The sequence below is a fragment of the Selaginella moellendorffii genome, unplaced genomic scaffold, assembly GCF_000143415.4.
Source record: "Selaginella moellendorffii unplaced genomic scaffold, v1.0 SELMOscaffold_10, whole genome shotgun sequence".
NCBI classification, from domain to species: domain Eukaryota; kingdom Viridiplantae; phylum Streptophyta; class Lycopodiopsida; order Selaginellales; family Selaginellaceae; genus Selaginella; species Selaginella moellendorffii.
This window is the reverse complement of record NW_003314271.1, coordinates 1,492,541-1,624,464: the sequence shown is the minus strand read 5'-3', so window position 1 is coordinate 1,624,464 and position 131,924 is coordinate 1,492,541. Positions and strand designations below refer to the sequence as shown.

General features: G+C 49.0%; 23 protein-coding genes, 2 long non-coding RNA genes and 3 pseudogenes across 29 annotated transcripts in view; 11 read left to right on the top strand and 17 right to left on the bottom strand.

The window, feature by feature from the left end:
• The window catches only part of LOC112345779 (G-type lectin S-receptor-like serine/threonine-protein kinase SD2-5), a 1,986-nt gene extending 537 nt beyond the window's left edge, over positions 1-1,449 (top strand). The window contains exon 1 of the mRNA XM_024673177.1: positions 1-1,449. This exon is cut by the window's left edge and continues 537 nt beyond it. Coding sequence (XP_024528945.1) covers positions 1-1,364 — 1,364 coding nt within the window. The 3' untranslated portion in view covers positions 1,365-1,449.
• Positions 1,379-2,647, bottom strand: LOC9650286 (peroxidase 5). The gene is made up of 4 exons (XM_002968143.2): positions 2,390-2,647; positions 2,149-2,337; positions 1,932-2,097; positions 1,379-1,876 (listed from the first exon to the last, which is right to left on the bottom strand). The coding sequence occupies exons 1-4, from the start codon at positions 2,609-2,611 to the stop codon at positions 1,470-1,472; spliced, it is 984 nt and encodes a 327-aa protein (XP_002968189.2). The 5' UTR covers positions 2,612-2,647; the 3' UTR covers positions 1,379-1,469.
• A 92-nt stretch (positions 2,648-2,739) lies between these two features.
• On the bottom strand, positions 2,740-3,606 carry LOC112345780 (replication protein A 14 kDa subunit B-like). 2 transcript variants are annotated; one of them, XR_002992158.1, is made up of 3 exons: positions 3,275-3,606; positions 3,090-3,210; positions 2,740-3,000 (listed from the first exon to the last, which is right to left on the bottom strand). XR_002992158.1 is itself a non-coding variant. In XM_024673179.1 (2 exons), the coding sequence occupies exons 1-2, from the start codon at positions 3,543-3,545 to the stop codon at positions 3,146-3,148; spliced, it is 336 nt and encodes a 111-aa protein (XP_024528947.1). In that variant the 5' UTR covers positions 3,546-3,606; the 3' UTR covers positions 3,021-3,145. The 2 variants fall into 2 exon arrangements, 1 of the variants encoding a protein (XP_024528947.1); XM_024673179.1 differs by lacking the exon at positions 2,740-3,000 and having other exon boundaries at positions 3,021-3,210.
• An 82-nt stretch (positions 3,607-3,688) lies between these two features.
• Positions 3,689-8,205, top strand: LOC9650285. Of its 2 annotated transcripts, XR_002992157.1 has the most exons (21): positions 3,689-3,850; positions 3,915-3,989; positions 4,042-4,157; positions 4,210-4,321; positions 4,369-4,497; positions 4,560-4,607; positions 4,660-4,847; positions 4,904-5,100; positions 5,158-5,441; positions 5,492-5,641; positions 5,691-5,981; positions 6,033-6,182; positions 6,235-6,310; positions 6,361-6,488; positions 6,535-6,726; positions 6,791-6,913; positions 6,966-7,088; positions 7,139-7,306; positions 7,368-7,563; positions 7,612-7,762; positions 7,846-8,205. XR_002992157.1 is itself a non-coding variant. In XM_024673176.1 (20 exons), exons 1-19 carry the CDS (start codon positions 3,716-3,718, stop codon positions 7,533-7,535), a joined length of 2,853 nt encoding a protein of 950 aa, XP_024528944.1. In that variant the 5' UTR covers positions 3,689-3,715; the 3' UTR covers positions 7,536-7,563; positions 7,612-7,805. The 2 variants fall into 2 exon arrangements, 1 of the variants encoding a protein (XP_024528944.1); XM_024673176.1 differs by lacking the exon at positions 7,846-8,205 and having other exon boundaries at positions 7,612-7,805.
• Positions 8,206-13,286: 5,081 nt separating this feature from the next.
• LOC112345842 lies at positions 13,287-17,057 on the bottom strand. The gene is made up of 14 exons (XM_024673375.1): positions 16,792-17,057; positions 16,632-16,737; positions 16,358-16,425; positions 16,163-16,295; positions 15,934-16,073; positions 15,691-15,861; positions 15,380-15,632; positions 15,157-15,324; positions 14,893-15,100; positions 14,538-14,817; positions 13,988-14,476; positions 13,862-13,928; positions 13,594-13,707; positions 13,287-13,528 (listed from the first exon to the last, which is right to left on the bottom strand). The coding sequence occupies exons 1-10, from the start codon at positions 17,055-17,057 to the stop codon at positions 14,582-14,584; spliced, it is 1,749 nt and encodes a 582-aa protein (XP_024529143.1). The 3' UTR covers positions 13,287-13,528; positions 13,594-13,707; positions 13,862-13,928; positions 13,988-14,476; positions 14,538-14,581.
• LOC9631363 lies at positions 16,441-22,634 on the bottom strand (annotated as a pseudogene).
• A 75-nt stretch (positions 22,635-22,709) lies between these two features.
• LOC9631362 (phytanoyl-CoA dioxygenase, peroxisomal) lies at positions 22,710-23,976 on the bottom strand. The gene is made up of 4 exons (XM_002968141.2): positions 23,855-23,976; positions 23,644-23,804; positions 23,437-23,577; positions 22,710-23,386 (listed from the first exon to the last, which is right to left on the bottom strand). Exons 1-4 carry the CDS (start codon positions 23,972-23,974, stop codon positions 22,900-22,902), a joined length of 909 nt encoding a protein of 302 aa, XP_002968187.2. The 5' UTR covers positions 23,975-23,976; the 3' UTR covers positions 22,710-22,899.
• A 4-nt stretch (positions 23,977-23,980) lies between these two features.
• LOC112345728 (formin-like protein 20) lies at positions 23,981-25,108 on the top strand. Its single transcript, XM_024673003.1, has 3 exons — positions 23,981-24,771; positions 24,846-24,958; positions 25,019-25,108. The coding sequence occupies exons 1-3, from the start codon at positions 24,012-24,014 to the stop codon at positions 25,073-25,075; spliced, it is 930 nt and encodes a 309-aa protein (XP_024528771.1). The 5' UTR covers positions 23,981-24,011; the 3' UTR covers positions 25,076-25,108.
• Positions 25,084-27,767, bottom strand: LOC9650284 (dynamin-related protein 1C). Its single transcript, XM_024673002.1, has 15 exons — positions 27,639-27,767; positions 27,521-27,584; positions 27,353-27,457; positions 27,187-27,288; positions 27,082-27,132; positions 26,961-27,022; positions 26,817-26,907; positions 26,698-26,762; positions 26,452-26,646; positions 26,276-26,395; positions 26,146-26,216; positions 25,873-26,098; positions 25,775-25,825; positions 25,499-25,727; positions 25,084-25,439 (listed from the first exon to the last, which is right to left on the bottom strand). Exons 1-15 carry the CDS (start codon positions 27,765-27,767, stop codon positions 25,108-25,110), a joined length of 1,893 nt encoding a protein of 630 aa, XP_024528770.1. The 3' UTR covers positions 25,084-25,107.
• Positions 27,768-27,879: 112 nt separating this feature from the next.
• LOC9650283 (probable carboxylesterase 120) lies at positions 27,880-28,957 on the top strand. Its single transcript, XM_002968446.2, has one exon. It carries the CDS (start codon positions 27,917-27,919, stop codon positions 28,916-28,918), a length of 1,002 nt encoding a protein of 333 aa, XP_002968492.2. The 5' UTR covers positions 27,880-27,916; the 3' UTR covers positions 28,919-28,957.
• A 14-nt stretch (positions 28,958-28,971) lies between these two features.
• On the top strand, positions 28,972-30,080 carry LOC9650282 (probable carboxylesterase 18). Its single transcript, XM_002968445.2, has one exon. The coding sequence runs from the start codon at positions 29,065-29,067 to the stop codon at positions 30,016-30,018; it is 954 nt and encodes a 317-aa protein (XP_002968491.2). The 5' UTR covers positions 28,972-29,064; the 3' UTR covers positions 30,019-30,080.
• LOC112345841 lies at positions 30,018-31,036 on the bottom strand (annotated as a pseudogene).
• Positions 31,037-31,160: 124 nt separating this feature from the next.
• LOC9650281 (GDSL esterase/lipase At3g26430) lies at positions 31,161-32,691 on the top strand. Its single transcript, XM_024673374.1, has 5 exons — positions 31,161-31,410; positions 31,476-31,658; positions 31,759-31,925; positions 32,003-32,273; positions 32,331-32,691. Exons 1-5 carry the CDS (start codon positions 31,161-31,163, stop codon positions 32,591-32,593), a joined length of 1,134 nt encoding a protein of 377 aa, XP_024529142.1. The 3' UTR covers positions 32,594-32,691.
• A 577-nt stretch (positions 32,692-33,268) lies between these two features.
• On the bottom strand, positions 33,269-33,852 carry LOC112345840 (annotated as a pseudogene).
• Positions 33,853-37,360: 3,508 nt separating this feature from the next.
• LOC9631360 lies at positions 37,361-38,192 on the bottom strand. Its single transcript, XM_024673404.1, has 3 exons — positions 38,031-38,192; positions 37,816-37,878; positions 37,361-37,755 (listed from the first exon to the last, which is right to left on the bottom strand). Exons 1-3 carry the CDS (start codon positions 38,118-38,120, stop codon positions 37,597-37,599), a joined length of 312 nt encoding a protein of 103 aa, XP_024529172.1. The 5' UTR covers positions 38,121-38,192; the 3' UTR covers positions 37,361-37,596.
• A 1,458-nt stretch (positions 38,193-39,650) lies between these two features.
• On the bottom strand, positions 39,651-40,988 carry LOC9650280 (gibberellin receptor GID1C). Its single transcript, XM_002968138.2, has one exon. The coding sequence runs from the start codon at positions 40,941-40,943 to the stop codon at positions 39,957-39,959; it is 987 nt and encodes a 328-aa protein (XP_002968184.1). The 5' UTR covers positions 40,944-40,988; the 3' UTR covers positions 39,651-39,956.
• Positions 40,989-48,565: 7,577 nt separating this feature from the next.
• Positions 48,566-58,400, top strand: LOC9631358 (gibberellin receptor GID1C). The gene is made up of 2 exons (XM_024673372.1): positions 48,566-48,594; positions 57,326-58,400. Exons 1-2 carry the CDS (start codon positions 48,566-48,568, stop codon positions 58,398-58,400), a joined length of 1,104 nt encoding a protein of 367 aa, XP_024529140.1.
• Positions 58,401-66,723: 8,323 nt separating this feature from the next.
• LOC112345852 lies at positions 66,724-68,201 on the top strand. Of its 2 annotated transcripts, XR_002992196.1 has the most exons (3): positions 66,724-67,536; positions 67,723-67,785; positions 67,845-68,201. It is a non-coding gene; the product is annotated as an uncharacterized LOC112345852 (long non-coding RNA). The 2 variants fall into 2 exon arrangements; XR_002992195.1 differs by having other exon boundaries at positions 66,724-67,785.
• Positions 68,202-70,463: 2,262 nt separating this feature from the next.
• On the bottom strand, positions 70,464-71,850 carry LOC9650278 (gibberellin receptor GID1C). Its single transcript, XM_002968135.2, has one exon. It carries the CDS (start codon positions 71,716-71,718, stop codon positions 70,735-70,737), a length of 984 nt encoding a protein of 327 aa, XP_002968181.1. The 5' UTR covers positions 71,719-71,850; the 3' UTR covers positions 70,464-70,734.
• Positions 71,851-89,283: 17,433 nt separating this feature from the next.
• LOC9650276 (UBP1-associated protein 2C) lies at positions 89,284-90,973 on the bottom strand. Its single transcript, XM_002968134.2, has 6 exons — positions 90,789-90,973; positions 90,389-90,509; positions 90,113-90,256; positions 89,859-90,055; positions 89,719-89,794; positions 89,284-89,659 (listed from the first exon to the last, which is right to left on the bottom strand). The coding sequence occupies exons 1-6, from the start codon at positions 90,959-90,961 to the stop codon at positions 89,339-89,341; spliced, it is 1,032 nt and encodes a 343-aa protein (XP_002968180.2). The 5' UTR covers positions 90,962-90,973; the 3' UTR covers positions 89,284-89,338.
• A 1,061-nt stretch (positions 90,974-92,034) lies between these two features.
• LOC9650275 (transmembrane protein 234 homolog) lies at positions 92,035-92,667 on the top strand. The gene has a single exon (XM_002968438.2). It carries the CDS (start codon positions 92,175-92,177, stop codon positions 92,580-92,582), a length of 408 nt encoding a protein of 135 aa, XP_002968484.2. The 5' UTR covers positions 92,035-92,174; the 3' UTR covers positions 92,583-92,667.
• On the bottom strand, positions 92,553-94,313 carry LOC112345873 (pentatricopeptide repeat-containing protein At4g39530-like). 2 transcript variants are annotated; one of them, XM_024673522.1, is made up of 2 exons: positions 92,822-94,313; positions 92,553-92,764 (listed from the first exon to the last, which is right to left on the bottom strand). In XM_024673522.1, the coding sequence occupies exons 1-2, from the start codon at positions 94,201-94,203 to the stop codon at positions 92,572-92,574; spliced, it is 1,575 nt and encodes a 524-aa protein (XP_024529290.1). In that variant the 5' UTR covers positions 94,204-94,313; the 3' UTR covers positions 92,553-92,571. The 2 variants fall into 2 exon arrangements, with proteins under 2 accessions (XP_024529290.1, XP_024529291.1); XM_024673523.1 differs by lacking the exon at positions 92,553-92,764 and having other exon boundaries at positions 92,805-92,993; positions 93,049-94,313.
• Positions 94,314-94,361: 48 nt separating this feature from the next.
• LOC9631355 lies at positions 94,362-96,005 on the top strand. Its single transcript, XM_024673371.1, has 6 exons — positions 94,362-94,600; positions 94,655-94,701; positions 94,772-95,083; positions 95,149-95,310; positions 95,366-95,458; positions 95,505-96,005. Exons 1-6 carry the CDS (start codon positions 94,362-94,364, stop codon positions 95,711-95,713), a joined length of 1,062 nt encoding a protein of 353 aa, XP_024529139.1. The 3' UTR covers positions 95,714-96,005.
• Positions 96,006-97,786: 1,781 nt separating this feature from the next.
• LOC9631354 (2-succinylbenzoate--CoA ligase, chloroplastic/peroxisomal) lies at positions 97,787-99,854 on the bottom strand. Its single transcript, XM_024673521.1, has 10 exons — positions 99,657-99,854; positions 99,528-99,600; positions 99,393-99,471; positions 99,178-99,279; positions 99,017-99,114; positions 98,757-98,947; positions 98,577-98,704; positions 98,207-98,520; positions 97,967-98,160; positions 97,787-97,913 (listed from the first exon to the last, which is right to left on the bottom strand). The coding sequence occupies exons 1-10, from the start codon at positions 99,848-99,850 to the stop codon at positions 97,808-97,810; spliced, it is 1,479 nt and encodes a 492-aa protein (XP_024529289.1). The 5' UTR covers positions 99,851-99,854; the 3' UTR covers positions 97,787-97,807.
• Positions 99,855-100,472: 618 nt separating this feature from the next.
• Positions 100,473-101,771, bottom strand: LOC9631353 (ervatamin-B). Its single transcript, XM_024673370.1, has 5 exons — positions 101,715-101,771; positions 101,332-101,574; positions 101,079-101,245; positions 100,844-100,973; positions 100,473-100,793 (listed from the first exon to the last, which is right to left on the bottom strand). The coding sequence occupies exons 1-5, from the start codon at positions 101,769-101,771 to the stop codon at positions 100,473-100,475; spliced, it is 918 nt and encodes a 305-aa protein (XP_024529138.1).
• A 3,239-nt stretch (positions 101,772-105,010) lies between these two features.
• LOC112345839 (pentatricopeptide repeat-containing protein At4g02750-like) lies at positions 105,011-106,006 on the top strand. The gene is made up of 2 exons (XM_024673369.1): positions 105,011-105,148; positions 105,269-106,006. Exons 1-2 carry the CDS (start codon positions 105,011-105,013, stop codon positions 106,004-106,006), a joined length of 876 nt encoding a protein of 291 aa, XP_024529137.1.
• A 1,000-nt stretch (positions 106,007-107,006) lies between these two features.
• LOC9631352 (protein TRIGALACTOSYLDIACYLGLYCEROL 3, chloroplastic) lies at positions 107,007-109,291 on the bottom strand. The gene is made up of 10 exons (XM_002968131.2): positions 109,140-109,291; positions 108,962-109,075; positions 108,809-108,904; positions 108,677-108,754; positions 108,557-108,618; positions 108,419-108,494; positions 108,254-108,361; positions 108,028-108,203; positions 107,886-107,970; positions 107,007-107,828 (listed from the first exon to the last, which is right to left on the bottom strand). Exons 1-10 carry the CDS (start codon positions 109,269-109,271, stop codon positions 107,790-107,792), a joined length of 966 nt encoding a protein of 321 aa, XP_002968177.2. The 5' UTR covers positions 109,272-109,291; the 3' UTR covers positions 107,007-107,789.
• Positions 109,292-109,899: 608 nt separating this feature from the next.
• Positions 109,900-110,704, bottom strand: LOC112345844. Its single transcript, XR_002992186.1, has 2 exons — positions 110,436-110,704; positions 109,900-110,387 (listed from the first exon to the last, which is right to left on the bottom strand). It is a non-coding gene; the product is annotated as an uncharacterized LOC112345844 (long non-coding RNA).
• Positions 110,705-131,924: the final 21,220 nt, after the last annotated feature.

Sequence of the window (131,924 nt, the reverse complement as noted above, 5' to 3'; positions counted from 1 at the left end):
ATGGGCTGAGCGTGACGGCGACAGTGATCGACCAGTGTGGATCGAACATCGGGTGTACCGCAGACACTGGATTCTATGGGCCGTGCTCGCCCAGATCGCTGGGAGGGACGAGAGCCGTGTGGGAAGCGCTGGGGCAAACCTACTTTGATAATGTGTTGGCGGTCACTTGGAGCTGGAAGCGCGAGGATTCCAGCACGAGAGATCGCAATATCGCCATTGCCGTGGTTTCCAGTGGAGCGATCGTCGTCCTGGCGCTCCTAGGGCTAGTGTGGTGGAAGTTCTTGCGACGCTCTTCCGATGCTGCCGTCAGGGAGCGGCCGCTCGATCTCGGCAATCTCGCGGATTTGCCGCGGCAATTCAGGTACCAGGAGGTGTATCGAGCGACCAAGGGATTCCAGAGCAAGGTGGGACAAGGAGGATTTGCGAGTGTGTTCAAGGGAACGTTGCCGGGCGGGGAGATTGTGGCAGTCAAGAGGATCGGAGGTGGAGTGCGGCAGAGGGACAAGCAATTCAAGGCGGAGGTGATGTCGATCGGCAGCATTCACCACCTCAATCTCGTCAAGATGGTTGGATTTTGCCTCCACTCTCCACAGAATTTGCTCGTCTACGAGTTCCTCCCCAATGGCTCGCTGGATAGCTGGATCTTCGCCAAGGACAGCTCCCTGCCTTGGGCATCCAGGCTCTCCATCGCGCTCGACGTTGCCCGGGGGCTCGCCTATCTCCACGAAGGATGCCGCGAGAAGATACTCCATCTGGACATCAAGCCCCAGAACATCCTCCTGGACGAGAAGATGGGCGCCAAGATCGCCGACTTTGGGTTCTCCAAGCTCATCGACAAGGACGAGAGTCACGTCGTGACGGTCATGCGAGGCACGGTGGGATACATGGCTCCCGAGTGGCTCCACTCTCGAGTCACGGACAAGACTGACGTCTATAGCTTTGGGGTCGTCCTTCTCGAGCTCGTTTGCGGCATGAAGGCCGTGGAGTGTTCCTCGGGCTCGGGCTCACAGATGGACGTCGTGTTCCTCGGACAAACCGCTTTCAACAAGCTGGACAGTGGAAACTCGATGGACTTGGTGGACGACCGGCTGCTCAAAGCCGAGGATGGTGGTGCTTTCTCCTTGACTGGCTTTGAGAACATCCTCCGGATCGGGTTATGGTGTACGCAGGAGGATCCCTTGCAGCGGCCAACGATGTCTGTGGTGGTGAAGATGCTCGAGGGTGCCATGGATGTGTTGGCATTCCCTCAGCTGGAGAGACCCGCTGCACAGTCTTCTCCACTCCTGGCGAGCTCGGGGCAATTCTCCATCTCGGTCTCAGGAAGAGATCGTCTCAACTTTCGATCCTCGGATGGAGCTCGATAAAAGCTAGCGTGTCGGCCTGGATGAAAGGAGTGTTTTGCTTTCCTGCTAGAATTCATTGACCTTCGCTCGCGTGATCTTTCTTTTCTCTACTTTCTTTATTCTTGGCTAGTTAATGGAGCCACAGTGATATCGGATCTCTCCTCCAGGTTTGTTCACTTCCAGCAGGCTCATCTTGAGCATCGCGGCTGCAAACTTCTGGAAGAAGATCTCTGTGCTGTTAGCGAACTGGACAACAGTAGCTCTCGTGATGGGATCATTCACCAGCGTCTGGTCCGATGTAAATATACTTTTGCTTCGAAGGATGTCCCTGTAGTAGACTGTGTTCACCTTGGAAGTGGAAGGCTCCGACTCCATGGGAACCGTGTCATCGCTTGTGGCTGACTGGGGGCATTTTGCCTTGAGCTCTCTCGCATATGTTGGATCCAGTGATGGATCCTGGTCACCATTTCCCGTGAAGTTGTACAAGCGATCCTTGAACGAGGAGCAATGCGCTTCTCCAATGGTGTGAGCTCCTACAAAAGAAGTTTTTTCTCAAGAGTTAGTCAGAGTTTTCGTGACAAGCTTTACCTGAGAGAGTTGCGAGCTCTTCGAGAGTGAAGTTCTTGGCTGCAAAGTTGGCCTTAAGCTCGCTGACGTTCATTGTTGGCAAGGGCAAAAATTGTGTAGCTCTCGAAGCTTTAGAGACTCGACCGTCTAGTCGTCCGCCTGGGAGAGCATAAAAAGGCCCTCCATCCTAGCACAAACAAGAAAAGTAAACTTTGGAGTGATTTAAATTTATTCTTACCAGCCGGACTCCATCGCGAGCTGCAAACTGGATGATATCAGCACACGAGACTGTGTTTGGGCACAAGATCTCGAGCTGAAACTTTGCAGCGTCTATCAACTCAAAGCCCTCCAGAAACTTATTCACGGAGGCATTCATCTCGGCTAGATTTCCCGGCGTGGACTTTATCAAAGCCGAAGCATCGCATCCCTGTCAATAAAAGAATTCACAATCACTGTCAAACCCGACTTGAATGAATTACCTCTACAAAAGCGTCGTGGAAAGCCAATCGAGTAACGTCCGAGGTGATACCGGCATGCAGCTGCTTAGCAATAACCATGGTTTGATAGATAACTTGCTCGGCTAGCGGACAGCTCTTGGAGTAATAGTTGTACGCCATACCCGCCGGAAGAGTGTCTTCCGAAAAGAAACGTCTAAAACTAAACGCCAGGAAGAACACTAAAACCAAACAGCCATACTTCATTTGTGGCAAACTACTTGATTTTTATGGTTATCAGCTTCACAAAACGTATTTAAATTAGAAAATCATATTAAATCAGCCACAAGACCGAACTATAAGAATCATTTTATGGGTATCAGCTTCACAAAAAGTCTTTAAATTAGAAAATCATATTAAATCAGCCACAAGACCGACTGACTGTAGCTAGGTGCAACTATAAGAATCAATGTTGTAAGCATGAGTTACGCCAGAAGACTTTCAGAAAACAATGACTGATGTGAAGCAAGGGAAAACAGGGACTCAGTACAAGTTGAGAACAATCAGTGGTGTCAAGCAAACGAATCAAGCAAAAGTTTCCTACCAGACTTGCACGCTTTCCGGATGCTTCGGAGGAACATTTGCTAGCCTGATATCTAGAAAAACCGAGCAAACAAGAATGAGAACCCGTAAACTCTATCTTGATCAGTATAGACTATATAAACAAGAAAAAAAAGTTCCCTACCATACTTTCTCCACGTTTAAAATCGACTCGATCATCTTGTCAATGCCGAAACAAGGTCACACAAAGAGCTCTTGGAAGTCCCCATTTGCCATCTGACAGAGCTGGTTGTAGATCGACATATCTAGCAAAAGAGAAGACAAAAAGAATCGAATGAGAAATCCGCAAAGAGAAAGAAATGTGGGTACCAAAGCCGCCTCCAAAGCTCGTGCACGTCTCCGCCCGGATGCTCCTATCGCCCTCCGCAACGCCGATCACCTCCACGAACTCGGTGAGCGCTCCCACAGGAGGCGCCCCCATTTGCTTGACAGTCACCTGGACATTGTCCGCCGTCTGCCCGACGATCACACTGCCCCCAGCTTCCATCCTCGATACCCTGATCACGCAGCGCACTCGCCGCCCAGGGTAGCGCCTCAGCAGCTCGCCATTCACCATGGGGCACGGCGACGATGTGTCCATTGCTCCAACGCTAGAACCCTAAAATGTGATCAAGAGCCCTAAAAAATAGAAAAAGAGAAAAATTTGCCCCCAGCTGGCTGTGGAGCCGGGAGCCGGGACAAGGCCGGCAGCTCGGGAGATTTTAGGGATCGATCGATCGATGAGCGGGGGATAGATAGCCGACGCGCGGAATGGGAATCATCTCGAGGCGCGTGCTGCCGCTGTGTGGGCATTTGTGCGTGTGCTGCCCCGGTTTGAGGGCTAGATCGCGGCAGCCGGTCAAGCGCTACAAGAAGCTCCTCTCTGATCTCTTTCCCAAGTCCCAGGTGAGTTTCTTCTTCTGGATTTCCCAGCTCTGGTGATAGAATTTTCTTTTTCTTTCGCTCACAGGCCGAGCAACCGAATGATAGGAAGATCTCGAAGCTAACGGACTACGCTGTGAAAAATCCCTTCCGGATACCAAAGGTTTGGGGGAATTTTTCTCTTTTATCTGTAGCTCAATTTCCTTTGCGAATAGATTGCCAAGAACTTGGAGCTTCGAGGCTACAAGGAGCTGCGACACGAGCACTATGGATCGGTCAGAGTTATCATGCGCACATTTTTTAAGCTCTTCTCGACTTGCAAAGATCAAATGTGAGCAGCGAGAGAGTTCTTTGTGTCAGCTACTAACATGTCAGATGCGCAGGCCTCTACTGGCCGTCAGTGCCTTAAACATGATTCATGTGCTACTGGAGCAACAAAATGATGAAATGCGTGTTCTTGGATGCGTCACAGTCGTGGAATTTATTTACCAACAGGTAGCAGATCTTTTCGTTTTGATGGCGTTCTTAAAGGCTTGGAACAGGTTGATACCACGTACATGCACAACCTGGATAGTTTTATACCGAAGTTTTGCGCTCTTGCCCGAGAGACTGGACCCGAGCCGAAGCGAAGTATCTTACGAGCTGCAGGACTGCAAGCTCTTTCCGCGATGGTAAGAGATTTCTGGTTGTGGTCTGTCCTGTGTCCTATGATTTATTTCTTGTCTACTTCCAGTTATGGTTTATGGGGGAGTTTTCTCACATGCCCTCCGATTTTGATGAGGTGAGGTCTATTTTGTGCGTTAAGATCTTGTGTTTTAACGTCAAACGTGCAGATCGTGCGTGCTGTTTTGATGAACTATGAAGCGACTGTGACCGCAGTAGAAACCGAAGGCGGCGAAAGGGAGCCGGCACAAAATCTTGTGAAGGGGTTCCTGAAAGGAAGTGTTATGCGTGATGCACTGGCGCGAATGTCCTTCAACATGGAAAGTATTCGCATCAAGTATCCCAGAAACCTCACCAAGTATGTATCGATCGTTCTTGAGGTTGTTTCTGATCATCTTTTGTCTGTTATGCCAGAGAAGAATCTGAAACGCCTAAGGTGTGGTCGCAGATCTGCGTCCAGAATATGGCATGCTTAGGCAAGGAGACAACAACTATACGCTGCGTTTTGGACGCTGCCTTCAACTATTTCGACTCAGAGAAATCATGGTCGCTAGAATCTGGAATCGCTCTCCCCGTTCTTCGCGATATGGTGTTTCTAATGGAGAAAACAGGTGAAATCTTTTTCAGCATCAAAGAAAAGGTATCTTATGCTTGAGCCCTCTTTGCAGGTAACGATCATCTTGTTCTTGGCGCGCTAGTGAGACACCTAGACCATAAAAATGTTGCGAATGAGCTGCCAGTGAAGACCGAGATTGTCAGGGTCACAACAGTCCTAGCACGGCATTCGAAACCCAAGAGCAAGCATTCGGAAGTCGGTATCATCAACGATCTGTCACGCCATCTTCGTAGAAGTTTGCAACTCTCTTTGGAAATGTCTAGTGGTGTCAACATGGAGCACTTGAACGACTGTCTTCAAGCGATCGAGCGATGTTTGATAGAGCTAGCACGGAGGGTAAATTTTAAGTGCTCTATTTCAGCTGATGTTTAACGTCGTGTGATTAGATTGGCGAAGCAACTCCTATCCTGGAACAAATGGCCGTTATTCTGGAAAAGCTTTCGTCCAAGAATACAGTTGCCAGAACGACTATCGAAGCAGTGGCCGTCCTTGCACATATTGTTGTATCACTTCCAAATGAAGATCTGCACATAAAGGTACCATGTTTGCACCTAAAAGGCCAGGAATTTCATGTTGTAATTGCAGGCATTTCCAGAGGCGTTGCTTTACCAGCTTTTGCGAGCAATGGTACACCCCGACGTCGAAACTCGTTTGGGTTGCCACCATATTTTCTTTGTTTTGTTGATACCTCCTTCAGGGGGAGATGCGGTTCTCGTTAAGAGTGACGTGAAAGTTCTATTCCGGACACCTTCTAGTGCAGCATCTTCTCTATTTGAGAAAGTTATGAAAGACAAGCAAAAGAGCGTCGAAAACATTGACGAGTTCAAGGACGCTGAAGAATCTCTCGCCGTGAAGGACACATCCGTCAAAGAAGTTGTATGTATGTTCTTCAAGCTGTGATGATTGGACTTACAATCTTATTTGCAGGAGATGACGCCAGCCAGGTTAAGCGGATATCAAGCATCGCTACTTCTTTCGAGCTTATTAATTCAGGCTACAATGGCCGACAATGTGCCCGTCATCTTTGAGGCGCTTGGCCATACTTTTAGCTTAACGCTGCTTTTTTCTCGACCCAAGGTAAATTCTTGATCGTGCAGAAGGTCTTTGTTTCTCATCTTATGGTTTTCAGACTTCCAGCAATAACACTTGCATACGAGCTTTTCAGCTTGCTCTGACTCTGCGAACTCTTGCTTTAGATCCCAGCGGTATGTCATAACGTCGGGATTACTTGCAATGTACTTATCTTTCTTTACAGCTGTGAAAAGCTCGTGCCAGCGCCGGTCGCTGTTCACACTTTCGACTGTCATGCTTATCGTTGCTGCCACAATTTACGATGTTCCCCATATCATACCCCTTGTCAAGGCTAACCTTACAGCTGAAACGGTATTGTTGACGTTGGCTGCTTTACATTGTTGACGCATTTTTCCAGAGGGATCCGTTCCTGGAAGTTACGGAGGACAACAAGCTTAAGCTTTGTTCCGGTGCGAATTTTAAGAACTACGGCTCTATAGATGAAGAAAGATCGGCTGCAGCTGCCATGTCACAGATTTCCATTCCGCCCGATGCTTCAAACGAGACCATTGCTTCCATGATAGTTAAGCTCGCACCACCACACCTAGAGGTACATTTTTTTCTGCATGTAACGATTTTTCCTTCTGGCTTTTGACTCCACGTACTACAACTAGATGAGTGGACCTGAGCAGTTGCTCCAAAAGTTTACTCCAGACGACACACTTGTTTTGGGCTCGAAGATACACTTGGAAGCTTTCAACGGTCACATGGGCATGGAGTCTATGTCTTTTGACGATGTGAGGATAAAACAAGTAGTTTGTATTCAATGTCTTACTTTTCGCTGTGTAGGTTGTACCCTCGGCTGATGAGGATGCTTTGAGTCCAATGGCTTCTATTGGTCTTCCTCCACTACTGGCTGATGTCCCGGTTCCTCCCCCAGCTGCTATGGGCGTAAATCAGCTTCTAGAATCGGTAAGACGCTCACTTTCCTGCGTGCTCAAGCAAAGGAAATGTTTTTACAGGCACTGGAAGCTGCCGGCCAAGTCGCCAGCATCACAACCCCGAACTCTCCGGTTTCTTATCATGCTCTTGCAAGCCAGTGCGAGGCCTTCGTTGCGGGAACGAGGAAGAACATGTCAATCGTGATGAGGCTTGATAGCAATCTGAAACCGAGCACGCCATCAGCGGACGTAAGTTTTCGCAAGGCTTTTGAGTTTTTATCAATCGCTTACGCTCCCTTGTTTCCAAAAGGCCAAGGGAAAGTGGACGCAGGCTATCGGCTCCAGGAGCAAGAGCTTGAACGAGAGCCCCGTCTTTAGCCCTCCGTGGTTAACACCATCGGCTGACGAGACATGGCCGCTGGTAAAGCTCCCACCCGCGAGCCCCTACGACAATTTTCTCAAGGCTGCCGGCTGCTAAACTGCGACGGTTTGGTGTAAATAGCTCGGTATGTCATACTGTTTTTTCGTGTTTCTAACTGCGGGACATTTAAAAGGTTGAGAATGTTCGAAGGTGCTGCAAGTGTCGGCGTCCTTCATACTCAAAAGTATTAAGCATCTGATGTCAGAGTGCATAAGTAAGTGCCTAGAGCCATCGCAATCAGCCACTAAGTTGCTTGCAACTGGCGAGAACATTGCGGGGACACGGTAAGTAATTTCGTTTAGAACAAATGAAAGTTTTGCTTTCTTCTTCGTTTGTCACTCTGGCTTTTTGCTCTTTGTAACGGCAGGTCGCCTAACAATCCATCACGCCGTGTGTTGAGAAGAGTTAACAAAGAGAGAAGAAAGCACAAGCAAAACAAAGCACAGATGTATGAGAGTTTGTCTCGACGGAGTTTGTTCGCTCTTGAAGAGTTGAAAGCACGCAGCGTTTGGCGGGGAAAGAGCGAACAAAAGGAGGAAGAAAAGTTGGCGATGGCGATGGCGACTCTATCGTCTAGGGAGGTGTTTAAGGCTGGGGATTAGGTGCTTGGCCATTTTTTTCTCTCCTCTCCTCCGACTGTATGGTGAAAGAATGTGACCCACTGTTTCTATCTCGCCACCGGCGGTAAATCTGGAGCGGTAACAAAAAAAAAGTGAGAAAAATTTGACAGCGGAGTTTCGAAGGGAACTTCAGAAGAGCTGCATTTTTCAGAGAGATCCTCTTGTATCTCTGCATGCATGCAGCAGCAACAACACCACCACAAAGAAATCTGTTTAAGTGTGTGAGTATGTGTGATAAATATTTAGATGGTGATTGTTTTGCTTTGCTTTTGGAGGGTGTGGTTGTGACATCATTCAATTGGCCACCTTGTAGAATGCCCTAAATTGAATGCATGTGTGTTCTTTAAAACAGATCTTAGCAGATCACCAAGGATGTTTCCTCCTATTATTCTCACCTAACAAGTTTCTGGGTGGTGGGGAATTCTGGGAGACATATGCCCGGTCTCATTCATCCAGACCCCCCACTAAAAACACATTAACCAAAGAAAGAGAGGCTGTTGTTTTACTTTTTTTTTCTTTCACCTTACACTGTTTCTAAGCTATCTAATTATTGACTTGATAGAAAATAAAATATGTTTTCTATTTGTATTATTATTAATATTATCACTATTATGATCAAGGAAAAAACAAGCTGTATTGTCACAAAGTGTAGCCGTATCTATGGAAATCTTACCCAACTGTGGTGACAACACACGCATAAGTTTCAAGCCCCAACTCCATCTCTCTCACTCTCTCTCTCTCTCTCTCTTCTCAAATCTTTAAAATACTTGCTCGATCCGTGACAAGTTTTCGTAAGCACACGAGTGAGGAATAAGGTGGCGGATTTGTTTCTTTGTCGTGGATTCTATGCCCTCTTTCTTCTTAGGTAGAGGATTCCGCGTCTTAGTTTAGCTTAGGGAAGATAGGCGAGAGCTTACACACATATTATAGGATTAAAGATTTAACAATTTGTATGGTTGTGGCAATGTGATTCATAAGCACAAGTAGATGGGCACTACCAAACAAGGAGCCAAATCTTGTTTGTTAGCTGTGCCCAACTGTTTGGTTTTGTGTGGTGGCGGCTAAAGATGGGTCACATTCATTCCATTATCACTGTTCCTTATTAGCGCTAAGTAACGTTGGCATTAACAACAATTAACTCGGAGATCCATTCCCCTCGTCTTGTTCTTCCTTCTCTTTTTCTTCCATCCCAGGTTTTCATTTTAATTGACGAGTCTTTAAAGAGAGGATTTCATGTCTTTCTTAGCAAGGACAGGACTGCTACGAGAGCGCTGATCTTTTTAATCTATGCTGCGATCTCTCCCTCAAAAGAATATATAGTTTGGAGAGGAGGATGTCCACAAGGGCGGCAATTCGCAACAGTGGCCAAGAGCTGGAAAATTCGTGATTGGAAGCGCAAAAAAAACTCCACGAATTTCCAGAGCAGTAGAAGGAGAAGGAGAAAGAGATCGGCTACTAGCTCGATCGATTCGAATGGCAGCTATGGAAGTATCCTCGGCCTCGCCTCCTGGTTTCATGGCTGCTAGTTCTCACTCGCAGCATGGATCCCCGTCTAGCGGCCCCAGTAACAAGAGGAAACGACGTCCTGCTGGAACTCCCGGTAAGTTTGCTTCTTCTTTCTTGGATGGCATCTTCTTCTTCATGATTTCTTTCTTCTTCTTCACGGTTTCTTTCTCCTTCTTCATGGTTTCTTTGCTACCGGAGCAATCAAAATTTTCTTCTTGCTATACTGGATGATCCATGAATTCCCTTCAAAACTTCCTGCCTTGTTCTTTTGCATTGGCTTCTCCGGTCAAATTCCCTTGATGCTGCGCCGCGTTGTTGTGAGCTGTATGGCTTGTTTTCGCGCTGATTCGAAAGAAGTTCTTATCGTTTTTTCCTTTTCCTCGTTTTGTTTTGTTCTTCTGTTTCCAGATCCCGATGCCGAGGTCGTCTCCTTGTCACCCAAGACGCTCATGGAATCCGACCGCTACATATGCGAGATCTGCAACCAAGGCTTCCAGCGCGACCAGAACCTGCAAATGCACCGCCGGCGCCACAAAGTTCCATGGAAACTCCTCAAGCGCGCCACTCCGGAGGTGCGCAAGCGCGTCTACGTTTGCCCGGAACCGTCGTGCCTCCACCACGATCCCTGCCATGCGCTGGGCGACCTGGTCGGCATCAAGAAACACTTTCGCCGCAAGCACAGCACCGAGAAGCAGTGGAAGTGCGACAAGTGCTCCAAAGGCTACGCCGTCCAGTCCGACTACAAAGCCCACCTCAAGACGTGCGGGACGAGAGGCCACTGCTGCGCCTGTGGGCGTGTTTTCTCGAGGTAAAGATCACATCCAGATCATCCGCAAGCTTTCATCTTTCTCTCTCTTGATCGAGTCCTCTGAGAGTTTTTTGGAATTGATGCTCGATGATCTGTGGCTGACGAGCTTAATTTTTGATCTTGCAGGGTCGAGAGCTTCATAGAGCATCAGGACACTTGCACGGTGGCCAAAGAAAAAGCGTCGCTGGGTGACAGCGATGTGAGCGCGAGTCCGTCAAGCAATTTGCATTTCCTGCTCCTGGGCGGCCAGAGCACCGGTAGCAGCGGTGTTACCACCGCCACCACTCGCGGCGGTGGCCACTATCCTCCTCCCACCTTCACGCCCAGCTCGCCAGATCTTCACCATCCAGGCAGCGCTAGCGTGATGAGCACCAGATCTCTCTTCGAGCCATCGAGCAGTAGCCGTAGTCCGCCTCCGCCTCCCAGCCACCGCTGTCCAGAACAACGCCACGAGCTCCAGCTCATGCCAACAAACAGCGATCCTGGACGAGCTTTTACGCTGCCGACCAGCTATAATACCATGCTCGCCAACAAGAACGCGAGTTTGCAACCCATTTCAAACGTCTACCGGTTCGTCTCAAGACCCTCGTCCGTGCTCGATGACTGTCTCAAGAACAGCACGATGATGGTCCCGGGAAGGAAGTACCATGATGGTGATCGAGCATCACCAGGAGAGGAGTCGAGGCTGCAGCTATCGATCGGGCTCTCGACGTCGAGCGACGATCCAGTCGACGTCTACGAGGCCAAGCCGAGGAGCCCATGGCGGGAGGAGAGGCTACTCCACCACCAGCAACATCATCACCCGTCCTTGGGAGCCGGGCATGGTGCCATGAATGCAGCAGCCACTGTCGGGACAGATTTGCGATTGTCCTCCCCGCTCATGGCCGAGTTCGCAGATCGGGGGAAGCAGATTCTCTTGGAACGGCAAGCCAGGGGAGGAGGATTAATGTTTGGCGCCAACGAGCTCAACAGGCTTGTGCAATTAGAGAGCGCCGCAATGAGAGGCAACAAGGACAACACTAGCATACACACGACGAGCAACAGCGCCGGTTTCTACTTATACAACGGAATGCTGCTGCACAATCACCACCATGATCACCGCCACCACCTGGATGCCACCACCAGGCAGCGAGCAGCCGCTGCTGCTGCAGAGATGCATCTTTGGTCACAAGAAAGATCCATTCCGCAGGTGCCGCAGGGTGGCGGTGGCGGTGGTGGTGGTGGTGTGTGTTTTCCTGCTCCAGGGGGTGGCATGATGATGTTGAGGGTGAATGATAGCCTGCTGCACCGTGCGGGATCGTCTATCCAGCAGCAGCAGCAGCGATACCAACACGATCAGATGGAGCACGAGGAGAGGAGCAAGAGACATCTGTCGGATTTGAAACTGGAGCAGCTCAGACACGAGGCCCGGACGCAGCTGCGTCTCTCGACAAGCGATTCCACTGCTGCTTCCAGTCTCGCGTCTCGAGGTCATGGTACCGATCATTCCTCTGATCATCTCCACGGCAAGTATCAGATCGTTGGACAGGCTGTAAATGGCGATCAGGTGGGCGAGAGCAGCGATGATCATCCAGTTGCCCAGCAAAGACAAGCAGCAGTATTTGGGAAGAACATCATGGCAGCCCAGAGCCACGAAGAATCCAATTATGCGACCAGTGTAACAATCAACAACAACAGTAACAGCAACAACAAGAACAGAGACTCTGGTTCGCAGTCGGGCACAACTTCAAACTCGGATTCAAACTCAAATTCAAATGCTTCGACTGGTCAAGTCGAGTCTCTGACTGCTGCTACTACTAGTTTATAAAAAAAGAGGAAAATGGAAGTTTTCAAAGGTGCGTCAACTTTCTGGAGGTTCAAAGGCCCAAAATGCTGCCTGTTGTTCATAGAATACAAATTTACACATCAAAAAATTAATTGATTACATATCCTCTCCTTTTGCTGATGAAATGTGGGGGCTCTGATATTGTTTATGATGAGCAACACGTGCAGTGGGCCTTTCTAGTGCTCGACCTTAGAACAACACATCAATATTTTACAAATATTTTCATCTCATCCTTTCTATGCATAAAAGAAAAAGGTGGTAGAAAAAAAAAGAAAAGTTTGAAGCCCTCTTTGTCTTTTCTTGAGCTTTAGTTCTGCAATCCTTTGGAGGGAGCTCCAAGACATTGGTCTGAGTTCATCATACGAGGGAGAACTTGTTTATGAGAAAGAGAACTTTCTCTCTTTGAAGAGGTGGTTTATTTTCTTGGAGAACTTTAGTTGTGTGCTTTTAGGATGGTGGCATTTGGTGCTCTGCTTGCCCCCATCATTCCCAAAGCCATGTTTTCTCCAGTGTCCTTCCTCGCATATATTTGTCCTTGTTTAAAACCACAGGCATCATTGGGTTATGCCAACTTGGGGCGCGGGGAATTCACTCCATCCCCAAACTTGTGACTTGGTAAAATGCCAAGCTGGGGCAAAACATATCCTGAGGGGTAAAAACTGGAACAAAGAAGCTATGGCTGTATAGAATACGAACAACATCACAGCACCATCACTAAATGCACAGTCTCCCAAGCATAAACAATCTTGCAAATTCAGGGAAGTAAAACTTTCCCTCGAGACTGTTGAATCTTCCCAAAACTTGGAGGAGAGAACTTGTCAAATTTAGAGAGTGTTCATGTATGGCCACTAGAGACAAAGAGCCCAAGATTTATACCCAGCAGCGGAAGCCAGCATCAGCGTGACGTTGTGCAAAAGCCAAGCTCTCCACCCTTAAAAGACTCGATCCGGATCGATCAACTATTGCTATGGTGCTTTGGTACGATCTATGAAGCAAAGTAAAAAACTAAGCTCCTTTACACGCACCATGGAAGCTTTTAGGGGCATGTCTGTCGTCAAACGGAGCGTTTATGATATTAATCTATGGGTGATTCATCTGTTTTGTCTTGGATTGGGAACAAGGGGGCCACCAAGTTCATATCTACAGACAAAATAATCTTCCACCCAGCGCGATGTGGCGATCGATTTTTTGGAGGTGGCAAACATTTACCTCTTTGTTTATATCCCCAGTCAAGCCAAACCACGCACGCAAAAGAATTCCAGTGTTGCCGTGTGGAAGAGTTACCGGGATCCTGCAAGCATTTTCTTCTGGATTTGTCTCCTTTTGTTGTCAAGAATCATTTCTACTCATGCTCACCTCTATTGTTTTTCCCATCTGGGAATATATCACTGATTCGCTTTGATCGAACTGGGCCATGCCATCCATCACCCCCCAATCACTGCGAATCCAATATAAAGAGAGCTCATAATCCTGTCTTAACAAGAGAGAAAATTATTAGATCACTGGTTTCAAGGATGTTGCAAGGCATGATTCTACTTCACAAGCCAGTGTTGCCACCCATGATGAATCCAGGACACAAGCCAAGAGAAAAAACAAAAGGACTTGATGGTTTAGTTCCACTCACCGCAGAGATTTTGGTCCCTTTTTTTAAAGTGAGACAAAGCAGCCTCCTCCGCCTAGCAACAGTGACACTGATACAAACGAAAGCGAGTGAGCATTGGCAGCGATTGAGAATTTCTGGGCTACGTACTTGGAGGTTCCTGGGAGCACTTCAAACAGCTTAAAAAACAGGGTCGCTCCAACATGTAGCTTGTCCCTCGTTGCGTTTGGTCCCCACAGCCAAAGGGAGCCGCTCACTGCAAAAGATAGAAAACGCGAAACGAAAAACAGTTTGAAGGGACCCATCAATCTACATAGTTAGAATGGTTCTATGTCTGGAACTGAGAGGAAAATAAAAAAGAAAAGAAAAAACACGCAAAGTACCTAACACGCGTTATCCCCTCGTAAGACAAGGAGCATAGAGACAAACATATTATGCCGTATGGAGCCTTCTCCCAGCAGTCCCTGAGATGAAATAAATAAGGAGAAAAAAAGAACAAGAAAAGTTGAAATTGTTATCTTGTGAGGAAAAAGTCGCGGATTCTATCCTCCAACTGGATGAATCTCAAACTGTGGTGCATCCGGACAAAAGGATACGCCAGATTACCAAGTCTTCCAGGTAGTTTCGTCTAAGCCGGGTCTGCACAAGCTTGTCCCACTTAAATTTGTATCTAGATAAAATCAAAACAGAAGACGCGTACCTGTGTGCGTATCTAAATCACTCGGGATGGCACCCCCGACTCGCCTAGTTGGATTCGACTTTACCTCCTGGGAAACTGTTCACAAGCGACCAGAACCAAGCGCTTGACTTGGAACTTTCAAAGTCTGGATCGTCGACAAGCTCTGCCGCAGTTACCGCCTCGGCTTGACCCAAAAGTTTGAGGGCCGCTGTGGCGTCTTGTTCGCGTCCGCATTGCACCGCGACACAGGCGAGGTTGTAGAGTACGTCACACTGCCGCGAAAAGTCTATATCATGCTCGCCTACAGTTAAGAGAAGCGACTCGCATCAGGAAAACACAGAGTGAGACATAAAGTAAGGAGCTCTTTGTGACCCACCTGATTTCAAAAGTTCGATGCATCTCATGTGGTAGGTCGTACTCTGATCGGAGTGATCATGTGAGCCTCGACTGTTCCCGAGAAGCCTTGACGATCTCGATGCCAGGCGATGAGCTTCGGCAATACCAAGAAGCGCATCAATGTTAGATGAATTAATTCGTAGAGCGGTTGTAAAGCTCTCGACTGCAGACAGCATGGTGCTGTATCGCTGTGGGATTAAACACAAGACGGATACAGATAAGAACTCAACGCAAAACAAGTTACCTTTTCGAAAAATGGTGGCTCCTCAGGTAGCCTCTCGAACTCAGCAATGTAGGAATCTCCCAACGCAGTGAAAAGAGCTATACGAGTTGGGCTTAGCTTTGTGGCCGCACACAGCTTCTCACAAGCAATTCCATACAGCTCCAATGCTTCCAAGTAGTCAGGTACATGCTGGAAGTTTCATACGTGAATAATTGCCAGGAAATGAAAATAAATAAATAAATACCTCGGCTTTAGAAACTAAACATGCAGCCCAGTTTTCCAAGAGCGTGGACAAATCGTCACCCTTCTTGGTATCAGCCACAGAGCAAACATATTCATAAACTTCGAGTGCCCGGTCGTAGAGCAACTTCGCTCGATCCCACGACTCCCACGAAGAAGGCCCTTGCGCTAACAGTTCTGCCTGCCTGATGCAACAGTCAGCCATGTTCGCATGAACATCTAAATCGTCTGGTGACGCTGAAAGAGCCGCAGAATACCTATACTGCAACAGCACATTGAGTGTAAGCCATAGAGAAAGAAATGGATATAACACACCGTTCATAAGCGTCGGAGCACAGCTTCATTGCAACACCCAAGCCTCCACCTTGAGTCTCTGGAAGCTCAACCAACACTTCCGCTAGCTCGCATAGAACGCTCCCACTATTCGTAAGAGCTTCAGCCTTGAGCTCGCTAAGCTCTATCTTATCGAAAATCTCAAAGCTCTTCCTGCAAAAAGAATGAACAGAGATTGAGCTGCTAAGTAAAAACAAACAAACAAAGATAAAAAGAAAAACATACGTGAAAAGTGGAGCAGCGCGAGCAAATGCCTCCAATTTCAGTACTTCTGCTCTCGCCTTCTTGGTATCACCAGTTAGAGGAGTTGCGAGCGATGGAACAGCCGTAGCGATGGACTTGGCCCACAGAAAACAAGTGTCCCCCTGTTACGCAAGCAACGCAGTCAAGAACAACGACTAGAAAGGAGAAAGTGCGAAAAAGAGACAGTGATCTATCCAAATAAGAACAGTACCAGGTCAAACAGGCACTCATCGCGATCCTGTTGCAAGGCCTGCTGTCCAAGAGCTGACTCAAAAATCTCTGCGCTACGCGCCAGCAACGGCTCTCTGGCGATGCCCGATTTCCTCTCCGCCTGTTGCTTAAGCCTGCGCGCCTCTGATCAACGCCCGGGCGATCAGAAACCACGCGAATTTCAGGAACATCTCACCAGTTAGCAGTCCTGGCTCCGCCGATCGACGCGCATTCCTCCCGCGCCCGGGCGCCATAGCCAAACCCCTATAAACCCTAACCTTTGGAACCAAATATTTGCTTGTTGCTTGCATTGATAGTTTACTTCGTATTTACAAACAATCACTGGCCTCTCACTTGCGAGAATTCTCGTCATTGGCACAGAGGAAGGCGCTCTCCAGTGCCTGGAAGAACCACCAAAGGAGCAATCGATCAACCAAATGGAGAGCGAGCAAGGGGAATCGCGAACTAACCTTGGGCGCAACTGGAGGAATGAGCTTTCTCACCGGCCGCCGATGGTTCCTCCACAGCAATCCCCTCGAGATGGGCGAGACGAGCGAGTCCGTGGGGCTCAAGTACCTAAGAAGAAATCTCTCCATCTCACTCGGAACCAGAAGAATCGATCCCTCTTACCTCTCTGGATGGGAGCCAAACATCATCCTAGGAGGAACCCTCACGACTGGCTTCGCCGCCGCCACCTTCTTGGATGCCTCCACGCTGTCAAGATCGTCGAAGCGCTTGTTCCTCTCCTGGAGCACGGACTGAGAGCAGGAAATCGCGATTTCGATCGCCGGAGCCGCTGGCAGCTGCTGATTTTGCTCCAGCGGCGCCGCTTCTTCCATTGCCACATCCATTGCCTTGACCTCGCTGGCGATGGCGCTGGCGCTGGCGATCTCCATGCCCTAGACTCGGTGGAAGAAAGAGCGATCGATGGAGCTTGCTTTCAACGGTAAAAATTGGCGGAAATAATATGCCGAGAATATGCTACACTTAAAACAATATCCTTGACAAAATGCGTTTCCCATTAACTGCGTTCTTGGAGATCTCGATGATCTCTTCTTCCTTACGTTCTTTTCTCTCGCCTTCCCTTTAGCTGTTTGATACACTCTTGGCTCGGTGATCGATCCAGTTGCGAAATCTTTGCGCTCGGCCGCGTCTCGAAGCTATCGAGCAAGATGAAGGGATCTTTCGTCTGGCAGGGACACTGTTGGTGCGATGGAACAAATCCTCTGTGTCGAGTACGTAAGACACCTACATTCATAGATTATTTAGTTCCCGACTCGAAACTACTATGATTTACCTTCGAGGTTTTGCAGGAGATTTTGTATTCCAGGCCGTTCAGCACTCGCACGCCCTCCATGGCGGTGGTCACGTCTTGAGGGTCCTCGTTAAATGGTGAGCTTCGCTTGTTCCTAGAAGGACGAGCGTAAGCGAAAGAAAAACATCTAAAGGCATGGCTTACCTCTTTAGAAATACGCCTTTGGCGGCTTTCGCATCCGGAACCGTTAGTAGGAACCCGTTCAAGTAGTTTGAGAATGAAAACTCCATTGCGCTTGCCGGCACTTCGAGCTTTTCAGAAGCGCCGCTCATCAGCTGAATCGATAGCTCTGTTGAGTTCGGGTCCTGTTACGTGAAGGAGTTAGACGCGACAATGCGGACTCCAGAGTGAAAACAGCTTACAAGTTCGAAGCGGTAGATACTCTCGTCGTGGAGGAGAACGCACGTATTAGCATGGTACACGGGATCATAGAATCCACCAGGACCACGAGACTTCTCGTACGCATACAGCGCAAGGAGCTTAGTTGCGGTTTCATCCGCCGCGACGGCTTGCAGCTGCAAAATCCAGAGTAAGGATCGGATGGCATCCAATCAGCAGATTACCTGTTTTACAAGCTTGTATATCAACTTATCCAGCGTGAATAGAACATATGATTGTGTTCCAATTATTGACCTGCACTCGTCCTCAAACTTCGCGTTGTCGGCCGTCCCATCAAGGAGATCATAAAGGACACGCACAAACCTGGAGTGTTTATCATGAATTAATGCATGACAATTAGAAGGAAAGGTTACTTACTTTGCATACAAGTTTGGAGGTGTGTTGTCCTTCAGGGACTTCCACTTTTGCTCCGCCGCAAGAGAATTTGTCTTCGCGGAGTGCATGCGCTCGTAAAAGGTCTGCGGCTCTGTATTAGCACAAGCAAGACTATATCAGAGTCTTTACCTGATGAAGCCTGAAGAGAATGTAGAACATGTCGTTCCCATAAAAGACTGTGCTGTCTTTCTGAGCGTCCAGAGAGCCTGCATGAGATGCAAGCGGCTTGCAAAACACGGAAAACCGGTCGGGAGAAGAGATGCCGTCGCCGTCGGTGTTATCTGCATCCGCCATGCCTTCACATTCGCTCTCAACCTTTTGTTCGTGTTCTTCATCTGCGTCCTCTTCTTCATCCTCGTCATGGTCATCCCGTGAACCATCGGGATCACCAGCATCACTGCCAGAGACTTCTTCACCTGCCTCTGAAGCGTTCTCATTTTCACTATCATCGCTAGACTTTTGTCCACTTTCTTCCCCCTCGTCACCGCCATCTCCATTGTGATCTACATCAGCGTCTGCATCACCTGAACCGTCTTTCCTCAGAACATTCTTTCCCTCGTTCGTCTCAGGTGATAGCTCCCCTTCCTCTCTCTCACCCTTTCCATGAGCACTGGTTCTATGAGAAGATGTTGCATTCCTCGTTGTCTCCAACTCATGCTGCAAAATAATAATGTCAAATAAAGAAGAAAAAAACTAATTTATCCGCAGACCTCGTGCCTCGAAGAGCTTTTAGCCTCTGTAGCTGCCAAAAAAGAAAGAAAAAACAAGACAGCCTTAGGAACGGAACTTAACAATAAAAGCTAAAATTTACCATCTAAGCCGTCTTTCCTTTCAAGACTGGCTTCTCGTTGCATGGCAGCGTTGTCACCATGTCTTCCTTCCTCACCTTTACGTTTTCTTCTGGAGTCGTGCACAACTGAGTTTGCTACGGGCCGACTAGAAGCCGTTGCGCATTCTTCCTGAGTATTCTTTCCCTCGTTCGCTGGGCTCCCTGTTCCACCACTTGCAGCACTTTCACCGGAGCTCGACTGTTCCTCTTTGGAGACACAATTCGCCCTCACCGCCTCCTCTGTATCGTCGGTGCCACGAGGTCGAGGTGGCACACCAAATAAAAGCTCCAGGGACATGGTCCATACACGCATTATTTTATCGGACTGCTCCATGGTGTTGCATACTTCGTCCGCAGAGTACTTCATGATTTGGAACAAATCTTCGTGAATAGACGAGTCGGGATAGCCGAACTTCATATCGGGAGTAGGCAGCCTCTTGTTTCCCATTATCAAATGAAGCACAGACTCGTCTTCTTTCCTCTTCTTCTCGTGCACATCCTTGATTTCGGCAAGAAGTCCTGAAACCAACCGCAGCATGCTATGAGAAAAAACGAAGCAAGCAATAAAAAGAATACCTTTAGAGCTCAAGCTCTTTTTGTCTTGCTGCTTGAAGTAGAAACTTCGATGATCTAGAGACTTGTGATAATTTTTAGTATATACTTCTGCCCATACTTTGTTCATGTCGGCTCGACACTTGGCCCATTCCTCCTCCTTTTGTCTGAGACGACAATGGACAACAGCAAGTACTGAAGAAGCGTTCTTTCTCATCAAGTCGATTATATCAAGCCCATGATCGCCATATATTCTCTCGATACAACGTAAGTTGATCGCTGTACCATAAATGTTGTAAGCTTTCTGAAATTAAATTTAAAAATTTGTACCTGACAGGTAATCGTCAATACGAATCGAAGGGTCTAATTGCCCGGAATCTAACTTCTCAACCAGCTCTCCAACACGTTTTGCGGTCAGGGCGGTTGATTCCAGGAGCATATCGAGCTCAAACCTGAATATCAGTATTAGAGAAGTTCAAAAGCATCTGTAGCATGCCATACCGATCGTCTTCGCAACGAAAGAGACTCTCTTCGTATTGGTTCCGTCGCATGTGTTTGAAAGAAGAATCCTCGCTTCCAGAAGTTACAGACACCCAAGAGTCGTTTAAAACAGAATTCGCTAGCTCGTTACGATGGTTCGATGGTAGACGAGGGTACTGAAATGTTGCGTTAAGCACAAAAAGGCAACAGGCAAATACAAGACTTACATTCTTTGGTAGCAGACGATAGCTTGGAGTGCATGTCTCGCAATTGGAAAGATCAAGTTCGGATATTGGTTTGTTCGTAAACTTGTCTTTGCTAGGCAGTAGAGACATTTTCTGGCCAGTCTTATCGGACGCATACCGCTCCTTATCCTTGTCTCTATCCTTCTCCCAGTCTTTTTCTCTGTCATGATCTTTATCTCGGCCTTTCGAGGCTACACCTTCCGACTCCAATCCTGTCAAAGTACACAGATTAGAATGACACTGTCTGTACAAATGCAGCTAACTTCGAGCGAAAACACCACCCAAGCACCCCTCTGAAAGAGAGACGGAAAAAAAAAAAACTGAGTGATTGTGCAAGACACACAAACAAAACAGAAGAAAAAAAAAAAGAAAAACAAAAACAAAAACAACCGGGAAAGCCAACAAATACTTACCGGCGTTTTCACATTGAAGAAAGTTGTTGAAGCCTTCCAGAAGATCAGGATGCTTTCCTAAAATGTCTGTAGCCTATACAATACAAGCACAACACCAGGTTAGGCAAATTTGTATGATGGTATAAAGTAACTTACAAATGAATGCAACTCTCCACGATTGATAATCTGCTCGGTATACAGATTAAGAATCTTAATCAGCTCTTTGTACGAATCACGATTTCGCAGCCTTCCTTTAACCTTTTCAAAAAACGCATAATCTATCTGTGTGCTTGTACCTGAATAGAGAGTGAATTACTGGCAAAACAAATCGCAAGTTTCTTACCTTCCGCGGTTTGAGATTGCTTTCGGATAAGTTCATCGGCTCTCCGAGCTGATTTTCGTTTGTGCGGCAAACGTTGTCCATCTAAATCGTCCCGATCCAAATCCTCTTTGTCCCTGTCTCTCTCGTGCTCATCATTCCGATCTCTCTCTCTCTCAAGTTTTCTTCGGTGCTCCTTCTCAGCTTTAAGAGATGAACGTTCTGTCTCCTTCTGAACAGAGAAATTTTCAGAAAGAACGAAAGCACACAAGCGAGTTTCACCTTAATCACAGGATACTGAGATGATCGGCCTGAAGGACCCTTTTCCTCTTTCCGTTGGTTGGATGTTCCTTGCCTAAAGGACGTCTGAACAGCGTTTCCTGTGTCCGGAAGAAACCGAGTGAACTCGTCCAGCAAATCCGGATGGTCACGAAATAATGAAGCAACCTACACATTGCAATTTATCACATTGCAAGAGATGGAATGAACAAGCTTTACCTCGTCATATACTTCATTGATCGATTTCGTGCCCTTGCGGTACTTATTCAAAATTTCCAAAAAAGCTTTGTACACATGTTCATTGTCGTTGAAGCGGTTCTGCGCCACAGCAGCGAACGAGCTTAAAACACATGGGCCAAAAAAAAAAGAGAACAATACCTTGATTTTGTTGACAAAATTAATAGCCTGATCGAACTCCACAGGCTGCTTCTTTTCCTCGGGAAGTACTATTTGATAATTCTTAGGCAAGAACGTGTTGAAGCCAAGAATGAGCTTGTTGTGACCCTTAAACAGGTCTTTCACCTTGGCGATAACACCAGACGTATCGATCCTTCACAATCAAAGAACCACAAACATCAGATCGCGTCCCAAAACCCATAAATCCGCCGAGAAACCAACCTTTGCGCCTTGAAGTCTTTCATGACCTCAAGAAACTCGGCATACTTCCCATTGTCATCTTTAAACTTCTCCTTGACCGCCTTGAGATAGAGCATGGCATCCTCGGTTGTGAGGCGTGGCTGCTCCGACCTGAGAAGAACAGGGAAAAAAAGTAAAAAAAAACATCCATGAAGAACACCCAAATCTGAAACAAGAAAAGGGGAGCGGCACTTACGATTCACCAGCCGTGCGCTTGAGCTGTGGCCCGGATGTACTATCTTCCCTACCACGCTTCATGCTTGATACCTTCCTAGTGACAATGCCTGTGCTTGCGCATGCTTAGGGAGCTGGCGCCCCCCAGCCCCGAGAACCAGAATGCCAAAATTGATCGATTGCGCGGGTCGAAACACAGCCACAATGAAGGGAGCGCTGCCACTGCAATCACCGGAATCAAATCGGCCAGATGCAAGAAAAGGAGCGCCCAATCCAGGATCTCCCCGCGCCTTTCGAGCCGAAGCTATGCCCTGGCAGCCGGGGCTCAGCGAGGGCCAAGGAGGAAATTTCCCAACACCAGAAATCTGGCCAGACCTGTGACAGCCGCGCGCCGCGGATTTAGCTCCAAGCTCCAAGACCGCATCAAGCGCGCCCCCGCGCCGCGAGCGATACTCGGTTTGTCGCGCTCGTCACTGATCCTTGCGTCTCTCCCGTTTTGAAATACCTAAACCAAAACCACAACAATGAACACGTCGCCCAATGGAGAGGCGGGTTTGCAATTTTATGTTCTTTACATCCAAGGCGAATGGTTTTACCACGACTGTGTGGTTTTGGCGATGGGTTAACCCTCTGGGTGGTTAAAGCTGACGCGGACGTGTGACGTGTCACCCCCGTCGCGGGCTCGACTCCGGTCCCTTCACGAAAACACCAAACGCGTCGCGGTTCGAATCGCCTTCCCGAGTTTAGCTGGGTCGCGGGTTCGAATCCTGCCCACTCCCGGAAATTCCAGATGCGTCGCGGTTCGAATCCCCTTCCCTGCCAACCGAGTTTAACACCTCGAGCTTATCGTTGTGAGAGTGCGTGAAGCCAATGCGACGTTCTTCCTCCACGGTCTCTTTGCTGCGAAACGCGATCACCCAAGCTCTCCTCCAGCTATCCGAGCTGAGATTGCCACTGGATCCATGGAGCAAGCGTTCGTGGTGGACGGTCACGTCGCCCCGGCGGATCTCCATGGCTTTTGGAGCGTCGGCTGGCGCGAGAGTAGCGAATAGAGTGTGGGATTTCTCGCGATCGCCGTGAGCCGGGCCGTGATCGCGGAGCTGGTGCTCGAGGTGTGTTCCTGGGACGAACTGCAAGCAGCCATTCTGGATGGTGGAGTCGTCTATGGCGAGCCAGAAGGAGGCGGTCCTGGTGTCCTTGGTCACCGGCCAGTAGGCTAGATCTTGGTGCCTGGAAGAAACCATGACGAGCACAGTGATGGAGAACTTGGACGAACTTACCACTTGAATTCGGCGTCCGGCTTGTTTGGAGGCTTTGCGAGGAGTTGATCGTAGTCGAAAACCATGCCATCGCCCAGGAGTTGCTGTGAGATCGAGGCGGCTCTCCGCTGGTAGATGTTTCCTTTGAGAGAGGGATTGTATCTGGAAGAGGAGATGGATCACTCATCGATCTATCATCTATCGATAAGAATAAACGAAAGTTCTTACTTGGAAGGAAGCATGATGTTGATGATCGAGAAGCTCTCCACTGGCTTGGAGTAATCCGCGGACATGTCGCAGAAATCCCGCCCTTCCACGCGAATCTCACGCCTCAGGAACGCCATGAATTCACGCTCGAGCTGCGCGATCTCATCCTCCGCCAAGACTCCCTAATCCCGAGAGAGATCAATCCATCGAATCGATCGAATGGAGCTCTTACCTGGAGATGCACGTAGCCATCGCGGTGAAATGCCGCGATTTCTTCCTCGCTAACGCGGTAAGAATCCCCTTGGCGCCTTTCCCACGCAATGCCATCATTTTCTTGAGGAACCCTAGCCATGGAGGTTTAGGGCTCTTCGATTTCCTTGTATTCCAGAATGGAAGCGGGCGTTCCAAGCGCCAAGAAAGCCCGGCGGCTTCCCGAGGTCCTCGTCCCAACAGTGCCATCGCAATCCATGGTAGGTCTCGTGAAATCCACGCAGCAGCAGCAGCAGCTACCGATGATCCAGCCCTTCCAATTCCAGCCGCCGCCGCCGCAAGAACGCAAGCGATCGATGCTCACGCCGGCGCCTCCTCAGGGAGCCCCGATCTACCACTTCTACCAGCACCAAATCCAGCAGCAGCAGCAGCAGCTCCATCGAATTCCCTCCCAGAATCTCCAGCAGCCTCCCGTTCCAAGACGAATCCACAAAAGGATCGAAGAGTTCCACGACGACAGAGAGCCGCCCTCGAATCCTCCATGGGCCACCGCCCCCGCTGCGATGCCTCTCCCGGTATCTCTCACCATGCCTCTCCATGCGCTCTCGCCAACGAGCTACGCGGCCGCCATAGCTTCCCCGCCACCTCCTCCAAACGCTGGCCCGGTACGACGAGTGGGATCAAAGCGAGCTCCAGCGCCAGCGACGGAAGATTGGAGATTTGCCAATGGTGGCGGTATGAATTTCATGGCAGGGCCGCCGCCACCGCCGCCACCTCCGCCAGGAGCTCGCGCTCCTGGAGGATTCTTGGTATCGCCGGCTAGCTTTGCGGGACCGGTTAGCGTGTCCGTGGCTGGAGGGGCGTCGCAAAGGATGTCTTCCACCCCAAGTCCTCGGCTCTCTCCCGTGACTACTACGAGCACTGCCAATCCTGCTAGAGGTAAACAATGTGTTCTAGCGCTCCAAAGTTTTATTCCTTGGTGTTCTAACGTTTCTTAGTTTCCATTTTTCCAGCTGCTGCGATTGAGAAGAGAAGATCCAAGCTCAAACAAGTGTCCGCTGCTTACCACCTGGAGTTGGAGTCTCAGTGCCAAAAACTGCTGCTCCTCCAGCGCGAGTGCCGAGATGTAAGTTAGTCTCTTTCAAGTCTCCATTGTGTTGTTGTGATCTAACTCCAAGATGGCCAGAGCGATTGTACTGCTGCTGCTGCTGCTGCTCGAGATGTTTCGGGTATCGCAGTGTGAGTGAACGACGAGCTTCCGGGTTTCTAGATTTTCTACTTCCCCCACATCACCGCGTCAATGTCGTCTCGGGCGTTTTTGTACAGCTCCAAGCGCTTTGCCAGTGCGACTCTCCGCTCCATCAATGCGGGGTCTTCGTCGAGCATTTGGAGGAGCTGCTTCTCCTGTGCCATTAAAGAGGGTGTCACGATCGGCCGGCAAATAAAACGATCTACACGACGTGTTACCTCTTTTTTGCCAACTTGAGTATAGAAAGTATCCAGCAATGTGCGCTTGGCTTCACGCACTTGACAGTGTACTACTGCCTTTGGAATGGAATGCCGCAAGGTTTCACATACGATCATAATGTAAGAGGTTACGTGAGACCCTGGAAAGATAGAACTGGTAAGCTTTTGAGACCAGAGAAAACGGCAAAGAGAACTCTACCAATCTTGCGGAGATGAGCTTCGGTGTAGCGATCAGCAGTCAGGGCGGAGGGATTCCCTCCCTTTTCCAGCTCTGGTGGAAGCTTGCGAAAGTACTCCACAGTCAAGTAGCTGGCTTCCATGTCCACCAGTCTGAGAACAAACTTTCGGCTCTCGTCCCGGAATCTTTCTAGTGCCTCGGTCGTGGCAGCAGCTAACTCGGCTTGGAGCGTTGGAAAACGCTTCAGTTCCTGAGATAAAAAAACTGACAGTGATGCAGAGCTGAAAGAGTACTTACTTGAGTTTCCGCAATTGCTTTCCTTACGAGCTCTTTCAACACGGAATGTACCTGCACGAGATTTATCAGTTAAGATCCAGCATGAAGTTTTAGCATACCGCATCCACAACCGCCTCTGCTGGCCCTCTGAAAAGGCCCAGTGTTCCTTCGATAAGGCGTCTATATCCTTGTTCCGGAGCGATCAGGTGTGGCTGGTATCCATCGGCCTCCGTTACAATCTTTCTCACGTTTTGCATGGATAGATGCTTGTCGACTGGTAGTTTCTTGAGAGCGGCAGGAAGTTGATTGTCAAACACGACATAGATGCGCTCACCGCCAGGCCTTCTGCAAGGATCTGTAAGAATAACTGACTTTTGTAAAAATAATATTACCCTCCATCCAAGTGAGCTTTGAAAACGTGATCGAAGGCGCGGCAAAGCTCCAAAATCGTGTACAGTTGCGCCTGAAAGAGATAATAGCCGAGTAAGAACTTACGCATGAGCAAACACGGTGGAACCATACTCCGGCATCGTGGGAAATCGGCCTCCCGAGCTGATTCAGTTCCTGTTCTAGTTCATCAATACTCTTGTTTATCAACGCCAGAATGCTCGGCAGACGAGTTTTGATCACAGTTTCAAGGTGCTGCGACAAGTAAAAACAATGTCAGAAGTCAGTTGCACATGACACGAAAACCGCACCTTGGAGAGCATTTTTGCTAAATACTCCGATCCCATACGGCTTGCCAAGTGTCCATAGTCAGGGCTGCTTGCAAAAAACTCGCGTTCCTTTTTTCGCGCTGCTATCATGTCCACGCTTTTGTTAATATCGGCTTGCGAACGATTGACAACGCCAACCCACTGAAACTGTAAACGATACGCACGACCTTCGAGAACCTGCAGAAACACGATATTCTCCGATTATCCCAAGTAAAGAAAATCGATAACCTCGAGAGCGTTTGTACCCTTGTCCATGAGGTCAAGTTTTGTCAGCACTCCAAAAGTTCGTTCGCCTGTCTAACAGATTTGTGGCATTCACAACTAAATACGAGAGCATGAACTCATACCTGTTGGATCAACTTCTTTTGCCAGTTTCATGGCATCAGAAGTAGCAATGTCTTGGTTTGCTGGAGAGATGGCTAGAATGATGCTGTTTTGCTGTACGACTGTCTCAAGTAAACAATTTGGAAAGTCAGTGAACACTAGCATACCTTTTCGACATAAGATCGGACCATATTTTCAATGTCTGCCACTATGCTATCCGGTTGACCCTCTGTAGCAAAACAACACGTATAAGAAGGCACATCATCTTAGAAAAAGAAATGCACTTGCCGACAGCAATTTTAGTCAATCCGGGCAAATCAATGAGAGTCAGGTTGACAACTGAATAAACAAACCACGGCATTGAAAACTTCACAGGATGAGAAAGACAAGTACCATTTGGAGAGTAGATGCTCAAATGAATAGGTACTGGTGATATTTGCTTCGTATGGCCAGTCATTCTGTCAGTCTCATCCTCGATCTCCTTCCTCACAAGTGCTGCCAGGGAACTAAAATAAGGAAATAAATTTCCAAAAGCTTCTTTGGAAGACTGGAAACTTACAAAAGTCCGAGAACTTGATCTTCGGGTTATGCAGAAACTCCGCATACTCCTGGCCACCCTCTGTTTTGTGGAGCTGGAGCACCAAAGGCCTCCTGGTAACAATGCCTAAGTAGCAAACGCTGATAAGATCCAGATTCTTTGTGGTTCTTTGCCTTTTCTTGTGATTACCTGATCCTCTGGGAAGAAAGTCGCGGCCGACGACGCTTTCCAGCACAGATGATTTTCCCGAGCTCTGATTGCTGTCAAGATTCAGAAGAAACAGATAAAAAGAAGCCCTGGCATTTACCTGACCTCCAACAACAGCCACGGACGGGAGCGATTCCCACAGCGTCGGCATGGAGTGATCGCCTCCATAATCGCCGAGCACAGTGCAAGCCCTCTGGATCTTGTTCACGAGCCCGATCAAGCTCTCCATCGCCAAACAAGAATGCCCCAAAAATCACATGAGCCCTAAATTTCAAAAAGCGAGGGAAAAAATAGCCTTTTAAAAAAAAACACCCCCTGCCACGTGGCACCCTCTCTATCGTTGGAGTTGCTCTCACAACAGGCATTAAAAGTTTGTCAATGGCGTCCCCGGAGATCGCCAGGGAATTCCCCGATGGAGTGTTCTTCGTGGATCGATCCTTTGCTCGCAAATCGATGCCCAAATTCCTGCGCGTTCCAGCGAATCCCAGCGCCAGTCCAATCGCCTCGAGGGACGCGGTGATCGACGAGGAGCACGGCATTTGGGCGAGGATCTTTCTCCCCACCGATCAAGTCCAAGGTAAGGGCGAGGGCGATTCTCCCAAGCTCCCAGTAGTGCTTTTCTTCCACGGCGGGGGATTCGTGACCTTGTCCGCCGATTTCTTCATCTTCCATGTCCTCTGCTCGAGCATCGCCGAGAAACTGGGAGCCCTCGTGATTGGCGTGAACTACAGGCTAGCTCCCGAGAATCGGCTCCCGGCAGCATACGAGGATGGATTCGCGGCGCTCAAGTGGCTCGCGGACGAGCAGGGTGGGCGCAGAGATCCATGGCTCGCTTCCCATGCCGATCTGTCCAAGATCCTGGTGATGGGCGATAGCGCCGGGGGAAATCTCGCGCACCATGTCACAGTGCGAGCAGCAGTGGAGGATTTGGGCGAGATGCGGATCATGGGACAGGTCTTGATCCAGCCATTCTTTGGCGGGATTGCTCGGTTCCCATCCGAGACCAAGCCCCAACCGCCCAATTCGACGCTCACGACGGATCTGAGCGATCAATTGTGGGAGCTCGCGCTGCCAATCGGAGCGAGCAGGGATCACCCCTACTGCCATGTCGTTGCGCCGGATCTCAAAGCCCAGCTGCGCGAAATCGAAGCTCTGCCCAAGGCCTTGGTCGTCGCTGGCAGCGAGGACGTTCTGTGCGATCGCGTGGTGGAATTCGCGGAGGTGATGCGAGAGTGTGGAAAGGATCTTGAGCTCCTGGTCGTCGAGAATGCCGGTCACGCCTTCTACATTGTTCCAGAGTCCGAGAAAACCGCCCAGCTCCTCGAGAAAATATCTGCATTCGTCCATGGTTTAATCCCAAAGATTAATTCCAAGGTTTAGAAATTGGCTGGCATAAGCAATCTCACCGTATTCCATCTCCTCAAGGTCCACGCGCCATGGTATCGCCGTCTTTAAAGAAAAGTATCCCTATAAGTCCGTGATATCGCCGTCTTTAAAGCAAAGTATCCCTATAGCATTTTTTAACAATGGCGCCCAAAGTTGCTATGGAATTCCCGGATGGAGTGTTCTTCGCTGATCGATCCTTTGCTCGTAGATCCATGCCAAAATCCCTTTGCGTCGAGGCAAATCCCGGCGCCCATCCAATCGCCTCGCGAGACGTGATCATCGACGAGGAGCGCGGCCTCTGGGCGAGGATCTTCCTCCCTGCCGATCAAGTGATCCACCACTCCAGGCAAGTTCCAGTAGCGTTCTACTTCCATGGCGGCGGATTCGTGTGCTTCACCGCCGATACCATGGAGTACCACGTCCTCTGCGAGCTCCTCGCCAAGAAAATGGGCGCGATCGTGATCTCGGTCAACTATCGGCTGGCTCCCGAGAATCGGCTCCCCGCGGCGTACCACGATGGATTCGCGGCGCTCAAGTGGCTCGCTCAAGAGCAAGGAGGGCGCAAGGATCCTTGGCTTGCCGCTCACGCCGATCTCTCCAAGACCTTGCTCGTGGGTGACAGCTCTGGCGCGAATCTCGTCCACCATATGCTCCCGATGCTTGCGGCGGCCGAGGATCCTGCCATGAGCGATATCCAGGTCGTGGGCACCGTCTTGATCCAGCCTTTCTTTGGCGGCGTCGCTCGGGTTCCATCCGAGACCAAGCACCGGTCGCCCACTCCACTAATCAGCACGGATATGTGCGATCGATTCTGGGAGCTCGCGTTGCCGATTGGGGCCGACAGAGATCATCCCTACTGCCGCGTAGCAGCGCCGGATCACCCCCTGCCCAAGACCCTCATCGTCGCGGGCGGCGAGGACGTGCTCTGCGATCGAGCAAAGGAATTCATGGAGACAATGGGAGGTTCTAGCAAGGATCTCGAGCTCCTGGTGATCGAGAACGCTGCACACGCCTTCTACATCGCTCTGGAATCCCAGGAAACGGCTCACTTCCTCGACAAGGTAGCTACATTCGCCCAAGGTATATTCGCTTAGCCCTAAAAGTATTATCTGTCCGTACATAAAATAAAGCTGCATCCGTACTGCAAGTTCACGCATCTAGTCGTGTAAGAACGGGACGTGCTCTCCGTACTACCGTTCAAGTAGAATGCGTGATCGCAGCTCTCAAACTCAACAAGCTTGACATTTTTGCCACACTCGCGGAGAATCCCGGAGTACTCCACGCCGTGATCGCGAACAACATCCAGCCCCCCCACAACGACAAGCGTCCGGGGCAGGAGGATCCCGGCAAGATCGCCCTTGGCCAACGCGATGTTGCAAAAAGGATGATCTCTGCTCGCCCCAATCGGCAGAGCCAGCTCCCAGAACCGATCCATCATCAGCGTGCTGGGCGAGACCTTGCTTGGATCGTCGCGCAGCATCTCCGACGGCTTCCTCGCCACGCTCGCGAAAGAGGGCTGGATCAACACGCGGCCCACGATTCGCACTGGTCCCAGATCACCCCAGCTCGCAGGAGCGGCCGCCCGGACGCTCAAATGGTGCGCGAGATTGGCACCAGAGCTATCACCAAGAACACGCTGGAGAGATCGGCATGGGCCGCGAGCCATGGGTCGCTGAGCCCTCCCTGATCTTGTCCCAGCCACTTGAGCGCCGCGAATCCATCCTCGTACGCCACTGGGAGGCGATTCTCGGGCGCTAGTCGGTATTCCACGGAGACGACGAGCACTCCCAGCCACCTGGAAATCTCCTCGCAGAAGTCATGAAAACCAAAGAAGCTCGCGCTCATCGCGACGAAGCCACCGCCATGGAAGTACATCAGCACTGGGGATTTTAGGGCATTTGGATCCACGCATTCGCCTTTGAGGCGCTTGGGCAGGAAGATCCTCGCCCACAGGCCGAGGCCATCGTCGATGGTCACATCCCTGGAAACAATCGAACTAGATGAATCCGATCTCGCTGAAACAGGATGGCAGATAGCCTGGCGCGAGAAGGATCCATCCGCGTGAAGTGTCGCGCCTGGAAGAACAAGATCGCGAGCCACATTCTCCGCCATAGCCAGAGCTTCAAACCCTAGCCGCCAAAGAGTAGAATTTAAATCTGCCACGTATGATACACACGTGGCATACCACGTCAGCTTTTGAGAGGTTTAAAAACTTGGGGCAAAACATAGGAGCACCATGGAATTCCATGCGAGTTTTCTCGTGCTGCTGGCGGCGGGGAGTGGAATCTTTGGGGGATTCTTGGGCGCATCTTCGGCCTGTGTGTTTCCTGCCATTTTCAACTTTGGAGATTCCACCTCCGATACCGGAGGAATCCAGACGGCATTCCCGACTTTCAGCCAATCCGAGTTCCCACCCTATGGCATGACGTTTCCCGGGAGGCCATTCCTGAGATACAGCGATGGCCGCCTTGGAATCGATTTCATAAGTGAAGTGTTTCACTATACAAGCTTGAATTGCACTGAGTTCTTCTTTGTTGTTTCACTGCAATAGCTGAAGCTCTAGGAATTCCATATCTAAGTTCCTTCTTCCAAGCGGTGGGATCCAACTTCACCACTGGCGTCAACTTCGCCACGGCTGGAGCGACGTCCCAAGCCGTGACTTACATCAGCCCTTTCTCGCTGAACGTCCAGCTCAACCAGTTTCGAGAGTTCAAGCAAAAAGTCCTTGTAACAGGCAAGGATATGAATCCCCGGATCTATTCCATTCCGTTCTCTCCAAGATTGATAGCTACATTTCCCGCTCATACATTCTTGATCAATCATGATGTTCCCAGGGAACTCTCTCAACGCTCTTCCCGCCAGGGATGCCTTCTCTCGAGCGCTCTACATCGTCGACATTGGCGGGAACGACTTTAGCTATGGATACAACCGAAACATGAACTTCGACCAGCTCAAAGCATACATTTTCCGGGCAGTGGATGGAATCATCGCGCTTGTCAAGGTCGACGACATGGAAAAACTCTTACATATAGATTTCGCTGAAGATACCTTTTGTGTGTTTGCATTGAATCTACACAGGGCGTGTATGCCGAGGGAGGACGAACATTCCTAGTCTCGGACGTTGGGCCCCAGGGCTGCATCCCATACTTCCTCACAAACTTCCCAAATCTCCGGGTGAGCTACGATCAAGCTGGGTGCGCTATCGAATTCAACCAAGTCACGCAGCACTACAATGGCTTGCTCAAGCAGGCTTTGAGCAGCCTCCGTAGCCAGCTCCCAGGCAGCACTATAATCTACACGAACACTTATGACATCAAATATTCGCTTACCCTCAAGGCTGCGAGCAATGGTAACACCACAAGAACATAAGCGGTCAACGAATCTCTGACCATGGTTGACTTTACAGGATTCCAGTTTGCCACCAAGGCCTGCTGTGGGATTGGAGGGAACTACAATTACAATTTTGCGGTGCAATGTGGGGAGAGCAAAGTGATGGCTGGGAAGACGGTGGCGTCAACGACTTGTAAGAATCCATCTGCGTTTCTCAATTGGGATGGAGTTCACTACACCGAAGCAGCAAACCGGATCATCACGAGGCAAATCTTGAGTGGGAGCTTCTTCGAGCCCAGTTTCCCCTTGGGTATGCTGTGCACACTCAAGAACATCTAATCATCTGTTTGGATTCATAAACTTTGACGAACATCGATCACTACAACCATTGTTCTTTTGGATCCAATCCAGCATCTATCAAGCACTATAGGTTGGAAGGGAATGCGCAGTGGAATGAGAAAAGGCTGCCTGATGACACCGCAAAGACAAAAGGAAGAAATGCCATCCTCGTGAATGGCTGCCAAACCTTGTGTACATCCAATCCCGTGAGCTCTGACAGCCAGTCAACTCGTCAGTCAATCAAGTCCACATTATTCAACGATGGTCAACAGCGGTACAAAGCTAGCGATTTCGTCCAAGACAAGGACGGATTCCTGGCAGCTAGCGTCCCCCACGAGGTAAAATCCATGGGAATACTTGATGAGCTTCACGGCATTGTCAGCGTCTTTCAAGATCTTTGCAAACTCTACCTGGCGATCGTGGAGGAGATCCTTGCCGCCCACCACCACTAGCGCTCTCGGCAGTCCCCTGGCCCCCAATCTCGCGAGATCTCCCGGCAATTCCAGCGTCGGGTTGCAAAATGGATGGCCGCGGTCGGCCGCGCCCTCGGGGAGCGTCACCAGCCAGCAAAACTCGGTGGTGTCGAGCGTGAGCATCGGTTCGGAGGACTCGAGCCTGAGCTCCGAGTCGGTCCTGGACGTGCCTCCATAAAAGGGCTGGAGGAGGATCTGGCCGGTGAGTGGGATTCCATCCTGGTCAGCGCGCAATGCCACGCGGGCTGCGAGATTTCCCCCGGTCGCCCATGACGAAGATCTTGGAGAAATCCGTGTGAGCGAAATCGTCTTGATCGCTGCTGCTCTTGGCGATCCCTCGGACCCATTTGAGGGCGTCGTAGCCATCGTCGTAGGCCGCCGGGAGCCTGTGCTCCGGAGCTAGGCGGTAATTCACAGACATGACGATCGCTTCCAGCTTCCTGGACAGGGCCTCGCAAAACTGTGAAAGATCGCATTCGCGGCGCTCACGTAGATGAATCCTCCCCCGTGGTAGAAGATCACGATGGGCAGCGTGCGATTCTCCAGCTCTTCCGGACGGAAAACTCTCACTCAAATTCCCCGATCCTTGTCGAGAATCACGTCGCGGCTCGCCACGCCGTCAATGAACGCGGGATTGGCGGGAACCTCCGCAAAGAACCCCGCAGGGCCTGTTGGTGGAGGAGCGCGCACGCAAGATCCATCCTCTACAAACACAAAGCCTCCAATTTGCTTGCGCTCCTCGTCGCCCATTCTTTCGGTGCTAGGTGGGTGGCCTTCCGGTCTCATAACCACACATTTAAATCGTTGAAATGGCGGAAATTCTAAAGCTTTCCTTTTCGTTTCTATGCTGGTATAAAAAAATTCAAATTAAAAGGTCTTAGGGCTCTTTAATTTAATTAATACTACATACATTAATTTTTAACTAAACTAATTTAATTTATAACTCGATAATTTAAATTAATACCGTAACTATAAAGCTCGGATATGGTGCTCTTGGATGAGTCTGTGATTTTGGGTCAAGTTCTCGACAATGTGCAGTGGCAGTACTCGGCCTTCTACGGCGTTGTGGACTTCGCTCTGTGCAGGTTAGAACACAGGATCCAGCGGGTGTGGAGCAATGCCTGCAATCAGGCCAATGTGAGTGAATATGCCGCCACCAAGGCCATTGTCCGCGAGAGGCCGTCGTACCTAAGCGACGACAACTTGTGCTACTACGGTATTTGGGACGACGACCTCACGTACACCAACGTTCGCCTTTGCGTCGACAGCTAACAAGAGGAGGCCGACATCGATAGAGGCAGTCCAGGAAGAGCTCCAGCAGCAGCAGGAGATGCCGTTGCTTAGCTCGCCTCTGATCAAGTACATCAGGGCCAAGCCAAGCATACCCCGTGAGATCCGAGGGCGTGGCCCGGGGTCGCGAAAGTTTCGGCAAGAGCTGGTTTCTTGGGTGGAGCGGGACCTGTTCGGTGGTGTTGGGTCGCTGGACATGCAGGCGCGGCTGGTGTTTGATGAGCGGATGCTGGAGCACGAGTGGCAGGCGCTGTTCGGTTTTAGGTACTGCAAGTATGAACAGCTGGTGGACAAGGACCTGAGCACGCCTGATGTTGTTTTCGATGAAACGTGTGGTTCTTTTGATCACAAGAAGTATGACGAACTTGTCGAGCATCTGGAAGCGGGAAAGATTATCGCGGTGTGTGGTGGCTTCAACAAGCTTTCCACTTGGCCGGGGAATGCGTGCGTGGATCTCTTCAACTTTCAAGTGGGGGCGTGGAGGAGCTCATCACAGGATTCAGTGCGTTCTTCACAAGATGCTCGTCCTTGATTTTTCACGCTTTTGTAAAAAGAAAAAAAAGAACAACACCTATGAACATGCAGACTCTAGAATGCTGTAGAAGCATAAAACACATATCCCGAGTTTACAATTGGTTCTGAATTGATATGAAGCAAATGCCACTTTTAGCTCAGGCATTTTGTCTTGAACTTTTGCAGCTTCATAGAAATGCCCTTCATGGGCAATGCAATCACAATTGTGTTCCATATTGTTTGAATTTTATTTTTTTTTCCATTGCTAGAAAAAACTTCCATGCGTGGCTATGCATAACTAATGTCTGCAGCACACAAAACCAAACCCAAATAAGTTTAAAACTAGTTATTCTCATTTTCTTCATCCATTTTGTAGATCCCCATTCTAGACATCTGCAAATACATAAGTAATCCATGTCACACAATCTTGGTCACTCCACCAAATTTGTTGTTGCTGTTGTGGTGATGATGGTGGCAGAGGAAAAGGAGCTAGGGACTAGAGAAATCTGTTGCTATGTAATCCAAGCTCTGACACAGACATGGACAAGATGATGGGCTAGATCTAAGTGGCATAGGGGACGTTCCTCGTTCAGCAAAACATTTCTGGTCACGCAAGAAAGTAGGAGTTGGCCTTGTTAAGAGAGATGAAGCTCGTCCAAATTTGAATAGTGCAATGTGGAAGCATACTTAATTAACATCCCTCTAGCATTTGCATTGTTGAGAGCCAATGACTTACTAATTTGAGAAGTGCACTCTGGAGGGTGAAGCAAGAGAGATCTTGACAATGGTGCTAAGATAAAAGATTTGGCAACATAGAATGCTCTTGTGGAAAATCAAACACAGCATAGTGTGAGCCCAAAAAACTTGTAGATCCTCTGGACGAGCACAAGCCTCGAGTCCATCAACTTGGCAAAGTAAGCATTTTAACAAAGGCAACAATGGGTTTTTCACTGACAAGAGGGGTTTTTTCGTGGTAACAAACCAACCTCAACCACGTGGTGACGATGGCACCACCAGCAAACGTTCTACTGGTCTTTGCGGGATCAACATTTCCACCGTCCCAGAGATCCAAGGCTTGCTAGAAGTCGAGAAGGCTTAGAGACTTTCCAGAAGATGCTTCATCAGCCATGAAAGTTTCTTCAATGAGCTACTTCATAGTGAGTGCTCAATCGCCTCCCCAGGTTTCTTCTCACAGCTTCTCTCTGGCCAGCAACCGCTGCTTGTGAATGTAAACCAAGGCTGACATCATGCTCCGTGTGTGTGTGTGTGTGTGTGTGTGTTGTATATTTTCGTCCAAGATCACTCATGAATCTCATATAGGAAGAGGTAAGCTACACAAACTCTATTACCAAAAGTCCATCTATCCAACCAAGACTTGTGTTCATTCGGTGTTGCGGTCATATGATCGTCTTCTCTTCGATTCATTTTGTTATGATGTATAAAGTTTCTCATTCAAATGTAGTGGTGAGACCCCAACTAGTCACTTGGAGAATACTTTGCAAAAACCAAAAGGCAAGATGTTCACGGAATTCATGAGATTCTCATCCTCTAGCAAAATACATCTTAACAAGATCTTGTTGTACAACTTCAAATATGCACTTAGTTCCCCACTCTAGAATGTTGTAGAAGCATAAAGCACATGTCTCAAGTTTACAATTGATCTAGAATTAATATGGAGTAAATGCCCATCTCATCTCAAGTATTTTGTCTTGAACTTTTGCAGCTTTGCAAAAATGCCCTTCCTAGACAAATACAGTCACAATTGTGTTCCATGCTATTTGATCTTTTTTCTTTCATTGCCAAATAAAAACTCCCATATATACTCAATATAGCTATGTATAATTAGTATCTGCAGCATACAAAACCAAACCCGAATTGGTTTGAAATTGGTCATTCTCATGTTTTTCAATCATATTTTGCAAATCCCCATTCTAGACATTTCCAAATACATGAGTAATCCATGTCACAAAATCTTAGTCACTCCACCAAGTTTGCTATTGCTACTGTAGTGACAATAGTGGTAGAGGAAGAGGAGGAGCCAAGGATTGGAGAAATTTATTGTTATGATTTCATCTGCAATCCAAGCTCTGACATTGATATGGATGAGACAATAGGTTAAATCTGAGTGGCATAGGAAGGCTTTCTCATCTAGCAAAACATCTCTAGTCACGTAAGAAAACTTTTGCCCCCTGTTGCATCAAATATGATAGGAATTGGCCTTGCTAAGAAAGATATGACTCATCCAAGCTTGAGTAGTGCAATATGGAAACATACTTAGCACCCGTCTGGCCTTTGCATTGCTAAGAGCCAGCAACTTGCCAACTTGAGAAACACACTCTGGAGGACGAAGCAAGAAACATCTTGACAGTGGTGCTAGGATGAGAGATCCAGCAATATGGAACGCTCTTGCAAAAAATCAAACATAACATGGCATAAGCCCAGAAACCCGACAAACAAAAACCTCATGTCTATTGACTTGGCAAAGTAGGTGTTTTAGCAAAGGCAACAATGGGTTTCTCATTGATAAGAGGGGTTTTTTCGTGGTAACAAACCAACCTCAACCACGCGGTGATGATTGCAGCAAACGTTCTACTGGTTTGCGGGATCACCATTTCCACCGTCCCAGAGATCCAAGGCTTGCCAGAAGTCGAGAAGGCTTAGAGACTTTCCAGAAGACGCTTCATCGGCCACAAAAGTTTCTTCAATGAGCTACTTCATAGTGAGTGCTCAATCGCCTCCCCAGGTTTCTTCTCGCAGCTTCTCTCTGGCCAGCAACCGCTGCTTGTGCTCCTTCTTCTCCTGGACCGTGAATCTCACCTTGTTCTGTGCTCTGTCACGACGATCATATGCGTTGAGCAGCTTGGGCAGATGTCGGAGGCTCCAAGTCTGTACGAAGAGTGGCCGATCAGGAAAAGGGCTTGAAACCAGAGAAAGAAAACTGGACACCTCTCTGCCGTGAACTTCGCTTGAATCAAGATGGGCGATGGATGGTTGCGAGTGCCTCTGGCGCTGCGCAAAAAAAGATTAGCGTCAGTGAAGATGTTTGCTTTGTCTAGCCAAACCGATTGTTGGATTGCCATAAACAGACAAGGCAGTGGTACTACCATTTACCCAGCGAATCACCACGCCACATTTGATCATCCAAAGAGAGACGAACTTACCGGACTTTCCATCGATGTCGTCAGAAGACGTAGTGAGCTCCTCGTGAGTTTCATCGTCCATGGCGGTCGTATGATCACTGTGGAATCCATCTCTTTCTCTTCCGTATGTAAATGCCCCGCGTCCACGCTGCTTCGGAGCTACGTCTTCGGCCTCCTCCTCTGCGGTTTCTCTCGCGTTTTCTCTGGAGTTGGAGCAACGCTTGGGAGTTGGATTGCACAAAGAAAGTTGGGAGAATCGAAGAGGGAGCTGTGGTGGCTTTGATGAACCCAGGGATGTCGTGAGCGGCTTTCTCCCGCAAAGCAAACTTTCAAAGCTCCGCTACCCTTCCTCTTCGTCATCTTCCTTTTCTACGCTTGGAGCATTGCTTCTTCTTGCTACGTACGCGTTTAATCTGTGCCGGATGACAATGGCGGAGCTGCGCAGCGAACCGGCCTTAGCCCTGCCGCTCGTACAGCGGCCCGATTCGCGACCCGATTGCACGTCCAGAGATATTAGGGTTCTTGAGAGAAGCGCCAAAAAAACATTTCAATGACGCCAAGCAATGGCAGCTCGATTCGATGCCTTCCAAGCGCTCCAAAGCGCACTGGCAAAAACGCCCGAGACGAGATTGACGCGGTGAGGGGTAGTAGAAAATCGAGAAACCCGTTTTCGTTGGGGCGTGGATCCTTTTGTGGATTCGTCTTGGAACGGAAGGCGGCGGCTGGAATTGGATCATCGGTAGCTGCTGCTGCTTGCGAGCTGGGGGGAGCCTTAAGAGCCCTAAACCTCAAGAAAGTGATGGTTACAAGGAAGGCGATTCGAACCGCGACGCGTTTGGAATTTTCGGGAGTGCGAGCCCGCGACTGGCGGTGACACGTCAACTCTCTCAAACCAGTTTCGCCACGAATCCATTCCATTCCGTTCTCCAAGATTGATAGCTGCATTGTAGTGATTTTTTCTCTCGATCGATCAATCGTGATGTCCCCAACCCAGGGGGAACGACTTCAGCTATGAACAGCTAAAGGCATTTTCCGGGCAGTGATTCGTTACTCTTTTGTGTGTTTGCATTGAATCTACACAGGGCGTGTATGCCGAGGGAGGACGAACATTCCTGCTCTCGGACGTTGGGCCCCATACTTCCTCACAAACTTCCCAGTTCTCCAAGTGAGCTACGATCAAGCCAGGTGTGCTATCGAATTCAACCAAATCACGCAGCACTACAATGAAATGAGATGAGATGTCATTCTGTTTTGCTAGTCTTGATTGTTCAAGTAGGCTTTGAGCAACCTCCGTAACCAGCTCCCAGACAGCACTATAATCTACATCAACACTTACGACATAAAATACTCGCTCACCCTCAAGCAAGAACATAGCCGGTCAACGTGTTTCTGGCCATAGTTGACTTTACAGGATTCCAGTTTGCCAACAAGGCCTGCTGTGGGATTGGAGGGAACCATAACTACAACTTTGCGGTGCAATGTGGGCAGAGCAAAGTGATGGCTGGGAAGACGGTGGTGTCAACGACTTGTAAGAATCCATCTGCGTATCTCAATTGGGATGGAGTTCACAACACCAAAGCAGCAAACCGGAACATCACGAGGGAGCTTCTTTGAGCCCAGTTTCCTCTTGGGCATCCTGTGCACACTCAAGAACATCTAATAATTTGTTTGGATTCATAAACTTTGATGAGCATCAATCCGTTGGTCCATTGTTCCACTACAACCATTGTTCTTTTGGATCCAATCCAGCACCCATCACCGGTTGGAAGGGAATGTGCAGTGGAATGAGAAAAGGCTGCCTGATGACACCGCAAAGACAAAAGGAAGAAATGCAATCCTCGTGAATGGCTGCCAAAGCTTGTGTACCGTGACCTCTGACCTCCAGGCAACCCGTAAGTCAACCGAGTCAGCTTTATTCAACGCGGGTCCACAGCGGTTAGCCAGGGGTCACTCTCGCAAGAAGCTAGCGATTTCGTCCAAGACAAGGACGTATTCCTGGCAGCTAGCGTCCCCCACGGCGTAGAATCCATGGGAAGCGTTTTCATAGTCGATGAGCTTCATGGCATTGCCAGCGTCTTCCAAGATCCTTGCAAACTCTACCTGGCGATCGTGGAGGAGATCCTTGCCGCCCACCACCACTAGCGCTCTCGGCAGTCCCCCGGCCCCCAACCTCGCGAGATCTCCCGGCAATTCCAGCGTCGGGTTGCAAAATGGATGATCCCGGTCGGCCGCGCCCTCGGGGAGCGTCGCCAGCCAGCAGAAATCGGTGGTGTCGAGCGTGATCATCGGATTGGAGGACCCGAGCTTGAGCTCCGACTCGGTCCTGGACGTGCCTCCATAGAAGGGCTGGAGGAGGATCTGGCCGGCGAGCGGGATTCCATCCTGGGCAGCGCGCAATGCCACTCGGGCTGCGAGATTTCCCCCGGCGCTGTCGCCCATGACGAAGATCTTGGAGAAATCCGCGTGAGCGAAAGCGTCTTGATCGCTGCTGCTCTTGGCGATCCCTCGGACCCATTTGAGGGCGTCGTAGCCATCGTCGTAGGCCGCCGGGAGCCTGTGCTCCGGAGCTAGGCGGTAATTCACAGACACCACGATCGCTCCCAGCTTCCTGGACAGGGTCTCGCAAAATCTGTGAACGATCGCATTCGCGGCGCTCATGTAGATGAATCCTCCCCCGTGGTAGAAGATGACGATGGGCAGCGTGCTGCGATTCTCCAGCTCTTCCGGACGGAAAACTCTCACCCACAGTCCCCGATCCTTGTCGAGAATCACGTCGCGGCTCGCCACGCCGTCAATGAACGAGGGATTGGCTGGAACCTCCGCAAAGAACCCCGCAGGGCCTGTTGGTGGAGGAGTGCGCACGTAAGATCCATCCTCTGCAAACACAAAGCCTCCAATTTGCTTGCCGGAGCTCTTGCGCTCCTCGTCGCCCATTCTTTCGGTGCTAGGTGGATGGCCTTCCGGTCTCACAACCACACATTTAAATCGTTGAAATGGCCAAGAGCGTGACTTGTCGGTTTGCAGAAATTCTAAAGCTTTCCTTTTCGTTTCTATGCTGGTATGAAAAAAAAATCAAATTAAAATCTCTCTAAGCTTTTCTACTTAGGGCTCTTTAAGTTAATTAATACTACATAACTAAACATACTTAATCACAACGACTAATCTTTGAGCATCGTGCCCTAAAGCACAGCTCAGGAGAACGTTGGATGAGTCTGCGATTTTGGATCTAGTACTGGACAATCTGGGTCTTTTTTGTGGAAGATCTCACCAATAGCTTTTCCCTTGCTATTCAGCAGGAAAAGAAAAACAAATGCAAACTAAACAACACAAACTGCCCAGCATTTGCTGGGGAAATACTAGGTTTTATATAGGAAAAAGCTATGATTAATCCTTTTTAGCTAAACTCACAAAGCATCGTGCCCTAGGATATGGCGGCACAACTCAGGAGAAAGCTCTGGGATGAGTCTGTGATTTTGGGTCAAGTTTTCGACAATCTGGGTCACAGGCAGTGGCAGTACTCGGCCTTCTACGGCGTTGTGGACTTCGCTCTGTGCAGGTTAGAACACAGGATCCAGCGGGTGTGGAGCAATGCCTGCAAGCAGGCCAATGTGAGAGAATACGCCGCCGCCAACGCCATTGTCCGGGAGAGGCCGTCGTACCTAAGCGACGACGAGTTGTGCTACTACGGTATTTGGAGTGACGACCTCACTTACACCAACGTTCGCCTTTGCGTCGACAGCTACAAGAGGAGGCCGACATCGATAGAGGCAGTCCAGGAAGAGCTCCAGCAGCAGCAGCAGCAGCAGGAGATGCCGTTGCTTAGCCCGCCTCTGATCAAGTACATCAGGGCCAAGCCCAGCATACCCCGTGAGATCCGAGGGCGTGGCCCGGGATCGCGAAAGTTTCGGCAAGAGCTGGTTTCTTGGGTGGAGCGGGACCTGTTCGGTGGTGTTGTGTCGCTGGACATGCAGGCGCGGCTGGTGTTTGATGCGCGGGTGCTGGCGCACGAGTGGGAGGAGTTGTTCGATTTCAGGTGCTGCGAGTATGAGCCGCTGGTGGACAAGAACCTGAGCACGCCGGATGTTGTTTTCAATGAAAACTGTGGTCCTTTTGATCAGCAGAAGTATGACGAACTTGTCGTGCAGCTGGAAGCGGGAAAGATGATCGCGGCGTGTGGCGGCTTCAACAAGATTTCCGCTTGGCCAGGGAATGCGTGCGTGGATCTCTTCAACTTTCAAGTGGGGGGTGTGGAGGAGCTGATCAAGCGGTACGGTGAGCTCAGATTCAAGGTGAATCCCAAGAGAAGACGAGCATATGACCGTAACACTGAATGAGCACAAGTCTTGGTTGGATAGATGGACTTTGGTAATAGAGTTTGTGTAGCTTACCTCTTCCCATATTAGATTCATGAGTGATCTTGGACGAAAATTTACAACACACACACACACACACACACACGGGGAGCTAGCGCGGTAATGGAGCCGAGGCTACCACAACCGGGGTGGCCCTCAGGCTTCTTTTCTTGCGAAAAAGAGCCTTCTGCGTCAATTTTTCTGGAGTGAGATGGCCTTTGGTCGGCTCTGTCGACGTAGAGATGTCCATATGATCTTTTCTGGCATGCTGCCAACCACTGAGTTTTCCTCAGCTCCGATAACCGGCCATCGACCATTGCATAGAGATGATCCTTCTCGTGCTGGACACTGTGATCAACGACTGAGGTCTTGTACAGGCAACCGCCAACAATGTCGTTTGGCCTGCTACCGTCCAAGAGCATGCACTCGAAATGGCCCAGGCTCCAAGCATCGAGTTCCAGTAAACCAAGATCTTGGTTTCGAAGCTTTACGCTCGGGCACAGGGGCAGTGCTCGGTCGACGTTGACGCAGGAGACGATGTTCTTCTCCAACGATCATCGTGTTCCAAGCAAGCAGGCTCACAGCAAGTGCTTGCCCATCACTTGACAGATCTTGCAATAGGCCTCCGCCAATCCCCGAACTTCCTTTGGAAGTTTACCATGGGATTCCCAGTGCTCAATCTCTTTAAGTGCATCCTTTCCCACCCTAGCATGCTCTGGTTTGATGTTATAAAAAAAAGAACTTGTGTTTCCACAGCCTTCCAAGGCTTCCACACAATGAGCAAACAAGAGTCTGTAGAATCGTAGCCGTTTCAACATGATTAGTTTGGATCGTAGGTTCTCCCCACAAATTGCAGTGGACCAATGGCCATAGAGAAACTCCAAAACCTTTGCGGCTTCCTCTTGGTTTGCTGGAGAATTTCCATTGATGAGAATCTCGTGAACTCCTTTTAACATCTTGCATTCTGGTTTTCGCAAAGTATTCTTCAAGTGACCAGTTGGGGTGTTGGGAAGCAAGGGCCACCACATTTGGATGAGAAACTCCATACATCGTAACAAGATCTTGCTGTACAGCTTCAAGTATGCGCTTAGTTCCCCACTCTAGAATGCTGTAGAAGCACAGAGCACATGTCCCGAGTTTACAATTGGTCCAGAATTGATATGGAGCAAATGCCCCCCTCAGCTCAGGCATTTTGTCTTTGATGGGCAAGCTCTTGCTGTGAGCCTGCTTGCTTGGAACACGATGATCGTTGACCTTGTGTTTGACAGCATCCCAGAGGTTTACTGGAACTCGATGCTTGGAGCCTGGGCCATTTTGAGTGCATGCTCTTGGACGGTAGCAGGCCAAACGACATTGTCGGCGGTTGCCTGGACAAGACCTCAGTCGTTGATCACAGCGTCCAGCACGAGAAGGATCATCTCTATGCAATGGTTGATGGCCGGTTATCGAAGCTGATGAAAACTCAGTGGTTGGCAGCATGCCGGAAAAGATCATATGGACATCTCTACGTCGACAGAGCCGAGCAAAGGCCATCTCACTCCAGAAAAATTGACGCAGAAGGCTCTTTTTCGCAAGAAAAGAAGCCTGAGGGCCACCCCGGTTGTGGTAGCCTCGGCTCCATTACCGCGCTAGCTCCCCGTGTGTGTGTGTGTGTGTGTGTTGTAAATTTTCGTCCAAGATCACTCATGAATCTCATATAGGAAGAGGTAAGCTACACAAACTCTATTACCAAAGTCCATCTATCCAACCAAGACTTGTGTTCATTCGGTGTTGCGGTCATATGCTCGTCTTCTCTTGGGATTCACCTTGAATCTGAGCTCACCATACCGCTTGATCAGCTCCTCCACACCCCCCACTTGAAAGTTGAAGAGATCCACGCATGCATTCCCCGGCGAAGCGGAAAGCTTCAGCATACACCGTGAGATCCGAGGGCGTGGCCCGGGATCGCGAAAGTTTTGCCAAGAGCTGGTTTTTTGGGTGGAGCGGGACCTGTTCGGTGGTGTTGGGTCGCTGGACATGCAGGCGCGGCTGGTGTTTGATGCGCGGGTGCTGGCGCACGAGTGGGAGGAGTTGTTCGGTTTCAGGTGCTGCGAGTATGAGCCGCTGGTGGACAAGAACCTGAGCACGCCGGATGTTGTTTTCGACGAAAAGTGTGGTCCTTTTGATCAGGAGAAGTATGACGAACTTGTCGAGCATCTGGAAGCGGGAAAGATGATCGTGGCGTGTGGTGGCTTCAATGGCTAAGCAACGGCATCTCCTGCCGCTGCTGCTGCTGCTGGTGGAGCTCTTCCTGGACTGCCTCTATCGATGTCGGCCTCCTCTTGTAGCTGTCGACGCAAAGGCAAACGTTGGTGTACGTGAGGTCGTCGCTCCAAATACCTTCGTAGCACAAGTCGTTGCTCAGGTACGAGGGCCTCTCGCGGATGACGGCCTTGGCAACGGTGGATTCGCTCACACTAGCCTGCTTGCATGCATTGCGCCACACCCGCTGGATCCTGTGCTCTAACAACGCCGTAGAAGCCCGCATACTGCCACTGCCTGTAACCACCCAAAATCGCAGATTCTCCAGAGCTTTTTAAGTATGTAGTATTGTGAGTGCATGGAATATGGAAAGGGAATACAGAAATGTGCATATCAATTAACCCAAAAACCCTAGCTTATATACAGGAGTGAGTGGTCCGGATTGAAACCAATCCGACGGCTACCAAAATCCACTACGCTAATATTAGTATACGGCATCGTAGCCGTACACTTGGCCCTCACATCATCCCCTCCTCTCGGAATAATGGAAGGCAGTCAGGGTTCTCTTGTAGATGGGCCGGGATCTGGAGGAACGTCAGGAGGAGGCATCGGTGGATCTGTAGACGGTATTAACTGCTCCTGATCCCTCTGTATGAAGCGTTTTAACCGCTGCACATGCACAATCTCCGGAGGATCAGCCTGCTGAACGTCATGCTGAACCTCATAAACTTGTGGTCCAACTTGCCGCAACACTCGATACGGTCCTTTCCACTGCGCAAGGAGCCCCTTAGATAAACCACGTACTGTAAGATGGGGAAAACGGACTAACACCAAATCATCCACTTTGTACTCCGCTAGTGGACGATGATGGGAATTGTAGCGCCGTTGTTGTCCCACTTGTACGCGGCCTAAGTGTTCAGCAGACTCTGCTCGGACAAGTGGAAGAATGCTTGTCAAATATTGATCCCATGACCTAGCATCAGGAGCTCGTGGCAATCGCGAAGGTAAACCTAGCTCTGTTGGTAATATTGGATCATGACCATATAGAAGTTTATATGGTGAAGCACCAACAGAACTCTGCACCCCTGTGACATAAGCATACCGAAGAGATGGCAAATAACCATCCCAATCCGAATGTTGAAAGTTCACATACTTCGCAATCATCCCTTTGAATGTCCGAACGAGCCGTTCCACCAGACCGTCTGATTGTGGATGATAAGCACTCATAAAAGTGTGGCGTATCCCCAACCGAGATGTCAAAACATGAAATACCTCAGCCATAAATGCAGGACCATTATCCGAAAGAATCCGTTCTGGACAAGAATGCTGGAACACCACTCGATTGAGGAGGAAGTATCCAACAGCAGTTGCAGAGGCACTAGCAAGAGCACCAACTTCCACCCAACGAGTCAAGTAGTCAGAAGCAATAATAACATACTCATTGCCAACAGTCGATCGCGGAAAAGGTCCCATAAGATCAAACGCCACCAACTCAAACGGACGAGAAACTGCAATTGACTCCAACCGTCCTTCCGCAGCACAAGGGGGAGTATTACGAGCTTGGCACCAAACGCAGCTACGCACATACCGGATAATATCACGTCGCATCTCTGGCCAATAGAAAGATTTGCGCAACTTCTCGGTGACACGACGGTGTCCCATATGCCCACCTAGAATAGGAGAATCATGGTAGGCATGGAGAAACCGCGGAATAAACACCGAAGGCACCACCAGCCGTAAATGAGCATCAGGATCCGTCCCCACAAAATAAAGAAGGCCATCTTCAAGACGATATTGAGAATGTAAATGCCGAAAAGGCAAGTCATCAACAAGTGATGCAGGATTCTCAAACCCATCTCGAAGCCTTCGAATCCACGGCTCAATCTTTTGAGCCTCGCGAACCTCATCCAGAGAAGGTAGATCTTGCTCTACGCCCTGTGGACACTGAACGTCAAGGACAGCAACCGCCGACGGCACAGAATCCTCATCTAGAAAATCCACAGATGCTGGAACAACAGGTTCGTCAGAAACATGAGAAGTGAGTGGAGAAGGAAGAGGAGCTCGAGAAAGGGCATCAGCATCAGCCATAGAACTCCCTGGGCGATGAACAACATCAAAATCATATATCTGAAGCTTCAAAGCCCATCGAGCCGTACGACCAACCAGGTTCTTCCGCTTCAATAATGAAGTAACAGCAGCATGGTCACCTTCAAGTAACGTCCGAGAACCATGTAGATAGGCATGAAGTTTCTCAAAACCCCAGACTGCTGCTAAACACTCCTTCTCCGTCGTGGAGTAGTTCATCTCCGCTGGTTGTAATGTACGGCTTATGTATGCAATGGGATGGCGCTGACCAGGCACACTCGAGCTCTCTTGCATCAACACACCTCCAAGACCAATGTCAGAAGCATCCACGCGCAAAATAAAAGGTCGAGTGTAGTCAGGATATGCCAAAACCGGAGGAGTCGTCAATAGCTCTTTGAGATTTAGGAACGCCCGCTCACAATTGGGAGACCAGATGAAAGATGACGTTGATGACTTCAGCAACGCTCGCAATGGTAAAGTACGATCGGAAAGATGATCTACAAAACGACCGAGATACTGCACCTTACCCAAAAAACGCTGCACATCATTCACACACTTCGGAGTAGGGAACTTTAGAACAGCCACAAGTTTGTCAGGATCAACTTGCAAACCCTCACGAGAAATACGGTACCCAAGATAAGTTGTGTCCTTGGACCCAAACACGCACTTCGACCGCTTCAGCTTTAAACCAACGTCGCGTAGCCGATCCAACACTTTACAAACATCACGAACATGCTCCTCCCACGTCCCCTCCGAGTGGATCAAGACATCATCAATGAAGTCAGCCGTCACCTCTGGCATATCGCAAAGAACCTCGTCCATCATTCGCTGAAAAGTTGCTGGAGCATTGTTCAAACCAAACGGCATCACCAAAAACTCGTACAAACCAAATGGTGTACGAAAAGCAGTCTTAGGAATATCGTCTTCAGCCATCGGTACTTGCCAATACCCAGAAGCAAGATCTAGCTTGGTGAACCAACGACTTCGCCCCAGACGATCCAAGAGATCAGCAGTGTGAGGAAGAGGGTACACGTCCGGGATCGTCACTTCATTTAACGGACGATAGTCGATGCAGAAACGAATACTCCCATCAGGCTTCGTCACAAGATGAGGTTCACATGCCCAAGGACTCCGCGACTTCCGAATAACACCCTTCTCCAACATCTCCTTGACATTTGCACGTAAAATCTTGATCTCCTTGGGTGACCGACGACGAACAGGAACCTTGATTGGACGAGCATCCCCAGTTGGAATGGGATGACGTGTGGCAATCTTGGCCCCAGACGATAGGTCAAATTCAAAGAGATCAGAATACTCCTTCATGAGCTGGTCAACAGCTGCAACACAAAGATCATCGGAGGGATCGGAAAAGGGAAGAGCAGAACAAGATGGAAACACAAGAGGAAATAATGGGGGAACAAAAGTAATGGAAGCAGAGGTAGAAGTAGAGGGACGAAGAGGTACAGAAGTGAGAGGAATGGATGAAACATAAGGAAGTATGAGACAAGGGGGAAAAGCCTCAAAGTCACACTTGGCATGATTGTGCTGCAACCAATCCATACCAAGAATGAGGTCAAAAGCTTGACTCGGCACCACCTGCAACGACTGCAACTCAAGCTCGAGATCGCCCACATGCACAACCAGGTCCGCCTCATCTCGTGCACATGCATGTGTACGGCCGTTGCCATAAAGAATGAAAACTGGATCCGCCGCACGACACAAGTGTAGACGACAACGTGTGGCAACAGGTCGAGCAATAGAAGATAAACTCGAACCTGTATCAACCAACACGGAGAGAAGAATAGGAGACCTCTTGTTATAAAAACGAGCTTGGAAAGTAAACACTGGATGAACCGGTGCCGAGTGAACCCCTTGATGATGAATTACACGCGTGTCCGAAGGCGCGTGTAAGCGACTAAATTTTCCATTTTACTTTAGTCACTTAACCACACCTCTGACCACTTGGAGGAGTCTCATTGACAACCTCCATAAGTCCAACTCAGGACTTGGGGCTTGCTAGCCCCGAGAATGGCATCCATGCCACTCAACCTTAGCACTTGGTCCAAGTGCTCCACGTGTCCGATCCCATGATCGACACCCCAAGGTATCACCGACGTACTGGCCCGTTACGCTAAGGCCATGCCCAATCACCTTTGCCACCCTGGTAGTCCATTACCACTTGCATCACAGTCTTGGCTCTCCAAGACTAGGCAAACCATCCGTGAGTGGTCATCTGAGATCCACTCCTTAGCACCCTTAGGATGCCCACCAACAAGGGGAATAGCCTTCCCCAATATCCCTCTGTCAGTCCCCACTAAGTCCCTTTCTGCCCCTGGCCGTGTTTGCCAACACTGCCACTGGATCGAGACCCACAGGCCCGACCACCCATGTCCCACGGTCCTCTGGGACTTCCTCACCACACGACTGTGTCCTTGGTCACTACCCCAGAGGACTGCTCCTCTTCCTTTCCACAGTCTGGGCCTTTGGGGCAACATTTCGGAACACCGTGGCCCTACGCGAGCCACCTGGGTACTCTCCTCGCCTTCTGCCCTTAGGTGCTCTAGCCATGGGCTTAGAGCGAGGTTCCGTTGAGCCACGCCTGGTATCCAAGTAGGTAGTGCCACCCACACTTGGACTGGGAGCATCGGCCAGTCGATCTCCCGGGGGAACTAGAGCCGGCTCTTGAACACTTCACCAAGCTACCCCGCTTGTCGGTCCGTGTTCACTCTAGTCTTGGACTTCCCAGTGGGCAGCTCATCACCCAACACTGGGTCCGACCTTCCTGGGCCAAACTGGCTTTTCCTAGCCAAACTGGCTCCACTGCAGTCCTCCCCCTACTATACTTTTGGAGCTCACCAAACCCCCCAGGGTCTGGGAGACGAAAGCTTTGGGCTTTCACCCTCTCAGGCTCCGGACTCGGACTCGGACTCGGACTCGGACTCGGACTCGGACTCGGACTCGGATTCGGACTCGGACTCGGGCTCGGGCTCGGTCTCGGCCTCGGCCTCGGTCTCGGTCTCGGTCCCGATCTCGGTCTCGGTCTCGGTCCTGGTCTCGGTCTCGACTTCGGACTCCATCTCGGACTCCATCTCGGACTCCATCTCAGACTCCATCTCGGACTCCATCTCGGGTCCATCTTGGGTCCATCTCGGACTCCATTTCGGGTCCATCTCGGGTCCACCTCGGACTCCATCTCGGACTCCATCTCGGACTCCATCTCGGGTCCATCTCGGACTCCACTTCGGACTCCAGCTCGGGTCCATCTCAGACTCCATCTCGGGTCCATCTCGGACTCCATCTCGGACTCCATTTCGGGTCCATCTCGGGTCCACCTCGGACTCCATCTCGGACTCCATTTCGGACTCCATCTCGGGTCCATCTCGGACTCCACTTCGGACTCCAGCTCGGGTCCATCTCGGACTCCATCTCGGGTCCATCTCGGACTCCATCTCGAACTCCATTTCGGGTCCATCTCGGGTCCACCTCGGACTCCATCTCGGACTCCACTTCAGACTCCAACTCGGGTCCATCTCGGGTCCACCTCGGACTCCACTTCGGACTCCATCTCGGACACTCCCACGTGTCATGTGTTGGTCCTTTTGGGTCCCTTTTTGGAGCCTCGCCTTTTGCTCGCTTCGTGCTCGTTCCTCGAGCACTTCGTTGGGAGTTCCACTCCCGCTCTTGACTTTTCAAGTCAGAGCTTTTGGTCCAAACGTGTTACGCTCGTTTGGCTCTCGCTTCGGCCACTACTATGTGGCGCCCTTCCGGCTCCACTTTGGGGCCTAGGGATTTTGTGTCTCACAACTCCACCACCCATAGACGAAGTTCGATGTCCTCATCGAACGGTAAACCCTTTCATAAAGTAACACCCACACGTGTTACCATTTCCATCCTTGGCACCTAGCCAATCTTTGTCTATGGTTTGACATCAAAGGCTCACCATGTCTTGTCCATCCTTTAAGGAGCGTAGTCTCTCCAACTTAGAGACTGATTGGACCACATGTAATGGTTCTCCCCTTTTATTGGTTTAGTTCTCGCTAAACCTCTTAGAGACCCTTCTCTAAGTCAATCCCACTACTCCTTCTCGAGTAGTCTCAATTTCCATCTATTGAATGTTTGCACCTTGGAACTTTTACTCTTTTGACTTTTTGGAAGTCAATTTCCTAGGTGTCTCCAACACCTTGCATTGCACAGATTGTGCAACTCCACTTCCCTATCCTAGGAAGTTCATTACTTGAGGGCACCATCATCCTCTCTTCTATTTCGTGCCACCTTGGGCACTAAGTTCCATTTATCATACTTTGTGCTAAGGCTGTCCATGGCCTTATCATTTGGCTACCTTACCGCTCCCTCACTTGGAGCCTTTACTTCGCCAAATTGGAGCACTTAGGAATCTGTCCTTGAAAGTCCGCTTCCTTTCCCACAAGCTGTTAGCATCGAACACATTAGTGTTCCTTGGCTAACTTTGCCATTTGGATCCCTTCCATTAAATTCCATGGCCCAAACTTTGGCCACTAGTCCTTTGCTCCTATCCTTGATTGTTGCACCCAGCAACATCGGATCGCTACCTCCATTTTTGAGGTATCCTTTCAGTTCCATAGCAAAGACTCTTCTTTGCCAAGTCCGGAGGATGTTCACCCCTAGTATGTCTCTTTAGCATATTCTGCTATGGGCTCTATCCATGGCCCAACTTCGTGACCCTCCCATGGGTCTTTTATAGAGACTACTTTCCTCGGACTCACTATGCCATCGCACGGACATAGTTTATTTCCCTTAGGTGCTCTTCCCACTTGGTCATCACGACCAAGTCACACCATCTTAAACAGTTCAATTTCAACATTTTGAACCAGGAACTTCATTCCTTAGCCAACCAAGGACCTTGTCCTTATCTGGCCATAAGATCACCTAGTGATCTCACCTTGGCACCTTAACAGAGTTGCCAAGAGGTACTTGGTCTTCCAGACCTCCAAGTTGTTGACTATAACCCCGGGGGCATCCCCCACACTTGGCGGTGCACCCAAGCTAGCCCTTACGGCCAAGGGTTCATAGCAACTGAGATTAAGTGTCCCCATCTCACTCACCACGACCTTGGTGCCACTTGCACCAAAGTGTTCAAGTTAGATATGCTGAGCTTTCACACTAAGCAATCTAACCGTGCATCACGACTCCGAGGCATCCCTCGCTTGGCAGTGTGCCCAAACCAGTCTCCCCACTGAGAGTCCATGACCACCGAAATATGAGTGTCCTCATATTCCAAACCATCACCACGCCCTAGTGATTTGGGACTCGAACCCAAGCACTAGAGGGTCGGGACTCACACCCAACCTCCGTATATGCATCTACGGACGGCATCACACAAGATGCCTGGCATGACTCCCCACGCTGGTGCACCAACTTATTTTTAAAGCGCGCTACAGATCACAGCTTGGGAACCTAGTTCCTCCACACTGCCAAGTCCTCTCACTTGACATGTCTGTGATCATGCATGGACTCCTCCATGCTCGGCCCCATGGCCCACTCTTTTTGAAGTTATCACCTTCAACTAGGGTATTTGTTCCCCCGACGTGCCAATCTCGCTTGGCAAGTCCTCCGACCACTGTAACATGGTTCCTACATAAGCGTGAAAGTCCTTGACCATCGACTTTCGTTCAAAGCCCTCTCTTTGAACACTCGGGAACTACTTCCCTAACCTTGATAGCCTTGCCTTATGGCAAGCTTCAAGACCACGCTTCTGCTGCGCCACTCTGATTTTGCGCGTTCCATGAACCATTTACACTTGGCCTTTCTAGGTACTAAGCTACCTAGAATCGTCTTTGGGAACCTTGAAGGAACTCTGTCCCTCAGCTTGCTAAGGCCTCCCTTTTTGCAAGCCTTCAAAATGCCACATAGTCTAACATGGACAATTCCATATTTTAAACTCTCCATGGCATCACGGTTGCTAGCGGCAACACCCTCGAGCCCCCACTTGATTCTCCACTCCCAGCTGGCATAACCAACCTTGGTTATGCCCTTTGATTCCTATGGTTCGGTTCTATCCCCTTACTTCTTGCTTTTTGGCTTCACACCTTTCCTTTGGTCATTCTCCTCCAGACCAGGAGGATAGCTTTGCACTTTCTATCACGCTTTAGCAAGTATTCTTAGGGATGAACCTACCCAATAGCCTAGGGAGTGGTTCCTCAATCCAGGTATGCTCACCTTATAATCCCACACACTGGGATTACATTGTTGCTTATGGGCCTTTACATGCCCATCACTAGCCTTGCCAAAATTCCATTTTTGGCTTTGTCCAACTTGGGTAGACAGTCCTCTCCTGTCTCCGCAACCTTGGACATTTGGATAGCACCTTCTATCCATCATTCGCTAGGGACTTAGTCCCTTGGGCTTTATCCATTGCCCTCGCGACATCAAACACCACCTTCTGGTGGTCTAGAGTGTCCGGGTGTCCCAATGATGGCTTTCTTGACAATGAGTATTTCCTTTTATGACATTGACTTACTATATCGCAACACAAGCAACTTATCCCCTGTAAGGGTATATCCAACTTCCTTATGCTATTAAGAAGTCTTGGGTAGCTACCTTCTACCCGTTTAACCAGTTATTTTGCACCTCTTGCTTAGTTGCCTCATAGTTGTCAAGTCCTACAACTCATTGCTTGGTGCTTTCACACCTCCATCATTATCTGGGTCACCACACTCCAACTGCATGCTCTGCAGCTTAGGCTATGCCATTCCCATTTCCATTGGGATTCCTTTGGCAAGGGGTTCTCATGAACCCACCAACATAGCCTCAAGGTATCACACCTTGGCACATTTGGTGTCTCCACACCATCGGCTCCACGAGCCTACCTCTATGACATTTCCCCTTTGTGTCTAAGTCTTTGCCAAGACCAACACCGCTCTTTCTCATGCCAACCATCCATTAGCACTGCCCCATAGAGGTCACACACAACTTTATGTCAAAGTTGTTTTCTTCTGGGAACACCTTTCCCATAACTTTAGCATGGCACATTTTGCCATCAATGAGATACCCTCTGTTCTCATCCTTGGATCCTATGATCCCCCCCCATCCTTTGTGGGGTACAACACACCTCAGTCCAAATGCTTCCATCAGTCCTTTTAGGACCATCCCTTGACTCTACTTGAGTCATCCAGCAGTTTTGGACTTGGTTAATCCACAGACCCATAAGGTCCTACTTGTGAGGCACTAGCTCACTGGAATACACTTCTTGCATTCCTGTCCTACTCAAAAGGACTATTTTCACAAGTGTTACTCCGACACTTGATTTTGTTCTCTGGGGGCAACTTTTGCCCCTTAGGACTACTTGTCCATGCAATGAGAATACCACTCATCTCTAAGTACACCCCCCAACTCCTTGGGTTGTTCCAGCATTTATTAAAGGTAGCCCTGGCTACCATTTCAAGGACTTGAGTCCTCTTCCGTATTTGACCTTCCACGGTTATTACCTTTGGTCTCACATTCATGAGCACCAACCTCAACTATATGAAGATAATCTTGTGACTCCTTTATTGTTTTGGAGTCTCTATCTTTCCCGTGATCCCAACTTTAGTTGTTTACCACAACAACCTTAGCCAATTTGCTAAGACAAATGCTCATCCGGATCACATCCTCAACTCAATGAGGAAAACCTTGCACTGTTCCCAAGATCCCAAAGTTGTTCCATTATTGGCCCTTTTCTATCCACCACCTCGTCTACAAGTTCACACATGAACTGTAATGGAGAGCCATGTCTTCCCAACTTGCTACTCCTCAAGGATAGGCCCACTCCTCGGACCTTCCGATGCCAACACTAATGGTGATATACTTGAGCACCAATAAAAGTCGGGCTAAGGAACAGCTCCGATACCAAATTGTAAGCGACTAAATTTTCCATTTTACTTTAGTCACTTAACCACACCTCTGACCACTTGGAGGAGTCTCATTGACAACCTCCATAAGTCCAACTCAGGACTTGGGGCTTGCTAGCCCCGAGAATGGCATCCATGCCACTCAACCTTAGCACTTGGTCCAAGTGCTCCACGTGTCCGATCCCATGATCGACACCCCAAGGTATCACCGACGTACTGGCCCGTTACGCTAAGGCCATGCCCAATCACCTTTGCCACCCTGGTAGTCCATTACCACTTGCATCACAGTCTTGGCTCTCCAAGACTAGGCAAACCATCCGTGAGTGGTCATCTGAGATCCACTCCTTAGCACCCTTAGGATGCCCACCAACAAGGGGAATAGCCTTCCCCAATATCCCTCTGTCAGTCCCCACTAAGTCCCTTTCTGCCCCTGGCCGTGTTTGCCAACACTGCCACTGGATCGAGACCCACAGGCCCGACCACCCATGTCCCACGGTCCTCTGGGACTTCCTCGCCACACGACTGTGTCCTTGGTCACTACCCCAGAGGACTGCTCCTCTTCCTTTCCACAGTCTGGGCCTTTGGGGCAACATTTCGGAACACCGTGGCCCTACGCGAGCCACCTGGGTACTCTCCTCGCCTTCTGCCCTTAGGTGCTCTAGCCATGGGCTTAGAGCGAGGTTCCGTTGAGCCACGCCTGGTATCCAAGTAGGTAGTGCCACCCACACTTGGACTGGGAGCATCGGCCAGTCGATCTCCCGGGGGAACTAGAGCCGGCTCTTGAACACTTCACCAAGCTACCCCGCTTGTCGGTCCGTGTTCACTCTAGTCTTGGACTTCCCAGTGGGCAGCTCATCACCCAACACTGGGTCCGACCTTCCTGGGCCAAACTGGCCTTTCCTGGCCAAACTGGCTCCACTGCAGTCCTCCCCCTACTATACTTTTGGAGCTCACCAAACCCCCCAGGGTCTGGGAGACGAACGCTTTGGGCTTTCACCCTCTCAGGCTCCGGACTCGGACTCGGACTCGGACTCGGACTCGGACTCGGACTCGGACTCGGATTCGGACTCGGACTCGGATTCGGACTCGGACTCGGGCTTGGGCTCGGTCTCGGCCTCGGCCTCGGTCTCGGTGTCGGTCCCGATCTCGGTCTCGGTCTCGGTCCTGGTCTCGGTCTCGACTTCGGACTCCATCTCGGACTCCGTCTCGGACTCCATCTCAGACTCCATCTCGGACTCCATCTCGGGTCCATCTTGGGTCCATCTCGGACTCCATTTCGGGTCCATCTCGGGTCCATCTCGGACTCCATCTCGGACTCCATCTCGGGTCCATCTCGGACTCCACTTCGGACTCCAGCTCGGGTCCATCTCGGACTCCATCTCGGGTCCATCTCGGACTCCATCTCGGACTCCATTTCGGGTCCATCTCGGGTCCACCTCAGACTCCATCTCGGACTCCATCTCGGACTCCATCTCGGGTCCATCTCGAACTCCACTTCGGACTCCAGCTCGGGTCCATCTCGGACTCCATCTCGGGTCCATCTCGGACTCCATCTCGGACTCCATTTCGGGTCCATCTCGGGTCCACCTCGGACTCCATCTCGGACTCCACTTCAGACTCCAACTCGGGTCCATCTCGGGTCCACCTCGGACTCCACTTCGGACTCCATCTCGGACACTCCCACGTGTCATGTGTTGGTCCTTTTGGGTCCCTTTTTGGAGCCTCGCCTTTTGCTCGCTTCGTGCTCGTTCCTCGAGCACTTCGTTGGGAGTTCCACTCCCGCTCTTGACTTTTCAAGTCGGAGCTTTTGGTCCAAACGTGTTACACTCGTTTGGCTCTCGCTTCGGCCACTACCATGTGGCGCCCTTCCGGCCCCACTTTGGGGCCTAGGGATTTTGTGTCTCACAGCGCGTTTGAAGACGTCCGGAAGAACACTCCAATCGCCACGAGTAGCTGCGCTCAATCCATTGTACCACTGCAATGCCGTCCCTTGAAGACACGTGGGGAACTCACGCAAACGTCGAGCATCATCCCAAGAATGATATGTGGCAATCACCGTGAAGTGATCGAACCAATGGTACACATCATCCCCAGGATTCCCACGAAAGAACTCCGGCCGAACGCGAGGATTGGCACCAAAAGCAGGAGGAGTTGTACCATGTGCCGTGAACGCCGCCATCAACTGAGTTTGGTTGTTCAATTGCAGGCGCATAGCATCAAGCAATTGAACCAACTGCTGCTCTAGAGTCAAAGGAGGAGATTGCGGATCGGCCATGAAAATGAATGAGAAAGAAAGAGCAAAAGAAGATAAATGACAAAAAGCTGGAAAGAAATGGTAGATCTAGACAATGCAAAAAGCTAGATCTAAACCAAAATCCTGAAAGGAAAGAACAAAAGAAAGGAAATGGAAAAAGCTAGATCTAGACAATGCAAAAGCTAGATCTAAACCGAAATCCCAAATCCAAGCACTCCCCAGGGACAATCAAAGGTGCCCCTCATCTCCACCAATGTGAGTGCATGGAATATGGAAAGGGAATACAGAAATGTACATATCAATTAACCCAAAAACCCTAGCTTATATACAGGAGCGAGTGGTCCGGATTGAAACCAATCCGACGGCTACCAAAATCCACTACGCTAATATTAGTATACGGCATCGTAGCCGTACACTTGGCCCTCACAGTATTAATTAAATTAAGTATTTAAGTAGAAAAGCTAAAACATGCTTAGAGAGCTTTTAATTAGATTTGTTTTAATTATGTGTATATACCAGCATAGAAACGAAAAAGAAAGCTTTAGAATTTCCGCAAACCGACAAGTCACGCTCGTGGGCATTTCAACGGTTTAAATGTGTCGTTGTGAGACACCCACCTAGCACCGAAAAATTGGGCGACGAGGAGCGCAAGAGCTCTGGCAATCAAATTGGAGGCTTTGTGTTTGCAGAGGATGGCTCTCCACCAACAGGCCCTGCGTGGTTCTTTGCGGAGGTTCCCGCCAATCCCGCGTTCATTGACGGCGTGGCGAGCCGCGACGTGATTCTCGACAAGGATCGGGGGCTGTGGGTGAGAGTTTTCCGTCTGGAAGAGCTGGAGAACCGCACGCTGCCCATCGTCATCTTCTACCACGGGGGAGGATTCGTCTACATCAGCGCCGCAAATGCGATCTTTCACAGATTTTGCGAGGCCCTGTCCAGGAAGCTGGGAGCGATCGTTGGTGTCTGTGAATTACCGCCTAGCTCCGGAGCACAGGCTCCCGGCGGCCTACGACGATGGCTCCTCAACTGGGTCCGAGAGATCGCCAAGAGCAGCAGCGATCAAGACGCTTTCGCTCACGCGGATTTCTCCAAGATCTTCGTTATGGGCGACAGCGCCGGGGGAAATCTCGCAGCCCGCGTGGCATTGCGCGCTGCCCAGGATGGAATCCCGCTCGCCGGCCAGATCCTCCTCCAGCCCTTCTATGGAGGCACGTCCAGGACCGAGTCGGAGCTCAGGCTCGGGTCCTCCGACCCAATGATCACGCTACGCATCACCGATTTTTGCTGGCTGGCGGCGCTCCCCGAGGGAGCGGTCGACCGCGATCATCCATTTTGCAACATGACGCTGGAATTACCTGGAGATCTCGCGAGATTGGGGGCCAGGGGACTGGCGAGAGCGCTAGTGGTGGTGGGCGGCAAGGATCTCCTCCACGATCACCAGGTAGAGTTTGCAAAGATCTTAGAAGACGCTGGCAATGCCGTGAAGCTCATCGACTATGAAAACGCTTCCCATGGATTCTACCTCGTGGGGGACGATAGCTGCCAGGAATCCGTCCTTGTCTTGGACGAAGTCGCTAGCTTCTTGCGAGAGTGACCCCTGGCTTGCCGCTATTGACCCGCGTTGAATAATGTTGACTATGTTTACTGACGGGTTGACTGGAGGTCAGAGCTGACGGGATTGGATGTACACAAGCTTTGGCAGCCATTCACGAAGATGGCATTTCTTTCTTTTGTCTTTCGGTGTCACCAGGCAGCCTTCTCTCATTCCACTGTGTATTCCCTTCCAACCAGTGATCCAAAAGAACAATAGTTGTAGTGTTAGATGTTCATCAAAGTTTATGAATCCAAATGATTATATGTTCTTGAGTGTGCACAGCACGCCCAAGGGGAGACAGGGCTCAAAGAAGCTTCCACTCAAGATTTGCCTCATGATGATCCGGTTTGCTGCTTCGGTGGATGGATTCTTACAAGTCGTTGACGCCACCGTCTTCCCCGCCATCACTTTGCTCTGCCCGCATTGCACCTCAAAGTTGTAGTTGTAGTTCCCTCCAATCCCGGTGGCAAACTGGATTCATGTAAAGTCAACTATGGTCAGAAACACGTTGACAGCCTATGTTCTTGCTTGAGGGTGAGCGAGTATTTTATGTCGTAAGTGTTGATGTAGATTATAGTGCTGCCTGGGAGCTGGCTATGGAGGTTGCTCTCAAAGCCTGCTTGAACAATTAAGACTAGCGAAACAGAATGACATTTTATCTCATTTCATTGTAGTGCTGCATGACTTGATAGCGCACCCGGCTTGATCGTAGCCCACTTAGAGTTTGTGAGGGAGTATGGGATGCAGCCCTGGGGCCCAACGTACGAGAGCAGGAATGCTCGTCCTCCCTCGCCATTGAATCTGTGTAGATTCAATGCAAACACACAGAAGAATAAAGAATCACTGCCCGGAAAATGTATGCCTTTAGCTGTTCATAGCTGAAGTCGTTCCCCCTGCGTTGAGAGAGTTCCCTGGGACATCACGATTGATCGAGCGAGAGCAAAAATCACTACAATATAGCTATCTATCTTGGAGAACGGCATGGAATGGATTCGTGGCGAAACTAATTTGAGAGAGATGTGGTCGTGGACGGGTGACGTGTCACCGCCGGTCGCGGACTCGAATCCGGCCCACTCCCGAAAATTCCAAACGCGTCGCGGTTTGAATCGCCTTCCTTGTAACCATCATTTTCTTGAGGCTCTTGCCGTTCCGCATCAACGAAGAGCAGCGCCATCGCAAGCAGCAGCAGCTACCGATGATCCAATTCCAGCCGGCGCCTTCCCGTTCCAAGACGAATCCACAAAAGGATCCACGCCCCAACGAAAACGGGTTTCTAGATTTTCTACTTCCCAGTGCGCTTTATTGCTTGGCGTCATTGACGAAGAAGAAGGATACCGGAGCTTTGAGAGTTTGCTTTGCGGGAGAAAGCCGCTCACGACAACCCTGCATCAAAGCCACCACAGCTCCCTCCTTATAGACTTGGAGCCTCCGACATCCGCCCAAGCTGCTCAACGCAAGGAGATTCACGGTCCAGGAGAAGGAGGAGCACAACCAGCGGTCACTGGCCAGAGAGAAGCTGCGAGAAGAAACCTGGGAAGGCGAGTGAGCACTCACAATGAAGTAGTCAATCGAAGAAACTTTCGTGGCCAATGAAGCGTCTTCTGGAAAGTCTCTAGGCCTTCTTGACTTCTGGCAAGCCTTGGATCTCTGGGACGGTGGCATGTTGATACTGCAAAGACCAGTAGAACGTTTGCTGGTGATGCGATCGTCACCGCGTGGTTGAGTTTGGTTTGAAAAACCCCTCTTTGTCAGTGAGAAACCCATTGTCGCCTTTGCTAAAACGCTTACTTTGCCTGCCAAGTTGACACACTCGAGGCATTTGCTCGTCGAGAAGATCTGCAAGTTTTCTGGGCTCACGCCATGCAAGAGCATTCCACGTTGCCGGATCTCTCATCCCGGCACCACCGTCAAGATCTCTCTTGCTCCACCCTCCAGAGTGCGCTTCTCAGGTTGGCAAGTTGCGGGCTCTCAGCAATGCAAAGGCCAGACGGGCGCTAAGCATGCTTCCACACTGCACTACTCAAGCTTGGATGAGCTCTGTCTCTCTCGGCAAGGCCAACTCCCATCCTATCTGATGCAGTAGGGGGCAGGAGCTTTCTTGGGTGACCGGAGATGCTTTGCTGGACGAGGAAGCCCCCCTACTGCTCCGGTGTTGGAGCTTGGATTGCAGACGAGATCACAGCAACAGGTTTCCCCAGTCCCTGGCTCCTCCTCTTCCTCCGCCACCATCGTCACCGCAGCAGCAGCAGCAAACTTGGTGGAGCGACCAAGATTGTGTGACATGGATTATTCATGTATTTGCAGATGTCTAGAACGGGGATCTGCAAAATGTGAGGAAAAACATGAGAACAACCGGTTTCAAACCCATTCGGGTTTGGAATTGTGTGCTGCAGACACGGGGGCATTTGCTCCATATCAATTCTGGACAAATTGTAAACTTGGGACATGTGCTTGGGACTCATGAATCTCATATGGGAAGAGGTAAGCTACACAAACTCTAATACCCTATTACCAAAGTCCATCTATCCAACCAAGACTTGTGTTCATTCGGTGTTGCGGTCATATGCTCGTCTTCTCTTGGGATTCACCTTGAATCTGAGCTCACCGTACCGCTTGATCAGCTCCTCCACACCCCCCACTTGAAAGTTGAAGAGATCCACGCACGCATTCCCCGGCCAAGCGGAAAGCTTGTTGAAGCCGCCACACGCCGCGATCATCTTTCCCGCTTCCAGCTGCATGACAAGTTCGTCATACTTCTCCTGATCGAAAGGACCACAATTTTCATTGAAAACAACATCAGGCGTGCTCAGGTTCTTGTCCACCAGCGGCTCATACTCGCAGCACCTGAAACCGAACAACTCCTCCCACTCGTGCGCCAGCACCCGCGCATCAAACACCAGCCGCGCCTGCATCTCCAGCGACCCAACACCACCGAACAGGTCCCGCTCCACCCAAGAAACCAGCTCTTGCCGAAACTTTCGCGATCCCGGGCCACGCCCTCGGATCTCACGGGGTATGCTGGGCTTGGCCCTGATGTACTTGATCAGAGGCGGGCTAAGCAACGGCATCTCCTGCTGCTGCTGCTGCTGCTGCTGGAGCTCTTCCTGGACTGCCTCTATCGATGTCGGCCTCCTCTTGTAGCTGTCGACGCAAAGGCGAACGTTGGTGTAAGTGAGGTCCTCGTCCCAAATACCGTAGTAGCACAACTGGTCGTCGCTTAGGTACGACGCCCTCTCCCGGACAATGGCCTTGGTGGCGGCGTATTCCTTCACATTCGCCTGCTTGCAGGCATTCTTCCACACCCGCTGGATCCTGTGTTCTAACCTGCACAGAGCGAAGTCCACAACGCCGTAGAAGGCCGAGTACTGCCACTGCCTGTGACCCAGATTGTCGAAAACTTGACCCAAAATCACAGACTCATCCCAGAGCTTTCTCCTGAGTTGTGCCGCCATATCCTAGGGCACGATGCTTTGTGAGTTTAGCTCAAAAGGATTAATCATAGCTTTTAATTTGATTAAATAAGCCGTTCCTATATAAAACCTAGTATTCCCCCAGCAAATGCTGGGCAGTTAGCAAATGTGTTATGTGATACCCCAAGCAATGAAAGTAACCAAGGCTGTTTAACCTCTAAACCTAAAAGGAAATGTAAGAAATCAGCTAAGAGAAGAAAAAGGAAAATCTGGAAACTGTTACCTTTTACTGCTTATCTAGTGTGGCACTCAAAATAAAGCTAAAAAAATGAAAAGAAAAACAAAATCAAATATTAAGTAATATACCCAAAAGCAAGTAAGAGCCAAAAGAAGGAAAATTATGCCTAAGAAATCTATGTAATTTCCATCCAAGTCCACGCTAAAGTTGCCATTTGAATGTTCTATTGCTGCCAAATCCAGTGATCTATCTATTGTTCCCATTTGTGAGCAAAAATGTTTAAAAGGAACATAAATATTCCATAGTGCAAATAGCTTGCGAACCAAATCGATCAAGCCCTTTCAATTACTTATGTCTCTCATCCCGGTTTTCCAGATCTTCAGAGTATGATGATTAAAAAGCATACTTGTGATGCCCAGATGTCACATTTTCCTCTTTCTCCACATGCCATAGTTCAAGTTTTCATTGGCCACCATGCTCTCTGTAATTTTCTTAATATTTTAAAATTTACATTAATCTTGTTCTAGAATTTGTTGAGCTTGCTATTATGAAGAGACATTGTTTGACAATGATTGATAACTATATTCCACATGGTCTTGAGACCCCAAATTAGAGTCACTAGTTGCCTTTGCCCATCACATAAAAATTTTAAATTAGGTAAAAGTTAATCACAGCCTTATGATAGCTTTATGCTCTATTTTTTTTTCCATGTCATCAAGCATATACATTTGTCACAATGCTTTTTTCAGCAATCTATATATGTCACAATACCTTCTTCTCTCGCCCTAGGCAATTGCCCACCTCCCATTGGCTAATAGCAAACATCAATCAGTGTGATTATTTGTGGTTAAAAAAATAACCTTTTGACAATTACCCTTCATTTGATCTCTCCTTAAAATTATAGATAAGGTTTGTGAGGACTTTGTATAATATATATATACTAATCTAATTTTAGTAGTCACATTAGCATAATAATCCACTTTTTAAAGTCCTCAATTTGATAGAGATGCTAAATATATTTTTGTTGACAATGTGGTTTTTTTCTTGCTTTTTTTTGCATGGGGGGTGGTGGTGAGGATTAAGCTCCTAATGGGTTTATACAACAATTAGTTTTGGTGTTTGCACTTGATTTTTTTTGCCTGGAAGTGTGGTGGTAAGGATTAGGCTCCTAATAGGCTTATACAACAATTAGTTTTAGTGTTGGCATAGCCGGCTCAAAATTAAACAAGGATGTAGTAGTTATTGTAACACTTAATTATGAGCCAAGTGTCCCCCTTGATTGGGTTCAATGTTATTTTCTAGATTACTCATATAAGATGTTTGCTTATGGTTTAAACATTTTAGGATCCACATATTATGGATGGAATGATATGGATAATATTCAAAAATTGCCTCTTTGTTTACAAAGAGATGTAACACAGATCTTAACACTACTTTTATGTCTTGCATGGTTTTTAATAAACTTTTGGGTGCTATGGAGATAAAGTTGGCTTTATAAATGGTGTGTTAAAGTTAAGCAATAGTGTGGTGTGATGGTGAATTGATTTGAAGAGTGAGTTAAGAAATTATTAGTATAAGAAACAAACTCTCCAAAATATTGTTGGTTAAAAGATCTTGAAATCAATAAAGAGTTTGGATTGAGTTAGGACTAAACTTGGATGTAAGGGTTCCAAAATGATAAAAGTTAAAACTTAATCTTGAAGGAATTACTATATTAGGGTTATGACTTGGGAGTATGGATTTGAGGAATGTTTTTAAAGAAATTCTTAAAAGAAACTCCCACTTTTGAAAAGAAAATTGACAATAGTATTTATAACTTAGGTGGAGTAATGCATTATTTGAGTACTATTAGTCCTCACTCCTCTTTAATTGCCATGTATTTTCCTTTCAAGTTAGAGGTGGGGAGTTAAAGTACTTATATTAAGACTTTAGGCTATAGTGTTTTCCCTCAAAGCATCGAATTAAGAGATTTACAAAGTTTGGGATTTAAAGAGTCCCATGAATAAGTCTTGTTATTTTAAGGGACATTAAAAATTTAGAGGCTTGATATACTTAGTTACTTATGTTTATATGGAGTGTAATCAAACTTTAAGTATAATCTATCCCAAGGAAAAGGTTGGGATAAAATGTTTAGGAAATTATTAACGAAATTATTAACACTTTAGTACTTATACAATGAGTAGTTGAAGCCAAATAAAACTTATTACAGTTAAAGTGGACTTTGGCAAGAGAATTTAACTATAACTAAAGCAAAAGTGTTTAGATATATAAAGTAAATTAGCAAATTACAAAAGGAAAATTTATGGCTTACAACTAACTTCTATAGATTTTAACATGTTCAAATCTTATTAAAATATCATGTTTGCAGTTCTATTGGAGCTTTTGTGAGAGGACATCACCCTACCACCCTTCATGATGCCATTATAATTTCTTATAATGTGGAGGAAAGCTCTCATATTATACCTTTTCATTCTATAACACTCTTATCCTCCCTTAGTTGATTGTATGGCCCTTATAGATGTTGATTCCACCTCAATTGTAAAACCTTGAGATGTTGGTCATTATGGCAATCATGGGGGTTGTGACTATGGGTGTGGATGTGGTCAAGAAGGAGGCTGTAAGTGTGGATGTGGCCCATAATGTTATGACTACTAGGTTTGAGGATGTATTATAGTGGAGTGTAAGAATTGTTGTTAACCATTTGTATCTCAAGATGACAATAATGATGCTAAAATACTTCATGTCAACCATTCAGAAAACTATTGGATGTATCCAAAGTTTCAAAGGGTCTATACACATCATGGCTCCTATAATGTGCACAAATAACAAGAACAAGAAGTGTAGTATTATTAATGGATAATAGGAAGTGTCTTGTTATTTCTCTCTCATTCTCTTTTATAATTTATGGTATGGAATTTCTCTAGAGCTATTTATGACACCAAAGAGATTAAATTTTAGCTCTAAAATCTTTTTAGTTCAATGTTTAGTAGTTTGTCCTTTACATATTCTTTTTGTTGATCAAAAGTCTTTAGCCCAGTATATTTGACTCTACAACTTGGGAAGTTTATATTATAAGTGATGGTTAACCAAATTATGATATTATCTTGAGTGTCAATTGATTGGTAGTTTGTGGGTTATTAAGTCACACTTTGTTTCTAAATTTGATGTTTTACAATCGATTATTTTCCAAGATCATGGGCGACAGTGCCGGGGGAAATCTTGCAGCCCGTGTGGCATTGCGCACTACCCAAGATGAAATCCCGCTCACCGGCCAGATCCTCCTCACTGGCCAGCCCTTTTATGGAGGCAGGTCCAGGACTGAGTCGGAGCTTAGGCTCGGGTCCTCCAACCCGATGATCACGCTAGGCATCACAGATTTTTGCTGGTTGGCAGCGCTCCCTGAGGGAGCAGTTGACCATGATCATCCATATTGCAACATGACGCTGGAATTGCCTGGAGATCTCATGAGATTGGGGGCCCAGGGGAAACTGCCAAGAGCGCTAGTGGTGGTGGGCGGCAAGGATCTCCTCCACAATCTCTAGGTAGAGTTTGCAAAGATCTTCGAAGACACTGGCAATGCCGTGAAGCTCATTGAGTATGAAAACGCTTCCCATGGCTTTTACACCGTTGGGGATGCTAGCTACCAGGAATCTGTCCTTGTCTTGGATGAAATCTCTAGTTTCTTGTGAGAGTGACCCCTGTTTTCAAGGTAAGAGTCATGTGACATATTTCGAGCTTGGTGTCATGGTAGTAAATGTAGTGTTGCCAATTCATATTTCGGCTAAAGTTGAATGTTTTTGAGTTATTTTTTTTTTGTAGTAACTTATATCACCACATGTTATTCCACGTGCTCTAAAGATGGCACACTGGCTCAATGTCCCTTCCAACCAATAGTGCTTGATGGGTGCTGGATTGGATCCAAAAGAACAATGCTTGTAGTGATTGATGTTTGTCAAAGTTTATGAGTCCAAACAGATGATTAGATGTTCTTGAGTGTGCACAGCATGCCCAAGGGGAAATTGGGCTCAAAGGAGCTCCCACTCAAGATTTGCCTCGTGATGATCCAGTTTGCTGCATCAGTGTAGTAAACTCCATCCCAATTGATATATGCAGATGGATTCCTACAAGTCGTTGACGCCACCATCTTCCCAGCCATCACTTTTCTCTGTCTGCATTGCACCCCTCAAAGTTGTAGTTGTAGTTCCCTCCAATCCCACAGGCAGGCCTTGGCGGCAAACTGGAATCCTGTAAAGTCAACTTTGGTCAGAGACACGTTGACTGACTATGTTCTTGTGGTGTTACCATTGCTCGCAGCCTTGAGTGTGAGCGAATATTTGATGTCGTAAGTGTTGATGTAGCTTGGGAGCAGGCTGCGGAGGCTGCTCAAAGCCTGTTTGAGCAAGCCATTGTCACAAAAGAGTAAAGAGTCACCGCCCGGAAAATGTATGCCTTTAGCTGTTCATAGCTGAAGTCGTTCCCCCTGGGTTGAGAGAGTTCCCTGGGACATCACGATTGATCGAGCAAGAGCAAAAATCACTACAATATCGGAATGGAATGGACGTGTCACCTCTAGTCGCGGGCTCGAATCCGGCCCACTCCCGAAAATTCCAAACGCGTCGCGGTTCGAATCGCCTTCCTTGTAACCATCACTTTCTTGAGGTTTAGGGCTCTTAAGGCTCCCCCCAGCAGCGCCATCGCAAGCAGCAGCAGCAGCTACCGATGATCCAATTCCAGCTCCCCGGGTTTCTAGATTTTCCTGCTCAAACGCGATGCTCGCGGCCTACGCCCGGAATGGGCATCTGGAATCGGCGGAGACGATGCTCTACCCCCACATCACCGCGTCAATCTCGCCACTGCGCTTTGGAGCGCTTGGAAGGCATCGAATCGAGCTGCCATCGCTTGGCGTCATTGAGATGTTTTTTTGGCGCTTCTCTCAAGAACCCTAAAATCTCAGGAGCAGGGCGTTGTGGACGAGATGCAGAGCGAATCGAATCGGGTCGCGAATCGGGCCGCTGTACGAGCGGCAGGGCTAAGGCCGGTTCGCTGCGCAGCTCCGCCATTGTCATCCGGCACAGATTAAACGCGTACGTAGCATGAGTGTTCTCAGGAATTTCTTTGCAGAAGAAGCAATGCTCCATAGAAAAGGAAGGCGACGAAGAGGAAGGATAGCGGAGCTTTGAAAGTTTGCTTTGCGGGAGAAAGCCGCTCACGACATCCCTGGGAGTTCATCAAAGCCACCACAGCTCCCTCCTCGATTCTCCCAAGTTTCTTTGTGCAATCCAACTCCCAAGCGTTGCTCCAACTCCAGAGAAAACGCGAGAGAAGCCGCAGAGGAGGAGGCTGAGGACGTAGCTCCCAAGCAGCGTGGACGCGGGGCATTTACTCACGGAAGAGAGAGATGGATTCCACAGCGACCATACGACCGCCACGGACGATGAAACTCACGAAAAGCTCACTACGTCTTCTGACGACATCGATGGAAAGTCCGGTAAGTTCGTCTCTCTTTGGATGACCAAATTTTGGAAGTTCTTAGCATTCTTTTGATTGAATCCGCGCGAGCCGTGGCGTGGTGATTCATGATAGTACCACTGCCTTGGCTGTTTATGGCAATCCAACGATCGGTTTGGCTAGACAAAGCAAACATCTTCACTGACGCTAGTCATTTTTTGCGCAGCGCGAGGGGCACTCGCAACCATCCATCGCCCATCTTGATTCAAGCGAAGTTCACGGCAGAGAGGTATCCAGTTTTCTTTCTCTGGTTTCAAGCCTTTTTCTCATCGGCCACTCTTCGTACAGACTCAACGCATATGATCGTCGTGACAGAGCACAGAACAAGGTGAGATTCACGGTCCAGGAGACGCAAGCAGCGGTTGCTGGCCAGAGAGAAGCTGCGAGAAGAAACCTGGGGAGGCGAGTGAGCACTCACTATGAAGTAGTCGATCGAAGAAACTTTCGTGAAGCCTTCTCGACACGGTGGACATGTTGATCCTGCAAAGACCAGCAGAACGTTTGCTGGTGATGCGATCGTCACCGCGTGGTTGAGGTTGGTTTGTTACCACGAAAAAAGCCCCTCTTTGTCAGTGAGAAACCCATTGTCGCCTTTGCTAAAACGCCTACTTTGCCAAGTCGACGCACTCGAGGCATTTGCTCGTCGAGAAGATCTGCAAGTTTTTCTGGGCTCATGCCATGCTGCGTCTGATTTTCCGCAAGAGCGTTCCACGTTGCCGGATCTCTCATCCCGTCAAGATCTCTCTTGCTCCGCCCTCCAGAGTGCGCTTCTCAGGTTGGCAAGTTGCGGGCTCTCAGCAATGCAAAGGCCAGATGGGCGCTAAGCATGCTTCCACACTGCACTACTCAAGCTTGGACGAGCTCCGTCTCTCTCGGCAAGGCCAACTCCCATCCTATCTGATGCAGCAGGGGGCAGGAGCTTTCTTGCGTGACCGGAGATGCTTTGCTAGACGAGGAAGCCCCCCTATGCCGCTCAGATCTAGCCCACCGTCTCCTCCATGTCGGTGTCGGAGCTTGGATTGCGGACGAGATCATAGCAACAGGTTTCTTCCTCCTCTTCCTCTCCCACCATCGTCACCGCAGCAGCAGCAGCAAACTTGGTGGAGCGACCAAGATTGTGTGACATGGATTACTCATGTATTTGCAGATGTCCACAACGGGAATCTGCAAAATGTGATGAAAAACATGAGAACGACCGGTTTCAAACCCATTTGGGTTTGGAATTGTGTGCTGCAGACACTGGTTATGCATAGCCATACTAAGTACGCATGGGAGCTATTTCTGGCAATGAAAAAAGAGATCAAACAACATGGAACACAATCATGACTGCATTTGCCCAGGTAGGGCATTTCTGCGAAGCTGCAAAAGTTCACTAGACAGATCTTGCAATAGGGCTCCGCCAATCCCCGAACTTCGTCTGGAAGTTTACCATGGGATTCCCAGTGCTCAATCTCTTTAAGTGCATCTTTTCCCGCCCTAGCGCTTTGGTTTAATGTTATAAAAAAAAGAACTTGTGCCTTCCAAAGCTTCCACACAATGAGCAAACAAGAGTCTGTAGAATCGTAGGCTTTTCAACATGATTAGGTTCTCCCCACAAATTGCAGTGGACCAATGGCCATAGAGAAACTCCAAAACCTTTGTGGCTTCCTCTTGGTTTGCTGGAGAATTTCTATTGATGAGAATCTCGTGAACTCCTTTAACATCTTGCATTCCGGTTTTCGCAAAGTATTCTTCAAGTGACCAGTTGGGGTGTTGGGAAGCAAGGGCCACCACATTTGGATAAGAAACTCCATACATCGTAACAAGATCTTGCTGTACAGCTTTAAGTATGCGCTTAGCTCCCCACTCTAGAATGCTGTAGAAGCATAGAGCACATGTCCCGAGTTTACAATTGGTCCAGAATTGATATGGAGCAAATGCCCCCCTCAGCTCAGGCATTTTGTCTTGAACTTGTGCAACTTTGTAGAAATGCCCTTCCTGGGAAAATGTAGTCACGATTGTGTTCCATGTTGTTTGATCTTTTTTTTTTCATTGCCAGAAAAAATTCCCATGCGTACTCAGTATGGCTATGCATAACCAGTGTCTGCAGCACACAATTCCAAACCCAAATGGGTTTGAAACCGGTCGTTCTCATGTTTTTCATCACATTTACAAATTCCCGTTCTGGACATCTGCAAATACATGAGTAATCCATGTCACACAATCTTCGTCACTCCACCAAGTTTGCTGCTGCTGCTGCGGTGACGGATTCGAGCCCGTGACCGGCGGTGACACATCACCCGTCCACGGCCACATCTCTGTCAAATCAGTTTCGCCACATTCCGTTCTCCAAGATTGATAGCTATATTGCGGTGATTTTTGCTCTCGCTCGATCAATCGTGGTGTCCCAGGGAACTCTCTCAACGCAGGGGGAAAGACTTCTCCAAGTGAGCTACGATCAAGCCCATCGAATTCAACGAAGTCACGCAGCCCTACAATGAAATGAGATGAGATGTCATTCTGTTTTGCTAGTCTTGATTGTTCAAGCATTGAGCAACCTTGTAGCCAGCTCCCAGGCAGCACTATAATCTACATCAACACTTACGACATAAAATACTCCCTCACCCTCAAGCAAGAACATAGGCGTGTTTCTGACCATCGTTGACTTCAAAGGATTCTGCCAACAAAGGCCTGCTGTGGGATTGGAGGGAACTACAACTACAACTTTGAGGTGCAATGCAGGCAGAGCAAAGTGATGGCTGGGAAGACGGTGGCATCAACGACTTGTAAGAATCCTATCCGCCTATCTCAATTGGGATGGAGTTCACTACAACGAAGCAGCAAGCCAGATCATCACGAGGCAAATCTTGAGTGGAAGCTTCTTTGAGCCCAGTTTCCCCTTGGGCATGCTGTGCACACTCAAAAACATCTAGCAAGTTGTTTGGATTCATAAACTTTGATGAACATCGATCACTACAACCATTGTTCTTTTGCATCCAATCAAGCACTGCTGGTTGGAAGGGAATGCGCAGTGGAATGAGAAATTGCTGCCTGATGACACCGCAAAGACAAAAGGAAGAAATGCCATCCTCGTGAATGGCTGCCAAAGCTTGTGTACCCTGAGCTCTGACCGCCAGTGAACCCGTAAGTCAACAGAGTCCACTTTATTCAACGCGGGTTCACAGCCGTCAGCCAGGGGTCACTCTCGCAAGAAGCTAGCGATTTCGTCCAAGACAAGGACGTATTCCTGGCAGCTATCGTCCCCCGCGGCGTAGAATCCATGGGAAGCGTTTTCATACTCGATGAGCTTCACGGCATTGCCAGCGTCTTCCAAGATCTTTGCAAACTCTACCTGGCGATCGTGGAGGAGATCCTTGCCGCCCACCACCACCAGCGCTCTCGGCAGTCCCCCGGCCCCCAATCTCTCGAGATCTCCCGGCAATTCCACCATCGGGTTGCAAAATGGATGATCGCGGTCGGCCGCGCCCTCGGGGAGCGTCGCCAGCCAGCAAAAATCGCTGGAGTCGAGCGTGATCATCGGATTGGAGGACCCGAGCTTGAGCTCCGACTCGGTCCTGGACGTGCCTCCATAGAAGGGCTGGAGGAGGATCTGGCCGGCGAGCGGGATTCCATCCTGGGCAGCGCGCAATGCCACGCGGGCTGCGAGATTTCCCCCGGCGCTGTCGCCCATGACGAAGATCTTCGAGAAATCCGCGTGAGCGAAAGCGTCTTGATCGCTACTGCTCTTGGCGATCTCTCGGACCCAGTTGAGGGCGTCGTAGCCATCGTCGTAGGCCGCCGGGAGCCTGTGCTCCGGAGCTAGGCGGTAATTCACAGACACCACGATCGCTCCCAGCTTCCTGGACAGGGCCTCGCAAAATCTGTGAAAGATCGCATTCGCGGCGCTCATGTAGATGAATCCTCCCCCGTGGTAGAAGATGACGATGGGCAGCGTGCGATTTCCCAGCTCTTCCGGACGGAAAACTCTCACCCAAAGTCCCCGATCCTTGTCGAGAGTCACGTCGCGGCTCGCCACGCCGTCAATGAACGCGGGATTGGCTGGAACCTCCGCAAAGAACCCCGCAGGACCTGTTGGTGGAGGAGCGCGCACGTAAGATCCATCCTCTGCAAACACAAAGCCTCCAATTTGCTTGCCGGAGCTCTTGCGCTCCTCCTCGCCCATTCTTTCCGTGCTAGGTGGGTGGGCCTTCCGGTCTCACAACCACACATTTAAATCGTTGAAATGGCCAAGAGCGTGACTTGTCGGTTTGCGGAAATTCTAAAGCTTTCCTTTTCGTTTCTATATACACATAATTAAAAAAAATCTAAATTAAAAGCTCTCTAAGAATGTTTGAGCTTTTCTACTTAGGGCTTTGTAAGTTAATTAGTAAGATTAATCTTTTTACCCAAGGCTCTTTAATTTAAATAACACTAAGGAAAAAAAAACAACGAAAAAAAGAAAAAGAGAACCCATACTTAATCAAAACGACTAATCTTTGTAACTAAACTTGGCGGCACAGCTCAGGAGAAAGTTGGATGAGTCTGCAATTTTGGGTCTAGTACTGGACAATCTGGGTCACAGGCACTGGCAGTATGTGGGCTTCTACAGCGTTGCGGACTTCCCTCTGTGCAGGTTAGAACATAGGATCCAGTGGGTGTGGAGCAATGCCTGCAAGCAGGCCAATGTGAGTGAACCATTGTCCACGAGAGGCTGTCGTACCTAAGCGACGACAAGTTGTGCTACGAAGGTATTTGGGACGAGGACCTCACGTACACCAACATTCGCCTTTGTGTCGACAGCTACAAGAGGAGGCCGATATCGATAGAGGCAGTCCAGGAAGAGCTCCAGCAGCAGCAGCAGCAGGAGATGCCGTTGCTTAGTCCGCCTCTAATCAAGTACATCAGGGCCAAGCCCAGCATACCCTGTGAGATCTGAGGGCGTGAGATCCTGGGATTGCGAAAGTTTCGGCAAGAGCTGGTTTCTACCTGTTTGGTGGTGTTGGGTTGCTGGACATGTAGGTGCGGCTGGTGTTTGATGCGCGGGTGCTGGTGCACGAGTGGGAGGTGTTTTTCAGTTTTAGGTGTTGCGAGTATGAATTGCTGGTGGACAATAACCTGAGCACGTCTGATGTTGTTTTCAATGAAAAGTGTGGTCCTTTTGATCAGGAGAAGTATGATGAACTTGTTGAGAATGTGGAAGTGGGAAAGATGATTGTGGCATGTGCTGGCTTCAACAAGCTTTTTGCTTGGCCGGGGAATGCGTGCGTGGATCTCTTCAAACTTTCAGGTGGCGGGTGTGGAGGAGCTCATCAAGTAGTATAGTGAGCTTAGATTCAAGGTGAATCCCAAGAGAAGACACTACAACACCAAATGAACACAACTTACCACTTTTCATTCATGAGTATAGTATTATAGAGACTCTATTAAATTATAGTGTGAGTGCTTGGAATATGGAAAGGGAATACAGAGAATGTGCATATTAATTAGCCCAAAAGTGAGTGAAACCACTCACTCTTATATACAAGAGTGAGTGGTCCGGATTGAAACCAATCTGACAGCTACCAAAATCCCACTACATTAATATTAGTTTATAGCATCATAGCCGTACACTTAACCCTCACATCATCCCCTCCTTTTGGAATAATGGAAGACCATCAAGGTTCTCTTGTAGACGGGCCGAGATTTAGAAGAACGTTAGTGTGAGACACAAAATCCCTAGGCCCCAAAGTGGAGCCGGAAGGGCGCCACATGGTAGTGGCCGAAGCGAGAGCCAAACGAGCGTAACACGTTTGGACCAAAAGCTCCGACTTGAGAAGTCAAGAGCGGGAGTGGAACTCCCAACGAAGTGCTCGAGGAACGAGCACGAAGCGAGCAAAAGGCGAGGCTCCAAAAAGGGACCCAAAAGGACCAACACATGACACGTGGGAGTGTCCGAGATGGAGTCCGAAGTGGAGTCCGAGGTGGACCCGAGATGGACCCGAGTTGGAGTCCGAAGTGGAGTCCGAGATGGAGTCCGAAGTGGAGTCCGAGGTGGACCCGAGATGGACCCGAGTTGGAGTCCGAAGTGGAGTCCGAGATGGAGTCCGAGGTGGACCCGAGATGGACCCGAGCTGGAGTCCGAAGTGGAGTCCGAGATGGACCCGAGATGGAGTCCGAGATGGAGTCCGAGATGGAGTCCGAGGTGGACCCGAGATGGACCCAAAATGGAGTCCGAGATGGAGTCCGAGATGGACCCGAGATGGAGTCCGAGATGGAGTCCGAGATGGACCCGAGATGGACCCGAGATGGAGTCCGAGATGGAGTCCGAGATGGAGTCCGAGGTGGAGTCCGAGATGGAGTCCGAAGTCGAGACCGAGACCGGGACCGAGACCGAGACCGAGACCGAGATCGGGACCGAGACCGAGACCGAGGCCGAGACCGAGACCGAGGCCGAGGCCGAGACCGAGCCTGAGCCCGAGTCCGAGTCCGAACCCGAGTCCAAGTCTGAGTCCGAGTCCGAGTCCGAGTCCGAGTCCGAGTCCGAGTCCGGAGCCTGAGAGGGTGAAAGCCCAAAGCGTTCGTCTCCCAGACCCTGGGGGGTTTGGTGAGCTCCAAAAGTATAGTAGGGGGAGGACTGCAGTGGAGCCAGTTTGGCCAGGAAAGGCCAGTTTGGCCCAGGAAGGCCGGACCCAGTGTTGGGTGATGAGCTGCCCACTGGGAAGTCCAAGACTAGAGTGAACACGGACCGACAAGCGGGGTAGCTTGGTGAAGTGTTCAAGAGCCGGCTCTAGTTCCCCCGGGAGATCGACTGGCCGATGCTCCCAGTCCAAGTGTGAATGGCACTACCTACTTGGATACCAGGCGTGGCTCAACGGAACCTCGCTCTAAGCCCATGGCTAGAGCACCTAAAGGCGAAAGGCGGGGAGAGTACCCAGGTGGCTCGCGTAAGGCCACGGTGTTCCGAAATGTTGTCCCAAAGGCCTAGATTGTGGAAAGGAAGAGGAGCAGTCCTCTGGGGTAGTGACCAAGGATACAGTCGTGTGGTGAGGAAGTCCCAGAGGACCGTGGGACTTAGTGGTCGGGCCTGTGGGCCTCGATCCAGTGGCAGTGTTGGCAAACACGGCCAGGGGCAGAAAGGGTCTTGGTAGGAACTAACAAAGGGACTTTGGGGAAGGCAATTCCCCCGGTCTGTGGGCATCCTAAGGATGCTAAGGAGTGGATCTAGGATGACCACTCGTGGACAGATGGCCCAGTCTTGGAGAGACGGGATGGTGATGCAAGTGGTATTGGACCACTAGTGCAGCAAAGGTGAAGGGGCATGGCCTTAGCGTAACGGGCCGAGATGTCAGTGGTACCTTTGGGTGTCGGTCTTGGGACCGGACAAGTGGAGCACTTGGACCAGGTGCAAGCGTTGAGTGGCATGGATGCCATTCTTGGGGCTAGCAAGTCCCAAGTCCTGAATTGGACTTAAGGAGGTTGTGAGTGAAACTCCTCCAAGTGGTCGAAGGTGTGGTTAAGTGACTAAAGTAGAATGGAAAAATTAGTCGCTTACAACTTGGTATCAGAGCTGTTCCTTAGTCCGACTTTTATTGGTGCTCAAGTATATCACCACTAGTGTTGGCATCGGAAGGTCCGAGGAGGGGGCCTATCCTTGAGGAGTAGCAAGTCTGGAAGACATGGCTCTCCATTACAGTTCATGTGTGAACTTGTAGACGAGGTGGTGGATAGAAAAGGGCCAATAATGGAACGACTTTGGGATCTTGGGAACAGTGCAAGGTTTTCCTCATTGAGTTGAGGATGTGATCCGGATGAGCATTTGTCTCAGGAAATTGGCTTAGGTTGTTGTGGTAAACAACTAAAGTTGGGATCACGGGAAAGATAGAGACTCCAAAAAAATAAAGGAGTCACAAGATTATCCTCATATAGTTGAGGTTGGTGCTCATGAATGTGAGACCAAAGGTAATGACCGTGGAAGGTCAAATACGAAAGAGGACTCAAGTCCTTGAAATGGTAGCCGGGGCTACCTCTAATAAATGCTGGAACAACCCAAGGAGTTGGGGGTGTATTAAGTGGATGAGTTGGTATTCTCATCACATGGACAAGTAGTCCTAAGGGGCAAAGGTTGCCCCCAGTGAACAAAATCAAGTGTCGGAGTGACACTTGTGAAAATAGTCCTTTTGAGTAGGACCGGAATGCAAGATGTGTATTCCAGTGAGCTAGTGCCTCACAAGTAGGACCTTACGGGTCGGTGGATTAACCAAGTCCAAAACTGCTAGATAACTCAAGTAGAGTCAAGGGATGGTCCTAAAAAGGACTGAATGAAGCATTTGGACTGAGGTGCGTTGTACCCCACAAAGGATGGGGGGGGATCATAGGATCCAAGGATGAGAACAGAGAGTATCTCATCGATGGCAAAATGTGCCATGCTAAAGTTATGGGAAAGGTGTTCCCAGAAGAAAACAACTTTGACATAAAGTTGTGTGTGACCTTTATGGGGCAGTGCTAACAGATGGTTGGCATGAGAAAGAGCGGTGTTGGTCTTGGCAAAGACTTAGACACGAAGGGAAATGTCATAGAGGTAGGCTCGTGGAGCCGATGGTGTGGAGACACCAAATGTGCCAAGGTGTGATACCTTGAGGCTATGTTGGTGGGTTCATGAGAACCCCTTGCCAAAGGAATCCCAATGGAAATGGGAATGGCATAGCCTAAGCTGCAGAGCATGCATTTGGAGTGTGGTGACCCAGATAGTGATGGAGGTGTGAAAGCACCAAGCAATGAGTTGTAGGACTTGACAACTATGAGGCAACTAAGCAAGAGGTGCAAAATAACTGGTTAAACGGGTAGAAGGTAGCTACCCAAGACTTCTAGTATAGGGAAGTCGGATATACCCTTACGGGGGATAAGTTGCTTATATTGCGATGTAGTAAGTCAATGTCATAAAAGGAAATACTCATTGTCAAGAAAGCCATCATTGGGACACCCGAACACTCTAGAACACCAGAAGGTGGTGTTTGATGTCGCGAGGGCAATGGATAAAGCCCAAGGGACTAAGTCCCTAGCGAATGATGGATAGAAGGTGCTATCCAAATGTCCAAGGTTGCGGAGACAGGAGAGGACTGTCTACCCAAGTTGGACAAAGCCAAAAATGGAATTTTGGCAAGGCTAGTGATGGGCATGTAAAGGCCCATAAGCAACAATGTAACCCCAGTGTGTGGGATTATAAGCTGAGCATACCCGAATTGAGGAACCACTCCCAGGGCTATTGGGTAGGTTCATCCCTAAGAATACTTGCTAAGGCATGATAGAAAGTGCAAAGCTATCCTCCTGGTCTGAAGGAGAATGACCGAAGGAAAGGTGTGAAGCCAAAGGCAAGTAGTGTTGGGATGGAACTGAACCATAGAAATCAAAGGGCATATCCAACAGTGGTTATGAAAGTTGGGAGTGGAGAATCAAGAGGGTGCTCGAGGATGTTGTTGCTAGCAACCGTGATGCCATGGAGAGTCTAAAATATGGAATTGTCCATGTTAGACTATATGGCAACTATAAAGCTTGAGAAAGGGGAGGCCTTAGCAAGCTGAGGGACAGAGTTCCTTCAAGGTTCCCAAAGACGATTCTAGGTAGCGTAGTACCTAGAAAGGCCAAGTGTAAATGGTTCATAGAACGCGCGAAATCAGAGTGGCGCAGCAAAAGCGTGGTCTTGAAGCTTGCCATGAGGCAAGGTTATCAAGGTTAGGGAAGTAGTTCCCGAGTGTTCAAAGAGAGGGCTTTGAACGAAAGTCGATGGTCAAGGACTTTCACGCTTATGCAGGAACCATGTTACAATGGTCGGAGGACTTGCCAAGTGAGATTGGCACGTCGGGGGAACAAAGACCCTAGTTGAAGGTGATATCTTCAAAAAGGGTGGGCCATGGGGCCGAGCATGGAGGAGTCCATGCATGATCACAGACATGTCAAGTGAGAGGACTTGGTAGTGTGGAGGAACTAGGTTCCTAAGCTGTGATCTGTAGCGCGCTTTAAAAATAGGTTGGTGCACCGGCGTGGGGAGTCACGCCAGGCATCTTGTGTGATGCCGTCCGTAGATGCATATACGGAGGTTGGGTTCGAGTCCCGACCCTCTAGTGCTTGGGTTCGAGTCCCAAATCACTAGGGCGTGGTGATGGTTTGGAATATGAGGACACTCATATTTCGGTGGTCATGGACTCTCAGTGGGGAGACTGGTTTGGGCACACCGCCAAGCGAGGGATGCCTCAGAGTCGTGATGCATGGTTAGATTGCTTAGTGTGAAAGCTCAGCATATCTAACTTGAACGCTTTGGTGCAAGTGGCACCAAGGTCGTGGTGAGTGAGATGGGGACACCTAATCTCAGTTGCTATGAACCCTTGGCCGTAAGGGCTAGCTTGGGTGCACCGCCAAGTGTGGGGGATGCCCCCGGGGTTATAGTCAACAACTTGGAGGTCTAGAAAACCAAGTACTTCTTGGCAACTCTGTTAAGGTGCCAAGGTGAGATCACTAGGCGATCTTATGGCCAGATAAGGACAAGGTCCTTGGTTGGCTAAGGAATGAAGTTCCTGGTTCAAAATATTGAAATTGAACTGTTTAAGGTGGTGTGGCTTGGTCGTGATGACCAAGTGGGAAGAGCACCTAAGGGAAATAAACTATGTCCGTGCGATGGCATAGTGAGTCCGAGGAAAGTAGTCTCTATAAAAGACCCATGGGAGGGTCACGAAGTTGGGCCATAGATAGAGCCCATAGCAGAAGATGCTAAAGAGACGTACTAGGGGTGAACATCCTCCGGACTTGGCAAAGAAGAGTCTTTGCTATGGAACCGAAACAATACCTCAAGGAGGGAGGTAGAGATTCGATGTTGCTTGGTGCAACAATCAACGGATAGGAGCAAAAGATGAGTGGCCAAGATAGGGCCGTGGAATCCCTTGAGAGGAATCCAAGTGACAAAGTTAGGCGAGGAACACTAATGTGTTGGACGCTAACAAGTTGCGGGAAAAGAAGTGTGTTTCCAAGGAGGGATTCCGAATTGCTCTGATTTGGCGAAAGTGGAAGCTCCAAGAGAGGGAGTGGTAAGATAGCCAAATGATAGGGCGATGGACAACCCTAGCACAAAGTGTGATAAATGGAACTTAGTGCCCAAGGTGGCACGAAATAGAAGAGAGGATGATGGTGCCCTCAAGTAATGAACTTCCTAGGATAGGGAAGTGGAGTTGCACAATCTGTGCAATGCAAGGTGTTGGAGACACCTAGGAAATTGACTTCCAAAAAGTCAAAAGAGTAAAAGTTCCAAGATGCAAACATTCAATAGATGGAAATTGAGACTACTTAAGGAGTAGTGGGATTGACTTAGAGAAGGGTCTCTAAGAGGTTTAGCGAGAACTAAACCAATAAAAAGGGAGAACCATTACATGTGGTCCAATCAGTCACTAAGTTGGAGAGACTACGCTCCTTAAAGGATGGACAAGGCATGGTGAGCCTTTGATGTCAAACCATAGACAAAGATTGGCTAGGTGCCAAGGATGGAAATGGTAACACGTGTGGGTGTTACTTTATGAAACGGTTTACCGTTCGATGAGGACATCGAACTTCGTCTATGGGTGGTGGAGTTGTGAGACACAAAATCCCTAGGCCCCAAAGTGGAGCCGGAAGGGCGCCACATGGTAGTGGCCGAAGCGAGAGCCAAACGAGCGTAACACGTTTGGACCAAAAGCTCCGACTTGAGAAGTCAAGAGCGGGAGTGGAACTCCCAACGAAGTGCTCGAGGAACGAGCACAAAGTGAGCAAAAGGCGAGGCTCCAAAAAGGGACCCAAAAGGACCAACACATGACACGTGGGAGTGTCCGAGATGGAGTCCGAAGTGGAGTCCGAGGTGGACCCGAGATGGACCCGAGTTGGAGTCCGAAGTGGAGTCCGAGATGGAGTCCGAAGTGGAGTCCGAGGTGGACCCGAGATGGACCCGAGTTGGAGTCCGAAGTGGAGTCCGAGATGGAGTCTGAGGTGGACCCGAGATGGACCCAAGCTGGAGTCCGAAGTGGAGTCCGAGATGGACCCGAGATGGAGTCCGAGATGGAGTCCGAGATGGAGTCCGAGGTGGACCCGAGATGGACCCAAAATGGAGTCCAAGATGGAGTCCGAGATGGACCCGAGATGGAGTCCGAGATGGACCCGAGATGGAGTCCGAGATGGAGTCCGAGATGGACCCGAGATGGACCCGAGATGGAGTCCGAGATGGAGTCCGAGGTGGAGTCCGAGATGGAGTCCGAAGTCGAGACCGAGACCGGGACCGAGACCGAGACCGAGACCGAGATCGGGACCGAGACCGAGACCGAGGCCGAGGCCGAGACCGAGCCCGAGCCCGAGTCCGAGTCCGAACCCGAGTCCAAGTCTGAGTCCGAGTCCGAGTCCGAGTCCGAGTCCGAGTCCGGAGCCTGAGAGGGTGAAAGCCCAAAGCGTTCGTCTCCCAGACCCTGGGGGGTTTGGTGAGCTCCAAAAGTATAGTAGGGGGAGGACTGCAGTGGAGCCAGTTTGGCCAGGAAAGGCCAGTTTGGCCCAGGAAGGCCGGACCCAGTGTTGGGTGATGAGCTGCCCACTGGGAAGTCCAAGACTAGAGTGAACACAGACCGACAAGCGGGGTAGCTTGGTGAAGTGTTCAAGAGCCGGCTCTAGTTCCCCCGGGAGATCGACTGGCCGATGCTCCCAGTCCAAGTGTGAATGGCACTACCTACTTGGATACCAGGCATGGCTCAACGGAACCTCGCTCTAAGCCCATGGCTAGAGCACCTAAAGGCGAAAGGCGGGGAGAGTACCCAGGTGGCTCGCGTAAGGCCACGGTGTTCCGAAATGTTGTCCCAAAGGCCTAGACTGTGGAAAGGAAGAGGAGCAGTCCTCTGGGGTAGTGACCAAGGATACAGTCGTGTGGTGAGGAAGTCCCAGAGGACCGTGGGACTTAGTGGTCGGGCCTGTGGGCCTCGATCCAGTGGCAGTGTTGGCAAACACGGCCAGGGGCAGAAAGGGTCTTGGTAGGAACTGACAAAGGGACTTTGGGGAAGGCAATTCCCCCGGTCTGTGGGCATCCTAAGGATGCTAAGGAGTGGATCTAGGATGACCACTCGTGGACAGATGGCCCAGTCTTGGAGAGACGGGATGGTGATGCAAGTGGTATTGGACCACTAGTGCAGCAAAGGTGAAGGGGCATGGCCTTAGCGTAACGGGCCGAGATGTCAGTGGTACCTTTGGGTGTCGGTCTTGGGACCGGACACGTGGAGCACTTGGACCAGGTGCAAGCGTTGAGTGGCATGGATGCCATTCTTGGGGCTAGCAAGTCCCAAGTCCTGAATTGGACTTAAGGAGGTTGTGAGTGAAACTCCTCCAAGTGGTCGAAGGTGTGGTTAAGTGACTAAAGTAGAATGGAAAAATTAGTCGCTTACAGTTAGGAGGAGGCATTAGTGGATCTGTAGGTGGTATTAACTGCTCCTGATCCCTTTCTATGAAGCGTTTCAACCGCTACACATGCACAATCTTTGGAGGATTGGCCTATTGGATGTCATGTCGAACCTCATAAACTTGTGGTCCAACTTGCCGCAACACTCGATATGGTCCTTTCCACAACGCAAAGAGCCCCTTAGATAAACCACATACCGTAAGATGGGGAAAATGGACTAACACCAAATCATCCACTTTATATTTTGCAAGTGGACAATGATGAGAGTTGTACTGCCGTTGTTGTCCCACTTGTACACAGCCTAAGTGTTCAGTAGACTTCGCTCGGACAAGTGAAAGAATGCTCGTCAAATACTGATCCCATGACTTAGCATCGGCAGCTCATGGCAATCGCGAAGGTAAACCCAGCTCCGTTGGTAATATTGGATCATGACTATATAAAAGTTTATATGGTGAAGCACCAACAAAACCCTACACCACTGTGACATATGCATACCGATGAGACGGCAAATAACCATCCCAATCCGAATGCTGAAAGTTCACATGCTTCACAATCATCCCCTTGAATGTCCGAACGAGCCGTTCCACTATACCGTCTGATTATGGATGATAAGCACTCGTGAAAGTGTGGTGTATCCCCAACCGAGATGTCAAAACATGAAATGCCTCAGCTATAAATGCGGGACCATTATCCGAAAGAATCCACTCTAGACAAGAATGCTAGAACACCACTCGATTGAGGAGGAAGTATATAACAGCAGTTGTAGAGGCGCTAGCAAGAGTACCAACTTCCACCCAATGAGTCAAGTAGTCAGAAGCAATAATAATATACTCATTGCTAGCAATCAACTGTGGAAAAGGTCCCATAAGATCAAATGCCACCAACTCAAATGGACGAGAAATTGCAATTGACTCCAACCGTCCTTCCGTAGCCTGAGGGGGAGTATTACGAGTTTGGCACCAAACGCAGCTACGCACATACCACATCGCATCTCCGGCTAATAGAAAGACTTGCGCAACTTCTCGGTTACACAACAATGTCCCATATGCCCACATAGAATAGGAGAATCATGGTAGGCATGGAGAAACTGCAGAATAAAGATAAAAGGCACCACCAGCCGTAAATGATCATCAAGATTCGTCCCTATAAAATAAAGAAGGCCATCTTCAAGGCGATATTGAAAATGTAAATGCCGGAAAGGCAAGTCACTAGCAAGTGATGTAAGATTCTCAAACCCATCTTGAAGCCTTCGAATCTATGGCTCAATCTTTTGAGCCTCACAAACCTCATCAAGAGAAGGTAGATCTTGCTCTGCACCTTAAGGATACTGAACGTCAAGAATAGCAACCGTCAACGGCACAGAATCTTCGTCTAAAAAATCCACAGAAGCTAGAACAACAAGCTCGTTAGAAACATGAGAAAAGAATGGAGAAGGAAGAGGAGCTCGAGAAAGGGCATTAGCATCAGCCATAAAACTCCCTAGGCGATGAACAATATCAAAATCATATATTTGAAGCTTTAAAGCCCATCAAGCAGTACGACCAACCAAGTTCTTCCGCTTCAATAATGAAGTAACATCAACATGATCACCTTCAAGTAACGTCTAAGAACCATGTAAATATGGATGAAGTTTCTCGAAACCCCAAACTGCTACTAAACACTCATTCTCTGTCGTGGAGTAGTTCATTTCTGCTGGTTGTAATGTATGGCTTATATACACAATAGGATGGCGCTAACCAAGCACACTCGAGCTCTCTTGCATCAACACACCTCCAAGACCAATATCAAAAGCATCCACACGCAAAATAAAAGATCGAGTGTAGTCAAGATATGCTAAAACTTGAGGAGTCGTCAATAGCTCTTTGAGATCCCTGAACGCCCGCTCACAATCTAGGTTATGGGACTTATCTGACAAGACCAGATAAAAGATGATGTTGATGACTTTAGCAACGCTCGCAATGGTGCAGTGTGATCACAAAAAGACCGAGATACTACACTTTGCCCAAGAAGCATTGTACATCATTCACACACTTCGGAGTAAGAACATTTAGAATAACCATAAGTTTATCAAGATCAACTTGCAAACCCTCACGAAAAATATGGTACCCAAGATAAGTTGTATCTTTGGACCAAAACACGCACTTCAACCGCTTCAACTTTAAACCAACGTTACGGAGCCAATCCAACACTTTACAAACATCACAAATGTGCTCCTCCCACATCCCCTTCGAGTGGAGCAAAACATCATCAATGAAGTCAGCAGTCACTTCTGGCATATCGCAAAGAATTTCGTCCATCATCCGCTGGAAAGTTGCTGGAGTATTGTTCAAACCAAACTGCATCACCAAAAACTTATACAAACCAAATAGTGTATGAAAAGAAGTCTTAGGAATATTTTTTTTGGCCATCGGTACTTGCCAGTACCCAAAAGCAAGATCTAGCTTGGTGAACCAACGACTTTGCCCCAGAAGATTTAAGAGATCAACAGTGTGAGGAAGAGGGTACACATTCATCACTTCGTTTAACGTACTATAGTCGATGCAGAAATGAATACTCCCATCAGGCTTTGTCACAAGATAAGGTTCACATGCCCAAGGACTCCACGACTTTTGAATAACACCCTTCTCCAACATCTCCTTGACATTTGCACGTAAAATTTTGATCTCCTTGGGTGACCGACGACAAACGAAAACCTTGATTGGACGAGCATCCCCAGTTGGAATTGGATGACATGTGGCAATCTTGGCCCCAGACGATAGGTCAAATTCAAAAAGATCAGAATACTCCTTCATGAGCCGGTCCACCGCTGCGACACAAAGATCGTCAAAGGGATCAGAAAAAGGAAGAGCAGAACAAAATAAAAACATAGGAGGAAATAGTGGGGGAACAAAAGTAATGGAAACAGAGGTACAAGTAGAGGGACAAAGAGGTACAAAAGTGAAAGGAATGGATGAAACATAAGGAAGTATGATTTAGTCCCTTGGGCCTTATTTATTGCCCTTGCGACATCAAACACCACCTCCTAGTGTTCTAAAGTGTTTGGGTGTCCCAAATGATGGCCTCTTAGACAATGAACATTCCTTTTTACGACATTGACTTACTATATCACAACATAAACAATTTATTCCGCATAAGGGTATATCTAACTTCCTTATGTCATTAAGATGTCTTGGGTAGTTACCTTCTACCAGTTTAACAAATTATTTTGCACCTTTTGCTTAGTTGCCTCATAGTTGTTAAGTCCTATAACTCATTGCTGGTGCTTCCACACCTTCATCATTGTTTTGGTCACCACACTCTACCACATGCCTTCCAGCTTAGGCTATGCCATTCCCATTTCCGTTGGGATTCCCTTTGGCAAGGGGTTTTTATGAACCCACTAACATAACCTTAAGGTATCACACCTTGGCACGTTTGGTGTATCCACACCATTGGCCCCACGAGCCTATCCTTATGACACTACTTATTAGTGTTTAGGTCTTTGCCAAGACCAATATGGTTGTTCCTCATGCTAACTATCCATTAACACCGCACTATAGTGTTTGCACCCAACTCTGAGCCAAAGTTACTTTCTTCTGGGAACATCTTTCCCACAACTTTAGTATGGCATATTCTGCCATCAATGAGATACCTATTGTTTTCATACTTGGATTTTATGATCCTCCTCATACCTCATGGGGCACTATACACCTCAATCCAAATGCTTCCACCTCAGTCCAAATGCTTCAACCAATCCCTTAGGATTATTCCTTGACTCTTATTTGAGTCACCCAGCTTTTTGGACTTTATCATCCGACGACCCGTGAGGTCCTACCTTTGAGGTGCTAGCTCACTAGAATACAACTTCTTATATTCAAGTCCTACTCACAAGGACCATCTTTGCAAGTGTTACTCCGACACTTGATTTGTTCTCTTGGGGCAACCTTTTGCCCCTTAAGACCACTTGTCCATATGATGAGAATACCAACTCATCCTCTGAGTACACCCCCAACTCCTTGGGTTGTTCTAGCATTTATTAGAGGTAGCCCCTGTTACCATTTCGAGGACTTGTGTCCTTTTCTGTATTTGACCTCCCATGGTCATCAATTCCGGTTTCAAAGTTATGAGCACTAACCTCAACTATATGAGGGTAATCTTGTGACTTGTTTTAGAGTTTGCATCTTTCTTGTGATCCCAACTATAGTTGTTTACCACAACTATGTTAGCCTGTTTGCTGCATCAAACGCTCATTTAGATCACATCCTCACTCAATAAGAAAAGCCTTACACTATTCCCAAGATCCCAAAGTCATTCCATCATTGCCCCTTTTCTATCCACCACCTTGCCTACAAGTTCACACGTGAACTGTAGTGGAGAGCCATGTCTTCCCGACTTGCTACTCCTCAAGGACAAGCCCATCCTAGGACCTTCCGATGCCAACACTAGTGGTGATATATTTCAGCACCAATAAAAGTTAGATTAAAGAACAGCTCCGATACCAAGTTGTAAGTGATTAATTTTTCCATTCTACTTTAACCACTTAACCACACATTCGACCACTTGGAGGAGTCTTACTCACAACCTCCATAAGTTCTATTTCGGATTTGGGCTTGCTAGCCCCGAGAATGGCATCCCCGCCACTCAACCTTTGCACTTGGTCCAAGTGCTCCACATGTCTGATCCCTTGACCGACACTCAAAGGTACCACTGACATAGCAGCCTGTTACGCTAAAGCCATGCCCAATCACCTTTGCCGCACTAGTGGTCCAATACCACTTGCATCACAGTCCTGCCCCTCCAAGACTGGGCCAACCATCCATGAGTGGTCATCACAGATCCACTCTTTAGAATCCTTCGGATGCCCACCGACATGGAAAACAGCCTTCCCCACTATCCCTCTTTTAGTCCCAACCAAGTCCCGTCCTACCCATGGCCGTGTTCACCAACACTGCCACTAGATCAAGGCCCACAGGCCCGACCACTAAGTCCCAATGCCCTTTGGGACTTCCTCACCATGTGACTATGTACTTTGTCACTATGCCAAAGGTTTGCTCCTCTTCCTTTCCACAGTTTGGGACTTTAGGGCAACATTTCGGAACACCGTGGCCTTATGCGAGCCACTTGGGTACTCTCCTGGCCTTCCGCCTTTATGTGCTTTAGCCATGGGCTTAGAGCGAGGTTCTGTTGAGCCACGCCTGGTATCCAAGTAGGTAGTGCCACCCATACTTGGACTGGGAGCATCGGCCAGTCAATCTCCCGGGGGAACTAGAGCCGGCTCTTGAAAACTTCACCAAGCTACCCTACTTGTCGATTTGTGTTCACTCTAGCTTTAGACTTCTCAATGGGCAGCTCATCACCCAACAATGGGTACAACCTTCCTGGGCCAAACTGGCCTTTCCTGGCTAAACTGGCTCTACTGTAGTCCTCCCCTTTACTATACTTTTGGAGCTCACCAAACCCCCTAGGGATTGGGAGACGAACGCTTTGGGCTTTCACCCTCTCAAACTCGAACTCGGATTCGGACTCGGACTCGGCCTCGGCCTCGGTCTCGGTCTCAGTTCCGGTCTCAATCTCGGTCTCGGTCCCGGTCTCAGTCTTGGTCTCGGTCCTGGTCTCAGTCTCGACCTCAGACTCCATCTTGGGTCCATCTCGGACTGCATCTCGGGTCCTTCTCGGACTCCATCTCGGATTCCATCTCGGGTCCATCTCGGACTCCATTTTGGTCCATCTCGGACTTCATCTCGGGTCCATCTCGGGTCCTTCTTGGACTCCATCTCGGACTCCATCTCAGACTCCTTCTCGGGTCCACCTCGGACTCTATGTTGGACACTTCCACATGTCATGTGTTGGTCCTTTTGGGTCCCTTTTTGGAGCCTCACTTATTGCTCGCTTCATGCTCGTTCCTTGAGCACTCCGTTGGGAGTTCCACTCTTGCTCTCGACCTTTCAAATCGGAGCCTTTTAGTCCAAATGTGTTACGCTCGTTTGGCTTTTGCTTCGGCCACTACCACGTGGCACCCTTTCGGCTTCACTTTGGGGCTTAGGGATTTGTGTCTCACACAACTGCTGCTCTAGAGTTAAATGAGGAGTTGTTGATCTGCCATGAAGAGAAACGGAAAAAAAAGAGCAAAAGAAGAAAAATGACAAAAAGCTAAAAGGAAATGGTAGATCTAAATAATGCAAAAAGCTAAATCTAAACTAAAATCTTGAAAGAGAAGAATAAAAGAAAGGAAATGGAAAAAATTAGATCTAGATGATGCAAAAGCTAGATTTAAACCAAAATCCCAAATTTAACCACTCCTTAAGGACAATTAAAAATGCCTCTCATCTCCACCAATGTGAGTGATTGGAATATGAAAAGGGAATACAGAAAAGATGCATATTAATTAGCCCAAAAATTTTATATATAGAAGTGAGTGGTTTAAATTAAAACCAATCCGACAGCTACCAAAATCCCACTATGCTAATATTAATATACAGCATCGTAGCCGTACACTTAGCCCTCACAATAGTAATTTAGAGCTTTTAATTTGATTAAATAATGTTGAAAGTTTATTGCCAAAAAAAAAGATTGGTCAACTGGGTACATGCAATTAAAGACTTTCCAGAAGACACTGCATTTGAGAGTGACAAAAGTTTCTTCGTCTACTTCACCAACTCAGGCTTCTTCTCGCAGCTTCTCTGTGGCCAGTTGTTCCAGGGCCGACCTTGGTCTGTGCTCTGCCAACGATGCTTTGGTTTTTGAGAGCTCCGACGATCATTCGCAGAGACGCTCTACAAAGAGCCGCTCTGTAAACGGCTTGAAACCAGAGAAACCTCTCTCGGTGAAAAGGCCGTGAACTTCGCTTGAATAGTCGTAAGTTTTCAGCAGGCAGGCCTCTCGTGCTGCGCAAGGAAAGAAAAGAAATTATTTAAAGATGTTTGCTTTGTCTAGCAAAACCAATTGTCAGATTGCTGAAAGCTGCCTATTCCCAGCGAGTGGTCCGCTCCACCCAAGAAACCAGCTCTTCTCTGTGGCTTTCCAACCACTTGAGATTTGGAGAGCTGGCCCGAATCTCGAGTGGTTGGAAAGCCACAGAGAACCAAAACATAGCTAGCTCAAAAGAAAAAAAATACCAAACAAAGACTTCCAGCTTTGCAGAGAGAGACGACCTTACCGCACTTTCCATCGAGTCGTAGGGCTTTAGACTCCACAGCGACCATACGGCCGCCATGGACGATGAAATTCACGAGGATGGCCACGCTGCTTGGGAGCTAACGTCCTCGTCCTCCTCGCGGCTCTCTGTGAATCAAAGAAACTTTCTTCTTTAGCGAAAAAAAAGAGATGGCCGCGCCCTGGAAACTACGCAGCGCCATCGCTGTTACGCGCTACGAGAAAAGCGCAAAAAAAAAAGTTAATGGCGATTCCTTCTCTTTAGGGCTCCAGGGATGGCGACGCAGCTGCTCAAGCAAAAGCTCTTGGGACGGGGATTTGGGGTCAAGTTCTAGACAATTTTGGCAGTATGATGGCTTCTACGGCGTTGCGGACGCAGGCTAGACCACAGGATCCAGCAGGTTTGCAGGTCAGGTGTGAGTGAATATGCAGCCATCAATGCCATTGTCCGCGAGAGGCCATCGTACCTCAGCCATGACGTTCTACGAAGGTATTTGGAACGACGACCTCACTTTGTTAACGTTCGCCTTTGCGTCGACAGCTACAAGAGGAGACCAACGTCGATCGAAGCAGTCCAGGAAGAGGCAAGAACAGCAGGACTGTTTAGCCCGCCTCTGATTAAGTACATCAGGGCCAAGCCCAGCATACCCCGCGAGATTCGAGGGCCCGGGATCGAGAAAGTTTTGGCAAGAGGTGGTCTCTTGGGTGGAGCGGGACTTGTTGGATCGCTGAAGATGCAGGCGCGGCTGGTGTTTGATGCGCGGATGCTGGCGCACGAGTGGCAGGCACTGCTCGGTTTCGGGTGCTTCTCGTAGGAATCGCTGGTGGACAAGGATCCGAGCACACCAGATGTTGTTTTCGACGAACACTATGGCCCTTTTGTTCAGGAGAAGTACGACGAGCTGGTCGAGGACCTGGAAGCGGGAAAGATGATCGTGGCGTGTGGTGGCTTCAACAAGCTTTCCGCTTGGCTGGGGAATGTGTGCGTGGATCTCTTCAACTTTCAGGTGGGGGGCGTGGAGGAGCTCATCAAGCAGTATGGTGAGCTCAGGTTCAAGGTGAATCTCAAGAGAAGACGAGCTCATGATTGCGAGTAAGGCGAGAGCAATTCGTCTTGGATGAGGGAATTCTTCAATTTTGTGCCACCCTCGCATACAAGAGCCCTAATCGTGATCTTTGGGGCAATTCAAATTTTCGCGCCAAAACTCAGCTTTTTAGAGCATTTTGATAATTTACACCAGTGTTGTTAATTTGGAGCGTAGTATCCCCCAGTTCCATTCTGGCCGGGCTGTGGAGCGGGAATTCCATACTGTGCGCCAGCGTACTGCGGGGTATACTGCGACGCCATGGTCGCGATTCCAGCGTACGCAGCCGAGTAAGCTGGCACGGCGGTGTGCGGACTGAAGCCCAAGATGGTCCCCGGCGGCGGTGGCCTCGCGTAAGCTGGGATGTTTGGATTCACTACGTTGTAGCCGGGCTGTGCTTGCGGACCTTGGCTCGGGGCCGATACCTGTGGAGCTTTCTCTTTTTGGCCCTCGGCCGCCAGCTTGACGATAACATGGCGTCCCTGGAGAGAGGAGAGAAAAGTTCGCTCACGCTAGAAAGGACAAGAAAGCTGTGACTTACTTCGATCGTCTTGTTGGGATCGTCGATGGCGTTCCTTGCTGCTTCCACGGTTTTGTAAGTGACGAAGGCGAAGCCCCTGGAAAACAAAGCCGTGCTCGTAAGTTTGGAATGAGGAAATCGACTGGGAAGTAGTGTTTCACCTTGATTTGTTGGTGTTCTTGTCGTAGGCCACAGCGCCCTCCTCTATCTCGCCGTATTTCGAGAAGATGTTTAACAACGTCTCGTTTGAGGTCTCGTATGATAAGCCCCCGATGTAGAGTTTCCTTTGCGCTTGATCGTTGGTGCCTCCGCTTCCTGAGGTTCCCACTGAGGCCAAGTTACAAACCGTAATCCTTCCCTGCGGAGATCGATCAACGAGTGTAAATGCCTCGGCAAAGAGAATATAAAAACTTACATCGATCGTTTTGCTGGGTTCTTTCAAGGCTCTCTGTGCCGAGTCCATATGCTTGAACGTGATAAATCCAAATCCTCTCGACTTGCCAGTGGCCTTGTCGATGATCACAGCTCCTTCCTCAATCTCCCCGAATTGCTCGAAAGCCTGCAAAGCATCCAGCAAGAGCATCAGGCATCCAGCGAGAGAAGCAAAGAAACTTTAAAGACTATGGCACGACCAAGAACACCAAGTTCATGTTCAAGCCAGCCACCAACCCATGCATGAAAAAACACTCACTTCACGCAGATCCTGTGAAGTAGTCTCCCAAGCCAGCCCACGCACAAAGAGCTTCCGATGAGCAGGATCTTTGCTCGCAACTTCTCTAATATCATCTGCAACCGCAGAGTATTGAGAACCTCTGCAGATACAAAAACCCACAAGGACAAGCATTCCCAGTCAATCCATCCAGAAAAATCCAGGATGAAAAAAAGAAGAATGAGGAGCAAATCAAACACAAATACTCCACCAATGTCCTTCGAAACAAGAAAAAACCAGTCCACAAGTAAAACCATAACACCATCGCTGCCCTCTCTTTGCGGAATTCGGATCCAAATCGAAGCACAAAGGTGGAGTACCGGTATGATCTGAGAGAAAAGAAAGAGAAAGAAACGAGCGAGAGAGAGAAGAGAGGCCTTACGCGTCGGTGAGAAGTGCCACAAGCTGCTCCTTGCTCAAGGGCTCCAGCAATCGCTTCAAATCGTCCCGAGACAAGCGCAGCGGCACCGGCGCCTCGTATCCCTCCATTGGCGCATCGTGAAGATCCGACTCCTCCTTGATCTTGCGCTTCTTGGAATCCTCTTGGTGCTCCATTGCCCAAGAACCCTAAACCTAAAAACCTGAAACAAAATAACAAATAGAAGGGGATTTTTAAATTTAGGATAGATCGAAGAACACTTTCTCAGCTCGCGTAGTAGATGCTCGATTGCCGCTGCTGCATCTCCTCCACGAAGAAATCCATCTCCCGGGAGTCCGCCATGGATTTCACCGCGTACTGGAGCATGCTGGAGAGCTCGCTGAGATTATTCTCGGCCCGGGCCACCATCGCCATCCACTGCTGGTACTGGAGCCAGCGCCTCATGTTCCTGGATCCCAGCTCCTGCTCGCAATCGATCGAGATCTCGTCGTCAGCGCCAAGATTTACCGAAGAGATCCTTGGATCGCCATCGCCGGTGAGGGCGACGCAAGAGAGCCGCGGTGGGGGAGATTTTGCCCCGGATTTCTTCGCCGATCTGCGAGCGCTGCTGGAGAGGGACGACGATCTGGACAGGCGGTTCTTCCCAGCTCCGGCCAGCTGACCGAAGATCTTCTTCATGATCCCAGGGCCGCTGTTCTTGCCCGGCGAGCCGGCAAGATCGATGTCGAGGCTGCGCTGGTCGAAATCCTTGCTGTGCTGCTCGAAATCCTTGGTGGTGGTGGGGAAATCCGAGAATTCCGAGGGGAGAGGGCTCGTCGCGCGGCTCACCGAGCACGCATTGAGCTGCCGCGCGGTTGCCGAGCGCTTGAGCTGGGGCTGGCCGTCGAAAAGAGGGGAGATTGTGGAGAACTCGGACGCCATGGGGCTGGTGGCCCTGCTGATCGAGCTTGCGAGATTCCGAGCGATTCCAGACCTCTTGTAGCGCTGGCTGCCAAAAACCGGGTAGCCAGAGCTCCTGGGGAGCGATCGGCCGCTGTTGTTGAGGATCCGGATGCAGTGCTCCCACGATAGATCCTCCGGCACCGCGAGGTCGGGGACGAATCCATCGAAGGCCGGCGCTGGGACTGGAGTGGGATTCCAGTGGATCGGCGACGAGCGGCAGCTGGAAATATTGTCGAGAACCACTGGCGGCATCGCGCGTGATCGATCGACCTTGGCGGACGCGACCGGCCAAGAAGCGAGAGACAAAGAAAACGAATTTTCCCCCTCCACAGGTCATTCGAAAACGGGGCAAGAAAATCTGATCCGTTGAAATCATGCCGCCGCCACGTGTCACAACCGCAAGAAAGGAATATCCGACGATCCCAAATTTTAGGGTTCTTGGGGAAAATGGCAGTAGAATGGATGCTCGTCACTGGCTCGATCTGGGGCACCACGAATGCGCTGATGAAGCGAGGGACCTCGGCGCTGGATCGCCGGAATCGGCAGCTCGGCGCGCGTCAATCGGGTGGAGATTCGTGGCTAGGCGCGGTTGTAAGAGATTGGATCCTCCTCCTGTGCACTTGGGAGTATAGCTTGCCCCTGGCGATCAATCTCTCGGCCTCTCTCGTGTTCTTCGCCAAGCTCTCCGAGAGTCCTCTCTCCCTGGCAGTGCCCATCACCAATGCCACCACATTCGCCGCAACCGCTGTGGCCGGGAGCGCGCTAGGCGAGCGCCTCCGGCTCAAGCAGACCGCGCTGGGATTGCTTCTCATCGTCGCAGGGATCTGGCTGTGCTGCCACAGCGCTAGAGATTAGCCATCAACTGGTAAGAAGTAGCGATCTTACTGTCGATCTCCAGGCACTTCTCGAAAGCCAGCCTTCCAAGGCTTGGGTTCTTCCACTTGGAGCACCAAGTCAGTATCGTCGTCCAAGTCACTGCTGTCGGTTTGAAAGGCATCGTTCTCGCGAAGTTCATGGCCTCGTCCAGATGGTTCGTCCTGCCAAGAAGATCGATCACGGCGTGGTAATGCTCGATCTCGGGAGACACTCCATACCTCCTTTGCATCGCCTGGAAGATTTGCTTCCCTTGGGTGACCAGCCCGGCATGGCTGGAGGCCGTGAGCAAGCACAAGAGGGTGACACCGTCTATGCTCAAGCCATTGTCCAGCATCTCGTGGAAGATCTGGAAGACCTTTGTGGAGCCATCCTTTCCCTGGCGGCACAGCCCTGCCATGAGCGACGTGTGAGCGACAGCGTCCGGTGAAAGGAGCGACAGGAATACCTTCTCGGCGTTGTGAGCGCTGCCGCATTTTCCATACACGTCCACCAGCGCGTTTGCTACGAGCTCTCCATGCTCCAAGCCATGCCTACAAATCTCGCCGTGAATCACTTTCGCCAGCCGCGAAGCCACAGCCTTACCACAAACTTTGAGAAGAGCGACGTAGGTTCGAGCGTCCGGAGCACAGCCATGGCGACGCATCCGGACATAGATCTCCAGAGCCTGTTCTTCGTTGCCGCTGGAGTCCGCGTGGGCGAGGATAAGCGCCGTCCACAGCACCACGTCGTCGAAGAAACGGGCTCTCTCGAAAACCACGCGAGAATCGTCCAGGCTCCCACACTTCGCATACAAATCGACCAAGGAGCTCGTCACGTACCTGTCTTGGCAGCCACTCTTCACGCAAAGAGAATGCAAAGCCATAACTTTCTCCAAAGCCACCACCTTGCTCATTCCATCGTCCAGCTCGAGAGGATTTTCCCTTTCTTCCGCGGCAAGAGCAGCGATGGCTTTCACTGCGGCAAGAAAAGTCCGGGGATTTGGAGAGCATCCCTGGCGCTGCATGAGCTCGAAGAGCTGCAAGGCCATCTCTCCCTGCGAATTCTCTGCAAATCCCAGTATCAGCGACGTCCAAGAGACCACATCCTTGTAAGCCATGCCGGAGAATACCTTGCTTGCGTCAACCAAGCTTCCACACCGCGCGTAAGCGTCCAGAAGCGCGTTTGCGACGAAGATGTCCACTCCACAGCCAGTTTGATCGATCACAGCGTGGAGAGCCACGACGCTCTCCAGCGCTTTGATCTTCACGAGCTCGTCACCGAGAGGTTGCATCGCTTCTTTCGCTGCAAGACGAGAGCAAGCTTTTAGAACAGCGACGAAAGTCCGGCCATTCGGCTGGCAATCTCCTCCAGCTCTAGCCATGGCGGCAAACAAATCTAAAGCTAGGAGCTCCTCCTTGTTCTCTACATACCCTTGGATGAGCGCTGTCCAAGAAACCACGCTGTGGCACGGCATGGCGTCGAAGATCCGGCGCGCCTCCCTCACGCTGCCACATTTGGCGTACATGCTCACCAGGCTGCTCGCCACGAACGGATTCGCAGCGGCGCCGCTATCGACAGCATGGCTGTGGATGGATCTTCCCCGCTCCAGATCCCTCGCCATGGCGCACAGCTTGAGCGCCGCGAGGAGATTCGACGTCTCCGTCCTTGGCTGGAAGGGCGGCGCTGCGCCAGCGGCATCGAATCGAGCTGCCAAGGAATTGCCTGGCGCCATTGAAATATTGTTTTGGCGCTTCTCTCAAGAACCCTAAAATCTTAGCTATGGTGAAGAACTGGTCGGAGCGCGTGGAGGAGCTGCTGGACGAGGGCAACAGCGATGGCGCTGCGCAGTTCTTGCAGGGCGTCGTGGACGAGATGCAGAGCTCGCAAGGCGCGGACGCGAATCTCTCGCTGGCTGCGGCTATGCAGGATCTGGGGGCGCTGTACGAGCGGCAGGGCTTGTCGATCAAGGCGGATTCGCTGCGCAGCTCCGCCATTGTCATCCGGCACAGATTAAACGCGTAAGTAGCATGAATTCTCTGTTTTCTCGGATGATTCTAAGAATTTCTCTGCAGAAGAAGCGATGCTCCAAGCATAGACAAGGAAGACGAAGAAGAAGAAGGTACTAGGTAGACTTCAAAATCACAATTGGAGAGAATAGCGGAGATCTGAAAGCTTGCTTTGCGTCACAGAGTGGGAGAAAGCCGCTCACGACATCCCTGGCAGCTCATCAAATCCACCACCATCGCGGAGAGCTCCATCGCCTCCTCGAATCTCCCAACTTTCTTTGAGCGATCCAACTCCCAAGCGTCGGTCCAACTCCAGAGAAAACGCGAGAGAAGCCGAGGAGGAGGCCGAGGACGTAGCTCCCAAGCAGCGTGGACGCGGGGCATTTACTTACGGAAGAGAAAGAGATGGATTCCACAGCGACCATACGACCGCCATGGACGATGAAACTCACGAGGAGCTCACTACATCTTCTGACGACATCGATGGAAAGTCCCGTAAGTTCGTCTCTCTTTGGATGATCAAAGGTGGAAATGCTTAACATTCTTTTGTTGTTTTGTAGTCGTTTATGGAGCTAGCCATGTTTTGGTTCTCGGTGGCTTTCCTCCCAAGACAACCACTCGAGATTTGGAGCAGGTCGTCATGCCTTACGCGAGCCGCGGCGTGGTGATTCGCTGGGTAAATGACACCACTGCCTTGGCTGTTTTCCGCAATCCAACAATCGGTTTGTGTGACTCAATGTCTAGATCTCTCACTGATTTTCTTCTTTCCTTGCGCAGCACGAGAGGCACTCGCAACAATCCGCCACCCAACGTACGTGCTCAAAACTTACGACGATTCAAGCGAAGTTCACGGCCTTGTCACGGAGAGAGGTATCCAGTTTTCTCTCTGGTTTCAAGCTTTCTACACTTTGTACAGACTTGGAGCCTCCGACGCCGAGGCCAGCGACATCCGCCCGAGCTGCTCAGCGCATGATCGTCGGAGCTCTCACAAACCAAGGCATCGTTCGCGGAGCACAGACCAGGGTGAGATTCACGGCCCAGGAGCTGCAAAAGCAAGAGGAGGAGCGCAAGCAGCGCTTGCTGGCCAGAGAGAAGCTGCGAGAAGAAGCCTGGGGAGGCGATTGATTCACACATACAGCACTAATCTACATCTCTTCACTCCTCAAGCCTGCTGAGAGTCGAAGGAATAGACCCCAAGTCTTCTCGACTTCCAAGGCTGCTAATAACAACGCTGATCTCTGGTAAGCCTTGGATCTCTGGGACGGCTTGGTTGGATACGTCATGTTAATCCCACAAAGACGAGTCCTTTTTTGGACGAGAATCTGGCAATGGAAGGTCCTGTGACGTAACGATAGTGTCTACTTTCAGGAGTCTTCTCTACAATCAAGGAGCTCTGCTGGATTGCTTTTTTCTGTTTTGATGGCTTACATGGTGTTGCTATCCAGCCTTTCGCAGAAGCATTCAAGACTAAGAATCGAAGCGCATACGCTGCAAAACTCTTTATCTACGAGCTGTCAGCAAACTAGATCTCCTTCTGTAACCAACTACATCCACAAGGTTTGTGTTCTATGCTTTTCTTTTTTCAATTCTTCGTATGATCCCCTGGCTTGTTTGATTTTTTGGTTTTATTTTGTTAGGATACTAATGTAAAAATGGAAGCTGGTGAGCAAAATTAACCACATGGAACCCTACATAGCAATGTGGAGACCTATATGGATCTCCCAGAAATGAAAGCTTTGGGGGAGCTTCAAAAGAGAGTAAAGTTGATGAGAGAGAGAGAGAGAGAGAGAGAGAGAGAGAGAGGTTTTTGCAAGATAGGTGGAGTTTTCCTTACTTTAATGTGACAGAGCTAAATTGAAGATCAAGGAAGATTAAAGATTAACATCTAGTAAACGAATAAGTAGCATTACTTTAGTTTCACAAGCAAAAACTGCTCAAAGCATCACTAGAAGAAGAAACTTGATTGAAAATCAATTTTTTGGTGGAAAAAGGACATGTATGTTTTTTTGGCGTCATTAGCATTAGACCAGGGTTTCTTGCAAGCATGGAAAGAATCACCCCAATTTAAAGATCACTAAAAAGGAGTGTAGTGGAGAGAGGAACCATTTAATATTATGTGTGATCAAATAATATAGGTATCATTTATGCTAAGAGATAAAATTATTGACATTTGATTTTGTTGGGGAATTTCAAAGATTGTAAATTGGGCAGCTTAACCTTGCTTATTTCATCGTTGTTTCCAGCTTCAAATATAATTCTGGAATCTGGTGGCTCACATCATGATTGCAATCTTTCTAGCCTCATTTATGAACCTACAATAACTAATTCCTAGAGAGAGTTTTTTTCATATGAAAAGTGACCCATTTTTGAGAACCTTGAACTGGAACTGAAGCTGGCGGAGGGGCTAGCGCATGATAAACTATACAAGAAGCAAACGGTAAATGAGCAATGAATCTTGAGCACGTGATTACCAGGCGCAGGAGGCTGAGCATAGGCCCAGCTAAAAAAATAAGAAGAGAAAAAGAAAACGCTTAGAACTGGGAAGAACCACCACCTTGAGAAGAAGATCAAAAGGCGGAATACGCCAGTGTCCGTCTTTTGCACTGGTTTTGGGAATACAACAGCTCTTGACCAGCTGACTTTCTTCCCCCGAGTTGGCTTTCACCTCTAGTTGAACTTGTAACATGCTGCGCAAAGACAAAAAAATTCTTTACAGCAATCGGGTCTCCAGAATTAGCTTTCCTTGTCCCTGTTGGATTCTTCGGCCAGCAGATCCTCCATTTTCTTGAGAAGCGCCTCCTTGTGAGACTGACGTCGTTTAGAAAGTCCGCCTTGTTCAACTCCAACACAGCCAAAGGCGATGGCTCACTTGTAAAGGTGTGGAGTTTAGCTTGCGATTCATTCACGGTTCTCGAGCTCTTCTGCCTGCTGCAACGCTTTTCTTCCTCAAACTGACGCTTCATTGTTGCCGCTCATTATAAGCTTAAATAACTCTCGTACTACTCCACAGATTGATGTTATATTCATTCAGTCATTCATTGGCGCCCACCAAGAAGCATGAGATTGACGGATTATAGTAAGCTGTTTTGATGATTTCAGTGAGCCGTTCGTTTGTTCGCTGAGCTCTTCCAGATCTTGCCTTCTGTCCCCGCCCTTACACTCAACCCAAACACACACAAAAACAATAAACAAGCAGGAGAAGAAAAATAAAAAAATCTTTTATAGCTTAGAAAGGCCAGCCTTAATCATGTCCTTCCTAACTTTCCCCGTTGACGTCACAGGAAATGGATCCTGCCGTTGAACGATGAGTTTTGGGATCTTATATCTGTGATAATCACTTCGGTCAATCATGCATCAAGCCTTGAATCGCAGAGTCACCTCGAAAGCCCCTGCTTGCTGCAATGCAGCCGTAAATCACTTTCAGAAACCGTCATGGGATGCTCGCTTATTGACCATGTCCATCCGTCGTGAAGCCTCACCACGGCAGCAACGATCTCGCTCAACCGCGACTCAGGGACGCCAACAACAGCCACAGAAGAAACCGATGGATGCTGAGAAAGAACCATCTCCACCTGCGGCAGGCATGAGTGTTTTTCATCGATGGAAATACGCACTCACCTCTGAGGCGTATACGTTTTCGCCACCAGTTTTCACTACATCTTTCGCTCTGCCCAGCAGCCACAGATTTCCAGCTTTGTCTATCTTTCCAATGTCTCCAGTGTCAAGCCAGCCATCCTGCTGCAGAACACCTGCTGTTTCTATGGTTTGTCCCCAGTAGCCATGCATAACATGAGGCCCCCGGGTGAATATCCGACCATCTTTTATCCCGACTTGTACGTGAGGAGGCGGCTTCCCAACACACGAACCCACACCAAGTGGGACATGTCCATCAAGCCGTAAAAATGTCATGGAAGAACACGCTTCGGTCATTCCTGGACGTGGAACAAAAAGGCTTCAGCAGCTACTGAAGAAAGCAAACGTGTTTTACCATATGCAGAGAAGAGCCGTGCATTTGGGAAAGTTTTCTTGACAGCAGGAAGAAGACGCGATGGAACTGACCCGCCACCGTTCAGAATTGTTAGCATGCTGGGGAAAACTTGATCACTTCCACTCTTTCTGAAAATGCTTTGTTAGAAAAGAAGATCTAAGAAGATAGACATGGACTCACCCAGGCTCCAAAATGTCTCGCAGCATTGTCGGCACTACAATCATTGTAGAAATCTCGTAGTCTTTCAAGGCTTGGAGGACGGCACTAGTCTCAAACTTCGGGAGAAAAAGCTGCTGGCTTCCAGCCATGACCATGGCCAGCACAGAAGAAATCCCACCTATGTGGCAAAGTGGTGCAGTATGAAGATAGACCTGATAGAAACACTTAATCAAGACCAGAAACATATAACGTTTGTAGAGGAGAGTGTACCTCGAACATACATCCATGCTCGAATAACCAACAATGGCAAGCTTTGCCAGGGACTGCGCAACCAAAGCCCTGTGAGTGAGGGACACTCCTTTAGGTGTTCCAGTGGTTCCTAAAACCAAAACATGCAAAGTTATGTCCTACACAAAGTATGTCAAAGCTGGGAACAGCAAACCCGAAGTGAAACAAATCAAAGCAATGTTGTTAGGAGCGAAACACAGATCCAGATTTGTTTCGGTCTCTCCATTGCAACGCATTATAGACTCTCCACGAAGAGCTGCCATGAAGGAGAGATCCTCAAAAACGAGAGGAAAAAGAAAAACTTACTCTCGCAATCTTCTTCTAAAAAAACTTGCATCATCCACGGATATAGTTCACTTAGAGGCTCACCCCAGTGCCGGCATTGCTCATCCAAAACGAGAATCGCAGGCCGGACAAGCTGGATTGCGGCATTTGCTTCATCAAAACTCTAAAGAACAGCGTCACAAGTATCCAAGAGAGAAAAGAAAAAAAGAAAGCTCATACCCATCTATAGTTAAGAGGTGTAACGATTCCACCAGCGCAGGGCACTGCCAGCATCCATTCAAGATAGTATTCGCTGCAAGAGAAAAACAAATCGACTGTCCCAAGATTCTCTAAGAAGAAATCACAAACCTCGTAAGGGCTGCAATCGCGACGCGCTCCCCGTATTGGATCAATTCCCGCAATCCCTTGGAGAGGGCAGCGACGCGCCGGAAGAAATCCGCCCTGGATCTCCCGCTAGACAAGCTAAAGATCTTGCGCGACGACGCCATCGCGCGCAGCATCGCGCCAATGTGCGCGTCCTCCTCCACCTCCCGCGCTTCCATCCTCCTTGAAAGAAAAAGAGAACGATAGGGTTTAAGCGATAGAATGCCACCCAATAAACACGCGCCACGCGTCAGCCGATGAGTTCTGTTAGGTTTGGTTAAAATATTTTTTCCTCTCGGTGTTCGACTGCAATGGCTTCTAATCTCCAATTGGTTGCTCATCTTGTCTTTCTTGAGCAGTCATAATGAAACACATAATATATCACAATCACAAATATTATATCACAAAGACTCGAACCCCTCTGATACCAATGAACATGTAGAATGGGAAGGAAGATTTCGAAAAACATTCACGAACTTAGCTCTAACCGAAAGAAGCAACACAATACGAGAAAAACGAATGAAAGCGAGAACAATCCAACGTACGTGCTAAAAGGTTACGACGTCACGTTAAGCTTTTTCAGTGATCGGTCACTCTTCGTGCAGACTTGGAGCCTCCGACGCTGAGGCCAGCGACATCCACCCAATGATAGTCGGAGCTCTCATAAACGAAGGTATCGTTCGCGGAGCACAGATCAAAGTGACCCAGGAGCTGCAAAAGCAAGAGGGGGAAGCAAGCAGCGGGAGAGAAGTTGCGAGAGAAGTCGATTGATTTAAACATATGGCACTAATCTACGTCTCTTCACTCCTCTAGCCTGCTGAAGTAGAGGCCCGAGACTGGCCAGAGATCAGCGTTGATATTAGCAGCGTTGGAAGTCGAAAGACCTTCGTCTTGGATCTTTGGGAGTCCCTGCTTGGTTGGATACGATGGGTTCATGTTGATCCCGCAAAGACCAGTAGAAACTCCAGTGTCTCGTTGCATATAAACGTAACCATCGTCTCCCCACTCGGTCCCCCATGAGTTCTTGACGATCCAGTACTTCTTTCCGTCGCTGGTAATGCCATATCCTACGATCGTCACCGCGTGATTGAGGTCGGTTCCACAAGAGCTTGTCAAGATTCCCTGTCATGACAAAATCATTGCACCTTTGTTACTGAGAAGGAAAAACTTACTGATTTGTAGAACTTGAAAGCGGGACAACCTGCGTCGATCATCACGCTCACGGGCTGATGAGCGACGGCCTTCTTCAGGGCCTCCTCGTTGTTTGGAAGAACATGCTCGTAGCCATCGATTGTAAAGTCCCTCTACAACAGACAGCAGAACAGAGAGAGTGTGATCAGCTTAGAACTTATAAAGGGAGTGCCCCTAAGGAAGAAGCAAGTTTTGTTCCGGAAGTTGAGGCCAAACCCTTCACTGTCTATGCCACCATTCTCGATGATGAACTCGAAGGCCTTATCGTAGTGACCGAGATCGTTTTTGCTGCACTTGAAGAACGCCTCCTCGAACAGACACTTGCGTCGCAATGGCATTGGCACCTTCGGCTGCTGCGGCGGCAGAGAAGACCACCGAGCTTCCTGTCATAAGTTCCAGGTGGTGAAAACATAGAAAAGAAAAGAAAAGGAAGTAAGTTACCATGTGAGCCTGATCGAACCGGACAGACTGCTCCTCTTGTCCGCCAGTCGACAACCTCCGGGAGGGACTCTGCGGCCGAGTGACTGAAGCTGCCAAACGGTTCTCGAGGCGTGATGGTCGTCAAGAACCTCTCTCGAAACTCTGCATTAGTCAGATATGCGAATTTGTTGGCCTCGAGAACATAGTCATTCTGCTTCTGATTTTCCGCCTGGATAAACTTTAGGTTGTCTAAGTGTGTCTTCTTTATCTCTTCGTGGCAATAACTCTCGTCCTGCTCCCAAGTCGGAACGCGAACAGACACAGAAACAATAGACAAGCACGGTTCTCCATAATCCTAAGAAGAATAAAAAAGGACGACGAAACCTTTTATAGCTTAGAAAGGGATCCTGTTCCTATGATCCACGCATATGCCCAATGCGGGCACTTGTCGGGAGTGTTTGAGCTGGCCACCGAAACCTTCCAGTGCATGCTCTTGGACGGCAGCAGGCCAAATTCACGATTGTCCTCGGTGCTTGCAGCCCTAGGGTTAGGTCAATGGAGTGTGGAGAGGATGATCTTCCCGACGATGTGCTCGCCCGGATCCTGTCTCTAATCGTCTCCTCGCGCCACTTGTATTGGTGCAGTCTGGTGAGCAAGAGGTGGGCGCGCCTGGCAAAGCTCGTCACACATTTCAGCCTGGAGGATGAGCAGCACGGCTTCCTTTCCTGGTTTGACAGCAGCGCCAGCAATCTCCGCTCCTTGTCCGTTCACAGCGCTCCACGCTCTTCCCTTGGCTGGCTACCGGCGATCGGAAAAACTCTTCACTCCCTTACGCTCAGCGTCGATGTGGATGGCTTCTGGTCCAGCATTGTCGCCTGCCAGCAGCTGCGGTGCCTCCACATCATCAACGATGTCAAGCTTGGCGGCGCGATCACCACGACGACGCCAGCGGCTCCAATGCTTCCCAGTCTCGTCTACTGCGTCATGCTCACAGGCTTGGACGTGGGCACAATGCAGCAGCTCCTCGACTTGTGCCCCTCGCTCGTCTACATCCAGCTGATGCTGCTGCTGGTGGAGTCGCCCGGGACGTATTTGCTCAAGAGCCACAGCCTCGACTGTCTTGCATTGCGTGGCAAGAGCGTCGCCAACTTCTCTCTCGCCCTGGACATGCCCAAGCTCAGGTGGATGTCCGTCAGCGCGGTGCCGCGCCTGGAGCTGCGCCTGGAGCTCTTGCCGTCTACGTGCAACGTCGAGTGGATCAAGCCGCACACGGGCGTGCGGATCATCCAGGGCCTGCGCACGTCCAAGCTCAACAAGTTAACGTTCACAAACACCTGCCAAAGCGCTGCCGATGTCACGCAAATTCTCAAGCGTTTTGTTTGCCAACCGTCGGCCGTGAGTGGCATCACGCGGCTTGACTTGTTTGTGAAATCGTCCATCTTCGACCCGGGGTCCCTCAACCTTGCGCAGCTTCTGGAGCCATTCCCCGCCCTGGAGGTGTTCACACTTTCTCACTCGTCCATCAAGGTAACTTTTACATTCTCTTGACAGCTTCTCTGCATTGAAGACGTGGTATATGATCCTCTAGTGCTTGAGCCTCGACAAGTGGAGCAGCAGGGAGGTTCCATTGTGTGTCCGCATTGAGGTGGCCTGCGGAATAGCGGGGTGGGCGCGCGACGAGATCAGCTTTGTGCGGGAGCTCGTGGAGAGCAGCAGCTGCGTGACACGCCTGGACGTGAGCGGGGTTGTGTACGCTACCAAAAAGCCGCCCAAGTTTCGGACCCAGATACCTCGCGCGATCGTCAAGCTCGGCGGGGAGTTCCCAGGGCGTGTCAAGGTCCATCCCATCCGGTTTGTGCCGCGGCGCTGTGATGTCGTCTGGCGCTGCATGAAGGCCAAGTTCGATTCGGAGGCGCCTTACACTGCGATCCACCATCGGTGCACTTATTTTGACGACACCACGGAGGTGTGCGTATGAGTGGTCTTTTTTTTGTTTTTGATCATACTGCTGTAAACCCGTTTAGGGAAAAAGTAGCAGCTAACATAACTATGCCTAGAATATGCTAATATAATGTGCAGCAAGGAGAGACCATGGAACTGTCTCCAACGATTCCTTGCTACTGCTCAAATTTGTCTTGGAGAATGTTATGTGTACTTCAATCTTTCTAGATCTCACACGTTATTGAGTCTCGCAGCATGGATGTGAGCATGTCTACCATAAACTCGAAGCAAAGAGATGAAGGTTTTCTTTCTCGCTCGTTCATAGTTTCTTTTCTCTTGTTTTCCCCTGCCAAATTGGAACAGGCCAGGTAGCAGTCGTTGGTTTTCCGAATGTAGGCAAGCATCAATCGGCTCTTGAAACACAAAATATGTGAAGCTGCACCAAGGTAAAGCTTTGATGTCTATTCTCATTTATAATGATACGCACAAACATCGTTCCATGCAGGTGGTCGATGGCCTAGACCTTTTAGATTCGCCTGGGATCCTACCTGTGGAGCTATGGAGTGAAGTTCAACGACCAGGCTGCAGCGGTGAAGCTCGCGATATGCAATGATATTGGACAAGAATCATACCAAGTTACGGGTGGTGCTTGTCGAGAGATTAAAGCGCTTGCCAATTCTGTTTGTTCCTCGGCAATAACATCTGACAAAACCATGGAGGAGACCTCTCGCTACAGAATAGACGCGGAAGATTTGCTCGTCTCGTTTCAAGGCTTGATGCTCCCGCATTGGATCAATCCTTGCAATCCCTTGGAGAGGGCGGCGACGCGCCATCCGTCCTCGATCTCCCGCTAGAGATTGCACGACAGCGCCATGGCGCGGAGCATCGCGCCAATGTGCACCTCCCGCGCTTCCAACGCCTTGTAAACAAAAATGCGATAGGGTTTAAGTGAGAATGCCAGCCAACAAACGACCGCCACGCGTCAGCCGATGAGCTACAGGGCCCAGGCTCTCAAGGAGCAAGACTATTTCGCCCACCTCCTCAAGAACGCCAAGAACACTCTGCGCATCCGGCAGCTCCACGCCCAGATCCTCCACACCAGCCACCGCGGCAACACATTCCTGCGAAATCTCGTCGTCGCGAGCTACGCCCAATGCAGCAGCGTCGAATCGGCGCGCCAGGCCTTCGATTCCATCCCCTGCCGCAATCTCTTCTCCTGGAACATCCTCGTTGCCGCATTTGCCCAAAATGGGCACCTGGAAGAAGCAAGATCGATCCACGACCTGGCGCCAGCGCGCGATCCAGTCGCTACCAATGCGATTCTTGCGGCCTACGCGCAATGCGGCCGCGCGATCGACGCAAAAGAGACCTTCGATTCTATGCCCCACAGAAACATAGTATCTTGGAATACCCTAATCCAAGCAAATGCCCAAATCGGGGATTTGCAAATCGCTAAGGCTGTCTTTCAAAGGATGCCACAGTGTAACGTTGTGTCTTGGAATGGGATTATCACTGGCTACTGCCAAATAGCCCAATCCACAAACGCAAAAGTACTCTTCGATCTAATGCCCGAGAGAGATATCACGTCTTGGAGTCCTATGATCCACGCATATGCCCAATGTGGGCACTTTGAAGAAGCCAAGGAGCTGTACGGAAAGATGCCCAGCCACGACGTTGTCTCAGCCAGCGCGATGATCACGGCGTACGGCTTGACAAGCTCTTGGGAGGAGGCCAAGTTTATCTTTGAAAACTCTCGCGAGAAGAACGTCGTGCTGTGGACGGCGACCATGGTGGCTCTCGGGCAGGCCGGAGATCCTCACGGAGCCGCCGAGTTCTTCCGCAAGATGCCCGAGCACGGCCTCGTTCCCTCCACTGCCATTGTCACTGCCTTCGCCCAGAACGGCCGCTCCGCCGATGCTAAGGAAGTCTTCGATCTAATGCCGCGGAGGAACATAGTTTCCTGGAACACGATGATCGTCGCAGCAGCGGCGGCGGCGGCGGCAACACCCAGTGACGCTCGAGAAGTGATGTCGAGGATGCCGCAGCACAGCGTTGTCTCCTGGACAGCCATGATCGTCGCCTTGTCGCAGCACAAACTCTTGTCCGAGGCTCGAGCAGTGTTTGACAGCATGCCGGAGAAGAACATCGTCTCCTGGACCGCTCTCTTGCAAGCGTATGCTCTGGGCATGGACGTCGACCGAGCACTGTCCCTGTTCGAGGAGATGCCGGAGCGTAACTTGGTTTCCTGGAACTCGATGCTTGGAGCCTGTGCTCAGTCGGGAGAGTTTCAGCTGGCCATTGAAACGTTCCACCGCATGCTCTTGGACGGAAGCAGGCCAAACGAGATCAGCTTCACGATTGTCCTCGGTGCTTGCAGCCATGGCGGCTGCCTGGACAAGGGCCGGGACTACTTCTCGTCGATGGTCGTTGATCACGGCGTCCAGCACGAAAAGGAGCATTACTATGCCATGGTTGACGTTCTCGGACGAGCTGGCCGGCTGTCCAAGGCGGAGGAGCTGATCAAAACCATGCCTTTCGTGCCTGAGTCTGCGCAGTACGAAGTTCTTCTCGGTGCGTCTACTGTCCAACGTAATGCTCAATTCGGAGGCCGAGCAGCTGAGGGGCTCATTGCGTTGGACCCAGGTAACAGTTCACCTTATGTTTTGCTCGCTAATATCCATGCCTCTACTGGTAACCGAGAACAAGTAGCCGCTTTGTGGGAGGCGATGAAGGACAAGGGCGTGAGAAAGCCTCCAGGAATGAGCCTGCCCGTGGACGTGTGACGCAGAACTTTATTTCTGGAAGGATTGAAACCAAATTGGAACACCACAAAAGAAGTTTTGTACACTGCACCGACTCGCAGGGAATTTTCTCTTGTCACAAGTGAACGCATTCCCGCTGCTGCTCCTCTCGAGATTCTTCTTATAAAAGTTGACCTGGATGCCATGCACGGCATCCCTTTTGCATCTACAAAAAAGAAAGAAAAAAATTTGATCAAACTTCAATCCAGTGTTGGTGGCGTGAGACAAATCTTGAAGCTTGTGTGTAATCTCCTAGTCAACTAGTCCATTTTATTCAACATGAGTGCACAGTGCTTAGTCGCTGCCAGGGATAACTCTTTATCGAAAAAAATCTATTCAATATGGAAGCGCATTCATGAATCTAGTTTAAACCTTTTGGATCCTGAGGAAGAGATTACCGAGCTGCGCATCTGGAGGCTGTCGCTTACTTGTTGCTTGTAGGACGTCTGTGAATAGTTTGTGTGCTCCCCGTGCTTTATTCGCGCTGCTGTTTCTTTAGCTAATGGAATCGACAAGAGATAAAATCATGAAAAAAATGGGAACGCCCAGAATCTGATTCTTGAGACTCGAATTGCTCCAATGCACGTTTCAAGAATCGCTTTCATTCAAAAGAGCCCACCAACCGATTCCTGCCCGGAGCGATTATCTGTGGCCAAGAGGAGCAGAGGGATCTCGTTTCATTCCAACATGATCAAGCACAAGCGGGAGCGATTACCAGTAGCCAAGAGGAGAAGAGGAATCTCAGGAGTTCTATTTCAGAACGGCAGCAGTAAACATCACAGCAATTTGCCTTGGCAGTTTGGGTTGGTTGGCTTCTCCTGCTTTGGCTGCCCCCCAATAGCACCAATGGCAGCAACCAGAAAGAGAGGTGCCAGGTAAAACATCTTGTTCGGGATCACACCTTTTGTGCTCCCAGCGGGGCCGGCTTTAGATGGCGCGGTGCGGCATCTAAACTTTTTAACGCAAATGCATGCAATGGTCGTGAAACAAATAACATGAAGGGTTTGGAAGGATTGGTGGCATATGCCCATTCACGGTACCTTGTTTGAATCTTTGCCGATGGCAGAAGACCCCACTCCACGAAAGCTCTTGGAGGAACCCATGTTTACCTTCGAAAACTCTCGAGCGTCACTGGGTGTTGCCGCCGCCGCCGCTGCTGCGTCGATCATCGTGTTCGAGGAAACTACATTCCTCCGCGGCAGACTCAGTGTCAATGGCAGTGGAGGGAACCAGGCCGTGCTCGGGCATCTTGGCGGCTCCGGCCGTCGAGAATGCCGCAGCACAGCGTTGTCTCCTTGACAGCCATGATCGCAGCACAAACTTTTGTCCGAGGCTCGAGCAGTGTTTGACAGCATGCCGGAAAGAACATCGTCTCCTGGACCCTGGACCGCTCTCCTGCAAGCGTATGCTGTCGGCATGGACGTCGACCGAGCACTGTCCCTCTTCCTGGAGATGCCCGAGCGTCCTGTGCTTGGGACAAGCTGGCCGGTTGTCCAAGGCCGAGGAGATGATTAAAACCATGCCTTTCTCTGCGCTGTCTGTACGAAGTTGTCTACTGTCCAACGTAATGGTCTCGGCAGTCTGCTGGCATTCAGCAGTCGAGGCTTTCAAAGCCACTCCTTTCTTCCCTTTCCTTCGAAACCATCTTCCAGTGCTGCGGTAACCGAGAACAAGTAGCTGCTCTGTGGCGTGAGGAAGCCTCCAGGAATGAGCCTGCCCGTGGATGTGTGACGCAGAACTTTATTTCTGGAAGGATTGAAACCAATCAATACTGAATTGGGCCATTTAAGCTGCCCTCCGCGAACTGTAACATAAACAAGGCCAACTCACTCAATCAAAGACCAAAATAATCGACACGAACCTGACGAACTATAGGATTGGAAGTGTTACCGAACTTGGAAGTCTCCCCTTCCCATACGATTTTACCATCGTGCAAGAAAAGTAGTCTAAAACACCGAGCATTAGTCATCGTCCAAGCTAAGTGGAAACGAGAAAAAAATCACCTGTCCACAGCGCGTCGTATCGTGCTATGCTGATGAGTCACAACAACGTAAGATGTAATCTGTCCAGGTTTTCCTCTTGCATCACGCCCTTTGATGTGTACTGACCGAATAAGATCCTCGACAACAGTCGAAGCAATGGGATCAAGTCCAGCAGTTGGTTCGTCATACATGACAACCTGTGAAGGAGAATTCTGATCTACGAATATCATGCTAGGAAAAAAATAACCTCGGGTTCATTCGTTTCCTCGCGTTCGTCTGAAATTATAGCGCGAGCTAACGCCACCCGTTTTTTCATTCCGCCAGAGAGCTCGGCTGGTAACCTTTCTTCAACTCCCTGAACAAGAAAACACACATCAAACACTGAATTAACGTAAAAAAAAGGATTGAGCACCTTGAGCCCGACTGACGCCAAACTGTCCCTTACTAGCTCGTTGATTCTCTCCTTGGGAAGACTTTGCCGCTCATAGCTGCCCAAAACAATCAAGTCAAGTACTCGGACAGAAAACAGAGAACGACCACAGCTTCTTACAGCATAAATCCGACATTTTCTCGAACTGTGAGCGAATCAAACAGCGCTGCGCTTTGAAAAACCTGCAAAGCTCGTAAGCCGATAATACACGGACGGTAAAGGCATAGTTCAGTACGTTACCAGTCCTATTCGCAATCCGGAAACATCTTGGTCACTGATTAATCCATCCCGTCTTACTCCTCGGATGAAAACTTCTCCCTGAAGAACATTGAGGAAGAGCTAATCAGAAATACCAAAAAAAACGGATGAAACCTTGTCAGGAACAAGAAGTCCAGCCATAATCTTCAAAATCGTGGACTTTCCTGTTCCAGAAGGTCCAATAATTCCCACAGCCTCACCATGGCGGACCTGCACAAAAAGAAAAGGATTTAGAGAGTGACAATCGCTATGCTGCTCAATCCACACCTTGAAACTGGCTCCTTTGAGGATGTGCTTCTCGCCAAAGGATTTGTAGACGTCGCGGCATTCGATTAGAACATCGGAGTCATCCTCCTGTCTTGAGGTCCTCAGCCGAAAGTCCTAAAAGAAAGAAAGATCGATCGCATTTCACAGTGCCTGCCGGACAATCGAAAGAATGACTCACATTCTTGAGGATCGATGTCGTTTCGTCGCTGGCGGCACAGAAGCAAGACCGGGCCAGAGATTTCTGGGAGCTGCATCGAGGCTGCGGAGGCCAAAGCGTCGCGCTCCATGCCGGTGCTGCTACTCCAGCCATAACCTAAACCCATGCATAGAGTAAAAAATAAAGTGGTGAAGAACTGAGTGGCATTTTTTGCTGGGCATTGTTGGAAATCTCTCTGCTGGAAAATGCGAAGAGAGGGGCACCGCCGCAAGCATCGTTGTGAAAGGTTTCACGCCAAGTACCGGTGAGACCGAGCAAGGAGCCGAGGTTTTTGTCTGGAATCGCTCGCGTTTGCCGCTGTACTGTGAAGATTTCTCACATCCTTCTGGATCTGTAGCTCAGAAAGAACTTAATGGAACACGAGAAGCTTGTAGTTTTTTGGTCAAGTAAAGACGAGGAGAAGCGGTAATGCGTTTATACTTCACTGGTTCGTCACAAAACTTTTCGTCTTCTAAGAGTTGAAAGCGTTTTGTAGCCGTTGCCATATGACCCGTCACGACTTGAGAAGAATGCAACAACTGGATTTTTGCATCTACAAGAAAATAAGGAGGTCATGGAAGTGAATGAATGATTCATGCAAACTTCAATCCAAATGTTGGCGACTCGTGAGACGATCATTGAAGCTGAACTGAATCCTTCAAAACAAAGGAGAGAACTAGAGCGTCCATCAAAAGAGTCATGTATCCTTCTAGCCAAGAATACTCCAAATAAATAACAGTTACACGGATCAAATCTGTATCGTGAAGATTAATTCTCTTCCAAACAATAGTGATTGATGGATGCTAGACATACGCAGCAGTGAAGGACAATGCTGTGACTCCCAGTCAACCCGTCAGTCAGTCGGGTCCACTTCATTCAACGCAGGTCAGTCTCACAGTGAAGCCAGCGATGGCACCCGTGTTGATTGTGGCCGAGTGCACCTTTACACCAGTGTTCGACATATGCTTTTTTGATGCCCAAGATGCCCAAAAATGCAAGATGGTTGGCTTCAAGAACAAATACAGGATCATTACTTCTTATTCTTCTTCGCTGGGAGAGCTCGAGCTTCTTTTGAGAGGTCACATCTCTTGGTCATCTTGTATTTCACTTGCTGCTTATTTGGGTGCTCACCCAGGCTGTATTCATCCTCAACATTGTTGTCATATTGATTGTTTCTCTTGGGTTTGAATTTGAGCTCACCATATTGCTTTATGATCTCCTCCACACCCCCTACCTGAAAGTTGAAGCGATTCACACATGTGTATGCAACCTGCATACCTTCAAATAGAAGACTTCACTCACTCGAGAACAAGAACATTGTGAGGGGAACTCCTGGAACTTAACAATCAGCATAACCTGGGGCTTCTTCTCAACCTGGTGGACATGTGCAATGGCCGCAGCTTCTTCCCTGTGGGAGCACGGAGAAGCCTCTTCCCCACCTGGTGGACTTACACAACGGCCGCAGCTTCTTCCAGCTATGCAAGAGCCCTAAAGATTTGAGCTTGCCCTTGATCTTTTGCTTGCTCGACCTTGCTTGCTCTCTTTCTCTCTTTTCCGCATCAAGGAGAAAAATGTAGGGCACTAGGAAGCAATTTAGAGCAGGGAAATCATTGCTCTCATAGATCATAAATGTCTTGGAACATGCCCAAGAGGGATATCCATAACAAGTGCTTGAAGTGATGGGAGGATCCAAGAAACAGCCCCATCTGGCTCTGGAATGCGATGATCCAAATGTTGATAAAGTCCAGGAGCTTCGACGAGGCTTTGGATATGTTAGCATGATCCCAAAACACCAAAATGAAGTTTCTTGGAACTCTTTAATCACAGCATTTGCCTTGAAAGGGATTTTGAGACAGTTTCAAGCTTGCAATCCAAGATGCCCAAGACTCTTGATGGCAGAGACCTAGCAATGCCATGTGCTTGCTACCTCGGCATTTTGCTTTTGGAGCATTCTCAGTTGGGGGAAAGCCAAGATATACATTGTCATGAGAGAGGATTTGAAAGTGATGTGAGTGCTTGAGTGGAGGATTGTTCAGGCCATTGTCCCAAGAAAGGTGAAAAGGAAGAAGTCAATTGAGACTCTTAAGGATTACTTCCAATGCTGCAAGAGCAGTGCCTTCAAAGCCTAACACTAACACTTTTGGCAGCTTTTAGCCAGTGGGATTTGTCCAGACAATTGTCATCACTCATTTGTTTTCCTGGACACTCTCTTTCTTTGTGTATCTATGAAAGTGTTTGGTGATGACGTGAGACAGCTCGACTTCAAGCTAGAGGAGTTAAGAAGGCTGCAAAAGATCTTTGCTCACTGCACTGAGGTACTCTAGGGGTGAAACCAGACATTCCAGGGATGAAAGAAGGGGTCACTTTCTAATCCAATCGCTTAATTTTGCCTTTAGAGTGCTGCATGAAGTGCCTGGTTTTGCCCTTGGAGTGTCGCCTAGAGTGCTTGGTTTTGCTTCTAGAGTGCCGCCTAGAGTGTCTAGTTTCGTGCTTGGATCACCTCCGTGCAATGTGCAAAAGCATTTTGAAGCCTTCGCAATTTCATTACCTTTTGGTTGAGCTTCCTGACATTATCACTAAACACACTTGTAGATGCAACAAGAAATAGTGCATCCAAAAAAATCAACAAGTGATGATGATTATCCAGATGAGTCTCGCTAGCTAAAACATCCCAAAGTTGTTGGTGTTGGGCCATGTTGGCATTGCTCTTGCAACATTGAAAATAATCTTAAAAAATCTCAATATTTTTGCTATGCTTCCTTTGCCCCATCGGGGCTACAACCTGGACAATCGTCCACTTAGGCACCCCCATCACTTTCAAATATTCTCTCATGATGGCATACATTCTAGCTTCCCCCTAGCTGATAATGCTCCAAAAGCAGAGGGCTGTGGTAGCAAGAACATGTGATTGCCATGTCTCTACAGTTAGAAAACAATGAAGTGTCTTGGGCATTTTGGACTACAAGCTTGATGCTGCCTCAAAATCCCCCTTGAAGGCAAATGCAGTGACCAAGGAGTTCCATGACACTTCATCTCGGTGTTTCGGGATCATCCTAAACATCTCCATGGCCTCGTCAAAGTTCCTAGACATTGTCAACATTTGGATCATTGCATTCCAGAGCCAGATGGCTTTTCCTCCGGTCCTCCCATCACTTCAAGTACTTGCTACGGATGTCCCTTCTGGGCATGTTTTGAGGCATTTATGATCCGTGAGAGCAACGATCTCCCTACTCTGAATTGCTTCCCAGCACTTTGCATTTTCCACCCTGATGCGCAAAAGAGAGAGAGAACAAGCAAGGTCGAGCAAGCAAAAGATCAAGGCCAAGCTCAAATCTTTAGGGCTCTTGTAGAGCTGGAAGAAGCTGCAGCCATTGCTTGCGTCCACCAGGTTAGGAAGAGGCTTCTCCCTGCTCCCACAAGGAAGAAGCTACAATCGTTGCGCGCATCCACTAGGTTGAGAAGTAGCCCTAGGTTATGCTGATTGTAAGTTCCAGGAGTTCCCTTGCGATGTTCTTGTTCTTGAGTGAGTGAAGTCTTTTGTTTGAAGGTACCTAGATTGCATATGCGATGTGGAATCTGTTTGTCGCGGCCGAGATATGAGCACGATCTTAGAGAGAATGCCGTCGCAGCTGCTTGGATGTTTCTCTAATCTTGGAGAGTTGGAGCATGCTAAGATGATCTTTCTCACCCCAGCTCCCCAGTGCAATGTTCTCTCGATGATTCATGCCTAGAGATTGATTTGAGCTTTAGGTAACTTCAGATAGTTCTATCCGATTGTTGAAATTATAATTTGTTGTGTCTTGCAAGTGGAACTTGAGACTAGAATGCAAGCTGGTGGAGTGCAACTTCTTGCTCATAATTCCTTTTCTACTTCTAGGAGAGCAACTGGCTGTGGTGGTCGAGAATTTATGAGTGGATCACGACAGTCAAAATTGCAGATACACAACAAAGGAGGTGCGGCTTGTCATCTCTCTTTGTTTGATATTTCAACTAGGCAAAGCAGCTCTAGCAAAAGCAAAGCAAACACGATTATTGCATCGAGGCAACCGAGAGGGGATTCGGTTTGGTTGCAAGCTATAAGTTGAGAGTTTTGTTATGATAGCAGTTCTTTGAAGGGGAAATCAACTCTTGTTGTGAGTGCAGCCTCGCTTGTCAAGCACATTTTGGATGCTGGAAAAGTTCCATCGCCGCAAGCATCGTTGAAGAAGCAGTGCTGGAGAGGCTGCCCGACTGATCCAGGGCCGAGCTTGTGTGGCTAACTCCAGCGTGACGACACCAAACTTTCCTCATCCAAGCAAATCCTTGAAATTGTTCCTCTCCTAGCTTGCTTGCATTTCTCTCACATCCTCCTTGATCTATAGCGTCAGAAAGAAAATAATGGAACATGAGAAGGAGAGATGCTTGGCTTTTTTGCTATGATCTCTCTTTTGATTTTGGCCACTACTGCTGTTGTTTGAGAGAAAAAAACTAGTTGGTAGTGTACAAAAATTTTTTGGGGGTGATTCAACGTGGATGACTTGTCATGACTTGAGAAGAACTCGATCAAACTTCAATCGATATCCGATGATGTTGGGGACTCTTAAATCCCGCTAGTGAGTTGAACTTAATCATCATCTCAACATCATGAGTGCATGAGCCTCTCTAGAGATTGAAAAGAAAGAAAAAAGAAAAATTTCCTACACGTTCACTGCATACACTAGCCTTGGTATTTCCGATCTTGTGTGGAGGGTTTTAGATTTAATGCTGCGACTCCTCCACACCATTAAATGCGGTCTGAGTATCTGTAGATTTTGAAAGAAAAATAACTGTTAATTACCCATCGTAAAGCATCAATTCTAGCATCCATCAATCACTATTGTTTGGAAAGGTAAACACAGCAGTGAACCATCTTGCATCATTAGTCTATCTTTCTATCAAACAATATATACATTAGATAGAAAAGGTGCTCCAGCTCCAGTGAGGAAATCCTCAACACTTGCATGGTAGTTTTCTGCCCAAGAAAGTAGGAGAATGGAGGGTGGCACTTGCTCCTAGGAAGTCGTCCTTGTCTTTTGCTAGCTTCGTGAGAGACATGTGTTGAAGAAAGTGGACCCTATTGACTGCTGGGAGTCACAGCATTGGATCTAACCTTACTTCTTATTCTTGCTCGCGCTTGAGCTTCTTCTGAGAGGTCGCAGACCTCTCTTGGTCATCTTGTATTTCACTTGTTGCTTATTTGGGTGCTTGCCTAGGCTGAAGTCATCCTCAACGTTGTCGTCATATTCATCGTTTCTCTTGGGTTTGAATTTGAGCTCACCATATCGCTTGATGATCTCCTCCACACCCCCCACCTGAAAGTTGAAGAGATCCTTGCACGCGTTCCCTGGCCAGGTTCAAATCTTGTTGAAGCCACCATTCTACGCCACCATCTTTGTAGCTTCCAAGTCCTCAACAAGTTCATCATAAGTCTCTTGATCAAAATCCTCATGACTCATCTTGTCATCGAATTCAATATTAGGTGAGCAATTCGTGTCCATCCGCAGCAATCTATCCAACGAATTAGACTTGTTGAAACTCCTCAACACCAACTCCCACTCATGTGCCAACATCTGCGCATCAAACACTAGCCATGCCTGCATCTCTAGCGATCCAACACCGCCAAACAAGTCTCGCTCCACCCAAGAGACCATTTCCTGCCGAAACTTTCTCGATCCTGGGCCATGCCCTTGAATCTCATGGGGTATCATGCCTAACCTTATGTACTTGATCAGATGTCTGCTAAATAATGGCATCTCTTGTGGTTGCTATTGTTTCTGCTGCTGCTGGAGCTCTTCCGAGATTGCTTCGATCGTTGTTGGCACCCTCTTGTAGTCGTCGATGCAAAGGCGAATGTTGGTGTAAGTGAGGTTGTCGTCCCAAATACCTTCGTAGTGCTCTTCATAGGATGTGGGCTTCTCATGGATGATGGCCTCCATCGCAATTCTACTGATACCCAACACTTTGCCTTGCTCGCATGTGTGACCAAATACACGCTGGATCTTGTAGTCTAGCCTTCTGTCGCGAATGTGACTTTGGGTATCGAAAGATACTTGTCGGCCAGTCCTTATGGACACTCTTTCCTTTCTGTTGCGACAGTAGGAGGTTGGTATTACTGGTCCTTTTTATGGTCTCCACCCAAGTTAGTTGAGAAACTAGTCAGCACATGTGCACTTAGACTGGAAGGGCATGAAGGAAGGAAATCCTAAGTTGTCATTAAGTCAAATATACTTGACACAATGATGAGAAACTCATGTTGTTGGCTTGCATTTGTTAGTGTTAGGAACCCCCTTGATATTGAGTCTAATCCCTCAATATCTTTATATGATGGTAGACATGGTAAGCTATCATATAACGATATTGAGGGACTAAACTCAATATCAAGGGGGTTTCCAACACTAACAAGTGCAAGTCAACAACATGAGTTTCTTATCATCATATCAAGTATGCTTGACTTAATAACAATTTAGGATTTCCTTTCTTAGTGCCCTTCTGGTCTAAGTGCACATGTGCTGACCAGCTTCTCAACTAGCTTGGGTGAAGACCATAAAAGGGACTAGTAATACCAACCTCCTGCTGTCGCAATAGAAAGGAAAGAGTGTCCATAAGGATTGGTCGACAAGTATCTTTCAATACCCAAAGTCACATTTGCGACACCTTCAAAGTGCCATATAGTGTCATCGCCTCTATCCCAAACAATCCATTACAGAGTCCACTAGGAAGTCACCCTTCCTTTTCATGAGCAGTTGTGCCATACCCTAACCCTACAAACTGATGCTAAATAGTTTTTAGAGTAAAGAACATACTTAGAATATTCAAATGAGATTCTCTTTCGTTTTGCAATATATTTCTTGCAAAATGTACAACAAGAAATAGTGGGAAGTTCCTTAAGTCTACTGTTGCTAGGCAATCATAGTGTTTCTCTTTTCTGGGAATGAAAATGGTGGCATCTGCTTTGGTATCTAGTGCAAAGTGCCTAGTAAACATGCAACAATAAATCTTGTATAATAATAAATTTGTGAGAGTTCAAGTTATTAAAGCTAATAACAATCAAGGAAGACTTAGCATTGTATTGAACGAGGCCACAGAAAATGCTATGTTGTGAGGTCAAAGAAGCTGGAATTGAAAGCAAAAGCAAGTAACAACTCCTCATGCAATAGATAAGCACTTTACTATTTTCAATTGGGTCTTGTTAGAGGAGTTTCACTAGTCTTGCAACTACAAGCTTGCCACTATTTGTGTGTTTTACAACTTGAAAAGCCAGAAAGTTGTCGTATAAAGTCCCCATCCATAGTGTACTCAGACAACAAACAATCAGAATGTTACTAAATAGCTTAGCGACATATAGAATGTTCTTGGTTTTAGCAAACCACAATGAAGCCTTGAAACAACCATTTTCTGTCATGCCAAAACCACTCACTGCAGGAGGTTTCATAATGAAGTGTCATGTGCAATCAACAAGCTTTGTAAACATTAGAAATAGGAGGAAATTTTATCTTCTTTCCTATAGTGTTGCTACACACATCTTTGATGTATAGACGAGTTGGCTCAACTATGTTGAATCTCAAGTGTTTAGTGTTCTCAAAGACTAAAGAGAATAGAGATTTTGACGAGAGCAAGGGATAGGGTTTATTAAAAAACTTAAGTGATACTTTTACTACTTGATTTGCAATAAGTATACTTCCTACTATATAATCGTTATATTTATAGATATAATATCCTATATTTACATTACATATTCTATGTATAAGCTTGAATTCACAGAAGCTTTTCGTATCTCTTTAACTTTTTGATTCGTTGGTAAGAGGCTTGTAGTTTTCTCAATTGCCTTGCAATGATGCCACTAGAGATCCACCTCTTAATATCTTCTAATGCACTTCTTCCTATCTCGGCTTCTTGCTCAGAAATTTGCCCCTTCTTTCGCCCGTAGAGTGCTTGGTTGAGTACTGCCTGGAGTGCTTAGTTTTGCCCCTGGAGTGTCACCTGGAGTGCTTGGTTTTGCCCCTGGAGTGTTGCTTGGAGTGCTTGGTTTCGCTCTTGGAGAGCCTCTGTGCAATGTGCAAAAACATTCCGAAGCCATCACAACTTCATTGCCTCTTGGTTGAGATTTCTGACATCATCAACAAACACGCTTCTAGATGCACCAAGAAATAGTGCATCCAAGAAAATTAATGAGTGATGATGATTGTCCAGATGAATCCCACTAACTAAAAAGTGCCAAAGTTGTTGATGCTTGGCCTTCTTAGCATTGCTCCTACAACATTGAAAATAATCTTCTAAGGGTCTCAATATTCTTGCTGTGCCCTTTCCCCATTGGGGCCACAGCCTGGACAATTGTCCACTCAAGCACCCCCATCACATTCAAATCTTCTCTCATGATGGTATACATTCTAGCTTCCCCCTAGTTGATAATGCTCCAAAAGCAGAGAGCCAAGGTAGCAAGAACATGTCATTGCCATGTCTTTGCAGTCAGAAAACAATGAAGTGTCTTGGGCATTTTGGACTGCAAGCTTGATGTTGCCTCAAAATCCCCCTTGAAGGCAAATGCAATGTTCCATGACACTTCATCTCAGTGTTTCGGGATCATCCTAAACATCTCCACGGCCTCATCAAAGTTCCCAGACATTGTCAACATTTGGATCATTGCATTCCAAAGCTAGATGGGCTTTTCCTCCAGTCCTCCCATCACTTCAAGCACTTGCTGCAGATGTCCCATCTGGGCATGTTCTAAGGCATTTATGATTCGTGAGAGCAACGATCTCCCTGCTTTGAATTGCTTCCCAGTGCCTTGCATTTTCCTCCCTGATGTGGAAAAGAGAGAGAGAGCAAGCAAGGACGAGCAAGCAAAAGATCAAGACCAAGCTTGAATCTTTAAAGCTCTTGTAGAGCTGGAAGAAGCTGTGGCCGTTGCTTGTGTCCACCAGGTCAGGAAGAGGCTTCTCTGTGCTCCCACAAGGAAGAAGCTGCAAACATTGCGCACGTCCACTAGGTTGAGAAGAAGCCGTAAGTTATGTTGATTGTAAGTTCTGGGAGTTCCTTTGTGATGTTCTTGTTCTCGAGTGAGTGAAGTCTTCTGTTTGAATGTACCTAGATTGTGTACACGATGTGGAATCTGTTTGTTACAGCTGAGATATGAGCACGATCTTAGAGAGAATGCGACCGCATGATATTTCGTCCTAGAACCAGCTGCTTGGATGTTTCTCTAATCTTGGAGAGTTGGAGCATGCTGAGATGATCTTTCTCACCCCAGCTCCCCAGTGCAATGTTCTCTCAATGATCCATGTCTAGAGATTGAGCTTCAGGTAACTTCAAATAGTTCTATCCGATTATTGAAATTATAATCTGTCGCGTCTTGTAGGTGGAACTTGAGACTAGAATGCAAGCTGGTGGAGTGCAACTTCTTTCTCGTAATTCCTTTTCTACTTCTAGGAGAGCAACTAGCTGTGGTGGTCGAGGATTTATGAGTGGATCACGACAGTCAAAATTGCAGATATACAGCAAAGGAGGTGCGGCTTGTCATCTCTCTTTGTTTGATATTTCAACTAGGCAAAGCAAGTCTAGCAAAAGCAAAGCAAACACGATCACTGCATCGAGGCAACTGAGAGGGGATTCGGTTTGATGGTTGCAAGCTGTAATTTGACAGTTTTGTTATGATAGCAGTTCTTTGAAGGGGAAATTGACTCTTGCTGTGAGTGCAGCCACGCTTGTCAAGCATGTTTTGGACGCTGGAAAAGTTCCATTGCCACGAGCATCATTGCAGAAGCAACGCTGGAGAGGCTGCTTGATCCAGGGCCGAGCTCGCATGGCTAACTCCAGCGTGACGACACGAGAAGGAGAAATGCTTGGCTTTTTTGCTATGATCTCTCTTTTGTTCTCGGCCACTGCTGCTGTTATGTGAGAGAAAAACAGCTAGTTGGTAGTGTACAAAATGTTTTTGGGGGTGATTCAGCATGGATGACCTATCACGACTTGAGAAGAACTCGATAAAACTTCAATCTATATCTGATGATGTTGGGGAATCTTAAATCCCGCTAGTGTGAGTTGAACTTAATCATCGTCTCAACATCATGAGTGCATGAGCCTCTCTAGAGACTGAAAAGAAAGAAAAAAGAAAAATTTCCTACACGTTCGCTGCATACGCTAGCCTTGGTATTTCCGATCTTGTGTGGAGGGTTTTAGATTTAATGCTACCTCTCCTCCACACCATTAAATGCAGTCTGAGTATCTATAGATTCTAAAAGAAAAATAACCGTTAACTACCCATCATAAAGCATCAATTCTAGCATCCATCAATCACTATTGTTTGGAAAGGTATACACAACAGTGAACCATCTTGCATCATTAGTCTATCTTTCTATCAAACAATATATACATTAGATAGAAAAGGTGCTCCAGCTCCAGTGAGGAAATCCTCAACACTCACATGGTAGTTTTCTGCCCAAAAAAGTAGGAGAATGGAGCCCAGGAAGTTGTCCTTGTCTTTTGCCAGCTTTGTGAGAGACCCTATGTTGAATAAAGTGGACCCTATTGACTGTTGGGAGTCACAGCATTGGATTTAACCTTACAAGAATCTCATTACTTCTTATTCTTCCTCGCTCGGATCAAAGTTTGAACTTCTTTTGAGAGGTCCCAAACCTCTCTTGGTCATCTTGTATTTCACTTGCTGCTTATTTGGGTGTTCACCCAGGCTAAAGTCATCCTCAACGTTGTCATTGTATTCATCGTTTCTCTCAGGTTTGAATTTGAGCTCACCACACCCCCGACCTGAAAGTTGAAGAGATCCACACATGCATTCCCTGGCCAGGTTCAAATCTTGTTGAAGCCACCATTCTGCACCACCATCTTTGCAGCTTCCAGGTCCTCAACAAGTTCATCATAAGTCTCTTGATCAAAATCCTCCTGACTCATCCCGTCATTGAATTCAACATTAGGTGAGCAGTCCGTGTCCATCCACAACAATCTATCCAATGACTTAGACTTGTCAAAACTCCTCAACACAAACTCCCACTCATGTGCCAGCATCCGTGCATCAAACACTAGCCGTGCCTGCATCTCCAGTGATCCAGCACCACTGAACAGGTCCCGCTCCACCTAAGAGACCATTTCCTGCCGAAACTTTCTCGATACCAGGCCACACCCTTGAATCTCATGGGGTATCATGCCTAACCTCATGTACTTGATCAGACGTCGACTAAACAATGGCATCTTCTGCAGCTGCTGCTGTTTCTGCTACTGCTAGAGCTCTTCCTAGACTTCTTCGATCGTTGTTGGCGCCCTCTTGTAGTCGTCGACGCAAAGGTGAACATTGGTGTAAGTGAGGTCGCCATCCCAAATACCTTCATAGTGCTCTTCATAGGACGTGGGTTTCTTGCAGACAATGGCCTCCATTGCAATTCTGCTGATACCCAACACTCTACCTTGCTCGCACGTGTGACCAAATACACGTTGGATCCTGTGGTCTAGCCTTTGAAGTGCCATGTCCACAATGGTGCAGAAGGCCGTGTAGTGCCATCGCCTCTATCCTAAACAATCCATTACAGATTCCACCAGGAAGTCTCCCCTCCTTTTCAGAGCAGCTGTGCCATACCCTAACCCTACAAACTGATGCTAAATTTTCTTAGTTTAAGAACATACTTAGAATATTCAAATGAGATTCTCTTTCATTTTGCAATATATTTCTTGCAAAATGTACAACAAGAAATAGTGGGAAGTTCCTTAAGTCTACTATTGCTAGGCAATCATAGTGTTTCTCTTTTCTGCGAATGAAAATGGTGGTATCTGCTTTGGTATCTAGTGCAGAGTGCCTGGTAATCATGCAGCAATAAATCTTGTATAATAATAAATTTGTGAGAGTTCAAGTTATTAAAGCTAATAACAATCAAGGAGGACTTAGCATTGCATTGAATGAGGCCACAGAAAAATGCTATGTTGTGAGGTCAAAGAGGCTGGAATTGAAAGCAAAAGCAAGTAACAACTCCTCATGCAATAGATAAGCACTTTACTATTTTCAATTAGGTCTTGTTAGAGGAGTTTCACTGGTCTTGCAACTACGAGCTTGCCACTATTTGTGTGTTTTACAACTTGAAAAGCCAAAAAGTTGTCATATAAAGTCCCCATCCATAGTGTACTTAGACGACAAACAATCAGAATGTTACTAAATAGCTTAGTGATATATGGAATGTTCTTGGTTCTAGCAAACCACAATGAAGCTTTGAAACAGCCATTTTCTGCCATGCCAAAACCACTCACTACAGGAGGTTTCATAACAAAGTGTCATGTGCAATCAATAAGCTTTGTAAACATTAGAAATAGGAGGAAATTTTATCTTCTTTCCTTTGGTGCTACTGCACGTGTCTTTGATGTATAAAAGAGTTGGCTTGACTGTGCTGAATCTTAGGTGTTTAGTGTTCTCAAAGACCAAGGAGAATATAGATTTTGACAAGAGCAAAAGATAGGGTTCATTAAAAAACTTAAGTGATCTTTTGCTACTTGTACTGCTTGATTTGCAATAAGTATACTTCCTACTATATAATCAATATATTTATAGATATAATATCCTATATTTACATTACATATTCTATGTATAAGCTCGAATTCATAGAAGCTTTTCCTGTCTCATTAACTTTTTGATTCATTAGTAAGAGGCTTGTAGTTTTCTCAATCACCTTGGAATGATGCCACTGGAGATCCACCTCTCCATATCTTCTAATGCACTTCTTATCTCAGCTTCTTGCTCAGAAATTTGCCCCTTCTTTCGCCCTTGCTTTTGCCCCTAGAGTGCCTGGTTGATGAAACGTGTATGTACATTCCCCAATGTCCCGTGGGGACTAATACAAAAACCGGGCTTGCTGCCTGAAGCTCATGCTACCTAGTGGAGTCTCATCCAAATTAAGACTAGGCCTGCAGTAGAAGTGGCTGCAGTCGTCTCCATTGTATCGCGTCTAGGTCCAAGTCCCCCCTTCGTGCTGACCGTGAGATCGACTCCGGGGGGCGCCATCTCCAATGAACCTTATTGTGGTCTCCTTCACCAAAACATGGCAGCCATGCTTTCTCCCACTCCTTGAGCCTCTCGAGCTTCCCCCTGTCCTGGAGGATAGCATGGTGAAGCCGTACTACCGCCAGTGTAAGTCTCCACCACTCTACCAGTACTTGTGATACTCTGACCTGTGTCCCATCGAAGTGCGCCCGGTTACATGCTTCCCAAAGGGCTTGGACTCCGGTCGCACGCCATATCGCCCATCGAGCATGGCCAAGTGCCTCCCACATGGGGACTCCTGTCTCTGCCCCAGTCACATCCCACCAGACCTGAATCCCCTAGCCATGTCGTCCTCTTCACCTGATGTGTCCCAAAGCTGGGCCCTGAGCAGGACCCCTCGCTTCCTCAAACTAGTGGAGCACGTCCCCACTACAGGCCTCGAAATTCTGTGTCACACCCAACTCCTTCTCTACCTTAATGATTTGGTGCCACACCTCCTTTGCAATGTCACACTCCCACAGCGCATGCTTGATTGTCTCGATTTCGCCACACTCCCTGCACCTACGACTCACGTCGTCCTGGAATTGCTGTCCAACCGGGAGCCCGTTGTTCGCTACCAACCATGAGGTGACTTTCACTTTTTCCTGTACGGGCAACTTCCAGAAGTGAATTGTGTGTTCCACCACTTGCTCCGCATCGACCCCCTGTGCTATCCACTTCTGCCACAGTTTTGGAATCTCCTCTCTTGCTTCCTCCCGCGATGTCAATAGTCCATTCCGCACTTCCTAGATTGCATAGGAGAAAAAGCTTCCTATCCCTTGTCGCCATGCGGCAAGGTCGTAGTCTAGATCTTCTAGTAGCTGCTGTTGCCACCATATCAATGATCCATCACCCTCCAATAGGTCTTCCGATTCCACCACATCCAGCCTCTTGGGTGACTACCTAAGCACACAAATCCTCTCACGTACCTCATTGTCCATGACATCCGGCATCTCTTGTCTCTCACCCATTAGGAGAAGCACATCTCCTCTCGTGATGCGAAAGGGCCATCCTATGTTGTGCTCTGGTGTGGCGACGAACCACACCTCAATGTCCCCTTCTTTCCATGCTGGTGTAGGCACGGTGAATGCTCGAGTCCATGCCCCCAGTGGACGTCACATTGCATCGTGTTCCTCCCACTCTGTTTGCCACTGGATCACCACAAAGTCCCCTACTTGCAGGCATCTTCTCAGCCACTTCATCCCTGCTTTCATGTCGTTCACCACTCGGAGGAGTCGCAGAATGTCCAGTAGGATGTTGCATCGCTTCCAAGGTCCAAACACTTGAGTCCTTCTCGCTGTTTGCCACCAATCCCTATCAATCACTCCTGCTAGTTGCTTCATTGTCCGGAATCCGTTTGCATGCATTTTCCTCCAGATCGTGTGGTGTGTCTCTCGTCCCAGTGTCACACCTCCCACTTTGAACAGTGCGTTGAAGAACAAAGGCTGGTTAAGCCACTCCTCGGCCTTGGTCAATGGTGTTTGCTCCAGCGGAAAGGCTCTCCACAGTCGATGAAGGCTCTGGATGAAGTTGCCCCCTCTCACTACTTGTGTTGGTCCTTCTATGAATAGTCACCATGGGTCCTCCTCCCACAGTTTGGCTGCATTGTGTTTGGGGCGTATTGCTAGGAGGCTTTGCCAGAACATGAGTCGCCACGGCTGTCTCCCCTGTTGCAAGCCTATGAGAAAGATCTTGTACTTCATCGCCTTCGCCATGTCACTGGGGTTGATGATCCCAAGCCCCCCTAGAATGCGCGGCCTCGCTGTAGATTGCCATGCCACCTTGGCCATGGTTCGCCCTGTAGCCAATGCTCCATGCCACATGTAGGTTTGCACCATCTGTCTCACCTTTTGCAGTGTAGTTTCCAGCACCGGCCAAATCGAGAGGTGGTACCAGATGCTGGGGAGGATCACGCTCTTGACCACTACAATCCGAGCTGGGAGTCTGAGTTTCCTCAGTGTCCATTTCTGAACTGCAATCCGGATCCTCCTGAGAAGCATGTCATCCTGTGTAGCCGCACTGTATTGGACCCCAACCTGGATGCTGAGGTACCGAGTGTCTTTGCTAAGGTGAAGCCACTGAAAGCCTATCTCTTGTCCCCAGGTCTCGATACCCGGCTTTCCCCAGTTCACGCCTACTGACTTGTTCCAGTTTATGGTTGCCCTTGCTGCCATGTTGAAGATCTCCAGCTTGGACCTTGCTGCATCCAGGTTCCCCGGGGTGGCAAGTAGGAAGAGTGCAGTGTGATCTGCAAACACCCCATCTTGCAGCTCTTGCATCACAACTTGAGTTCCTGGGAGTTGTAGCCATTCAGAGGGTAGCACCAGGCCTTTTACGTCCCCTCCATGTGCGAGGAAAGAGCCCAGTGTCTCTGCTACTATCAGGAATAGGTAGGGGGTGAGTGGACATCCCTGCCTCACTGATCATCCCAAGTGGAAGGTCAGGCCTATCTCTCCATTCAGTGTGACCCGGCTTGAAGCTCCCCTATACAGAAGTGAGATACGCGAGACAGTCTTTGCCGGGATCCCTATCCTCCACATGCAATCCTCTAAGAAGTCCCAATTGACTTGATCGTAGGCCTTCTCAAAGTCTAGTAGCCACGCTACAATCTGTTGATTTGAGACGTTTGCCCACTGCTGTGCCAAGAGGTATGTCCATATGTTTTCTGCGATCTGTCATCCCGGCATGAATCCAGTTTGTTGTTCTCTGATGATGAGGGGCATGACTGGCTGCAGCTTGAGTGCCATTGCCTTTGCATATATCTTGTATGACTTGTTGAGCATGGTTATGGGGCGCTAGTTCCTGGAGGTCACCCCGTTTCGGAATTAGTGCGATTTGTCCCTCCAGTATCTCTCCCGGCAGCACCCCTGTTTGTTGTGCGTCTTGCCATGTCTCCAGGAGCATCAGGCCAACGTTGTCCCAATACTCCTCATAGAATGTCAGAAGGAGGCCGTCCAATACCTGGCATCTTGTCATTGTTCAGCTGCTCCAAGGCTTGGTGGAGGTCTTCCAAAGAAAAGTCGACCACCAGCATCTCCAGATATTTGTCGGGAACTCTATGTGGAAGAGTGGACAGCACTCTGGTTGCGGTGTCTCTCCTATCCTAGGACCAGGGTTTGGCCATGTACAGCTTCTGGTAAAATTCCTGTGCTAGCCCCTGCATTCCCTATTGGTCCTCTACCACTTCTCTGTCGTCCTTCCTCAGTCCTAGGATCGGGGGGGAGTCGGTGATTGGACAGATCCCTTTGTAGAAGGCTTTGTTGAGAAGCCGCTCATTCATCACCCAACTATCCTCCATGGTACGGAGTCCAGCACTCCATGCTGCATATTCCTTGTCCTGCAGCTCGGCTTCCCTCTCATCCAATGTTGCTGTCCATCTGGCCTTGTTTGCATGTAGGACCATTCTCTGGGCTGCCGCCACCTTTTGTCTCGCCAGTCTCACCTCTTTCAAGACTTCCCCTTTGAGTGCTGCTTGCCTTTCTCGGAGCTTAGTGGAGCAAGTGCCTAGTGTTGAGACGAGTTCCCCTTTGTTGCTGACTAGTGCTTCCCGGACGAGCTTCATTGCTACCGGGTTGGCCATTGTGGCTTTGGTAATCTTCCTCTGCACCCCCGTTCCCTTCACCGCTTGTAGCTTGAGAATGCCTCGGAGTGGGTCGTGGTCTAAAAAGGTGGCAAACGCGGGCCACGTTTTGAGTCCCCCTCCATCTTATCGTAGCTTGGTAGAGGCATAAATCCTGTCCAGTCGAGCCTGGCACCCCGTCGATTGGCGTCTCGTGAATGGGTGGGAGTGTGTAGTGAATCCCTCTGCATGCTGGAGGTCCAAGACTCCCAGGGCTTCGACTAGCACTGTCCAATTCTTTCTCTCTCTCCCTTGAATGGTTTCCAGTGAACCTCATCAGTCACTCAAAACCTCCACCATGATGAAGTCTCCTACCACAAGCCACTCGTCTGCCACTCCTTGAGTGCTCTGCTGGATATCTGTCCACATCTGTGCGCGCTCCCTTCTTCGAGTGGGTGCATACACGTTGACAATCCCAACACACCCAAAGTGGAGGTGTATGACCAACAGCTGTGCTTTCCCCAGAACCAGCACCCTATGGTCGCGTACATGTGCTGACCACTTAGTAGAGATGATGATTGCTGTTCCTCCTCCACACCATATTCTCGCTTGCATGGCTGGATTTCACCAGATTCTCCCACGCATGCCCAGGTTGAAGTCTGGAGCCTTCACCATCTTGTGCTCTTGGATGCACAGTATGTCGATCCTCCCCTCTAAGCCAATCTCCCGGATGTGGGACTTGAGTTGTACTCTCTTGTTGAGTTTGCTGTCGTCAGAGCTGAGTCCCCGACAGTTCCACGTGAGCACTGTGAGCGTGGTTATGGGGCAACGTATTTCCAGGAGAAAACCGTGCTACTAGGCCTAGCCCTCCATTCCGAGGAGATGGTCTATACTGCAGTGAGCCTCCCCTTGTACTTGGTCCAGGAGAAGCCCCGCACTGTGTATTCTAAAAATCCTGTCCACTTTGTGATGGCGCGTTCCATTCAGGTCTGATAATTGCCAAGCGTGATGACCTCTGGGAAAGCTGTGTGCCCTCGGTACATCAGCCAGTCTCCTGCCTCTGTGGTTGTCAGTTCTCTCCTGGGTGGGATCCATCTGACTGCCATGTTCACCGTCCGAGGAAGAACTTGCTGAAAACCTTCACCATCCTTTTCAGCGATCGGGCTCTCAAACATTCTGGGCTATGAATTAGGTCCAGAGAAAGGTGGTGCACTTGGGAACCGGATGTGTGGAGCCTGCTTTGGAGGATGTTGCTTCAGTTGCTTCTCCACAACCTCTGGGAGTTCAAAGGGACTTCCTGGAGCAAGCTTGGGACGTTTGGTCATGCACGCATTCTTGCTATGCCTGGACTGTAGGCAAAAACCACAGCGTGGTGCTGCGTTTTCTACCTATATACGAACATACTATCCCAAGACTGCTATATTTGTAGGAAGTTTTTCTGGGGACGAGACAAAGACCTTAAGCCTGACAGGGCCCCGGATACCCTCTGCATCCATGGTGTCTAGGCCCGAGGTGATCTGCCCGATGCTTCCCTCGACAAGCTCTCTTATCACCTCTTTGACCCTCATCTCCATTGGGATGTCCCACAACACCACGTTAAGTGGGACACTTCCCCTCTTCAGGCATGCCTGGTCGTCTGCCGTGAACCTTGGAATCCATAGGTGAAAAGACACCACCTAGCTATCGTCGATGAGTCCATGTAGCACCTCTGCCCGAGCTCGTGCCTCCTCTGTCTCAAACACCACTATGTAGCATCCATGTCCGTGTGGGAGCAGGTTCTTGATTGTAATCCTCTGCTCCAACGTAGCATTCAACCATTCCATGTTCATGCGGCCAGTGGATAACTTCCCCTTGAATACTGCAATCACTGCCCTATTGTGTAGTTCTTCTTTTCTAGCTGCCACCACCTAGCTGAGTGTCTCACCCAGCTTGACTGACTTTGCTGTCACCTTGACATCTAGCGTTGTTCCAACTCGTTTCCCTAAATCTCTGGTGCGAGGCTCTGTCTTAGAGGCTTCTGTGTGCGGGATTTCCTTTACCACCTTTCCTTGTGTGGAGCAGCCGTCTTGTTCCCGCTCAATTCCCAAGTCACCTTGCTCTCTTGGGTCCTTCGGGCCTTGGCATGGTGCGGTCTGACACTTGTCTTCCACCTTTTCCCAACCACGTCTTGGAGTGCCTGGTTGAGTATTGCCTGGAGTGCCTAGATTTGCCCCTGGAGTGTCACCTGGAGTGCTTGGTTTTGCCCCTAGAGTGCTGCCTGGAGTGCCTGGTTTTGCTCTTGGAGTGCCTCTGTGCAATATGCAAAACATTCTAAAGCCTTCGCAACTTCATTGCCTCTTGGTTGAGCTTTCTGGCATCATCACCAAACACGCTTCTATATGCACCAAGAAATAGTGCATCCAAGAAAATCAATGAGTGATGACGATTGTCCGGATGAATCCCGCTAACTAAAAAGTGTTGAAGTTGTTGATGCTAAGCCTTCTTGGTGTTGCTCCTACAACCTTGAAAATAATCTTCTAAGGGTCTCAATATTCTTGCTGTGCCCTTTCCCTATTGGGACCATGGTCTGGACAATCAGCCACTCAGGCACCCCCATCACTTTCAAGCACCCCCATCACTTTCAAATCTTCTCTAATGATGGCATACATTCTAGCTACCCCCCAGCTGATAACGCTCCAAAAGCAGAGGGCCGTGGTAGCAAGAACATGCCATTGCCATCAGAAAACAATGAAGTGTCTTGGGCATTTTGGACTACAAACTTGATATTGCCTCAAAATCCCCCTTGAAGGCAAATGCAGTGACTAGGGGGTTCCATGACACTTCATCTCAGTGTTTCGGGATCATCTTAAACATCTCCATGGCCTCGTCAAAGTTCCTAGACATCGTCAACATTTATCATTGCATTCCAAAGCTAGATGGGCTTTTCCTCTAGTCCTCCCATCACTTAAAGCACTTGTTGCGGATGTCCCTTCTGGGCATGTTCTGAGGCATTTATGATCTGTGAGAGCAATGATCTCCCTGCTCTAAATTGCTTCCCAATGCCTTGCATTTTCCTCCCTGATGTGGAAAAAAGAGAGAGAGCAATCAAGTTCGAGCAAGCAAAAGATCAAGGCCAAGCTCGAATCTTTAGGGCTCTTGTACAGCTGGAAGAAGCTGCTGCCATTGCTTGCGTCCACCAGGTCAACAAGAGGCTTCTCTGTGCTCCCATAAGGGAGAAGCTGTAGCTGTTGCACACGTCCACCAGGTTGAGAAGAAGCCCCAAGTTAAGTTGATTGTAAGTTCTGGGAATTCCCTTGCAATGTTCTTGTTCTCGAGAGAGTGAAGTCTTTTGTTTGAAGGTACCTAGATTGTGTATGCGGTGTGGAATCTGTTTGTCATGGCCGAGATATGAGCACGATCTTGGAGAGAATGCTGCCACATGATATTTTGTCCTGGAACCAGCTGCTTGGATATTTCTTTCATCTTGGAGAGCTGGAGCATGCCGAGATGATCTTTCTCACCCCAGCTCCCTAGCACAATGTTCTCTCGATGATCCATACCTAGAGATTGATTCGAGCTTCAGGTAGCTTCAGATAGTTCTATCCGGTTGTTGAAATTATAATTTGTCGCATCTTGCAGGTGGAACTTGAGACTAGAACACAAGCTGGTGGAGCGTGACTTCTTGCTCGTAATTCCTTTTCTACTTCCGGGAGAGCAACTAGCTGTGGTGGTGAAGAAGTGTGAAAACTCCTCTTCGCTGGAAATCTATTGTTAGTAAGAAAACAAAAGAGAAAAAGGCCCAATCTCCAAGGGTTGAGAAGAAGCACAAGTAAAAGAATGCTATGTATTGATAAGAAAAATGATGGAATGGAGATAGGGATCCACAATTCAAATTCCCCCCTTTGAAAAGCTAGCGGTTCTAACTGCTAGCATATACTATATGCTGTGCATGATTTAATCTATCGCTCTGATGCAGCCCTGGGTTCAAGGTCGAAGTCCCATGAACCTTGTTTTTGGTTGAGACACTTTGCTCCCCTGACAGAACTAGCCACCGTCCTCGGTGCAAACATAGTCAGTCTCCATCGCTTGTTGCTACTGCTGCTCCAGTCGATAGAGGCGACATTTTTGCTGTGGGAGTGTAAGCTCGTGGTTGGGGACACTGTCTGGTGGATCTGTCCCATCTTCTTGGAGGTTGGCTACCTCAGCTAGGAGGGCGGTATGATCATCCTCGAGCTTCCGGTAGCGGGTGTTGAGCTCTTCGTATTTGAGTTTGTAGGTGAATTCGTGAGCTACTGATTGTAAGCGACTAAATTTTCCATTCTACTTTAGTCACTTAACCACACCTCCGACCACTTGGAGGAGTCTCATTCACAACCTCCATAAGTCCAATCCAGGACTTGGGACTTGCTAGCCCCGAGAATAGCCTTCCCCAATATCCCTCTGTCATCCCCACTAAGTCCCTTTCTGCCCCTGGCCGTGTTTGCCAACACTACCACTGGATCGAGACCCACTGGCCCGACCACCAAGTCCCACAGTCCTCAAGGACTTCCTCACCACACGACTGTGTCCTTGGTCACTACCCCAAAGGACTGCTCCTCTTCCTTTCCATAGTCTGGGCCTTTGGGGCAACATTTCGGAACACCGTGGCCTTACGCGAGCCACCTGGGTACTCTCCTCGCCTTCTGCCCTTAGGTGCTCTAGCCATGGGCTTAGAGCGAGGTTCTGTTGAGCCACACCTGGTATCCAAGTAGGTAGTGCCACCCACACTTGGACTGGGAGCATCGGCCAATCGATCTCCCGGGGGAACAAGAGCCGGCTCTTGAACACTTCACCAAGCAACCCCACTTGTCGGTCCGTGTTCACTCTAGTCTTGGACTTCCCAGTGGGCAGCTTATCACCCAACACTGGGTCCGGCCTTCTTGGGCCAAATTGGCCTTTCCTGGCCAAACTGGCTCCACTGCAGTCCTCCCCCTTACTATACTTTTGGGGCTCACCAAACCCCCCAAGGTCTGGGAGACGAACGCTTTGGGCTTTCACCCTCTCAGGCTCCGGACTCGGACTCGGACTCGGACTCAGACTCGGACTCGGACTCGGACTCGGACTCGGATTCGGACTCGGGCTCGGGCTCGGTCTCGGCCTCGGCCTCGGTCTCGGTCTCGGTCCCGATCTCGGTCTCGGTCTCGGTCTCGGTCTCAGTCCCGGTCTCGGTCTCGACTTCGGACTCCATCTCGGACTCCATCTCAGACTCCATCTCGGGTCCATCTCGGGTCCATCTCGGACTCCATCTCGGACTCCATCTCTGGTCCATCTCGGACTCCATCTCGGACTCCATCTCGGACTCCATCTCTGGTCCATCTCGGACTCCATCTCGGACTCCATCTCGGACTCCATTTCGGGTCCATCTCGGGTCCACCTCGGACTCCATCTCGGACTCCATCTCGGGTCCATCTCGGACTCCACCTCGGACTCCAACTCAGGTCCATCTCGGGTCCACCTCGGACTCCACTTCGGACTCCATCTCGGGTCCATCTCGGGTCCACCTCGGACTCCACTTCGGATTCCATCTCGGACTCCATCTCGGGTCCATCTCGGACTCCACTTCGGACTTCAACTCGGGTCCATCTCGGACTCCACTTCGGACTCCAACTCGGGTCCATCTCGGACTCCACTTCGGACTCCAACTCGAGTCCATCTCGGACTCCACTTCGGACTCCAACTCGGGTCCATCTCGGACTCCACTTCGGACTCCAACTCGGGTCCATCTCGGACTCCACTTCGGACTCCAACTCGAGTCCATCTCGGACACTCCCACGTGTCATGTGTTAGTCCTTTTAGGTCCCTTTTTGGAGCCTCGCTTTTTGCTCGCTTCGTGCTCGTTCCTCGAGCCCTTCTTTGGGAGTTCCACTCCCGCTCTTGACTTTTCAAGTCGGAGCTTTTGGTCCAAACGTGTTACGCTTGTTTGGCTCTCGCTTCAGCCACTGCCACGTGGCACCCTTTCTGGCTCCACTTTGGGGCCTAGGGATTTTGTGTCTCACACTGATGGGGTTGATGGCTGCTTGGAGACAATCTTCCTGATGTCCCAGAGGTCAGTGCGGATTTGCTTCATCTCCTCGAGCTGAGTGTCTAGTCGGTGGTTTAAAGGCTCGTAAAACTCCTTCTTGACTGCTCCCCGGGTGTATATGGAGGAATCTTGCTTGAG

Excerpts from the sequence above, each read along its gene's own strand:
- LOC9631353 (XM_024673370.1), bottom strand. The coding sequence starts at position 101,771 with ATGCACTGGAAGGTTTCGGTGGCCAGCTCAAACACTCCCGACAAGTGC. Across the intron at positions 100,974-101,078 it reads GGTGGCATAGACAGTGAAGG|GGACTTTACAATCGATGGCT; the intron begins GTTTGGCCTCAA and ends TCTGTTGTAGAG. Across the intron at positions 100,794-100,843 it reads CTTTCAAGTTCTACAAATCA|GGAATCTTGACAAGCTCTTG; the intron begins GTAAGTTTTTCC and ends TTGTCATGACAG.
- LOC112345873 (XM_024673522.1), bottom strand. The coding sequence starts at position 94,203 with ATGGCGAGGGATCTGGAGCGGGGAAGATCCATCCACAGCCATGCTGTC. Across the intron at positions 92,765-92,821 it reads TTCCAGGCGATGCAAAGGAG|GACGAACCATCTGGACGAGG; the intron begins GTATGGAGTGTC and ends TCTTCTTGGCAG.
- LOC9631360 (XM_024673404.1), bottom strand. The coding sequence starts at position 38,120 with ATGGATTCCACAGTGATCATACGACCGCCATGGACGATGAAACTCACG. Across the intron at positions 37,879-38,030 it reads CGACATCGATGGAAAGTCCG|CGCCAGAGGCACTCGCAACC; the intron begins GTAAGTTCGTCT and ends TTTTTTGCGCAG. Across the intron at positions 37,756-37,815 it reads GCGAAGTTCACGGCAGAGAG|ACTTGGAGCCTCCGACATCT; the intron begins GTGTCCAGTTTT and ends CTCTTCGTACAG.
- LOC9631362 (XM_002968141.2), bottom strand. The coding sequence starts at position 23,974 with ATGGCTAGGGTTCCTCAAGAAAATGATGGCATTGCGTGGGAAAGGCGC. Across the intron at positions 23,578-23,643 it reads AACATCATGCTTCCTTCCAA|ATACAATCCCTCTCTCAAAG; the intron begins GTAAGAACTTTC and ends CTCCTCTTCCAG. Across the intron at positions 23,387-23,436 it reads CCGGACGCCGAATTCAAGTG|GCACCAAGATCTAGCCTACT; the intron begins GTAAGTTCGTCC and ends GGTTTCTTCCAG.
- LOC9631355 (XM_024673371.1), top strand. The coding sequence starts at position 94,362 with ATGGTGAAGAACTGGTCGGAGCGCGTGGAGGAGCTGCTGGACGAGGGC. Across the intron at positions 94,702-94,771 it reads GGAAGACGAAGAAGAAGAAG|AGTGGGAGAAAGCCGCTCAC; the intron begins GTACTAGGTAGA and ends TTTGCGTCACAG. Across the intron at positions 95,311-95,365 it reads TTTCCGCAATCCAACAATCG|CACGAGAGGCACTCGCAACA; the intron begins GTTTGTGTGACT and ends TTCCTTGCGCAG.
- LOC9631358 (XM_024673372.1), top strand. The coding sequence starts at position 48,566 with ATGAATTACACGCGTGTCCGAAGGCGCGT. Across the intron at positions 48,595-57,325 it reads ACGCGTGTCCGAAGGCGCGT|CATAGAAACGAAAAAGAAAG; the intron begins GTAAGCGACTAA and ends TGTATATACCAG.
- LOC9650285 (XM_024673176.1), top strand. The coding sequence starts at position 3,716 with ATGGGAATCATCTCGAGGCGCGTGCTGCCGCTGTGTGGGCATTTGTGC. Across the intron at positions 5,101-5,157 it reads GTTTCTAATGGAGAAAACAG|GTAACGATCATCTTGTTCTT; the intron begins GTGAAATCTTTT and ends CCCTCTTTGCAG. Across the intron at positions 7,089-7,138 it reads TAAATCAGCTTCTAGAATCG|GCACTGGAAGCTGCCGGCCA; the intron begins GTAAGACGCTCA and ends ATGTTTTTACAG.
- LOC112345842 (XM_024673375.1), bottom strand. The coding sequence starts at position 17,057 with ATGGAGATCGCCAGCGCCAGCGCCATCGCCAGCGAGGTCAAGGCAATG. Across the intron at positions 16,296-16,357 it reads GGAGCCAGGACTGCTAACTG|GCTTAAGCAACAGGCGGAGA; the intron begins GTGAGATGTTCC and ends AGAGGCGCGCAG. Across the intron at positions 15,633-15,690 it reads TGCTCCGACGCTTATGAACG|GTATTCTGCGGCTCTTTCAG; the intron begins GTGTGTTATATC and ends GTTGCAGTATAG.
- LOC9650281 (XM_024673374.1), top strand. The coding sequence starts at position 31,161 with ATGGAATTCCATGCGAGTTTTCTCGTGCTGCTGGCGGCGGGGAGTGGA. Across the intron at positions 31,659-31,758 it reads GCAAAAAGTCCTTGTAACAG|GGAACTCTCTCAACGCTCTT; the intron begins GCAAGGATATGA and ends TGATGTTCCCAG. Across the intron at positions 32,274-32,330 it reads CCTCAAGGCTGCGAGCAATG|GATTCCAGTTTGCCACCAAG; the intron begins GTAACACCACAA and ends TTGACTTTACAG.
- LOC9631352 (XM_002968131.2), bottom strand. The coding sequence starts at position 109,271 with ATGGCTGGAGTAGCAGCACCGGCATGGAGCGCGACGCTTTGGCCTCCG. Across the intron at positions 108,495-108,556 it reads GAAAATGTCGGATTTATGCT|CTATGAGCGGCAAAGTCTTC; the intron begins GTAAGAAGCTGT and ends TGTTTTGGGCAG. Across the intron at positions 108,204-108,253 it reads AGGAAACGAATGAACCCGAG|GTTGTCATGTATGACGAACC; the intron begins GTTATTTTTTTC and ends TCTCCTTCACAG.
- LOC9631354 (XM_024673521.1), bottom strand. The coding sequence starts at position 99,850 with ATGGAAGCGCGGGAGGTGGAGGAGGACGCGCACATTGGCGCGATGCTG. Across the intron at positions 98,948-99,016 it reads TTGGTTATTCGAGCATGGAT|GTCTATCTTCATACTGCACC; the intron begins GTATGTTCGAGG and ends TGTTTCTATCAG. Across the intron at positions 98,705-98,756 it reads CGAGACATTTTGGAGCCTGG|AAAGAGTGGAAGTGATCAAG; the intron begins GTGAGTCCATGT and ends AAGCATTTTCAG.
- LOC9650280 (XM_002968138.2), bottom strand. The coding sequence starts at position 40,943 with ATGGGCGACGAGGAGCGCAAGAGCTCCGGCAAGCAAATTGGAGGCTTT.
- LOC9650275 (XM_002968438.2), top strand. The coding sequence starts at position 92,175 with ATGGCAGTAGAATGGATGCTCGTCACTGGCTCGATCTGGGGCACCACG.
- LOC9650286 (XM_002968143.2), bottom strand. The coding sequence starts at position 2,611 with ATGAAGTATGGCTGTTTGGTTTTAGTGTTCTTCCTGGCGTTTAGTTTT. Across the intron at positions 2,098-2,148 it reads CTCGCGATGGAGTCCGGCTG|GATGGAGGGCCTTTTTATGC; the intron begins GTAAGAATAAAT and ends TGTTTGTGCTAG. Across the intron at positions 1,877-1,931 it reads AGAGCTCGCAACTCTCTCAG|GAGCTCACACCATTGGAGAA; the intron begins GTAAAGCTTGTC and ends CTTCTTTTGTAG.
- LOC9650278 (XM_002968135.2), bottom strand. The coding sequence starts at position 71,718 with ATGGGCGAGGAGGAGCGCAAGAGCTCCGGCAAGCAAATTGGAGGCTTT.
- LOC112345780 (XM_024673179.1), bottom strand. The coding sequence starts at position 3,545 with ATGGACACATCGTCGCCGTGCCCCATGGTGAATGGCGAGCTGCTGAGG. Across the intron at positions 3,211-3,274 it reads GAGCTTTGGAGGCGGCTTTG|ATATGTCGATCTACAACCAG; the intron begins GTACCCACATTT and ends CTCTTTTGCTAG.
- LOC112345839 (XM_024673369.1), top strand. The coding sequence starts at position 105,011 with ATGGTGGCTCTCGGGCAGGCCGGAGATCCTCACGGAGCCGCCGAGTTC. Across the intron at positions 105,149-105,268 it reads GCTCCGCCGATGCTAAGGAA|CACAGCGTTGTCTCCTGGAC; the intron begins GTCTTCGATCTA and ends AGGATGCCGCAG.
- LOC9650284 (XM_024673002.1), bottom strand. The coding sequence starts at position 27,767 with ATGGAGAGCTTGATCGGGCTCGTGAACAAGATCCAGAGGGCTTGCACT. Across the intron at positions 27,458-27,520 it reads CTTTCTTCCCAGAGGATCAG|GCATTGTTACCAGGAGGCCT; the intron begins GTAATCACAAGA and ends TTTGCTACTTAG. Across the intron at positions 26,647-26,697 it reads AGGGTACAAACGCTCTCGAG|GTTCTCGAAGGTCGTGCGTA; the intron begins GTTATCGATTTT and ends GTGTTTCTGCAG.
- LOC9650282 (XM_002968445.2), top strand. The coding sequence starts at position 29,065 with ATGGCGCCCAAAGTTGCTATGGAATTCCCGGATGGAGTGTTCTTCGCT.
- LOC112345728 (XM_024673003.1), top strand. The coding sequence starts at position 24,012 with ATGGAAGCGGGCGTTCCAAGCGCCAAGAAAGCCCGGCGGCTTCCCGAG. Across the intron at positions 24,772-24,845 it reads CACTGCCAATCCTGCTAGAG|CTGCTGCGATTGAGAAGAGA; the intron begins GTAAACAATGTG and ends CCATTTTTCCAG. Across the intron at positions 24,959-25,018 it reads TCCAGCGCGAGTGCCGAGAT|AGCGATTGTACTGCTGCTGC; the intron begins GTAAGTTAGTCT and ends CAAGATGGCCAG.
- LOC9650283 (XM_002968446.2), top strand. The coding sequence starts at position 27,917 with ATGGCGTCCCCGGAGATCGCCAGGGAATTCCCCGATGGAGTGTTCTTC.
- LOC9650276 (XM_002968134.2), bottom strand. The coding sequence starts at position 90,961 with ATGGAGCACCAAGAGGATTCCAAGAAGCGCAAGATCAAGGAGGAGTCG. Across the intron at positions 90,510-90,788 it reads GTGGCACTTCTCACCGACGC|AGGTTCTCAATACTCTGCGG; the intron begins GTAAGGCCTCTC and ends TTGTATCTGCAG. Across the intron at positions 89,660-89,718 it reads ATCCCAACAAGACGATCGAA|GGACGCCATGTTATCGTCAA; the intron begins GTAAGTCACAGC and ends TCCTCTCTCCAG.